The 140,170-nt window shown below is 54.5% G+C and overlaps 3 protein-coding genes across 5 annotated transcripts; 1 reads left to right on the forward strand and 2 right to left on the reverse strand.

The window, feature by feature from the left end:
- Positions 1 to 2,870: 2,870 nt before the first annotated feature.
- On the forward strand, positions 2,871 to 30,082 carry FAM110A (family with sequence similarity 110 member A). Of its 3 annotated transcripts, none has more exons than XM_043602693.1 (2): positions 2,871 to 3,890; positions 14,161 to 15,706. In XM_043602693.1, the coding sequence occupies exon 2, from the start codon at positions 14,256 to 14,258 to the stop codon at positions 15,147 to 15,149; it is 894 nt and encodes a 297-aa protein (XP_043458628.1). In that variant the 5' UTR covers positions 2,871 to 3,890; positions 14,161 to 14,255; the 3' UTR covers positions 15,150 to 15,706. The 3 variants fall into 3 exon arrangements, 2 of the variants coding, with proteins under 2 accessions (XP_043458628.1, XP_043458629.1); XR_006300813.1 differs by lacking the exon at positions 14,161 to 15,706 and adding an exon at positions 29,888 to 30,082 and having other exon boundaries at positions 3,782 to 3,890; XM_043602694.1 differs by lacking the exon at positions 2,871 to 3,890 and adding an exon at positions 9,828 to 10,051.
- A 15,174-nt stretch (positions 30,083 to 45,256) lies between these two features.
- ANGPT4 (angiopoietin 4) lies at positions 45,257 to 85,742 on the reverse strand. The gene is made up of 9 exons (XM_043602695.1): positions 84,977 to 85,742; positions 63,178 to 63,333; positions 61,856 to 61,977; positions 59,112 to 59,344; positions 56,927 to 57,042; positions 53,992 to 54,093; positions 52,336 to 52,502; positions 47,811 to 47,941; positions 45,257 to 46,981 (listed from the first exon to the last, which is right to left on the reverse strand). The coding sequence occupies exons 1-9, from the start codon at positions 85,286 to 85,288 to the stop codon at positions 46,821 to 46,823; spliced, it is 1,500 nt and encodes a 499-aa protein (XP_043458630.1). The 5' UTR covers positions 85,289 to 85,742; the 3' UTR covers positions 45,257 to 46,820.
- A 29,989-nt stretch (positions 85,743 to 115,731) lies between these two features.
- On the reverse strand, positions 115,732 to 119,918 carry RSPO4 (R-spondin 4). The gene is made up of 2 exons (XM_043602696.1): positions 119,651 to 119,918; positions 115,732 to 117,267 (listed from the first exon to the last, which is right to left on the reverse strand). The coding sequence occupies exons 1-2, from the start codon at positions 119,793 to 119,795 to the stop codon at positions 117,164 to 117,166; spliced, it is 249 nt and encodes an 82-aa protein (XP_043458631.1). The 5' UTR covers positions 119,796 to 119,918; the 3' UTR covers positions 115,732 to 117,163.
- Positions 119,919 to 140,170: the final 20,252 nt, after the last annotated feature.

Genomic DNA, 140,170 nt, shown 5'->3' on the forward strand with positions numbered 1-140,170 from the left:
TCTCCCGACTGCCAAGTCAGGAGACGTGCCCCAGGCCAGTTTGACACAGGGGGCTGTGGAAGCCCAGAGGAGAGACTCCTAACCAGCTTGAGGTCAGTGGGAGCTGCCCAAGCTAGAAGTGGGAGGGGACCTCCTCCAGGGGGTTTCAACCTTGGCTGCACATGGAAACCTGATATCTGGGCCCCTCTCCTAGAGGTTCAGATGTGGTTGGTCTGGGGTGTAACCTGGACGTTGGAATTTGTAAAAAGTCCCTAGGTATTATCTCTTGCTGAATAACAAATCATCACCACACTTAGTGGCTTAAGACAACAATAATCTTTTTTTTTTTTTTTCATCTCTTTTATGGTTTCTGTTGGATAAGAACTCAGGAAGGGCTTGGCTTGGCAGTTCTCTCTGAACTTCTCATGAGGTCTCACCTGAAGGCTCGATAGGCTGCCTCCCCCGGGGACCAGAAAGCTCAGACACAGGAACTGTCCTTGGTCACCAGTCCCCCCCCCCCCCCCCCCCCAGTGCACGCCTCTCAAACCACTTCAAGGCCAGGCTCCCCCTGCCAAAACAAAATACAGCCATGGGGTGCACAGAGGATAGGGAGCTGGTATCTGAGGCTGATTTCATCTCAGTTTCGAGCTGAGTGGCGAAAACACCGCCAAGGTCAGGGTGCTGCAGGAGGCACTAAAAGCTGCAGGCCTGTGGATGGGGCGAGATGCTACTGTTGCTCATGCTGGGTCAGGACGTGACCCTAAGGATCATCTAGCTCCCTTTCATCTGGGCACACTAATGACAGCTTGTCCACCTCCTTATTCTTTTTAAAAAAATTGTTTTAAAAAATGTTTATTTATTTTTGAGAGAGACAGAGACAGAATGCGAGTGGGTTAGGGGCAGAGAGAGAGGGAGACACAGAATCCAAAGCAGGCTCCAGGCCCCGAGCTGTCAGCACAGAGCCCGACGCGGGACTCAAACTCACAAACTGCAAGATCACGACCTGAGCCGAAGTCAGACGCTCAACTGACTGAACTACCCAGGCGCCCCTATCCTGTTTGTTTTAAGCTCCAGGGTACGTAGGGCAGAGGCAAGTTTGGAACACGCAAGGGTCAGCAGGACCTTTATCCAAGCATCTCAAATCTCTCCTAACCCCTGATTAAAGTTGTACATCTGAGCGAAGAATTCAACCATGACACTATTGTTGTTGTTCCCATTTTAATGACAGGGAAGCTAAGGTCCGGCAGACTCCCTAGCAAGGTGCTCACAGAGTCATATGCTTCTGTAAAACTTGCCAAAGTAAGGTGTTTAAACCTCACTCTGTTAAAACCACCTTCTCTTTCCATCCAGACTTCCCTTTGTGTCAGATGATGTCGGAGTGCGTGTGACCATCTGGGGGATGTGGCCAAGAGAACCCTGACGTTTAGTACGGGCTTCGCGGTTTTATTTACGTTGTTTTCGGTCACCTTTGTGAAAAGTTATTGCCAACTGGTAATGACTTCCAGGAATACCCTTACCTAGCACACTGAGGTGTGCTGTGACATAAAGGGGCACCAGGGTGAAAGGTCATCTCTCTCTGTCTCTCTCTCTCTCCCTCTCTGGGTTTACAGTGCCCAATATCACCAGTATGTAGTGGGGGAGAGGTATGAAGTGTACACATGGAGCCAGAAGAAGCTTGTTTGTGAAAAGTATCAGGGAGGTATGCCGAATATGTAATTCATAGAAATAATATTATTTTGGGGCGCCTGGGTGGCGCAGTCGGTTAAGCGTCTGACTTCAGCCAGGTCACGATCTCGCGGTCCGTGAGTTCGAGCCCCGCGTCAGGCTCTGGGCTGATGGCTCGGAGCCTGGAGCCTGTTTCCGATTCTGTGTCTCCCTCTCTCTCTGCCCCTCCCCCGTTCATGCTCTGTCTCTCTCTGTCCCAAAAATAAATAAACGTTGAAAAAAATAAACAACCAAAAAAACCCCAAAAGCGTTCATTTAAAAAAAAAAAAAAGAAATAATATTATTTTCCCGGATTTTGCAACATTTGTGGAATTTTCATTTGTTGAGGTTTCTTCTGTCTTTCTAACCAAATCATCACTTTATTACCTAATTTTAGATTTGTGATTTTGTAGGTCTTTCCTTAAATAGATCTCCCTAAATTGTACGAGGCTCAGGAAGTATGTGGTCTAGATCTGCCCCTGCTTTGTGTCTTTTGTGATCACAGGATCCTCCTTGCCTCCCCTCACTGCTGCTGCCAACACATGTTGTATATTCACATGGGAACATAACAGAATGGTTCAGAGGACTCCTGCTGAATCCAGATAAACAATGCTTTTCTCATCTATAAAATGAGAAGGATAATAGAACCTCTCTTCTCACATGGTAAGGCAGTCAAGTGAGAAAATGTGTGTCAGGCCTCGAGCACAGTCTAGCAAAGGGCACAGTTAATGCCAACTTTGATATTTAGCTGCTCCTCCCAGATAAAGTCAGACTTCCTGCTTTGGATGCTATCTACTCTGATTTGATTGGTGCTCGTGCCAGAATGTGCAATCATTGTTAGCTATTGGTATACTATTAGTCCCCCGTCCCTGACCCGCCCAAGGTATTTGTACAGAAAGTGCTCAATCATTGAAAATCCAGTCAAAGAGTGAAGATCACCATCTGGAATAGAAAACAGAGGTCGGTTCCAACTTGAACAATGCCCTAGACCCAAATAGTGACTTGCAGTTATGAAATTTCCTTATCTTGAAGGGTGCTTAGAGTTAATTTATTCTAATCCTTTTAAAAAATGTGGGGTTTTTTTCCCCTTGACAATTTAAGTGCTGGAAATTGGAAAATCCACAAAAACACAAAAAAGAAATTGACCGCTGTTATTATACACGATTACACATAAACACGTGATATTACAATTATGTATTTAATACATAGTTATGTTGTCCATAGTGCTTTGAAACATACTTTTAAAAAGCTTTCTTAGCATTTTCCTCATACTTTAAGTATCTTTAACTACATCATTTTTAATAGCTGCATAACATTCCTCATCACAAAGTGGGGTAATTAAAGGGTCCTATCTCAAAGGGTTATGCCATGAGCACTGACAAGAGTTATGTTACGTAAAGCTACCTGGCAGGTAAAAAGCTCAGTAGACTTAGCTCTTCCGCAGGATGGATGTATATAACCGACCCTCTTTTGCTGAGCATTGGAATTATTTCCATTCTTTTGCTATCGTAAACAACGCTAGGCTGCATTAATCTTTGCTCATATCTTTGGTCATTTCCTTAGTAAAGTTCGGGACTGCTGGATATGCACATTGTACAATTTACCACCGTGCAGTTAGGGAAACGGAGAGGGAAAGGGGCTAGCCCGGGCTCACATAGCCAGCTGCAAAGTCGGAACTAGGGACTAGGTGGGGCCCCTAAATGGTGCCATAGTCTGTTGGGGACCAGGAGAAAGCCCTGGCAGAGCAAAGGAAATAACTAGGCTCCTGAGTTGCAGCGGCCAAGGGAAGAACAGGCCGGAGGGGTTGAGCCGGGGCGGAGCTGGGCTGCTGGGGCTGGACGCACTATCCCCGGCCTGAAGCTAAGCGGTCGCCTGGCAACCCGGATGGCGCGGCGTTCGAACGGAAGCGAGGAACCAATCAGGATGTCCGGGGCAAACCATTCCGGCGACGGGGGGAGACTGGCGAACTCACTTCCCCTTCCTCTGCGCCCCCCGGACCTCCGCTCTGGTGGGGGCCTGGGGACAGTCAGGTACCCGGTCCACCTCGGGTGCGCAGAGCAGTTCCGAAGACGCCCCTGCGGGTCCTCATGCGGGGCTGGGGCCTTCCGAGCAGCGTTGGGCGCGGCCATTCCAACCTCGGGTCCGAGCTGTCAGCCTCTCTAAGACCCGTATTGGAGGAGCCAGGACTCTCCTAGCGCCGGCTCCAGGTGAGGGGGCGGGTGGTCTGGGGCGCGCGCTGGGGTCTGAGGGGCTCCGTGAGCGCCTGCTGTATGCGTCCTGCCCGCGTCGTATGTGCGGGGAGGAGTTGGTACCCCATTTCACGGATGAGAAAGAATGAGGTGCGGAGAGGCAAGTGGCCTGGCACAGCGAGGTCTGGTGGGGAATCCAGTTCAGGTCTTTCTGCTCCGCCTCGAAGTCTCCAGTCGGGGTAGATCAGGATTTGCCTTGGGAGGCCCAGACACGCAGCTGGGGGTCAGCTTCTCAGCCTCTTAGCTGCAAGGCTGCCGGGCCCTGGAGCCCTGGCTGGATGATCTCCCTCCTGCCCCCACTCTCCCGCGCAGTCCTCTGGGTGCCCCTTCTGGGCATCTGTCTTCCCTTCTCTGGAACGCCAGAGGGTGGACTCAAGGCGCGTTTGGGGTACTTCTGCCCACGGGGTTCTGAATCGCAGTGCTGTCTCTCTCAGAGGGCTGTTCTGGGGGGGGGGGGATCCGAGGGGACTGACGTTTCTGGGGTAGATACTAGGTGGGCAGCAGGTGCTCTGGAGCCGCTTTTAGATTCTTGGGAATCTGCCCCAAGTTGGGGGAATGGGTAGAGGCAGCCGCTCAACCTGAAGCCACTAGTCACCAGAGACTTTGGAGTTGGGGACGGGGCCGCGACGGGTCCCAGTGGAGCATCTGACTTGGGCCGGGCCCTGCCTCCTGGGGATGCGCTGGGAACTCAGAAAGAAATGAACTCTTTCATTTAGTCTCTCAACAAATATTTATTGAGTTCATATGCCCTGCCCTCCCCCTTTTCTATTTTGTCTCTCTCAGTGGCATTTACCCATCTGATGTCCTATGGCTTTCAGTTATTAGGGAGCTGATTATCTTCCTCGGCTGGAATGCGATGCAGGGAGGGGCTAGGGTGAGGCAAAATTGAGGGGTGCCCAAACCTCTAATCAAGCTAACTAAAGCTAACAGTTATTGACCATTTGCTGTGTGTCCTGCTGGTGGAGATCGACTCACATGGTCTCTGTCACCATTACAAGCACATGCCCAGCCCAGCTGTCCCCCTTCTAAGGCAACACAACGTCGGTGCGGTGACGCTGCAGGGTGGTTTGTAACAGGGCGCGTCTGGACACACGCTAAGTGCTCATCAGCAGGGGCTGATGGGCTCCTTATGTACTGATGTGGCACCACAGATATTATTGAGCAACGTATATTAAGTATATTAATAACACATATTATAATTAATAATATATTAACAACATTCTTAAAACAAGACGTATTATTGAGTAAAAAGAGCAAGGTAAAAACAGTACGCGCAGCATTTTGCCATACGTGTAAAAAAAAAAAAAAGAGAAAGAAAGAATATATGTCCATAATTGTTGCTTGTATCTGCCTAAAATCTCCCTGGAAGGACACACAGCTGTCTGGTTGCAGTGCTGATTGCAGGGAGGGGAACTGGGTGGCTGGGGATAGGAGTGGGAAGGAGTTTATTTTTACTTTATTCTCCTTAGAGTTTTTTTTTTGTTGGGTCATGTGCATATATCACCTGGTTGAAAAATTATATATATATATATACACACACGTATATATATACACATATATGTATATATGTATATGCATATGTTATATGTATAGATACGTGTATATATTATATACATATATGTGCATATGCATATATGTGTATATTATATACATACATATGTGCATGTGCATATATGTATATATTATGCGCATATAGTATATATATGTCATTATAGATTATATATTTAATCATAAGACCACTGCCCTCTCTGTGATCTGTCATCGACTTGCTGTGTGACTTTGGGCAAGTTTCTTCACGTCTCCTGGCCAAGATAAGAAGCCACGATAGTGAGCTCAGGCCTGGGCAGAAGGTAATCCAGGACAGGAAGTGGGCTTGCCTGTGAGTTGGCCCCAACCTCCCCCTTCCCAGCCTCGTGAGCCAGGCCCGTCTCTAAGGCTTTGCATGTGGTCTCTCTCCGTCTCCACTGCAAGCCCCTCTGTCCCCATTTTGCAGCTTGAGGTACAAACAGGCGCAGCTAATTGGGTTGATGGAGTTGGGCCGAATAGGAGATCAGTGCTCCAGGCCTCTGTGCCCACACCCCTCCTTCAGCCCGCTCACCTCTCCCTTGCTGAGATGTGTGCCAGGGTGCCCTGGGCAAGGCTGGTTCTGGGCAAGGCGGACTGCAGGCAGGCCAGGGCATGAGAGTCTGGGGAGACTCCAGAAATAGAATGGGGCCTGCCGTGGCCCTGGAGGATGCCCAGCCGGGTGTCTCTGACCCGGACAGCTGGGCTGAAATCGAGCTGGGCTGCCCTATTGGCCCGCCCCTTCTCTGCTGCCTGGAGCCTTCCTGATCCTTTTCTGGGGCAGGTGAGGGCCACCCTGTCTCCACCCAAGTCAGGGCCTGGCTTCTAATGAGCAGCAAGAGAAGGAGGTGGAAGGAAGGGGTGGGGTGGGGGTGCAGAATGTCATGAAAATTGTAAACATCGAGACCACACCTCTTGCCCCCTAGACAAAGAATAAAAATCACGAACGCCTCTCGACGAGCACTTCCCTCTGCCAGGTACTTTATGAGCATGTGCTCGTTTGATTCTTGCAGTTCTGTGCTGTTATTTTTTTCCACTTCACAAAGGGAAACTGAATGCAAGAGAGGTTTAGTGACTTGGGCCAGGTCACCCAGAGCAGGAATTCCGATCCAGGGGGTCTGACCCAGACTCTGTGCTCCCTCTTTTTCTTCTCTTGGTAAAATGTATATAACATAAAGTCTCACATCTTAACCATTTGTTAAGGGTACAGTTCAGTGGCATTAAGTCTGTTCGCACTGTGGTGCAACCGTGGTGATTCTCTTTAAAAAGTTTTCCTAACCGTCATACTGTTTTCACAGCAGTTACGCTGGTTTATTTTATTTTACTTTATTTTACTTTATTTTATTTTATTTTATTTTATTTTATTTTACTTTGTTTTATTTTTTGCACCATTTTATATTCCCACCAACAGTGTTCAAGGGTTCCAGTTTCTTCACATCCTCACCAACATTTGTTATTTTCCGTTTTGGGGTTTTTTTGGGTTTTTTTGGTTTTTGTTTTTTGTTTTGTTTGCTTCTATGTTTTGATATTGTCATCTTAATGGATGTGACATGTTATGTCATTGTAGTTTTGACTTACATTTCCCAAATGATTCATGATATTGAGCATCTTATCATGTGCCTATCAGTCCTTTGTACACTTTCTTTGAAGAAATGTCTGTTCGACTCTGCATGCTTGGATTTGCAAACTTTGAGAAAAGTGGGTCAACGTTCGGGGTGATGAAGTCCTCACCCAGGAGCTGGGCACCGGAGTATCACATTTTGGTGGCATTTCTCATGCACAGGTTGGGAGAGGGGCACTGTTACAAGTCCTATTTTACGGTTGGGGAAACTGAGGCACGGGACTGTCGATTATCTTACCCAGGAGCTCAGTGCTACTCCGGGGGAGCTGGGATTTGAACCCTGGCAGGCTGGATGCAGAGCCTGTGCTACAGAGGTGGCCCTAGGGCTGGAGCGGGGAAGGGCACTGTAGGAGCAGACCCCGGCCGTGCAAAAGTTTGGATGTGATGTCTTCGGAGGAAGAACGGGGCTCATCTGAAGTGGCCAGAGCCCAGCTTGAAGGGGGAGGCTGGAGGGGAGGGGGAGAGATGGGGGAAGCCCTGGGGTGAGGCAAGAGGTTTGGAGGAGGCTTGGTGGTGAAGGGCCTTTGTCTCTGAGGTGGCCCGGTTTCCAGTCCTGCCGCTTAGTCAATGGTGTGTCGTGTGCGCACCTGTATGCTTGGTCCCGGGAGAGGATGAAAATACAGAAATAGGAAACGAGTGATCAGTAAGTGAATATCTAAAACGACAGGGTGGGATGAATGCGTGGAAGGGAACAGATAGATGAGAGAGTTGGCAGGAGCCTCAGGGTGGTCAGGGAGGCCTCTTTGAGAAGGTGGGACCTGAAGAAGGTGAGCTAAGAGGTTTGAAGCAGAGGACAAATGGTGCAGAGTCAGTGAGGCGAGAAAGACCTTAGGGTGTTGAAGACGAGCAGGGAGCGGTATGTAGCTGCAGCAGACAAGGCCGGAGCTGAGGTGGGAGGGGAGGGCGGGACCCCGATCCTGGAAGGCCTGAGTGCCAAGTTAGAGAGTCTGGGTTTTACTCTCAGGTGATGGGGAGCCATAAGTGGGCCTAGGCAGAGCAGTGATGAGATCTGATGTCTGTTGGGAAAACATTGCCATATTGCCATTTTTTAATGTTTATTTATTTTTGAGAGAGAGAGAGAGAGAGAGAGAGCAGGGGAGGAGCAGAGAGAGAGAGAGAGAGAGAGAGAGAGAGAGAGAGAGAGAGGAAGACACAGAATCTGTAAGCCTTCCAGATCTGAGCCTTCCAGAATCTGAAGCCAGAATCTGGAGCCTTCCAGGCTCTGAGCGGTCAGCACTGAGCCTCACGTGGGACTCGAACCCATGAGATCGTGACCTGAGCCGAAGTTGGGAGGTGAGTGACTGAATCCCAACGCTGAAGATTCTGTCTCCTCCCCTTCCCTCCACTCCCCCAGCCCTGTTCCTGGCTTCAAATCCCAGATTCAGATCCTGGCTCTGCCACTTACCAGCTGTGTGACCTCCGGCAAGTGGCCCCACCTCTCTGTGCCTCAGTTTTCTCAACTGTGAAAAGAGTACCTCAGGGCGAGTGTGAGGATTAAATGAGTCAACAGATACAAAGAGCTCAGAAGAGTGTCAGGTACAAAGAAACCACTCAGAACATTTCTTATTATATTATGAAAATTGTTATTATTATTATTATTATTTTTTGCTTTTATGACGGTTATTGCCTAACGGAGCCCTCCCCCTTCATCCTTCCCACCCTCAGTAGAGGGCCAGGCAGGGACCCAGCAGGAAATTGTGGGGAACCATGGTCTTTAGGCTGGCCTCCCTCATTCCCCTAAAGTCAGGCTCCAGGGCCTGGAGGAGGCCTCAGAGCTGACTCACTCCCAGGGGGAGGAGTGTTGTTTTCTGAATCACTTCCTGTCCCCTCCTAGCCCTCTGCCCCAAACTGGGTGCAGCCCCCACTTGGCACAGACATGAAAAACTGGGCCCCCTTTGACTTCCCGAGGACCCAGGGCCTTCTCTGGGCCTCAGGATCCCAGCGAAACTGGCCTCATCAAATGTGCCCACCTGAAGTGACCTACTAGGGCTTGGCTTGGCAGTGGAGACAATCACCTCCCTCCCAAGGATTCCTTCCAGCAGTCTCCTCATCTGTAAAATGGGCATTAAGTAGTACCTCCCTGGGGTGGGGGTGGGGGTTGTCCAGAGATTTACAGAAGTATAGTGCCTGGGACTCCAACACCCTAGTTATTCTTATTACCATGGTTGCCGTTGCCACTAATATTTACAGCATGCACGAAGCTTCTACAGGCCCTCTCAGAGCCTAAGAACTCACACTGACCTGGCCTGGAAGGTGAGACTCTCCTCACTTGGCAAATGGAGGGCCAGAGGGGTCCAGCAACCTGCTCAGGGACACAACAGGTGGAACGGGGTGACATGAAGGCTTGGTCCGGAGGGAAAGTGCCCAAGTCGGACTCCTCGGGGTGACTTTGGGCAACTAGCTCAGCCTGTCCCGGCCTCAGTATTCCATTAGTCAAATGGGGATAATAATAGAGTTCACCTCACAGGGGTTGTTGGGAAGATTAACATGGATTGATTAATACCAGGAACAGCACTTTCTCGTGCCTGGCACAGTCAACGTTAACTGGCGGTCATTGAGGCCGGGAGGGGGGGGGGTGAAGGGGGGTGGGGGACGCCGTTTTTCCACCTCCCACGATGGGTGCGCTGGCCCGCGTGGCCACGGGGACTGCGGGTGGCAGATGTGCGGATGTGGCCAGTGTAGCTGTGGGTTGGACGGCCCCGGCTCGCGGAAGAGCTCCCTGGGATAGGTCCGGGCGCCAAGCCCGCACCCAGCGCGCCTGGGCTCAGGTTCCGGCCCCCGCCTGGCTTTCGTTCTTTCCTTTCGGGTACTACCTGGGCCGGCGGGTTCACCTGCCCGAGGCAGGCCGCCGGAAGTTGCGCAAACGCGTGCTACTTGAGCCCTAGGTGGGCCGGGCCGGGGGGAGCGCTCTGTAGCGGGGCGCGCTCGCAGCAAGGTATGTGCGGGTCCGGGCGGGCTGGGGGGGGGCGGGGGGAGGCGCAGGGGGGTGGGGGTCGGGGCCGGAGTGGGGGGGCCTTCCTGGGAAGGTGGGGACGGGGCAGGGGCTCACCTTCCCGCCTGGACGGGACCTCACTTAAGAGCCAGGTCGACCCGGGCTCAGAGAGGGGCGGTGAGGGGCCAGAGTCACACAGCGCGCCGCCTGGCTCGCGGCCTCCTCCGTCGCTGGGAGTCTCCGAGAGAGTGTCCCGAAGCGGGGCAGGGCGGAAGCCAGACCGAGGATCCGAGCTCCCCAACCCCCTAAGGCTGACTCTAGGGAAGCCGGTGGGAAGGGGGCGAGGTGCGGCCGCATGCCCCGGGGATGCCCTAAGAGAAGGGCTCACAGCTGGCGCTCTAGGGGCCATTTGTGGGTAGCGTTTGAAACCCGTAGGTGGGGCGTTGGCGATGAGAGGAGGCCTCGGAGAGGACGAGTCCCACCTGGGAACTGGGACCCTTGGCTTTAACACTCAGGAGCCGCCACACCTCCGTTTGCCCACCTGTGAAATGGGATTTGGTCCGATCAGTTTAGGATTAGCCTCTATCACGTGCCTCCTTTGTCTGAGGCTCCGGCGCTTCTGGAGCTGCCGAGAGACCCCTGCCAGGGGGGCGGTCTGCGGAGCTGGGTCGTCAGAATCATTATAAAAACCTCGAGCCCCGTTTTTGGAACGCGGCCTTGAGGCCAGGCGCTGGGAGAGCCCTCGACCTGTTTTATCTCTCCATCCTCGCGGAGACCTGGAGGCTCAGGTCTATTTTTAACCGCGTTTCAGATAAGGAACCGGAGTGTGTGAGAGGCGCAGCTGCAGGAGCAGGGGTTGTGCAGCGGGCGGGTGGGCGAGCTGGCCAGCGGCCCCCAAGCCCGGCTTGGCTCCTGGCTTGTGTCCGGGCTGCGGGAGGAGCCCCTGCGGCCAGGGGCTCGGTCCGAGGGCGCGGGGCTTCTGCCCTGGCCCTGCCCATCTGACCTCCGTCTTCCCCCGGTTTCCCAGGAGGTTCCCGGGAGGGAATTGCCGCCGCCAACGGGTCGGACTGGTTTGGTAGGCGGCGGCCCGGGGGTGGGGCAGAGGCTAGTTACCTCGACCGGGCTCCGCAAGGCTGTCTTTCCTGTCAGACCCTTCCTGCCTGAGGTCCCCTGGGGGTCGGCCCCCAGTGGGGCAGCTTTCCTTTCCCACCTACGCCATCCCTTCTGCCTTGGGAGCAGCTCTGTCTCTGGCCCGACAGCCCCGAAGGTTCTGGTAACTTGCCATGGCTGCGCCGGCGGAGGTCTCAGACTGGGGGCTGGAGGCTAGTTTGGGGTGGGGAGAGCAGATACGTTTGCAGACCTGTTTGTTTGCTTCATCCACACTTACTTACTTACTTACTTACTTACTTACTTTATTTATTTATTTATTTATTTTCTTTTTGAGAGTGCGAGAGAGGAGAGGGGCACAGACAGCGAGAGAGAAAAAATATTTTAAATGTTTATTTATTTTGAGAGAGAGTGAGTGGGAGGAGGGCCAGAGAGTGAGAAGAGAGAGAATCCCAAGCAGGCAATAGTAAGTAAACGTAAAAAAAAAAAAAAAAAAAAAAAATTATAAAAATTTTTAAAAATGTTTGTTCATTTTGAGAGAGAGAGACAGAGCACGATCAGGGGAGGGGCAGAGAGAGGGAGACACAGAATCTGAAGCAGGCTCCAGGCTCCGAGTTGTCAGCACGGAGCCCCATGCCGGGCTCCAACCCATGAACCGTGAGCGCGTGATCTGACCCGAAGCTGGACACTTAACCGACTGAGCCATCCAGGTGCCCCTGAGAGAGAGAGAGAAAGAGAGAAAGAGAATCTTAAGCTGGCTCCATGCTCATTGAGGAGCCTGAAGCAGGACTCGACCCCATGACCATGAGATCATGACCTGAGCCGAAATCACTCCACCGATTGAGATACCCAGGCGCCCCTCTCCACACAGGTGTTAACAATTATTATCGAATATGCTAAGATTTAAGAACCTAGAGTTTTCGTGCACATCTTTCTTCCAGCTTCCTAGCACATTCCATACCTCCCACCTTGGACGCATATGCCTGCAATAGGCTGGATGCATCCCTCTCTAGTTTATCTGAGGTCTGCCCATTCTCATTTGGTCCCCATGGACATTTTAATTCAAGAAAAATATATTGAACATCTATTATGTGTGGAGAGCAATATCCTGAAACAGATTCAGGGAACAAAACAGACAAACCACCTTCCCTCGTGAAGCTGTATTTTAGGGGCATGGGAAGAACAAAGAGTAAAACTACATAAACATAATAGATGAGTGAATTAGGCTTCATATGACTTTGTGTCTTATTTATCGGCTCTGGGGCCTAGGTTGGTCACTTCTGTAGTCTCACTTTTCCCTGCCTGTAAAATCAGGTGACAGTGACCCTTCTCACATTGGGGGAATTCCAACTGAATTCCAGGAGGATTCCAGGAGAGGATGGTGTTATTTATTTATTTATTTATTTAGGGACAGAGAGAGACAGAGCATGAACGGGGGAGGGGCAGAGAGAGAGGGAGACACAGAATCGGAAACAGGCTCCAGGCTCCGAGCCATCAGCCCAGAGCCTGACGCGGGGCTCGAATTCACGGACCGCGAGATCGTGACCTGGCTGAAGTCGGACGCTTAACCGACTGCGCCACCCAGGTGCCCCGAGAGGATGGTGTTAAACGTCTAGCATACAGGGATGTCTGCCTTCCCACCCCAATCCAGACTCCTCCTGTCATTCTGGGTGACCACATGGGGTGGTGCAGTATAGCTTTCTGTTATGGACGGAAATGCTCTAATCTGCTTTGTTTACTGTAGTGACCACTAGAGTGGCTGTTGTGTACTTGAAATGTGGCTAGTGTGATTGAGGAACTGAATTGTAAGTTTTTATTTAATTTAAATTTAAAGTTAAGGTTGACTGGCCGTATGTGGCTAGTGAATTAGACAACGTGGGTGTAAATGGTCTGAATGACAAGTCTTCTTGGGGATCATCTGGATTGAAGTCCTCCTCTCTCGTTTTTCAGATGAGAAGTTTCAGGACTTGGTCTGTGGGTTTTCTTCTGGCCCATCTCTGGGAGAGTTAGTGGGGGACACTTTGTGGCTCCAGTCTTTTCTTGGAAAAAGGATCAGGGCTGGCCTGATGGCTGGGGCACGAGGCCCTGATGCTTAGGTGATCATGTGGACACCTGTGCACCCAGGTGTGGGCCCCCTTGCCTCTGGGTGCCCATCCTATGGCTGCTGGCAGATCCAGGGTCTGCTGGATGCTCTTAAGCAGGGTTTTGTGATTGTGGGCATTTCCAGCTTCTCTTGGCGCAGCACAGCACAGGGCTGATATTTCTAGCTGACAGGCATCCATGGATCACTGTGAAGTCCATACTGGAAGCTGAGGAGTGTCTGGACTTCACTGGGGTGGGGGGTGGGGCCTTTCTACACTCCTCCCCCGCTGGCTTATTGCTATGCCTGGGGCCTGGCATGTCCAGACGGGTGGATAGCACAGGGCAGCTTCCTGCCTGAGTGGGTAAGGGTAGAAGGTGGGACCAGGTTCCCTGGGGCCAGTCCGGGTGGGGTGTGGGGTTACAGCGCTTTCTCTTGGTCACCCAACCCTAAAACTGCTGTGCCGGCACCTCCCTGGTTGGAAGCAAGGGGCAGAGCCATCGGTTTGCTGGGTTAGCTTAATCAAGTTGGTTGAACTCCCTGAGCTTCAGTTTCTCTGTCTGCAAAATGGAGCTGTTAAGAGGACCCGTTGAGAGATTAAGTTGGCTGGGGCCCAGCATATGGCCTGGAGCCCACTTTGCTTCCTTTAAAGCGAGGCTTGTCCTGTCTTTTCTGCTCAGGCTGCTCCTGTCATTCTTTGGCACTTTTTCCTCTCTGCCTCAGGAGGGGCTGGTCTCCTGAGAAGGAGGCGGAGGTGTGGGCGGAGTCACAGGCCCTCAGCGGTGGCTTTCTGTCTTCTGATTGGCTCTCTGTGAACCAGGGGCGTGGCTATTACCTTTTAATAGGGAACGCGTCTTCAGCCCATTTCGGTCTTTGCTGAGCCTTTGTCTGAGCGCGCTCAGCCTCTGTCTTTCCTCTCCTGCAGCCGTTGCCGGCGTCCAGCTGCCAACTTTCTGCCTGGATCTGGCTCCTCATTTCTCCGGCCTTCCCAGACCAAAGCCCTCAGGGTATGTAACAGCCATGCCTGTGGACACACTGACTCCGGGAGCCCGGGACACCCCTGCCCTACCTTTCCGCCTGCGGACCAAAGTCCCCGGCTACCTGCTACGGCGGCCAGCAGATGGTGGAGCCCGGAAACCCAGTGCTGTGGAGCGCCTGGAGGCTGACAAGGCCAAGTACGTCAAGAGCCTGCATGTGGCCAACACCCGCCAGGAACCTGTGCAGCCCCTGCTGTCCAAACAGCCACTCTTCAGCCCTGGGACTCGCCGCACGGTGCTCACGCCTAGCCGCCGAGTCCTGCCTGGCCCTGGCCGCCGGCCCCAGCTGGACTTGGACATCCTTAGCAGCCTTATCGACTTGTGTGATAGTCCCGCGTCCCCTGCCGAGGCCGGCCGTACCCCTGGACGGACAGAGGGAGCCCACCAGGCGCCCCCAGCCACCCCCCCACGCCCACCACCCAGTACAGCTGCGGTTCGCCGAGTGGATGTCCGTCCCCTGCCTGCCTCACCTGCCCAGCCCTGCCCATCGCCAGGCGCTACCACTGCCTCCAGCCCGGCCCGCCCCCCGGGTTTGCAGCGCTCCAAGTCGGATTTGAGTGAGCGTTTCTCGCGGGCAGCGGCCGACCTTGAGCGATTTTTTAACTTCTGCGGCCTGGACCCGGAGGAGGCAAGGGGGCTGGGAGTGGCCCACCTGGCGCGGGCTAGCTCAGACATCGTGTCCCTGGCCGGGCCCAGCGCTGGGCCCGGCAGCTCTGAGGGGGACTGCTCCCGCCGCAGCTCTGCCACTGTTGAGGAGCGGGCGCGGGAGCGGGAGCGCGTCCCCTATGGCGTGTCGGTGGTAGAGCGTAACGCCCGCGTGATCAAGTGGCTGTACGGGTTGCGGCAAGCGCGCGATACCCCAGCAGCTGAGGGCTAGGCTTCCACGGGACGCCGCATTTGCCACAGACAGATCTTAGAGAGGCAACTGGCCCCTTGACCTCTTCTGCATCCATTCGCGGGCTTGGGGCAGACCCGAGGCTGCTGCCTTGTGTGAACTTGGTGTGGAGGCGGAGCCTCAGAGGCGGGACCAGCATCCACCTGGCAAGGACTGACTCTGGAGAGAGTTGCCTCCTGACCTTGGGCCACCCTCTGCCCTTCACATGTAGAGGTTTTGACATGAGTCCTACTTGGCTCTTATTGTGGGTTTGGATTTGGGGCACTTAGCCTTCTCTACCGAGAGTGAGGGGCCAAAGGATCTTACTAGGCCTAGCGGTTCTGTTTCCTTCTTCCTTGGTCTCTGACGTTTGCTGACTTCCTCTTCCTCTCCCAGGGGGCCCTGGTTCCCTGGGAACTTACTCTGGGTGGGGGCAGGGCCTTGGCAGCCTGGCCTAGGTGGGTAGACTACAGGAGGGACTGATAGGAGTCTGTACTGCTCTGACTCCCCCCCCCCCCCGCCCCCCTTTGGTTAATAAACACACATGCTTGTTTTTCAAAGGCTGGGTCATCAGACTCTTCTGTGTTCACAAGGAGAAGGGGTGGGAGAGGTCTTGGGGTGGGGCCTTCAGAACTTAGTAATTGTTCACCCCAGGATCTGGTGGGGGCATGAGGTCAGTGGTTGGTCTGGCCTAAGACTTGCCCCACAGGGGATCCTCATAACCCCTCTGGGTAGCTTCTGGGCCTCCTTCACGGAGGAGGAAACTGGGTCTGGCCACAGAGTGAGTCTGGATAGAGCCGGGACAGGTTTTTTCCCCTGCACCAGGAAAGTGGGGGACCTTCAGGGAAAAGGCTGATGGCTACAGGGATCCTTCCCTATCCCTGCCCTGTTCCCAAGGGAGCAGGAAGCTCAGAGAATGCAAACTCTGAACTTGAGGTGACACAGGCTGTAGATTGGGGTTTGGAAGTAGGAGTTCTCAGAGGAAGACGGACTTGGGGTGGACAGCACAAAACAAGTGGCCTCGCCTCCAATTCTGGGTGACCCTGGACAAGCCAGTCTCCCTCTCTGGGCTTCAGTGGGAGAATGGGACAAGTCCTCAGGGGGCTGGGGGAAGGGGAAGGATGCGGCTTTGAGGTCTCAGTTCCTTCCTGTCTCCCTCCGGGCTAGTTCCCCGTTGGGAGCCTCCACCTTGGCTGGTGATACAGCCAGGGCCGGGCACACAAAGGGTGAAAGCCTGGGTGGCCTCTGCCCACCCCCGGGGTGGGAGTGGGGAAGGGCTGGGTGGTGTTTCCTCTCCTGCAGGCCGTGTTGGCTGCAGCACTCAGAAACAGGAAGCTCAAATGGGGGCCCTGGTGACAGGTTTGATGTAAGTTTTATTTTAAGCATTAAGAGGAGATTTCCGTTGGGCTGTTGACAAACATCCAGGTCAGCCCAGCTGTTTGTCTGTCTGTCTGATCGTATACAATCAGCCCCAGGGAATTGGGTTGGACCTGGGTGGTTCAGGGAAACAAGGGGAAACTGGGTTATGGAAGAGAGCGGCCAAGCTCATGAGAATGGAGTCTACCTCCTTGTGATACAGACGAGGAGACTGAGGCGCCGGGAGGACTATAACCTGCCTGCAGGCACCTAGCAGGTCTGACAATGCAGGAGTTGAGCCTTCCGGTCCCCAAGTTTAAATTTTTTTTTTTTTTCAACGTTTATTTATTTTTGGGACAGAGAGAGACAGAGCATGAACGGGGGAGGGGCAGAGAGAGAGGGAGACACAGAATCGGAAACAGGCTCCAGGCTCTGAGCCGCCAGCCCAGAGCCCGATGCGGGGCTCGAACTCCCGGACCGCGAGATCGTGACCTGGCTGAAGTCGGACGCTTAACCGACTGCGCCACCCAGGCGCCCCGGGTCCCCAAGTTTAAAGAGGGAGGGGTCAGGAGGGGTAATCTGGGCAGGCTCTGCAGAGGAGGTGTCCTTTGAGATGTCAAAGAGCAGCTCCTCTGGTCATCCTGGCCAGAATTCTGTGCTAAGTGTTGCCCCTTGCTGTCAGCTGCCAGCACCCCAGAAACTCAAGAAAGTGGCTATGTTGGCTGCATTTTAGAACACAGTACTGGTGGGTGATGGGCCAGGGGACCCCTTTGTTCCTGGAGGAGGTTAAGTCCTAGGCGCAGACCCTTCGCGCTCATCCCGTCACTGAAACTTCAAGGTGACCTTTCCAGGGTCTTAGAACTAGAAGGATAGTGGCTTGGGGACTGTCACAGAGCAGGTCTGCACTCCAGCCTGGGGTCACACCTGGGCCTGCTGCACACCCCACAGTCAGGGGGCACTCTGGCTCCCTGATTCTCCTGACACATGCCTTACCGCTCTTCCCTGTCCTGGGTCCTGGCAGTCTTTCCCCCTGAGCATCTGCTGAGTGCCCAGCAGTGGCTAAGACAGACACGGGTTCTGCCATGTCTGGTGGAAGGGAATGGGCAGCTGATCCGCAGACACATTGTCATATAATGTGGAGCAGGTGTGTTCAGGGACTTCTGCCCTAAGACCAGACCTGTTCCCAGGAGCTGGGCCGGGAGGGGTGGTGAAGAAGGGCATCGGGCAGGTCTGTTCGAAAGAGAGCAGGCAGGCATTCTTGGAAGTGGAGAAGGCGGTTCCTGGTTCCCGGTTCCAGGAGGACTTCCCTTCTGCCAGGATCCTGGAGCCTATCAGCTTCCCATGTGGGGATCTGTGGAAGGAACGGCTGGGGGCTTCTGCCAGCCTCGGGGATCTGCGGAAACAGCCCCTCTATTGTTCTGCCTTCAGTCCGAGTGTGAGGGGCAGTGAGCAGCAGCGAGGGCCAGCAGCTGCTGCCCTGTCCCCTGGGGCTGCCTGGCTTTCAAAGCAGCGCCCCCAGGCCAGACTGGCCCCAGCTGCCCAGCCCCTAATTAGGCAGAGATGAGATCTGCTCCCAGATCTATTTCCCAGCAGCTAATTATATACACGTGGGCTTGGGAGCCCAGCAATCTGGCTGCTCACTTCTGTCGTGAAGGTGTGATGGGCCCCTGGGAAAGGCACCTGTCCCCACCTGCCAGGCCTCAGCCAACCCTTTTGGCAGAGGATGGGATGTAGCTAGAGGGCCCTGTTCCTTTCCCCCGTGAAATGGTTTTGGTTTTGCTACTGCAGCATTCAAGAGGACCAGGGAGAGGAGACACCCATCCTGTCTGACATCCTGTGTCCAGGGGAAGCAGGGAGGGACAGAGGAATTAGTCTTGAGGTCCCTGACTCTAGATCCTAGGGTAGGCGGACACATAGGCAAGAGCATGGTGATAGCTGTCCCCCAGAAAGACATGAAAACAGCCTTATAGTTGTGTGGGTCCTTCCAGGTCCAAGACAGAACACCCCATTTAGGTTTTAAAAAATATTATTTTTTCAGATAATGCATCCATATATTTCCCCCAGCCCTTTATTTAAAGAAAAGTTTCAAGCTTAAAGTTGAAAGAATGATACAGCAAACACTTATCTACCCACTACTGGATGCACAATTCTTACTATTTTGTTATATTTGCTTCATCAGGCATCTATTCATCTATTAAGACAACTTATTTTTTTGAAACTTGTCAAAGTAAGTTACAAGCATTGGTACACTTCCCTTGAAAGGCATTTTAGCATGCATATCATTAGCTAGAGTTCAATATGTGTTTACAGTTCAGTGTGTGTGTGTGTGTGTGTGTGTGTGTGTGTGTGTAATTTACATACTGTGAAATGCACAGATCTTAAAGCTGCCATTTGCTGAGTTTAGACAAGTGCATACTCTTTCCCAACCCCCAGTCAGGATGTAGAGCAACTTTCCATCACCAGGGAAAATTCCCTCATGTTTCTTCTCTGTCGATTCCTGTCCCTATCTCGTGGATATGTATCTCTGTATCTGTATACATTAAGTAGTACTAATAAAAAACATTTCCTTGCTGTGTCCTTCCCCCTCCTGACCCCCAAAACAACTGCACTGACTCTTTCAACTATTTCTTCTGGTGCTTTCTTTCATATTTCTAGGTAAGATGCTTTTCCTGTGGTTTTCTGGATTGATGTTAGGCAAATATTGCCTGAAATCTTCAGTGTCACTTCTGTAGCCCGTCTGCCTGGGTTTGAATCCCAGCTGTTCCCCTTACTGCCCATGTGACCTCAGGCAGTGACTTAACCTCCTTGTGGTCAGTTGCCTCACTTGTAAAATGGGAGTAATAAGAATATTTAAGTTATTGGATTGTTATGAGGGTTCAACATGTAAAGTGCCTAGAATAATGCACCAGAATAATTACTCTGGAAGTGGTCAAAAATATTTCTTCTTTTTATTATTGTCAAGGAAGAGTTAACTATTCTCACTCTCCTTCCCTTTCAATCTACGTTTATCACTGTTTTTTTTTTTTAAGTTTATTTATTTATTTTGAGAGAGAGACAGGGTGTGAACAGGGGAAGGGCAGAGAGAGAGGGAGGGAGAGAAACCCAAGCAGGTGCCGCACTAACACGGGGCTCGAGCTCATGAACCGTGATTCTGACCTGAGCCAAAATCAAGAGTCGGACGCTTAACTGACTGAGCCACCTAGGTGCCCCTCACCATTTTCTATTAAGTGAATAGCCAGTGTTATTTATACTGTAACTATACAAATACTGTTTCCTGCTAACCTGAATTGCATATGATGGTTACATTTCCTTTCTTGAGAAACTTTTGGTTTTTCCTGGAGTTACTACCTGCTTTGCTTTTCGTTCCCCTAATTTCCTCATAACCCATCCTTCATTCTCTGACGTCCTCAATGTCCCCATGGTTACTCATAAGGTAATATATTGGTTCCAACTTCCTTCAAGTGCTCTTTCACAACCCCTCCCCCCACTAAAAAAAGTGGGACCAATTCTTAAAACAGACTCTCAAGCACAAGTATAATCTGCAATATAAGCATGTGTGAGCACCCCCTATCTGCCCCTGCCAGTGGGTCTCTAAGAGGGCTGGAAGCTGAAGCTCTGATCCCCACTGCCAGGCCTCTTCCTTTACCCCCGGGAAACCCCCAGCACCATCTGCTCACTGTGCCAACCGATGGCTCATGTTGCGCCCTTCACTTTATTCATCCATTTGTTCAACTATAGTCTGCTGAGTCCTTCTCCGTGCCCTGCATTGTACTGTGCTGGGCAGCTCCAGGGACACAGAGCTTGGGTATTGTTGACCCACCCATTCCCAGAATGTATTTACATTGATGTGTGAGCCTGAATAGTGGCCTGAATAGAGGTGTGTGTGGGCTTGGGTGATGGCTGGGCATGTCTGCGTGTAACCTGTGAGGGGTGTGTCCGTGTGGCTGCTGACAGATTTTTCTGTAGGAGGCCATTTATGTACATTTATGTGCACATGTGTATGCGTATATGTGTTGTCTGCACAGTGTATGTTCGCTGGGTATGTGTATCAGTTAGTCTTTGCTGCATAACAAACCACCCTAAACCTAGTGGCTCAAGACAGTTCATTAGTCCATGATTTTATGAACTGGTGATCTGGTCTGGGTTCAGCTGGGTAGTTCTTCTGGTCTTACCTAAATCCATTCATGTGGGTGCTGTCGGCTGGTCTTGGAGGGGCTCACCCATATGTCTGGCAATTGGTAGGCTGTTTGAGGGGTGCCTCAGTCACCTCCATGAGGCTAGCTTGGGCCTATTCACATGGTAATCTTCAAGTTCCACGTTGAACAAGAGAAGGAAACTCCAATGCACAAGAGCTTTGTTTTAAAAATGTTTTTATTTGGGGCGCCTGGGTGGCTCAGTCGGTTAAGCGGCCGCTTCGGCTCAGGTCATGATCTCGCGGTCCGTGAGTTCAAGCCCCGCGTCGGGCTCTGTGCTGACAGCTCAGAGCCTGGAGCCTGTTTCAGATTCTGTGTCTCCCTCTCTCTGACCCTCCCCCGTTCATGCCCTGTCTCTCTCTCAAAAATAAATAAACATTAAAAAAATTTTTTAAATGTTTTTATTTATTTTTGAGAGAGAAAGTGTGTGGGGGGGAGGGGCAGAGAGAGAGAGGAAGACAGGATTCGAAGCAGGCTCCACACTGACAGCAGAAAGCCTGACATAGGGCTCGAACTCACAAACTGTGAGATCATGACCCGAGAAGTCTGACACTCAACCGATGAGCCACCCAGGTGCCTCACGCAAGAGCTTTTTGAAGACTCTGCTTGTGTTGTGATCACTAAGGTGCCATTGGCCAACATGACATGGCCATGTCAGATTCAAAGGGTCGAGAAATAGACTCCATCTCTTAGTCACGTTGCAAAAGGCCATGAGGACAAGCATACGGAGGAATGGTCGCAGCCGGTTTGCAAATTAGCACAGCCAGTGTGTGCCAGGGAAAGTCCCGAAATCTGCAATCAGAGAAGCACGGATTTCCTTTCTGTGTGCTGCCACGTTCCTGCTCTCTGTCCTTGGTCAAGTTGCCTCACCTCTCTGAGTTTCTCAAACTGGATAAAATGGAATCAAATGATGGGGCGCCTGGGTGGTTCAGTTGGTTGAGCATCCGACTTCGGCTCAGGTCACGATCTCACGGTTTGTGAGTTTGAGCCCCGCATCGGGCTCTGTGCTGACAGTTGGGAGCCCGGAGCCTGCTTTGGGTTCTGTGTCTCCCTCTCTCTCTGCCCCTCCCCCGTTTATGCTCTGTCTCTCTCTTTTTAAATAAAACAACAAAACAAAACATTTTTTTAAAAAATGGAATCAAATGAGATAATCTTTATAAAGTACCTATGCTATTCATCCGTTCATTAATGCAACACACACTTGTTAGCACGAGGCACACCCTGGGGACATTGTAGTGAACCAAATGAACCAGAGCACCTGCCGTAGGAAAGCTCAGTCTCGGTTGCGGACAGATATTAGTTGGTCATCCCAATCATGTTATGGCCACTAAAATTAGGTCCTAGAACAAAGGAGGGATTGCTGAGCTGGCCAGGGAGGCCTGGAAGCCTGAGCTATTTGAGCTGAGATATGAAGGATAGGTAGGAGTTAAACAGAAGAGGTGATAGGAGTGGAAAAGGATTTCAGATTGAAGGAACAGTTTGTGCAAAGGGCCTGTGGTGAGAGTAGATTCTAGGAACGGAGAGAAGGTGGGTGGGACTGGGCTTGGAGCACAAGGGTCAGATCTTGCAGGGTTATGGGAGCATTTGAAGACGTGAGGGTCTTGCCAGGCAGACTGAAATGAAACCCAGAGGTCTAACTGTGCTCTACAAAGCCCTCATGGCCTGAATTCCTATTATTCCTCCCACTTCCCCTTTACCTACTCTGCTATAGCCACGCTGCCTTCTTGATGTTCCAGAAACACACCAGACGCTTTCCTACCTCAGGGCCTTTGCACTTGCTGCTTCCATTGCCAGTATCTATCCTACCCCAGATATCTACATGACTCATTCTCTTACTTCATTTAGGTCTCTGCTCACATGTCACCTCAGAGAGGTCTTCCTTGACCCACTCATGCCCCTCCCTAGCTAAACCATCAGCATCCAGCAGGCCTAGTTCCCTCTCCTGGTTTACTTTTCTTGCTAGAAAAATACCTATCTGCAGTTCCAGGAGGCAGAGATTTGACTTTGCTCTGGGCTGTGTCCCTGTCCCCTGGGGAGCAGTAGGTACTCTATAAATATTTGTTGGATGAAAGAATGAGTGAGCGAATGGCATACAGGAAGGAACTGGCTCCTGGAAGTGAGGAGGTCCAAGTTCAAGCCCCAGTTGGGTGATCACCTTTCTGTTCCTTGGTTTCCCTAACTGTGCTGTGAGGCATTTGTGGTCTCTAGGTAGGTTCTGTGTTTGGAAAGGCTTCCAGGTTGTGGAGGCGACTGGGCCCTATGGGGGAGGAAGGGAGCTGGGGCCCTCTCCCTGGCCCTCCTGGGGATGAAAATAGCCTAGCCCAGCCTCTAGGTCAGCCCCTACCCTCACTGTGGCATTCAGCTGGAGCCTGTGGGCTCTGTCTGGAGCCTGCCAGCCTAGCTCGGATTGCAGCCTCCCGACAGCTGGGCCAGGCAGTCCTGCTTTTTTTTTTTTTTTTTTTTTTAATGTGATTATCTATCTATCTATCTATCTATCTAAGTTTATTTCTTTATTTTGAGAGAGAGAGAGGTAGAAAGAGCAGGGGAGAGGCGGAGAGAGAGAGAGACTTCCAAGCAGGCTCCACGCGGTCAGCACAGAGCCTGACATGGGACTGGAACTCACGAACCATGAGATCGAGACCTGAGCCGAAATCAAGAGTCGGAACCTTAACTGACTGAGCCACCCGGGCACCCCCTAGCCCTGGGAGGCCCTTAAGGGCAAACTGGGCCTGTTGGATGTCCTTGACCTCCCTCCTCCCTCAGTGTCCACTGGCCGTATAAATCCCTTAATCCTGTACATGCCTGCAGCCTTTGTGGCTTGCAGAACTTTTTCTTGGACTGTGCCTAATTGCACCCTGTGCGGTACCTGCCTTACCGGTGGGGACACTGAGGCTCAGAGAGGACAGCTGCCCCATTGGAGGTTGCCAGCTAGCAGGTAGTGTAGTCTGGAACCAGGTCTGCCCTGCCCGCGTGCATGTGTGTGTACATGTGTGTCGAGGGCGGCTGACTGCCATTGAACTTCACTACCAGACCCCTCCCTTCACTGCCGGCCCCCTGGGTCTCTGGTCTCTAATAGGGCGTGGTGGTTAGTAGCACCTAAAGCCAGGCTGCCGGGGTTCAAATACGACCTTTGCTACTTCCTAACTGGACTGTTGGGTCCCCTCCAATCCCTCCACCTCACTGTCTGCCATTAGGATAAATCCTTGATCCTGCACATTATCAGGTCTAATGTTATGCATTGACCAGGTTTTAAAAACGTAATTAGTTGTGGGGCGCCTAGGGTGGCTCAGTCGGTTGAGTGTCCGGCTTTGGCTCGGGTCACGATCTCGCGGTCCGTGAGTTCGAGCCCCGCGTCGGGCTCTGTGCTGACAGCTCGGAGCCCGGAGCCTGCTTCGGATTCTGTGTCTCCCTCTCTCTCTGCCCCTCCCCCGTTCATGCTCTGTCTCTCTCTGTCTCAAAAATAAATAAACGTTAAAAATTATTTTAAAATGCCCCCATACAAAGGGTATGTAATGTCATTTATTTCACCATTGTTTATGCTAGCACACTACTGAAAACAGCCATCAGTGAGAAGTGGGTAAACCAGCTTGGGCCCCGGCCACACAGTGGATCCCACGCAGTCATAGAAAAGATGCCTGGCGTGCCCTTGATGTGGAATTGGCAAGGTGCCGGGGTTGGTGAACAGCAAGGTGTGGAATGGCCCACACAGTGTGCTGCTATTTTTGGAAATCGGAATATATGTCCCTGCACTCTTATACTGGCCTAAAATCTCCCTGGAGAGTTACACCATGAGCCCCCTGCACATTGGCTGGAGCCAGGGGTGAGAGACTCACATCTTACTTTTTGTACCTTTTTCTTTTTTTTTTTTTTAATGTTTATTTATTTTTGAGAGAGAGAGAGAGAGAGAGAGAGAGAGAGAGAGTACAAGCGGGATAGGAGCAGAGAGAAAGGGAGACACAGAATCCGAATCAGGCTCCAGGCTCCGAGCCGTCGGCACAGAGCCCGATGCGGGGCTCGAACTCACAAACCATGAGATCATGACCCGAGCGGAAGCCGGATGCTCAACCGACTGAGCCACCCAGGCACCCCTGTACCTTTTGAATTTTGAACCATGTGAATGTATTACCTATGCAAAAAAAAAAAAAAAAAAAAAAAGAAAGAAAGAAAGAAAGAAAGAAAGAAAAGAAAAAGAAAGAAACGAAATTGAAAACACAGTGAAATAAAGCAGAAACAAGAAACCTGAAACAGACAGACAGACATCAGACCTGCAGGTCCAGTCGCTACCCACCCCCCTAGAGCAACCACAGGCTGCATTCCGGGCTTTGCCCAGCTTAGTTTTGTGGCTCCACCCTCTACGGTAATATTTTGGTTTCCACACGCACAGCACCCACGGGAAACCCCAGCCAATGGGTATCAGGTTCCGGTCTGGGCCGCCTGCCAGGGTTGGTGGTGGGTATGACACAGCCCCGGGATGGCGTTGTCCACATGCCTGAGTGATGATGCAGCCCCGGATGGGATGATGACACTAACCACCATCTCATAGGCCTTGCTGGTCTGGTGTTTGTCTGGCAACCTCCAGGTGGGTGTGTGGGCACTTCCAACAGCCATCCTCATCTACTGGCTCTAGGCCTTCAGGGACTAACCTCATCCATCCATCCATCCGTCCATCCGTCCATCCGTCCATCCATCCACCCGTCCATCCGTCCACCCGTCCACCCGTCCATCCGTCCATCCACCCACCTGTCCACCCGTCCATCTGTCCATCTACCCACCCATCCATCCATCCACCCATCCATCCATCCGTTCACCCGTCCACCCGTCCATCCATCCACCCGTCCACCCGTCCACCCGTCCACCCGTCCATCCATCCATCCACCCACCCAGCCATCCATCCACCCATCCATCCACCCATCCACCCGTCTACCCGTCCATCTGTCCATCCATCCATCCATCCATCCATCCAGTATTTATTAAGCACTTATGATATGCCAAATAATCTTCAAGTTACTGAAGACAGCAGAGAAAGAAACCCCAAGTTCCCACTCTTGTGGACTTCACATTCTAAGGGAGAGATAGGCAACGCATGCCAGGGTGGAAATGTTCTCGGAAAAATGAAGCTGGGAAGGAAGGTGGCGGCGGGGGTGGGGGCGACTCTAGGTTTTTGCCCTTTGGTACTGAGGTATAACTGACATACAACAGCGTTGACCCATTTTAGTTATATGGTTTGGTGAATTTCGACAGTTGGATATGTCTGTATGTCTACCATTACAGAGAAGTTCTAGAAGATTTCTGTCATCCCCGAAAGTTCCCTCCTGCCCCTCTGCAGTCAGTCCTGACTCGCAGCCCGCTCCCCATCTAGGAAGCTGCTGGTCAGTTTTTCCTTGACTAGGAAGGATTCGGTTTGTCTTTTCCGCAGTTCCTACACATCGAATCTGGCTTCTTTCGCTCAGCGTAACCGTACATTTGCGATTCAGCCGTGTTATTGCATGTCATCTACTTTTTATTGCTGAGTAGTCCGTGGTATAGATGTCCCATATTTCGTTTATTCATCCAGCCAGTCGACGGACATCTGCATCGTTTCTGCTTTTTGGCCATTACAAGCAAAGCTGCTGAACAGCCCTGTACAGCTCTATGTGTGCACTTATCTTGTCATTTCTCTTGGGTAAATGCCCAGGAGCAGGGTTGCGGGGCCCAGCGGTAAGTGTATATTTGATCTGATTAAAAGCAGGGATCGTGCTTTGAAATAGTGTGGTCAGGGCAACATTTCAGCAGAGACTGGAGGGAGGCAAGGGGAGCCTCACGGATGTCTGTGGTGAGACAGTTGGAGGCAGAGGAACCGGGCAGGGGGTGTACCCGTGTGTTGGAGGAACAGCATGGAGGCCAAGGTGGTGGGAGTGGAGTGAGTGAGGGGGAGAGGGCTAGGAGCTGGGGTCAGCGTATAACAGGGCTGGATGGTGTAGGGCCTGTAGGTCATGGTGAGGACTCTGGCTTTTACTCTGAGAACCCCTGAGGCGTTTCTGAGCAGAGGTGGCACAGGATCAGACTTGTATTTTGACATCCTCCTCTGCCCCGGGCTGCCAAGGGGAGAACGGGCTCCAGGGCAGCCGGGGAGGAAGCAGGGAGGCCAGGGAGGAGGCTACTGCGACAGTCCAGGTCTGGGGCTAGAGGTGGCAGAAGGTGAGGAGTATCAGGTCCTGGATGTGCTCCGAAGGTGGAGACAACGGGGCAAGTATTGGATGCGGGAGGCCAGCCACATGATAGAATCCGAGGCAGCCTCTAAGAGCTGAGAGTGACCCCCCTCGCCCCGCCCCGCCCCCAGCCAACAGCCAGCAAGAAAATGTGCACCTCAGACCGGCGACCACAAGGACCTGAATGACGAGGGCCACCTGAATGACTCTGAGCTTTCACAAAGGCACATAGCCCAGCTCACAGCTGGATTTCAGCCTGGAGAGACCCTGAGCAGAGAGAGACCCTGCCGTGCCCGGACTTCCGATCTACAGAAACCATAAGCTTGTGGTTTTCAGTCACTAAGTTTGTGATAATGTTTACTCAGCAGTAGATGACTAATGCAAGCATCCTAGGATCCTACAGTGTCAGAGCTTAGAGGGTCCTTTGCAGCCATTGAGTCCAACCTCCCCGTGTACGGATGGGGAAGCTGAGGCCGAGAGAGCAGATAGGACTTGAACGCTGGCTCTCGCAGGGAGAAACCGTCAGGCAGAAACTGCCCCGGCCTCAGAGGCCCCGTCAGGCCCAGTCTCTTCTCCCGGGAGGCTGCAATATTAGCCCCTCTGCCAACACCGCCCCCACCAGGGCACCGGCCCCCCAGCGAGCCGGCTTCTGGCCACCCACTGAATACCCTCAGCCCTGAGCAGCAAGCTGAGGCAGGCTCCCTGCTGGGCCAAGCCAGGGGGTCAGGAGGTAGAGCCCTTGCCCCAAGGGCACAGGAGCCGGGCCCAAATCCGGGACCCCAGAGAAGGACAAAGCACAGGCTTAGGTCGGAGGGGCTGTGGTAAGGATCCCAGCCCTGCTGCTCACCAGCTGTAGGGCTCTGGCTGAGCTGCGGTGTCCAATCTGGGAACTGGGAGCAGGAATGCTCTCCTCCAGATGGTCAGTGAGCTAAGGTACCTGACCCTTGGTGGGAGCACCGTGAACGCACCAGTCCATGTGCCCCAGCTCCGCCTTCTTATGGGCCTTGGTTTTCCCCATCTGCTAAATGACCTTGTGCCCCAGATGTGTTCCGGGGATGTTTGTAACTCTAACCGTTGTCCATTTTAGGGTTCAAATTCTTGCTCTGCTTCTCCTGAGCTGTGTGACCGTGAATAAGTCACTTAAGTCCTCTGGGCCCCAGTTTTCTCACCTGCGAAATGGAGCTATTAGTCATTCTTGCCATTGCATGAGATACAGGTCAGATACCTAGTCGAGTGCCTCCAAAGACGGTCAGCTGGTTTTATCGTCATCACCATTAACATCGTTAACACGCCTGCCGGAAGGGGCAACGGGGCAGAGCCTCCCCGGTGAGGGAAGTTTAGTTTCCTTGCAGACGCACATGTGTGCGTGGGGCCAGGCCTGCACGCATTCCTGGTGACACAAAACTAGTTCTTTGCAACTCTCTGGCCCCGTTCCCATCTAAAACCAGGCCCCAGGTATCACCGTGCTTGTAAACGCTGAACCCACAGACAGGTTTTGGGACGCAAGACAATGCATTTGTTTCTGTTTCCAGTTCTGGGAACCACCTCCTGTTTTTCTCAAGCTTTGTGCAGGTGCCTAGAGGTGGGCCTGTGTCTCATAGGCACACACGGGGGTGGACATCACTACATGTTCCCATGGGTCATGTCTGGATTATGCCTGCTGTCCTCTGTGCATCACCGACTCGCTGGCAGTAACAGCCACCTGACTGCGGGCTGGCCAGGCCAGAGTCTCTCCTGGGAATTTGAAACTTGAATGGAGGGCATACAGACAGAGCTATCGGGCTCTGCAATAGCCTCAGTGTCCCGTTCGGGGGCTGAGCACACGGATTCCGGAGAGTGACAGGTGCTTGTCCAAGGTCGCATTATAAGTTCATGGCCGAACGAGTCTGAGCCAGATTTGAAATGCCTGTGCCTTTTGCTCTAAGTCAGTATTTTCCAAGCTGACACATGGGGACATACGGGGATGGTGGTTCATGAGCTCTCCATAAGGATTTTTAAAGTGTTCGATTTCATTTTGGTGATAACCCTAAAAAAAAGTTACTCAAGCATATCATGAATCATCTACATGACCACAGGTGAGCCCTACCTGAGATTGTATTTGGGCTTGGGATCACACGGGCACCAAGGAGTAACATTGAGAACTATCTGGGGGCCAGGCACTGTGCTTTGCGCTTTTCACGTAGTATACATTTAACCCTCACAACCATCCAAAAGATAGGTACTGTTATATCCCCATTTCACAGGTCAGGAAGTTGAGGCACAGAGGCGTTAAGTAACTTGCAACAAGGTCAACAGCGAGCAAGGGGGTGCAGCCAAGATTTGAACCCAGGCTGACTCCAGAGCCTGCGATCTTGACCCCTGGGCTCTACCACCGTCACCAGCCCTGAGTGATGAGAAGTGAATGGGCAGAGGTGGCTTCGGTATGGAAAGACGAATCCCTGCTGAACGAAGGTCAGGTGGTGCAGAGGTAGAGGGTGGGGAGAAAGTTTCGCTGGAGGTGAAAGAGAGCCAAGCGGTAGGTGAGGAAAGTCGTTACTAGCACATGGAGCTGGGCAGAAGCGTGAGACAAACCCACAGAAATGGCAGCACGCTTGAGTGTCCCACATTCACACTGCTGGTGGCAGTTCAGGTTCGAGTTTCGGCCTCTGAGGTCAAATCCGTCTTCCTCCTTGCCCGGTCCTCAGACCCTGGGCAAGTCACACAACCTCTCTGAGGTTCAGTTTCTCTGATCTCTAAAATGGAATTCTAGTAGCACCCGAAAGGCTGCCAGTTGCCTGTGGAATTCCCTTCTCTCTTCTTTCTCTGTTGACCAAACCCTGATTTTCTTCTGTTGGCAATGTACCCAGCCAGAAGACTACCTTCTCAGGCTCTCTTGCGGCTACTGGTGGCCGATGCGTAGAGGTTGATAGGTGGGATTTCTGGGAAATATCTGTGGAAGACATTGATGCAGCTGGGATGAGAGCCAATTTGCCCTTTCTTCTCCTTCTTCCTACATGGGACTCAGGCATCACGGCTGGAGCCCCCGCAGCCATTTTGGATCAAGAATTGACCTTGAGGAGGAAGCCACACGGTGAGAATGAAGCAACACGAAACTAGAGGGAACATGAGATGTTGATAATACCATAAAAATTGCACCAGGCCTGGCATGGATTGATCTTTAGACTTCTTACCCCCCCAATAAAATTTTAATTTTATTACAGTAGTTTTTGATTTACAGAATCATTGCAAAGATAGTACAGAGTGTCTATATATCTCATACCCAGTTTCCCCTATTATTGATATATTGGCGTACTACACTTGGCACGATACTATTACGTTATTATTAACTAAAAAAAAAATCCATACTTCATTCAGATTTCCCCCGTTTTTCCTAAATGTCCCGTTTCCATTTTAGGATCCCATCCAAGATACCACATTACATTTAGGAGCGGTTGTGTTTTCTTAGGCTTCTCTGGGCTGTGACCGTTTCTCGGACTTTTTTTTTTTTTTTTTTTTGATGACCTTGACTGTTTCTCGGACTTTTTTTTTTTTTTTTTTTTTTGATGACCTTGACCGTTTTGAGGAGTACTGGTCAGGTATGTTGTACTGGATTATCTGAAGATTTTCGGATTATCTGAAGATTTTCTTTTTTTAAAAAAATTTTTTTTTCAACGTTTTATTTATTTTTGGGACAGAGAGAGACAGAGCATGAACGGGGGAGGGGCAGAGAGAGAGGGAGACACAGAATCGGAAACAGGCTCCAGGCTCCGAGCCATCAGCCCAGAGCCCGACGCGGGGCTCGAACTCACGGTCCGTGAGATCGTGACCTGAGCTGAAGTCGGACGCTTAACCGACTGCGCCACCCAGGCGCCCCATGAAGATTTTCTTATGATTAGACTGGGGTGTTGTGTTTGGGGAGGAAGACCACAGAGACAAAGTGGCTGGTCTCACATTCTCACAAGGGCATGTACTGCCAACACGACTTATCAGTATGGATATGAACTTTGATCGCTGTCAGAGTCCCTACTGTAAAGTGACTCTTTTTATTTCTTTCCATGCTGCACTCTTTGGAATAAGGCCACTATGTGCAGCCCACATTTAAGGCGTGGGGAGTTGTTTTCCCTTCCCTGAGGGTGGAGTATGTCACATAAATTACTTGGAATTCTTCTATGCGAGAGACTTATTTCTTCTATCTACCTATCAATCATCTATCAACTTATTTACTCAATCATTTGATATATTTGATTTGATAAATATCATACTTGAATATATCCATATTCCAATATGGACCCAGGGATATTTATTTTATTCTTTGGGTTATAATCCAATACAACTTTACGTTCTCGTTCAAATTGTTCCAACGTTGGCCATTGGGTTTTTTTTCAGTTGAGTCCCCAGACTTTCTGACTTGAGAAAAAAAGCCAAACTGAGGTGGGTATTTTGCAGCAATGATCTCACAAGGTTCCCATTCCTGCACATTCACCCCTTTGCAGTGTGATTCTGCAGCTCTTCCCTCATAGGGACCTGAGTGCCCTTCTCCATCCCTGGAATCTGGGCTGAGCCCTGTGACTCGCTTTGGTCCATGGGAAGAGACCAAAGCTTGACAAGGCCTTGTGCATGGGGCTTGCTGTGCCAGGGACTCTGAGACCGCTGTGAGAGCAGCCCGGCCAGCCGGCGGAGAGGGTGCGCAGCCCAGGTATCTCCACTCCCCTTGCCTACGGCCAGCCAGCGGCCGTGGCAGTGAGGCCTCCCGCCATAGCTGATTGCAGACGAAAGACGAACTCAGACACAAGCCGTTCTCGCGGAGCCCAGTCGGGACTGCCAACCCACCGAGTCATGAGCAGATCCCCGGTTAGTCTAAGCCAGCACATCGTGGAGGATTTGCACGAGCCACTTTCTTTTGTAAGTTACATGAAGTCAAACCTAATCCTAAACAGACTTGGAATTTATTTCACGGGAGGTGGTGAACATGGAATGAGGGAGGCAGGGTCAGTACATATAACTGCCTGGGTGGATTAATGATGATGATAATAATAATAATTATTATTAAAGCTTATTTTTGAGAGAGAAAGCACAAGTGGGGGAGGGGCAGAGAAAGAGGGAAAGAGAGAGAATCCCAAGGGGGCTCCACACTGGTCAGCAGAGCCTGATGCGGGGCTCGAACCCATGAACCATGAGCTCGTGACCTGAGCCGAAGTCGGACGCTTAACTGACTGAGCCACCCAGGTGTCCCAATAATGACAATTGTTATTATTAGTTTTGTAGCATGTTAGTGTTTAATTTGTAGTGTTGTTTCCATTTTTAGTTGTTCGAGAACTAGAAGCTTAAGGAGCTGAGAGCCCATTTTATGAGTGTATACAAACGAGTCATTTTCTGTCCATGCCGTCCAGCCTAAGACCACCAGGGGCCCGCCTGGAGTCAGGCAAGTTGAGCTGATTACTCATTGCAGCGAGAGAGAATGCACGACCGGCTGGGGAACTCTGAGGCATCTCGGTGAGAGGGTGTTTGTTGCAAGAGGCTTATTATAGGATCTAGGCTTGTGCTAGGAGATCTTGAGGAGAGTGTAAGGAAGGAGGTTTTCTCTAGGGTGCACGCTTCAGGGAATGGGAGTATTCCCACAGTTGGGCTCTTGATAAACCTTCCCTGTGCAGAAGGCAGACCGGGGCGAGGCCATCGCTGTGAGTTCTCCAGAGGCTGCAGTCACTGTGTCCGTCAGGGTAGGGGGACGTGTGGTCATTTTGGTGGCTTGGGAATGTTCGAGTTTTGTCTTTGTTCAGACGTGATTACAGAGCGGTCTTGCTTTTTGTCTTGATTCTTCCTGTTTTGTCTTTTTTTTTTTTGTCTGTTTCTTCTTGTTTGTTTGTTTGTTCTTGTTTCTGGTTCTTGTTTCTGTTCCACAAGACATCAGCTGTTATCTATGAGTATCAGGTTCATCTGATCACATCCAAGCCAGCTCCCGGATGTCAGGGCTGCTCCCTCTCTTTCGGTGGAAATCAACGCGGGTAGGATTCCTTCTCCCTGAAGATCTCCAGAGATGACTCAAGTTGGAACAACGAGCTCATTCCTGCTCAAATCGGGCAGGCATCTGTAGGTACTTTTCTTCTCCCAGAAGCCTTTCCTTTCCCATATTCTGTTAACAGTATCTTAATCTCAGATAGTTATGGTATTAATTATACATAAATGGATTATATTACTAATGAGATGTAGTAATAATAATAGTTATCCATCACTTGCTATGTATCAGATGCTGTTCTAAGCATCTTATATGTCTTAACTCAAGGATTCTTTTTTTTTAATGTTTAAATGTTTTATTTATTTTTGAGAGAGAGAGACAGAGACAGAGTGCGAGTGGGGGAGGAGCAGAGAGAGAGAGGGAGACACAGAATCCAAAGCAGGCTCCAGGTTCTGAGCTGTCAGCACAGAGCCCAACGCGGGGCTTGAACTCACAAACTGCAAGGTCACGACCTGAGCTCAAGTCCAACGCTCAACCTACTGAGCCACCCAGGTGCCCCTTAATTCAAGGATTCTTAACCTGGGGTCATACTGGGGTCCATGAATGAGATTCATCTTTATTCACCTGTAATTAAATTCAGCACCTCCTTCAACTTTGAACGTGGGACACAAGCCACAGGAGCGTCGGCAGTGCCTGAAACTTGGCCACCATTAGAAATCATAGCTACTTTCTTACCCTACCACAGTAGTTACGGATATCTCAAAATATCGTTATCACTCATCATTACCTCGAAGTTACAGTATTTAGGAGATCTTGAGACGGCTAGAGCGCGTATAGTACTATATCACAACGGTGTTCTTTCAAACTATTTCGAGGACCACGATTTTCATTAATATAATGTGTTCCCTTCATAATTCAATGTATTTGATTTCAAGCAGTCGAAAACAGCATTCTGAGAAGGGCTCCATGATCTCACTAGATGCTAAATGGATCCATGGCACCGCATGCGTGAAGAGCCCTGTGCCTCGAGTTACTCCTCCTGTGACCTCACAGGCAGGTCTGATTACCAGCTTGTTGACAGAGGGGACAGGAGGCACAGAGAAGGTGTGTAGATTGCCCGGGGTCCCACGGATGTCGAGTGGTTGTGCATTATTAAATCTGCCAGCTGTTCTCACAGCCTATGGGCTGCTGTGGGCTGGTTGTCTGTATTACGCAAATAATATGCAAATAACATGCCTGTATTATGCAAATGACTATCCGGAGGCGGGAGTCAGACGCATGGGTATATGGATCTCTGTTTCTCTGTGGGTGTGTATGTAATGCTTATTATGCGTAGAAAAGGAACCACAAATATTTGTTCGCTCTGGGCCTTCTGTGTGAAGTCTGGGATCACTTTGATTAACTGCATCCTCCTCCCCTTTGGGCCCTGGGGGCTGAAGGGCTGGGCTGGGGGAGGGCTGAGGGGCCAGGCAGCAGGCAGCAGGTGAAGGTGGGTAGGAGGGTGAGCACAGCCCCAGAGCTCAGGCCCGAAGCAGGTCCCACAGTGAGCCCTTCCCCTGGGGCCTTGGGACTGGGAATACCAGAGACCCCAGTCCCGGGCCCGGGCTGCCGGGCTGGGGATGCTGTGGGCAAAGGAAAGCCACGCTCACGTGTGGGGCTCTCAACACCCCACTGCAACACCACTTCCCTCCTGACCCCAGACCTGCCAGTTTTCCAGGCAACGAGGAGTTCAGCGACACCAGCTGGGTGTCCCACAGCTGCCCTCCATTCTGACACTCAGGATGGACTCCCTTCACTTCAGAGGCCAGTTTCAAGTTCGGGTTGTTCCCTGTGCTTCTGACGACCAGCTGTAAAGTAGAGATTCCTGAGACTCCCTCCCCGGGTTTGACTAATTTGCCGGAGCAGCTCGCAGAGCTCAGGGAAACGGTTCACTTACTAGATTACCTATTTGTCATAAAGGGATACAACTCAGGAACGCGAAGAGATGCGTGGGGTAGGGTGTGTGGGAAGGGCGCCCAGCTTCCACGTTCCCTGGAATGTTCTACTCACCGCCTAGAGCTCTCCGAACCCTGTCCTTTGGGGGTTCTATGGTGGCTGCATTACATAAGCACGATTGATGAAATCATTGGCCACCGGCCCGGGATTCAATCTCCAGCTCATCCCCCCCACCCCTTGCCCTGGGCTGGCAGAGGGGTGGGGCTGAAAACCAGATCAGGTTCGTTCCCCTGGCAACCAGCCCTCAGCCTCAGGGGCTTTCCAAAAGTCACCTCGTTAACACACACTCTTGTGAGTAAAAAGAAATTCCTTTCGGGGCGCCTGGATGGCGCAGTCGGTTAAGCGTCCGACTTCAGCCAGGTCACGATCTCGCGGTCCGGGAGTTCGGGCCCCTCGTCGGGCTCTGGGCTGATGGCTCAGAGCCTGGAGCCTGTTTCCGATTCTGTGTCTCCCTCTCTCCCTGCCCCTCCCCCGTTCATGCTCTGTCTCTCTCTCTCTGTCCCAAAAATAAAATAAGCTTTGAAAAAAAAAAAATTAAAAAAAAAAAAAGAAATTCCTTTCACCTTCGTGGCTGGGAAGCATTTTCAGGAACCAATGACAAAAGACCAAATATAGCAAAAGAGAACTTCCCCTCTCCCTGGAAGTTCCAACCATTTAGGAGCTGTGTGCCAGAAATGGGGATGAAGACCAAATTTATATGTTTCTTTCTTTCTTTCTTTCTTTTTAAAGTTTCTTTATTTTGAGAGAGAGAGAGAGAGAGAGAGCGAGAGCGGGGGAGGGGCAGAGAGAGAGGGAGACAGAATCCCAAGCAGGCTCCACACTGTCAGCCCAGAGCCCGATGCGGGGCTCGAACTCACAAACCTCGAGATCATGACCCAAGCCAACGTCAGACGCTTAACCGACTGAGCCACCCAGGCGCCCCGGTCTGTGACTTTCCAAAAAGATGAGGACAGCTGTCCAGGACGGGTCACCGCAGCGTGGCTTGGTCGCAAAGCCTGGGAGGGACCCCAGCAGGCACTGCTGGCATCCTCTGCTCACTTCTGAACCCTTCACAGCTGTGCTCTTGTGCGATTTGGGCTTCCTTAAGCTGCAGGTGACGGAAACCCAGCTGAGAGCTGTTTGAGCAAAACCAGACCCTCTGTTGGTTCGAGGAGCTGAAGAGTCCGCAGTTGACGCCGGCTTTGGGCGGGACCTGGTTCAAGACTCCAGACATCATCCTCAGGCCCTGCTTTTCTCTTGTCCTCGCACACAGGCAGGCTCTCCTTGGAAAGCAAAATGGCAACAGGACTAAGTAACGTGGGAGATGAGGTTCGAAAGGTAGCCAGGCACAGGACGCTCCCTACCCCCACCCCCAGGACTTCTCTGCTCTGGAGTCCAGAGGCCGTGGGCGGCCACGGAAGGATTTTGAGCATGAGAACAGCCTGACTTTGAGTTCTGAGAAGATTCCATCGGCCATGAGGCAGGGCCCGAATGGTCATTACAAACAGATTCTTGATCTAACAGCCCTTTCTTGTAGACGAATCACGTGGCGTGAGCGCCACGCAGCATAGAATGCCGGGCACCTTTCTTGCGATCTCACGTTTTCCCATATTCCCTGGGGAAAAGGTGTATCGGTTAAAATTTTAAGTCCCAAACAGCAGTGGCTTAAAGAAGATAAAAATCCGTTTCTCACTTGTGTAAGGTGGTCCAGGACTGGTGCAGCTGTTCCGCCGTTGAAAGAAATCTGGGCTCCTTCCATCATTCTGCCTCCAGCCGTTTGTGGCTTCAATCTATGAGCTCTCCTCATGGTCCAAGCTGCTGGTGCTCCAGTCATCACGCCTCCATCTCAGGTAAAAGAAAAGGCGGGGGGGGCAACGGGGTCCACTTTCTGGTGGGGCAGCTTTCCTATCTTCCTGACTTGACATCTCTTCTTAAGTATTATTGCCCAGAGCCTGGTCATATGCCCTACTTTAATATCAAAGAAGTCTGGGAAGTGGGACCTTTATATGGCCCATTACCACCCAAAGTGGTGTGTGTGTGTGTATGTGTGTGTTTAAAAAGCGATATGTGTATATTTTGACACTCTTCCCATTGAGAGGTGGGGCCTATGACCCACTACTCCCCAAATCTGGGCTGGGGCTCTGTGAGCGCTTTGAACAGTAGAATAGACAGAAGTGATGCTTTTATAATGTGATTTACCATCTAGGTCATAAAAGGCCATGCAGCTTCTGCCTGCTAGGCTTGGAACCAGGAGAGGCTTCATGGACTTGTGACTTATTTAGCGGCATAGGGCTCTGTGCTCGCTTGTTTTTGTGCTCTGCTGTGGCCTTGACATTTTTTTTTTAAGCTTCTTTATTTATTTTGAGAGAGAGCGTGCGCGTGTGTGCGTGCAAGTGGGGGAGGGGCAGAGACAGAGGGAGAGAGAGAATCCCAAGCAGGCTCTGCACTGTCAGCACAAGCCCAAACCCATGATCCAGGAGATCATGACCTGAGCCGAAACCAAGAGTCAGACGCTTAACCCACTGAGCCACCCAGGTGCCCTTGTAGTCTTGAAATTCTTAAGGAATATATCTTTGAACTTGTGTTTTTTTTTTTTTACAGTAAATTTGGATCCTTACATCACACCATTCTAAATTTTTTTTAACGTTTATTTATTTTTGAGACAGAGACAGAGCATGAACGGGGGAGGGGCAGAGAGAGAGGGAGACACAGAATCGGAAGCAGGCTCCAGGCTCTGAGCCGTCAGCCCAGAGCCGGACGCGGGGCTTGAACTCACGGACTGCGAGATCGTGACCTGAGCCGAAGTCAGACGCTCAACCGACTGAGCCCCCCAGGCACCCCTGAACTTGTGTTTTGTAGGTAAGGTCTGATGGGACAATGGAGCAAGTGTCTGTGGAGAGGGTATATGAACACAGGTTCCTTTTGCCACTCTATTTGTATCTGTGTTGGCGATGCCTGCTACGCGGCTTCCGTAACATGCTTACCTCCTACGTAGGGTCCCGTGCTCAGAAGGGCTCAGCAGAGCATTAAAACAGTTAAAATTGTCTTTAATTTTCTCTTCTTCTTTGCTTGTTTATTTATTTATTTTGAGAAAGAGAGAGGGAATGGGGGAGGGGCAGAGAGAGAATCCCAAGAAGGCTCCTCCCTATTAGCGCAGAGCCCGACACGGGGCTCGAACCCATGAACCGTGAGATCATGACCGGAGCCAAAATCAAGTGGCGGATGCTTAACTGACTGAGCCACCCAGGCGCCCCTGTTTTTAAATTGAAATTAAAAAATTTTAATTGTTTTAATGCGCTGCTGTCACATTTTGAAATTCTTCGTTTTATCTTTGAACTTGTGTGTTGGAAGTGAAGTCCAACGGGACAGTGTCTGCATGTGAGCAGAAGAGACACACGGAATAAGAGTGTCCACCGTTCACATATAGTGTTCACAGTGCCCTGTGAGCATAGAATTCCAGTGAACTCACATTACGTGGACATTCAGTGGGACTCCAAGTGGGTACAAGGTAAGCATGTGATGGCCGTGACTGAGCAAATAGGGGTACAGCCCGAAAGACCATGCTTTCTGTTCCAATCAGAAGTGCCGTGGTAACAAAAAAAAAAAGGGCACTGGTGTTCCAGGAAAACTCAGATGACCCAGAACCGGATCATATCCTTTCTTACCCATGTTACTGCCCTGTATTAGCCAACCCCTTGCACGAAGAACGGTGACCTAGAAGGAAAGAAGACAGGGAACGCGATACTTCCCTTTCCTTTCGGTGTTTCCTTACTCATGATGAGCAGCAGGTAGAGAGTGTTAGTAGGAGGTGTGCACGTAAGAAGTGACATGCAAGTGATTCATTGGTTTGGTGCGGCTTTTCCACTGTCCCAGGGAGAATGAAATACACACACACATATGATTCCACACAGGAGTTCGATGCTGTCACATTTGCATTCAAAACTGTCATCGTACAACATAAAGGTGAAGGGTAAATTTCATGCTGGTAATTTAAATTAAAAAAATGTTCTAGAACAACATTGAGTAGTGAATAAACACACCACGGCATGTTGAGAGAGAGACCGTAGGAGAAAGGAAGAAGTACATTTTCCTAATTTTTGAGCGAGGGCCTCCACGTTTTCATTTTGCCCTGCACCCTGCAAATTGTATTATTCCTGGTCCTGTTTGGAATGCTTGCCGTCAGGATGCTTCCTCGCAGAATCCAGCCGCCATATTGTGAGGAAGCCCAAGCCATATGGAAAGGGCCCGGGTGGATGGTCCAGCCAGCCGTCCTACCCAAGCCCGACCTTGGAGTCATCCCAGCCCACGTGACAGAAATAGAGCCTCCAGATGATTCCATTCCCACCTCTCCCAGAATTGCGCCCCCCCCACCCCCACCATCCTGCCTCTTAACCCTTCCATCTGGGGCTTCCAGCTGAAGCTCAGCCATCCTGGCACTCAGACACGCCCTCCTGCAATGCCCTGTCGGAATTCCTGACCTCCTAAATCCATGAGCAAAATGAAGTCCATGGCTGTCGTTTTTCTGTCACTGAGATTGGGGGTAGTTCGATATGCAGAAATAACTGTGCCACAGCTTTATTCATTTGGGTTTTTCCCAACTTTTTGTTCGTACAAATGAAGCTTCAGTGAATAACTTTGTACATGTATTACGTATATTCAGGACAGATTCGTAGAAAGGAAAGATTCCTGTGTCGAAGGGCGACTGTGTATGTAATTCTGTTAGCTTCTGCCAAATTCCTCTCTAAACTCTTAATTTCCCCCCACATAGCTCTGGATTTGCAGCGCATTTGTACATGTAAAATCTCCCCTCCCTGACACACCTATGTACGTAGAGAAGCACAGAGAGAGAAAAATGCACCCAGCAAGGTACAGCCTGACGCATTGTCACAAACTAACCCTCACGTGGGTCAAGAAAACAGTCCTAGTCCCCTGAAAGCTGCCCTGGTGCCCCTTCCCAGGGAATCCTCCTTTCCACGTATGAATTCACCCCTCTTCACCCATTCTTCTCCTGTCCTTTCCAGTTGGGGGCTAACATGTTCCCTACTGCTTGACCTCTGTGCTAGTCAACAGAACCTGTTGCAGGGATGTCAGGTTCGTTAGATGCTCCTTGGCCTTTCTGTTGGGCTGTTGTTCTCAGACTAGGTTCCTGTGTAGCCCTGGGGGCCTTTCTCAAACAGTAAGAAAAGACCAAATGCATGGCTTGGCTTCTGTCAGTTAACCCCAACCTTTGGGGTCCACCCCCACTTGTCTGCTGTCAAGCTGCAGCGATGACAAATGTTCAAGAAATAATGGGAAAACGTGTAAATGCCATAGGCTGCATTGCGAATTATAGTGGACGTCCTTTGTGGAGTAGTCTTTTGTGTAGGGACAGATCTTTCACGTACGGGACATAGATTTTCTCTGAACTTCAAACGCCTTGCAAGATAGGTATCGCGATCCCAATCTCCTTGGGAGGGAAGACCCAGGTTCTGAGAGGGGAAACAGCTCGCTTAAGGTTAACACTCACATTGGAGGATGGGGAAGCCTATGAGCTCTGGGTTACTCCACGGCACTGGCTTCCTGCTGTTTAGACCATTATCTTCTGTGTCGTCACCCGTTGTCTCTGTCTGGCCCTCAAGGGCCCGCCTACCTCAGTCCCTACCAGACCTCTGGCTTCTTCCCCTTCCTGAATGCTCTGGACCTTTCCCCTGGGCCAGCCCCAGGGCCTTTGCATGTGCTGTTCCCTCTGCCTGGAACCTTCTTTTTCTTCTTCACCTAACTCCTCCTCCTCGTCCTATAAGGATGCCTTCCCCAACTAGTTGGTGTCGTTGCAACCCACATTCATTGTACTTTAGGTTGTTTGGTTAATTTTTATTGAATTTTTGTCTCTTTCCACCCACCCCGACTATAAGCACCTTAGAGCAAGTGTCGTTCTGTCTTGTTCATGGCCGTGTTCCCAGTGCCTGGCACATAGTAGTTACTAAATACTTGTTGAGGGAAGGGACCGTCTTACTTGAGTCTTACGGCAACTTTGTGAAGCAAGCAGGGCCGGGAGGCTCATTCCCATTTTATGGTTGAGGAGAGTGAGGTCCAGAGAGGACAAGTCTTCTGATTTGTGGACACAGGCAGACCCGAGCGGATGTGGTCCTGACACCTCTCCCAGACACCAAGGGGGCAGGTGAAGGTGGAGGGAAGAGGCCTCAGCCCGCCAGGAGGCTTCCAGGCTGCTCAGATTAAAGTGGCCTGTCCCTGTCCCTCCCCTGCCCAGGCCACAGTGGGGAGGCCAGGGAGGTTGACAAGGAAGAAAGCGAAATCCTACTCAGAAAAGGTTTGGGGGCGGTGAGCCGGTGGCCAAGTGTTCGGAAGCCAGGACATGGAGTTGGGAAGTCAGAAGCAGGAAGGAAGGTCCTATCCCGGCCCTGGAGGGGGTCGAGCAGGGACGGCGGGCCTTTGTTGTCCTGTGTCGGATTCAAGCACCGGCTGGCTTCAGCTTGGCAACCGCTTATGTATTTATGAATTTTCCTTTAACCTTGGTCACAGGGACCATAAGATCCAGGTGAAGCATGTTGTGGGGCAGGTGATCTGGGTCCAAAGCCACCTCTGTAAAATCTTACCGTGTGACTTCGGCCAAGTGACTTTACTTCCCGGGTCTCCGTTCCCCGGTTTGGAAAAGGGAGAGATGATAATGGTACCTATTGGTACTTAATGACCCATAAGGTCATTAAGGGGCTTCTTTGGATAATCTAAGGGGCCTGGTATAGGGAAATAATCGGAGACAACATCGCAGACAACTTACCATGGACAGGCTCTGTCCTAGGTGCCTTGCAATGTACTGGGCCCTCACAGGGACTTTGGAGGCTCTCACATTACCCTTGTAAGGAGCAGAAGGGCCCGGCTCTCTGCAGAACCAGAGGGCTGAACCAACACGCTATGTGACTTACAGAGAGTAGCCACCACAAGCTGGGCCCTGAGTTCCAGGCCAGAGGGACATAAAAGTCCACTGGACATGCGCAATTCCTCCAGGGAGACTGATGGCCACCTGAGACCCTTTGCTCAGAAGGAATTCATCAGGCCCAAAGCCTCCGAACTCCTAAGAACAGAGCAGAGGCGGAGCTGGAGAAGGACTGAGCTAGGTGGTGACCAGCCGTGAGCACAGGGCACTGGGGAGCTACCGAAGCTTTCAGGCAGGGGAAATGGCATGACTGCAGGCCAGGAGGAAGCAAACCGGGAGATGGAGCCCTATAGGGAGACCGCTGGGATATTCTGAGCAAAAGAGAAGTCTGGGGTGAGAGGGGGAGGTTCTGGAGGGGAAGCGGTGCTGCACAGATGGTTTCCCTTCCTGCACCTTTGGGTGAAGCTCCCCTGGCCAGAGAGGGAAGCTGTGGTTGAGGTTGGCAGAGCTGACCCCCCGGCCATGGGCCGATCGGCTCCAGACTCCCAGGGAGGAAAACTATGTAACTCACTGAATTTGGGGGTCTTTCTGCTGCATCAGCCTGGCTTGTACCCTAAGTCACCGTGTGACCCTAGGCAAGGCATTTTACTTCCGTGGGTCTCTGTTTCCACATCTGTAAACTGGGGTAATACTAGAACCCACCAAGATTCAGAGATGGTGCATGCAAAACCAGCATGGAGGGGGCAGGCAGTCAGCGCCCTGTGCTCCCACCCAAGTTCCCCCTGGTTGACCCTGTGTGGGAGACACTCCCAAGTTCCCGTGTAGCCTGAGGGCAAGTCCCTTATTTTCTCTTCCTTCTTCTGACTCCCCCACTGGCACCCCGTGCAGGGCAGTGGACACAACCAGACCCTTGACTCAGATTTGTACAATAAGTGGGTCTGGGTGACCTTCAGACAGAGGTGATCCCTCTCCTGTATTTCACAGACTGGGAAACTGAGGTCTAGAGAGAGGCAGGAATTTGCCCCAGCTCCACAGAGACTCAGGCAGAGTGGTGGCTGGGTTCAGTCCTTGGTGGGCACTGGGGGGAGGAGTGATCTCTGATGTAAGTGACGGGTTGGGGGGGGGGACTCAGCCCCACCCCGCTCCCCCTTGCTCAGCCACCCTGGCTCCCTTGCAGCTCCTCATGGTCACCTCAGAGCCTTTGCAATGACTGTTCCCCCTAGTGAACTTACCGTTCCCTGGCTGCCTCTTTCTCACTGTGTTAGTTAGTCCCCACTTTAGGCACTACCTCTTCAGAGAGGGCTTTCCCTGATCGCCGGAAGCTGGACCCTCTGCGATCTGTTTCTGCCTCCTGTTTATTTTCTTTACTTGCCATCGATTGTCAATTTAGTTTTACAAACTAAAAAAAAAATTGGGGTTTGGGCCCGTCTCTCTCTCTCTAGGCTGTTCAGTTCTGTGAGCACATGACCGTCTTGTTTGGTCCACCCCCATCACGCAGCCTGGCCTTGACCCATACGCGCTGTGTGCATAAATGAATCTATACATGAGTGGATAAACACGTGAGCGAATGTTCCAGGCCTGGATGTCCACCATCACATGGAATCTGCACGATTTCCCTGTGTACCCGACTCCACTCTCCCCACTGTGCAGATGGGAGAAAGGGAGGCTCCAGGAGATCTCACGGGGTAAGGCAGGAATGTGTCCGATGCTAAAGGCCATTGGACATCCCTGACCTCAGGACCCACGAGAACCTCAGCTGAGCAACTCCTTGTGAATCTAACACAGGGAAGTGACACATTTATCCCGGACGTGGCCTGGACCAGACTCCATTCTCCAAAGCACCGCTCCATCAAAAGATGCCCACGCTGTTGTTGCCAACGCAATGCCGTTAGCTTTCCGAAGCATCTTTAAATGCAAGAGGTGAAGACTCACACAGACACCGGGGCGGGGGGTGGGGGTGGGGAATCTGGAAAATGGGGTCAGTCCCCCCAGCCACCAAGACAAACCATCCTGATGCTAGCTGCTCCCTTCCTCCCTGCAAAGGGCCACCTTTTACCTCGGCCATGGCTGTCGTCTCTGGGGGTGCCCAGTCAACTCTCCCCCTCAGCGTGGAAACTGCTTTCGCCGGGGACATGCAGAGATCTTGGGAACAATGCGATCTGCCTGTCTGGCTCCACCGGGACCTATCAGGTACCAGTGATAAAAGCTCTTGTCTTGGAGAGCTTTCCAGAAAGTTCCTTCGGTGCTTGACATAAGTGAAAGGGACACTCCCCCAGCAGTTTTGTGGTTGGTGTCAGGATGCCTCAGAGAGGCCTGGATGAGGGAGGCAGCTCATAGATGGAAGGTGCACTGGAGGTGGTGATTGGCTGTGCCACCTTGGATGAAATCCTTTCCCTCTCTGGGCTCTAATTTCCTCATGACTAAGATGGGGAGAATGCCGATCTGATATAGGAAGAGGTGATTCTGGATATGATTCTGCATAGGATCAGAATCTGAGTTCAAGGGCCCTATGAATGCAGATTCAGGTATCCCCGAAGCCAGTTCCTATGAGTGGTGGCCCCCAGGAGATCCAGCCAGGGCCAGGGCCACACCAGCCATGCCCCCATAGGGCCCTTGGGCTGCCCAGTGTCCTTCCATTGATCCCGTCTGCAGGACAGGACACTGTGGGTCAGCATCGCTGTCAGGGGACTTCTAGAGATCGGCAGGTCCTCTTTCCTTATTGTACAAATGGGAAACAGAGGCTCAGAGAGGGCCAGAGACTCTGCTCCAGGGACACAGCCAGGACAGCGAACCAGGGTCTGACAACCCCGGGCGGGACACAGCTGTGTCCTGGGCCAACCCGGGGATGAGATGGAGCCTGGGACCAGGCGTTGGGGGGAGGGGGGCCAGGAGGGGGGCAGAGATGGAGAGAAGGGAAATGGGAGTCAGAGATGGGTGGTGGAAAAGTGATCGCTGGTTCTGGCCTGTCCAGCATCGCTGCTTCCGGAAACAGTGCCTGGAAACTGCTAGTCCGCATGCCTTGGGTGGCACTGACCCCAGCCCTGGTTCCAGGCCTGATTGGGTGCCCCAGGTCTGGTCAATCAGACTCACAGTGATAAGTACAAAGATGGGCACGAAAGGACCAGTCCTGGCTGGAGAAAATCATGCCCTTGCTGGAATCACGGGGACAGGGCAACTCTCTGTCTTAGGGATGCTCAGCTGGGAGGCCACCAGCCCAGGGCTGCTGGAGCCACCTGTCAGGAGAAAACCTGACTGAGAGTGAAGTCAACGTGGCAGGTGCAGGGCTGAACAGACAGCTGGCATGGAGGAGGGAGGAAGGTAGGAAGGAAGCCTGAATATTTAAGAACAGGTATCTGAGGGTAACCTAAATCAGCCTGGCCTTTTTCAGAAAGTGAGTGTAGACGGCGATGTGGGCCTTCGCCACCCCAGAGTCTGTCCGTGGGGCTCACAGCTTTGCCTCCACCCCGTCTCCAGCACACCTAGCCGCTAAGCTCAGCAGTACACAAATAAATGCCACGGATTCAGGAACACATGCTCACCTTGCCTGGGCCCGGAAGGAGCGGGGGCCCGCCCTAGGGGTGGATTTCCTCACCCCGTTTACCTCTCTGGGAACTAACATTTATTAGGCACCTGCTCGTGCCAGGCTCTGTTACAAAGTTGACGTACATCCTTTCATCGCCCCCTTGCCACAGCCCAGCCAGGAGGGAGCTTCATCTCCGTTTCACAGACAAGATAACCGAGGCCTCGACAGGCTGAGCCACTGGCCTCAAGTCCAAGAGCTGGAGCAGGTCCCTCCCACTCCAGAGCCCTGCCCACAGCGGATGTTAAACCAAGGCCTAGCGAGCAAATGCTGTGTAAGGCCACGTGAGGCTTCTGAGCAGCACCCTGCCCGCCGTCCTTCCCCACCCCGTCTCTGACCCTGTCCTCCGAAGGAAGTTCACGAGGAGCCCCTGGTCTCCCGGACCCAGGCGAAGGCTTGCTCTGCCCCCCACCCCCACCTCCCGCCACCCCCTAGCTGCGGGTGGCAGCACTGTTGGACCAGGTGGGAGGAGAGGGGTTAGGGTCTCAGCTTGGAGGCTGGAAGGATCTGGACCTGAAGATTGGGGTCCCGCTCGAGGCGGAGTGGACGGTCCCCAACAGCCCCTGAACGTGAGCTGAGGTGAGCTAGGGTGACAGGGAGTGCTGAGAGGGCAGCCTCCAGGCAGAAATCTGGCTTTTCAAGGACCAGACGGAGCCTGGCAGGACCCCGGCCCAGAGCACAGACCGGAAACTTCGTTCTAGACCCTTCTTCAGGGGTGGAGTGTGTCTTCTTTGACCCAAAGCTGCTTCCGGTTGTTTTTAAGGGCTGTTCGGGGCCATCGCCGTGGCTCTTGTAGCCAGAAAGAGTGGGTGCAGGCGGGGGTGCAGCGGTGGAGCTCGGGGTCTCCATCCTGTCACGTTTGACCAACTTTTCCCAAGGGCATCCACAGCCCCGAGAGATGCTCTGGGATCAACAGGGCCTGTTTTCAAATAAGGACATTTGGAGAAAGCTGCCCATTCTAACTCCTTCACGGGCAGTCAAAAGGCATGTGACCACATTAAAGGCCCTGACAGGTCCTGCAGCTAAGAGTGCCTGTTCACGTTGATTTAACTGGGTGTTTCCCTCCCTCACTTGACCCCAGGTACTTTTTGAGGGGAGCCTGAGATATTCTCTCTGGAACAGATACGAGGACATGCCGGCGGTAAAGGAATGCCCCTTAGATCTTCTGAAGCCCCCGAGAGGCCAGGTCTGGCCTTCAGATGCTGGGGCCTGGGAGAAGTGGACTGTGCTCGTATATTTCTTTGAGGACCTAAGTGAAGTTTGCTCTCTGCTCATTCAGGGTATGGTGACCCTCAAGCTGGCAGGGGACCCCTGCCGGAGACAGAAGGGAAGAGGAAAGAGGGATGCTATAGAGTCAGATCCCCTCCCCCCCCCCCGCCGCCACCCACCGTGTCACAACTTGAGGGGAACAGGGAGGCAGCAGATCCTCTGGACTCCTGGGCAAGGAGGCCTGGCCCAGCGGGGGCCCGGGTGTCCAGGACCATACCCTGGCACTGTGTCCCGTGTTTGGATCCAGCTCGTTCAGGGAATACCGAGTCCCGGCTCTTCCTGTGGGTCCAGCGTCCGGGTGTCGCTGCTCATTAGACGCCCACGGGACGCACCATCATGCGGGTGGCCCGCAGCGAGTAGCTGGGGCCTTGAAAGTAGTGCCAGCGGATGCCGTTGAGCTTGCGCACGTGATGGCGAGCCGGGTAGTAGATACCATTGAGATTTGAGAGGCCGCAGGCATCAAACCACCATCCTGGTGGAGGGAGAGGAAGACGCTTTGGGGAGGTAGGGGCCAGCCAGGGGCCCGAGGGCAGCCCTCTACCCCGGGGACCGATCAGGGCCGCTGCCTCCTCCAGGGAGCCAGCTGGCGAGAGATGGACAGGGCGGGAGGGGCACCGGGGTGGGAGGGAGAGTCCCGGACCTTCCGCTCAGCCCGTGGCCTCTGGGGGACGGCACCTTGATGGTCCCTGAGCTTGTGTCCGTCTCTCTGCGGGGCTCTGGTGTCTCTGTCTCTCTCCCTTTGGTCTCTGTTGCCCTGCCTTTCGGGGTCTGTCTCTCACACAGCGTGTCCGTCTGTCTTTCTGTGGTCTGCACATCGTCTCTCCATCTCTCCCTCTGGACTTCTGTTCCCGTGGGACTCTCTGTGTTCACTGCTCTGTGTCTCTATGTCCTGATGTCTCTCTTATCTCTGTCTCTGTGTCCCAGGAGGTCTCTCCTACTCACCCCATCTCCTGCTTTCTGACCTGTGTTCCCCATGCCCAGGAGCACTGCCTGAGCCGGGAATTGGTGGGGAGCTGCCCCTCTTGTCCCTCTGCCCACGTCTCCCCATCTTGGTCCTGCTCGGCCTGGGGGGGGGGGGAGTGGGTTCTCAGGCCTGGGGTTGGGACCCCACCCCCCAGTCTCAGGCGAAAACTGGTGGTGCCTGTGTCAGGATGAGGCAAGACCCTGAGGGAACCTTGAGGACTTGGTGGGGGAAGGGGTGGATAGGGCACAGCCAGGCCCGCCCAGGGGTGGGGAGGAAATGGGGGTGTCCAGCCAAGTGAGCCTGTGGGTGAGCGGGGCTTGAGCCCACTGGCACCCACCTCCAGACAGCATCTGGGCACACTTGCAGAGGCAGTTGTCATTGTCTGCATCACGGGTGCTGAAGTTGGTGCCTTGCAGGACCAGGCTGCTCTGGCGCCCTGCTGAGCCGCTGTATCCGCTCAGAGAAAGCCTGGAGGCCACCGGGAGGTGGTGATGGGAGAGGGGTCCAGAGTGAGGATGGGGCTGGTTAAAGAACGACCTCCCCCAGGAGGCTTGGTCCTAGGCGGGGGCACCTCTCCGGTTGTTCTGGGGTGAGGGGCGCCCCAGCCTAGGGTGCTTCGGCCATCCCTGCCCCTGGATTACCCTCCCTGCCTGCTGCCTCCCCGGGAGCAGAGCACCCACTGTGGGCCAGGCCTCCCTCATCTCACGGACCCCGAGTCTCGGCCAAGAGTGAGAGGGCTCAAAATAACGACGAGAATGAAGGTGATGGCTAACGTTTTTTTTTTGAACGGCTACTATGCTCTGGGCATCGTTCCAAGCGCTTCACATGGGTTAACTCATTCTTGCTCAGTCCTCGCCACACCCTATTGGTTCCAGTTTACAGACGAAGAAACAGAGCCCAAGAACCTGAGGAGCCTGCCCCGGGCCTCAGAACGGAAGAGGGTGAGAGCCAGATGCCAGCCCGGTGTGGCCTGCCTTGGGAGCTGCGTGCATTTCCCTCGCCAGCTGACCGCCCTGCCACCTTCGGGGAAGCCTTCCCTGACCACACCAGCCCACACGGCTCTGTGCCCCGGGGCAGCCCCAGCCCTGTGACTTGCGCATCCGCAGCCCGCTGGGGAGGGTTTCTATTTCTCTGCCAGGCTGTGAGATCCTCTTGGGCATGTCCGGGCCTGCATGGTGATTACGACCGTGAGCTCTGGGGGACAGAATGCCTAGGTTCGAATCCCCGCTCTGCCATTCTCCGGCGGCATGACCTCGGGCAGCCTGCGTCACCTGTCAGCTTCAGCTTCGTCATCTGCTAAAATGCTAATAACGGTAATCTTAACAGTGGCGCCCTGGTCTGGTTATTGCGGTCCCATGACTTCGGCGTGTGATGAGTGCAGAGCAGGGCGGGCACGCAGTAAATACTCAGCACGTTGAGGGCTGGCTGTCATGTGTCCCTGCGTTCCCAGCCCTTGGCATGTGGCTGGCGCGGGCTCCTGCTCAGCCTGGTTGGAGAGATGGACACCAGGGGCGGCCAGGGAAGCTCAGGGAAGCTCTGGTTCCCCTAGGGCAGGGCCTGGGAGATGCCCCCCTGTGGGATCAGGAGGAAATGTGGGGCTTGGGCACGTGGCCTGGCTCGGTCCCTGCACCTCCCACCATGGGCTCTGCCTGTCTGTGGTGAGGCAGGGGCATGGCCCTCGGGGCCAGATGCTCTAACCGTGAAGCTCTAACTGTGCCCTTAAACATGCAACCCAGGGCTCGCCTGACTGGTGTTGTAGCCCCCCCCACCCCGGAAAGAGGGCCATCTGGCCAGGGCTCTCGGGGGTGGGGACAGACAGGTTGGCCCGTGGCTTCATATAGTCCCAGCTTCTCTTTGTGGCTATTAGAGGCTCCCCTTGAGGCTTCAGCGATGTCAGTTCAAGGTCAGGCTTGGGGCTCTGGCTGAGGTTCGGGGTGACATTCAGTCTGAGCTGGGTCGAATCGGGGCTGGACAAAGCCGATGGGCCTCACGGGGGTTACGCCAGCAGCACTGGCCTCCCTACTGTCTCCAAGTCCTCAGCTCAGTCTCTGCCTCCCTTCCCCTCCCCCGTGGGCGCCAGAATGGGGATCTTGTGACCCCCGGGGAATTCTCAAGTCGGAGACCAGGATGCCCCACGTGACTCAGTGCTGAGACACATCTCGAACATCTGCATGGCTCAAGCCTGGGGAACCCAAACACACAGGCCTCCGGGTATCCCCAAGTTAGGCACACAAGGTGTGTTTTCCACGTGTCCGTGGATCTGTGGGTGGGTCTGTGCATCTACAGTTGCGAGCGTTTGGATGCCGTTGTTCGTGCCTGCGCGCATATGTGTGTGTGTGTTCTGAGTCTGTGTATCAGTATCTACGGTGGAATCTGCCTTTGTGTCTGGAATTGCGCGTGTGTTACCTGTGAGGGCTTCTGCAAAGCACCGCTGCACGTGTGTCTGTGCTTGCTTGTGTAGCGATGCGCTTGTGTGAGTCTGTGCGCTCTGTAGGCCTACGTGTGTGCCCCAGAGGTGTGGCGAGCCCCTCCACATGTGCACGTTATGTCTGTGCCCGCCCTTGCGTATCTCTGTCTGTATCTCACACTTGTAATCAGATCTGGGTGTGTGGGCACCTCTGGGGGGCATGTGCCTGTGCCTTGGCCGTGCCTCCTGCTTCCTCCCTCCCTGTGGGCCACTTCCTCTTGTAGGCTTATGCGTGTGCCTTAGTCAGGCTCTAGAAGGCCCTCATTATTGTGTCTGACAAATAAGGGTGGCCTTCCCGCCCCTGATGCCTATGCTCTTCTGCCTCTGGGCTTCCCTGTGGGGATCCTCCCCACCTCAGCCACCAGCTGACCCTACGGTGGGGGTACAGGGACCAGCATCTGTTCTGTCACTCTCCCCTTGGCTCTTCTCTGGCAGTTTCCACATCTCCCTCTGTTTTCTAGGATCTCCGTGCCGCCCCCCACCACCACCTTTGTTCCCCCCCAGACTCCCAAGCCTTTCCTGAAAGAGCAGGGAGTCTTCCTTATGATCTTGAAAGAGACTTGCTCAGGTTTGGGGTACCCGTGGCCAGCTGGATGGAAGGAACCCCCTCTCTGCCTTTTTTCAAAACATCCCCACTGCCTGGGGGTGCCCTTCCTATACTCTCTTTGTCTGGAGGATGCCCACCCTTTATAGGCATTACCTCCTCCAAGGAGTCCTCCCTGTTTGCACAAGCATCTCTATGCCCCTGTGTGTTCCCCACAGGCAGCTACTGTCTTCCTGGGAGTGTGGGACTGCCTGTGGACGTGCTCACCCCCAGACGCACAGGACCCACGACTGTGAACGAAGCAATGGGGATAGGAACAGCAGTGAACTCACACAGAGCAGGCGCGCCAAGTGTGTGAACAGCTGCCTCGGGGTCAGCAATTATATTCTTTGCTGAGCATTTACTAAGTACCAGGCACTGTGTTAATGCTCGGTGTGCAGTGTCTCATTTGAGCTTCAGAGCACTTTGAATAAGGTAGGTACACCTAGGGCACCCATTTTACAGATGAGAAAGTGGAGGCATTTCTTCGGGATCACTGAGGGAGATAAGGAATGGAGTCAGGACTTAAGCCTTGGCTTTAGTGGCTTGACTAGGAGTCGGCAGCGTGTTGTGGTTACTCCCTGGTCAGCTCCAGGAGTAGCGGGGAGGGGACCATCCAGCTTAGCCCTTGCCTCGCCCAGACCCAGGGCATGGTTCATTCAGCTCTGAACCTGGCTGTTTAAGGAGGACCATTATCAGATTGGGGTGGGTCCCGTAAGGAGGATGTCAGAACAACTTAGCTGGAGGATCCAGGGCGTCTAATAAGAAGAGAAAGGAATGGGTGGAGCATAGTATCGAAAAGCTCCCTGAGATGGAATTAGACCTAAAGTGCAGGAAGACGGAGAATCATCCGATTCCTTTGGAGGAAGTGACTTCCCCTGTCAGTGGAGGCATCCCAGCCTGGCTGGCTGGTGGCTGGGGCATATGTGCTAGCATCACATGAAGCCCCAGGCGACAGGTGACGTCCTTTGCAGACTTGTGAGTGGGAGTCTATGATTTCGATCCTGTCCTGGTTCAAAGATAGCCAGGACCCAGTCGTATCTTCAAGAACCCTGAGTTTCTCAGAGAGGCAACATCACGTAGTAGAAGCACCCTGGGTGTCGGTAGCAGAGAGACCTGAGTTCAAATCTAAGCTCTACCTAACTTGTAACTTGGGGCAGGATACTTAAGCTGTGTGCCTCGGTTTCCACATCAGTAAAGCAGGTGCGGCAATGCTTACCTCAGCGTGTGGTGGGAGGGTTAAATGGAGTAATATGCCTGGAACAGAGTAGGTGCTCAGTAAGTGCTCATTTCTTTTCCGAAATAGAGCCAAGAACCGAGCCGAGGGAGGTGTGGGAGACCTTGATGATTTCACATTACGCTCATATTTAAGCCCATCCCGCAGTTAAGAAGCGGAAGTCCAGACAAGCCAGAACATTGACTTGCCCAAATTGACAAAGCGAGCTGGAACAGAGCCAGAAGGAGCTCAGGTTCCCTGATTCGTAGCCCAGGGACCTTTCTACCTTACCCCACGGCATGGGACCGGCTGGGCTCCCCGCTCTGGGCCTCAGGAATATGGCTGCCTCGGGGTGACTGACCTGAGAAGGCCCTTTCCTGCTCCTGGGATGGCAGCGTCAGCGACAGTCTCTCCACCCCACCCAGTGGCCGGGACGTGCTGAGTGTTAACCGGCCGCCTCCAGATCCCGTGACGTGCGCCCAAATGGGGGACAGATGGTAGGAACAGGAGACGCCCAGGGATTGACCCTTGGTGCGGACTCTACAGCCACTAGCCCGGGACCCCAGCCCGCCCACCAGCCTGGGCCCCGAGCCCACCTGTACAGCTGTCCCTCGCTGCCCAGCTGGAAATGCTCATACTGAGCGTAGGCCTCGTTGCCTTCCCAGTCTTGCAGCTCCACACGCAGGGAGTAGGCTGTCCGGCCGGTGAGCTGGTGCATCACCTCATTGCCCAGCCAGTGCTCCCCTGCCGGGTCGCCGAAGCCCTGTGGGGAGCGAAGGGTGGGGGTGGGCTTCATGCTGCGATGGGAGGCTGTGCCCCTGGCCGAGGAGCTGGGCTGGGCCGGGCTCCAGGGCCACTTAATCCAAAACCACTTTGCCTAATGACCAAGTCCACAAAGTACAGTGTGGGCAGGCCTGGGGATGGGAGTTCTCCACCTCCTAGAGCAAAAAAAAAAAAAAAAACAACCCAAGATTTTTGTAAAACTGGGTAAATTCTGTTAAAAATAATTGAAATCACATTTCTGTGGAGTTTCAGAACAGGCAAAATGAATCCGTCGTGCTAGAAGTCAGAATGGCAACTACCTTTTGGGGGAGTATTGACTGGGGCACGAGGAGGCACAGGGGGGCACCAGAGGGGCTTCTGTGGTGCTGGCAGTGCTGTATATCCAGCTTTGAATGGTGGGCACGTCGGTGAACACATAGGCAAAAACCCACTGAGTATCTTCCACTTTTAAGATTTGTGCACTTAGCTGCATGTGTGTTGGGCCGCAACAAAACATTAAAAGATTTTAATCGGGGGCATAAATTGTAGCGCGACCTGTGTTGGGTGGCATGGCAACTCCTGCAAAATTTCAACAACACAGAAATGCAAAGCTAAGCGCGTTAGTGTCCCAGGGTGATGAGAAACCTGTCCTCGGCCCGAATAATAATTCAGCACCAAGGACAGGGGCACACCTAAACCCCACTCCCCACTTCGGTCCTGCCTCGCTGCCGATTAGTCTGTTAGTATTCAGTGCTCTTGTGTATTTCTGTGTCTGAGCATCCCCTTTCTTTTTTGCCATTTTAATACTTGTTTAAAACTCAGTTGACTCAAGGACACTCATCTCTTAATTTGGTATTTATTTTTAAGTGTTGGCCGAACGAACAGTACGCAGCCACAACTAATGATGTTGTTGCATTTCCACATACCTTCTTCTATTTCTTTTGCTTGTGGAAACTTTAAGAGCTTTTAAGCCAGCCTGCCAAAAGTTCTTTACTCAAAAGTTAATTTACAACTTGGAAGACACTAGGGCACTCCTTCTCATCTTGTAAAATGCACTGGGTCTTTGAGCCAGCAATTCCACATTAAAGAATCTCTCCTGAAAATGTGATTATATATGTGTGCAAAGATAAAGACATTCATTTAAGCAACGCAGTCAGGGGTAGGCAGGGGAGACTACTTTTTTCTGTTCCATTTTTGTATTCTTGAAACAAATTTTTTTAAAGCAATATGTATGTATAATCTTTACACAAATAAAAAAAAATAAAGTTAAACTTTTATTTTTAGGATAGATGTCAGAACCCGCAAAGAGAAGGTTCAATTTCAGGTGAGGGAGTCCCTGACAGTGAATGCGCACTAGGAAAATCTGTTTGAAGGTGGTTGGTTTTAGGTGGGTTGATTCCCCCCCGGGGAGGGTTGAAGGCAAACCAGTGCCCTGCCTACAACCCCCCTGCCCCAGTTTCAGGGCTGAAAAGCCCCTTCAGCAGTGTTACCTGTTTGTAATCTCTCCAGTTCCGCTGGAAATTCACACTGCCATTCTCACGGCGCTGGATGAGAGTCCACCCGCCTCCATTGGCCTCCATGTCACAGAACACCTGGAAGGAATTGGGTGGTAGTGGTGGTGGGGGGGGGGGGCGGAGTTGGAAGCCCTTGGAAGATGTCAGAAGCAGCTCTGGACCAGCCCCATTTTGATTTGGCTGACAGTTTCACAGAGCAACAGGTGAGCCTGGTGGTCAAGGGCATCAGAAATATCCAGGTTCACATTTCCCACTTAGTGTCATCATTTTTTCTAAAGTCGTGGACAAGTGATGTCCTCTCAGAGCCTTCCTTTCCTCGTTTGTAAAATGTAAGTGTTAAGACCTTAGCCTCTTTGTGCCTCAGTTTCTCACCTGCAAGTTGGCTTGACGCGAGAACTATGTATAATGAGTCATCCAAAGGAAAGAGTCTGGGCATATTGTGAACTAAGTAAATGGAGGCTTTTCCCCCGCTATTATTGCGAGGTTGTGGTGAGGATTAAATGCTGACAGGCGTAACATGCTTGGCACACGGCGTAGACTCGGGAAATGTTATTACATTCAGCGGGCAAATGTTTTCTGAGCACCTGCTATATACCAAGCTCCATTCAAAGTATGGGAGGTGCCAGTATGGATAAGACAGAAAGAGTCTTTCTCTCAAAGAGCTCACCATCCATCATAATCTCCTCTTTCAGCCTACTCTCTGTTCGTATTATTCTTCCAGCCGGTTCAGTACCTGTTCAATGTTCAGTGAAGACACACTTGGTCCCTGGTCCCATACTAGGTGACAGAGACGCGTCAGAGATCAATCAACCCTCAGGGCTGGCTTGGTCTGGAGGATATGCCTGGCTGCTATGATGGGGCAGGCAGACTATTGGTTATGAACATTTGGGCAGCCACAAGAAGAGCTCCTAAGAAGGAGTCACTGGGCAACCCCGGCAGGCTTCTCAGAGGAGGTAGCCTTGGAACAGGGCTTTGGATGATGATGTGACAGGCAGACAAGTGGAAATGGCAGTGGAGGGAGCGGCTCTGAGAAAGTAGAAGCCTGCTCAGGGAGAGGAGACAGTGGCATTTGTTGTGGGAGTAGCAGAGGGTACAGTAAGGGAAACTGAGGTCCAGAGAGGAGAAGGGGCTTTCTCGAGGCAAGTGAGACTAAATTACGCTGAGGTCTGAGCCCAGCTCTTTTGCCTCACAGAATTTCACCATAGCTGAATTTCCTATAGAGTGAACCTAATTTCATATAGAATATTTACTTAAAAAGTAGTGTCCCTTAAAAAAAAAACACTTAAATACTGAGGTGAAATGTATTTCGGAAGGAAATCTTATCAGTACCACAAATCGAACACTAGTAACACTTGCTTTTAGTCAAATAATTGTAAAAATAAATGTAACGAAAACATGAAATTCTAGCTAGACATCGAGGGCCTGATCTCTTTGTTAAAAGAGGAGTTTAGGGGCGCCTGGGTGGCGCAGTCGGTTGAGCGTCCGACTTCAGCCAGGTCACGATCTCGCGGTCCGTGAATTCGAGCCCCGCGTCGGGCTCTGGGCTGATGGCTCAGAGCCCGGAGCCTGTTTTGGATTCTGTGTCTCCCTCTCTCTCTGCCCCTCCCCCGTTCATGCTCTGTCTCTCTCTGTCCCAAAAATAAATAAAAAACGTTGAAAAAAAAATTAAAAAAAAAAAAAGAGGAGTTTAGCAGGTGTGTGTGAAGTGTTAAAGACGGCCTGGAAACAAACATATAAATATATATGATATATATATATATATATATTATAGGAAGTCAAAGAAAATTGAAAAGGGAGTTAGGAAGTGCAAAGACTGACTACTTGTTCTCCATACTCTTTTACTTCTGGGCCTGGCTTCCAAACCCTCCCTCCTGATACCCACACTTCCCCTTGACCCCTCATCCATCTCATAAGTGGACCTCCAAAGCCCAGGGCAACATTCACTGAAGACACTCACTGGAGATGGTGGGGTCTCTATTGGCCCTGGTCCCTCATTTCCCACGTGCAGCAGAGCCCCCACACCTGCATTCAACTGGACTATATGTAAATTAGAAATAAACCTCTTTGTGGGGCGCTTGGGTGCCTCAGTCAGTTAAGCGCCCGACTTCGCTCAGGTCATGATCTCAAGGTTTGTGAGTGAGATCTCATGATCTCAAAGTTTGTGAGCCCACCCCGGGCTCCGTGCGGACAGCTCAGAGCCTGGAGCCTGCTTCGGATTCTGTGTCTCCCTCGCTCTCTGCCCCTCCCCCACCCCTGCTCGCTCTCGCTCTCTCTCTCAAAAATAAACATTAAAAAAATTTTTTTTGAACTAGAAATAAACTTCTTTGTGTTAAGCCCCTGGATTTTCAACGTTTGTTTGCTGTTTCAGCCAGCATTACCTTTTTTTTCAATTAAAATTTTTTTTGATGTTTGTTTATTTTTGAGAGAGAGAGAGAGAGAGAGGGACAGAGTGCGAACAGGGACGTGGCAGAGAGAGAGAGAGGGAGACACAGAATCCGAAGCAGGCTCCAGGTTCCGAGCTGTCCGCACAGAGCCCGACGTGGGGCTGGAACTCAAAACGGTGAGATCGTGACCTGAGCTGAAGTCAGATGCTTATAACCAGCTGGGCCACCCAGGCGCCCCGCAGCCAGCATGACCTTAACCAACACAGAACTTTTTTCTTCCATTCCAACTAAAAGCGTCTCTGGAGAAGATGCAGAAGGATGTACTGGAAACTTCTGCTTTAACCCCCACATTGTGACCTCTGACTCCCTTGGAGGCTCCCGAAGGTAGGGTCACCCCACTTTCTCTGGTATCTCAGATGTCGGACAAGGCCTGAAGCTGACTGGGGCGGGGGGAGGCGGTGACCTGTCGGGGAGCCCCTTGGCTCAACACCCTCCGCTAGCCTCAGCCCCCCAGGGAGTCCCCTAACCTTCCTGGGCTCCGTCATATTGGCCACGTGGATGGTGTAGACGCCACTGGCGTTGGCCCCGAAGCGTTGGATCTCTGCACAGTCCTGGAACACCTGCTCAGCTGCCCTCACGGAGGCTGCAATGTGACAAACGCAAAAGCAATTGGAGGTAAGCTAAGGAGAGAGGGAAGGGGCCAGGTGAGCCCTACTTCCTGCCGGGTTCCGGGTTGGGAGATGCTGGGGACAGGGAGAGGTATCAGACCTGAGGAAGTTTCCTAGAGGAGGTGAGCGAGCTGGGGTCTGGATAAGGAGCAGGATCACCTAGGAGAAGGGGAAAATGTTCCAGGCAGAGGGAACAGCGCGTGTGGGGGCTCCAAGGTGGGAACAGTCCTGGCGTGTGCCAGGGATGGGGTGGTGTGGGAAAGTGGTGGAGGCCAGGGAGGCGAAATGACCCACACCATGAGACCAGAGCTGAGCCAGAGAGAGCTCTGGCTGGCTGACGAACTTGACGGGAGCAGGGCGAGGCTGGCACGGGGACGTTCAGAGAGGAACGAGAAATGAGGTTGAGTTTCAGCAGGCGCCAGGTCAGCCTCGGATGCCAGGGTGAGGAAGGAACCCAGACTGTGCGGAGGAAGAAGGCTCCGGCTAGAGCGTGGAACGGAGTCTGCAGGGGATAAGACTCAAAACAGGGAGGCCGCAGATGAGGCTGCTAGGGTCTTCCGGGAGAGGTAACTGGGGTCGGAACCCCGGTGAGGCACGTCCCCCTCAACCGAGGGCTAAGGGAAAGGTAACTGGGTCAAGGGCACACAGCTGGGGGCATGGGCAGAGCCTTCCCTCTCTCTAGGTCTTACGAAGGAGTCCTTAGAGCGCCCTTCGGTAGGAGGCACAACCCCACGGTGCCCTTCCCTGGTGACAGCAGGGCAGGGGCACGGGGCGTTTGGGCAAAGGGTGCCTGAGGCCAGGCGCCCAGCACAACCTCCTACCCAGCCTGGCGAGCAGACACGGGATCACAGCTGGAGACTGGGTTAGCGGTGAGCCTGCGGGCAGAGGCGCCGGGCCCGGGCCTGCATCTGGGGCTGAGCTACAACAGACCCACACGTGGGACTAATTTAGGCAGTGTCACTGCCAGGGCTATGGCACAAGCCAGTGATGCGTTCGGGTCCCTCCATAGCTCGTGGTTTGGAAGGACTCCACTTCTGCCCGTGGCTTCCTTGGGGCCTCACATCCCTCAAACCCAGCAGGGCCTGCCCCACCTAGAGCCCTGGTGCCATCCTCTGGCCCTAAATCGCTGCCAGCCTTAGTGCCTGGAACGCGTCACTCCGGCTGGATTCCTTGTGCCTTAAAGGCTTCCCGGCCTCCTGCCGTGCTGATCCTGCAAGGAGTAGAAACACGTTCCTCCGTCTTTCCCTCCCACCCAGCCGTTCTCCACTGCCTGGTTCCAACTGAGCTTCCCAAAACATAGTCCCGCTGGGTGTAAAAACCTTCCCACGGCTCCTGACTGTCCTCAGGTTGGTGTTCTTTCTCCTCAGCCCTGCCTTTTAGGTCTTCTGTGGTCTGGAAATGTCAGCTGCATTGCTGGCACACAGTGGGTGCTCAGTTAGGGTTCTGCTGACTGAGTGACTCAAGCTGAAACCAGCAAGGCCTCGGCCACCCCAAGCGGGCCCCCTCAGAAGGAGTCAGTGAGAACCGACCCCGGCCTTGATCTCCCCTCTCAGCAGCCAGGGCCAGAGATGCCTCCTCACTTCTGTGGGGCTCTCCTGGGTTTAGGGACGAGGGCAACAGGGCGAGAGAAGGCCTTGGGGAACACTGAGTCCAATCTCTCCACTCTACAAGTAGGGAAACTGAGGCTGGGGGAAGGGTGGGGCAAGCCGAAGCAAGGGAGGGTGTCGGGTGGATCCTGGAACCCAAACTTATGCGTCTGGGCCGGGGGGACTCCTTATTGTTATCACTTTCACAAATAGATGGCGAAACTGAGGCCAAGAGAGGGACATGCCCAAGGTCACTCATGGAGTTAGGGGGTGGCGTCTGCATTGGCTCCTCCTAGGACTCCTCGTTGTTAGAATTCGTTGTCGTTTCTATCTCCCAGGTGCCGGGAGAGGGGACGGGCCTCGCCCGCAGTGGCTTCCAGCGAAGCGGGAGGGTAAGCGGGATCTCCCTCCCCTCCCCTGCCCTCCTCCCGCACCGCACCAGGCGCCCCCTCGCTCACCCGGGCCCTGGGCCACGACGCGCACCAGGCGCTGCACGGACTCCAGCAGTTGGCGCTGTTGGCGCTGCAGGAGGCTGGAGTTGCTGCTGGCGGCGCGCAGGCTGCGCTCCAGGCCCGCGAGGGCGCCGCTCTGGCGGCCCAGCAGCCGCCGCAGCCGCTCCTTCTCGCCGCGGAGAGAAGCCAGCTCCGCCTGCTGTTGCGTCTCCAGGGCCTGCACCCTCGTCTCCAGCGCGCTGCGGGGCGGGGGGGCGCACGCGCGTCAGCCCGCTGTCCCCACCACGCGGTCACACTCGAGGGCTCGTCCCCGGGGCCCCGGGGGCGGGGGGCACTCCCCTAACAGATCGGTAAGGAGGCTCAGAGAGGTGGGACGCCTGCCCAGAGTTACACAGCCCCGGGGAGGTGGGGGGCCGGGGGGGGGGGGCGGGGCGGGGGCGTGCCCACCGGTAGCAGAGAGCGAGGAGGGGAGGAAAGAGAGACCGGAGACCTGGCTCTGGAAGAAGATGGATGGATCGGGGTCCATAGAAGAAAGGGGTGGTGGTGGCGGGGGCGCCTGTGCGGCTCAGTCCTTAAGCCCCTGACTCTTGATCTCTGCTCAGGTCACGATCACCGGGTTCCTGGGATCCAGCCCGTCGTGGGGCTCTGCACTGCGCTGGAGCCTGCTTGAGATTCCCTCTCTCTCCCTGTCTGTCTGCCCCTCCCCTGCTCTCTCTCTCAAAATAAATAAATACGAAATAAAATTGAAATAAAGAGAGAGAGAGAGAGAGAGGTGGGGGTGGAAGGATGTGCCAGGAATAATAGCTTTGATATCAAAGCTTTTGATATCAATGCCAACCTTGATAAGGATGTCCTTATCAAGTCCACAGTACGCCTCCCCTTTGACCTAGCAGTCCGCTCCCAGGAGATCACCTCTAGGGAGCATGGGCAGGAGTGCCCCTTGGGGGATCGGTTATAATAAAGAAAAACGAAGGGCCTGAATGCCCAGCAGCCAGGGTTGGCTGAGCCTGTGCCGTCTCTGCGTCCCTGGAAATGCTCTGGGGGCAGAGCGCATCTGGGCGGAATTGGAAAGATGCCCAGGACCTGAGCGGGACTGCGCTCTGGACACGAGTGCCTCTCGTCCAGCCCCACGTGTGGGTGACCAGACAGAGGAAGGACAAAGGTATTGCTGTAAATGCAGAGGGAGACCCGCGAACTTATAGGAAAAGGCTTAGAGAGGCACGTGGAAGGACACGGTGGTGCCTGTGTTTGCAGAGAAAGTGAAAGAAAATCCACGAAGCGTTGTTGCTCCTGCCGAGCGAGCGAGCGAGCGAGCTAGCGAGCGGGCTGGAGTGGATGGTGATGGAGAGGAGGAAGAGGGGAGGCGGGTGGGGGGAACCGACTTTCCCTTTCATTTTATACGGGTCTCTATTGCCTGACGATATAATAAGCGCGGAGCATTTTTGGCACGGGTTTAAAAAAAAAAAAAAGAAGAGTTTTAAAAAAAGAAAAATGCTTTTGACTCAACTCTTCCACTTCTGGCATTTTCGCCTGCAGGCTGGCTCACGTGTGTGTGTGTGCAGCGAGGTACGGGGACATTATTCACCGCCTCACGTTGAAGAGTAGAGAAAGACAGGAAACAACAACCTTACTGCCCGTTCGCTGGGGACGCCGGGAAAATTAGGGTGGGCACAGCCATGGGGTGGAAGGTTATCCAGTTGGAGAAAAGAACAAGCAACATGCAGTGATGGAATGGCTTCCGGGTGGGTGGGTGGCTGGCTAAGGGATGGGGATGGGAGGGAGACGTTCTCCTATCTGTAAGGTTACGCCAACCCATTCTCCAGACTAGCACAATGAGTCTAGCCGAGGCAGAAGGAATTCCCCCCCCCGAACCCCAAAGTATGCCATAGGAAGAGGAAAAAAAACGGGGGCACACTCGGGTTCTAGAAATTTAGCTGTCTCCATGGGCCAATAGCATATTGGCGCTATCCTCCCTCTACACGGATTTCTAGACAGTGCCGATTCAGACTGTCCCAGTCCCTGGCCTGCCCCACCTTGGAGTGGCGGAGTAGGAATAAGAAGGTGGACAAACTAGCATTAGCTGTACGCAGATCAGAGAGACCCGGATGAGCCTTAGGTCCTTATTGTGACCGGCGTGCGAGCAACTGTAACCCTGTAACATCTCCCCCTGTACAGAAGGGGGTGGCTGCCTCAGCGTGTGGGTTTTGCCTCCTCCGGCACCCTGACCTTGACAGTTTTTCTCCACTCAGCTAGAAACCAAGATGAAATCAGCCTCAGGTGCCAGTTTCTCTGCTGAAGGAAGGAAGGAAGGAAGGGAGAAGGAAAGGAAAAAAAAGGAAGGAACGGAGTAAGAATCAGGGCGTCCTGAGCCCCCAGGGAAATGCCTGTCTCCCGTCTCCACCCAGGGGTGCCTGCTGGGCCCCCAGCCCAACCTCAGCCCAGCCCCAGGGCCCACCTTTTCTCCCAGCTTCAGTCTGGACTCCAACTCTGGTTTCCGTCCTTACCCCAGTTCTGGCTCTAGCCCGAGCCGCCCAAGTGTTCCCTCATGTCAGTCCTAACCCCGGGGCCCCAGCTCTGGCCCCCACCCCTGTCCAAGGTACTAGCCCAAATCCAGCTTCCAACCCTGGCCCCCACCCGGGCCCGGGCCCCGGCCCCGGCGCCCACCCTGGGTCCCAACCCCACGTGGGTCCCGGGCTGGCCCTCGCCCCCCAGCCCTGTCCCCGGCCCCGTGCCAGGATGCTGGTGCCCACTTGTTGCGGCCCTGCAGCCGGTGCAGCTCGTGACCCTGCAGTAGCAGCTGTTTCTCCAGCTTGTTGGTGGACAGCGAAGTCTCCAGGAGCTGGATCTCCATTCGCGACGTCTGGTTCAGGACCTGTCCCGGCAAACAGGAAGGGGTAGGGGGCTGCGCGAGCCCTGTGGGAACGCGCCTCGGCCGCCGTCCACCTGCCCGGGGGCTCTGCCATTCCAGAAACTCGCTGACCTATTTCTATCCTCCCTGCAGTTAGTTTCTACGGTCGCTCACTCGCTCACTCACAGGCCCTGAGTTTATGATCTGCCTTCTGAGTTTGCTCTTCCCCATCACTGCACATGACAGTTCCGTTCTTCTGGCTGCTCAGGCCCCAGGAGGAGTCGCCCTTGAGCACCCCCTCCCCACCCCAATCTAATCTATCACCAAGTCCTGTCAGATCCACCTTCCAGATGGCCATCATGGCCTTCAGTGCCCCGCGCTGTCGTCTGCCCCCAGTGCCTCTCTCTGAACCCTTGCCCACCCCTCTCCCCCTGGTCGTTCCAGCCACACTGACCACCCTGATGTTCCTGGAGCTTGCCGGCCCCGTCCCACCACTGGGCCTACTCTGAGTAAGCCTGGCTCCCATCCTACCTTCTCCGCAGTGCCTTCCTGGCTTCACCATCTAAACTCGCAAGCCATCCCTGCACCCTAGTGCGCCCTCCCTCTCTCCTGCCCAGGCTGTTTTCTCCTGGACACGGTCACCCCCTGACACGTGCAAGTTATTCTTCCTGTTCATTTCCCTGGTGGTCATTGGAAAGGGAGGTCCACAAGGGTCGGGATGCATGCCTGTTTCATTTACTGCTATAACCCGGAACCGGGCATCTCCAACAGTGCCTGCACATAGTAGGGATTCAACGGACACATGCCTATTTGTCATTCGATCTTTTTATCCATTCACTTACTCACCCTCCCGTTTATGTGTTTGCTCCCTCCCTCCCCTTCCGTTGCTCTTGAGGTTGAGTGAATTGTTTATTAGCCATCTCTCCCCGGGAGCCCTCTGAGCCCCCTGAGGGCTCATCCCAGTGCCCAGCGCAGACCTGGAGTGTCCCTGGAGTCACAGAGGCAGAAAGCACCACACCCGGTGTCTGCCCCCAGGGCTCGTGGCCTGGTGCTCATGTAATCGGGTCATCAGGGAAGGGGCCCAGGGTGCTACAGGCCCAGAGGAGGCCCAGACCTGAGCCAGGGATAGAGGCCGAGGCAAGATGACCTGGGCTGTGAGCCGGCGCGTCTGGCCACAGCCTCCCCCCGCCCCCTCCCCCCACACCACCTGCTCGCCCTCCATACCTGAGCCTCCACATCAGTCAGCTTGCGGGTCTGGGCCGTGGTCTGGTTCAAGAGGCTGGTGCCTAGCTCCAGCATGGTGGCCGTCTGGTTCTGGACCATGTGCTGTTGGACCTGTGCCAGCTCTGACCTCAAGTTCATCTGGATGTACCTTTCTAGCTGTGGGGAGACCGTGGGCCGGGGTCATGGGTAAGGGCTGGAGGAAGGCTCTTGTCCCTTCCTGCGTCTCCATGAAGGGCAAAGAGCAACCAGGGGAGGCCTCTCTGCCAGGCCGGGCCACCCTAACCTCTCACCTGGACCATCCCAGTAGCTTCCTCCCTGGCCTCTCTCCCTCCGTCCTGGTCCCATGCACAAGCCATCCTCTACTCAGCAGCCAGAGGCACCTTGTTAAACCTAAGTCAAATCGAAATCCTCCTCTGCTAGAAAGAAACCCTCCCAGAATTCCTATCTTAGAGGAAAAGCCAAAGTCCTCCCTATGACTTCAGCTTCCTCCACGATCCAGCCTTCTGTTCCCGCTCTGATTTCGTCTCCCAGTCCTCTCCCTCACCCTGCTCCAGATCACTGGCCTCTGTGACATCCCTCCAACACAGCAAGCATACCCCTGCCTCAGGGCCTTTGCACATGCTGTTCCCTCTGCCTGGAAACTCCCTCCATCTCATCCCCATCTGCATGCCTCACTCCCTCGTGTCATTTCAGGTCTCTTCCTACCACTTACGACTCCCCAACTTTGTATTACATATTTATCTGTCAGTTGTCTGCTTTACCCTTGGAATGTCAATTCCATGAAGCTGGAGACTTGGTCTTCCTCAACCTTTATCTCTGTGTTTAGCACAACGCTTAGCGCACAGTAGGCGCTCAATAAATGTGTGTTCAATGAATTGATAGAAAAAGGGGAGCTACAAGGGTCAGAGAATAGCCCCCAATGTCATGCCCATTACCCAGCCATCAGGGAGTGGGGATGTATCCTTCCCTGCAGGAGAGTTTGCAGGTCTATCCATCAAGCTGGACTTTTCTATTTTCTGCTCCCCTCCATCTGCCAAATGGGCTGAACCGGACAGTCTCCAAGGGTTCTCGCAGCTAGGATGTTCTGGGATCCCACGGGCTAATCTCTTTCCCAAGAGCAGTTGAAGCTGGTCTGGCATGAGACCAGGATCAAGCTGCAAAGGTGAACAGCGTGTTCTCAGGGCTCGGTGCCCGCAGGCAGAGAGCTGGCGCCCCTCCTCTATTCTCTCTCCATTCTGCACACATCCTGGCCTCTGGCCATCATCCCTACCCCCTGGCCCTGGCTGCGTCCCTTGCCCTCTCACTTAGTCTTCCAGGAGGTCTGGCAGGGCAGCTCCCAGGATCCCTGGGAAGACAGGCATTCCCCAGGGAGGGGTGGTGACCTTGGCTGCAGTGGGGGCAGGCAGGCTCTGGCTGCTTCCTCCTCGGTCTCTTCTCCCCTCTTGCATCTTAACAGTCTGCCCTTTTCCCTGCTCCCCAGCCCCCTGCCGCCCCCCTCTCCTGCTCTCCCCCCCTTCCCAATCCCCCCTCCCCACTGTGATTTTGGAGTGCGTGCCCTTGTAGTGCAACATCAGATCCTGGAGGGGGCGCACGTGGGTGATGCTGTCAATGACTACAGCAGGGCTTCTCAAAGTGTGGCCCTTGGAGCTTGTTAAAAATGCAAATTTCTAGCTCCCACCCCAGACCTACTGAGTCAGACACTCTGGGGTGGCGCCCAGCCGCCCAGGTGAATCTGCTGCTCAAGTGTGAGAACTGGGGTGGCAGTCACAAAAGGGACTGAGGACCAGGGAGACGGGCACATGGGAGCCTCTCAAGTCTTTGTCATATTGGCCCGTTCCTTCCTTCCCTGCATCATCAGCACCCCACCCCCACCCCGCCCCGCCCCACTGTTCCCTGTAACACACAAGCGCGATCCAACCGCTTCCATCTAAAAACAAATTCTTGACCCCACAGTCCCTCCAACTGCGTCTCCAATTTCTCCGGTCCCCTCAACAGCAAAACTTCTTCAACAAGCTCCTCCGTTTCCTTGCCTCCATGACCACCCTCGCCTCTAAAAACATTAACAATGTTATTATGGTGTGCATACAAGAAAGCTTAAGGAATAGTATAAGGCAGTCTGTGTATTTGCCATGTTCAAGAAAAACAAATATAACCCAGACTGTAGAATTCGGTGCTCTCTGCCCTCCCTCCCCCTTCCCTCCTTAACCCGCCTGGTCATCGTCTCCTGGATGGAGGGACCCTTCCATGGCCTCTGACTCTCCCCCTCAGCAGCAGTTAGCCCAGATGGCCACACCCGCGTTCTGGGAACACTTTCCAGATGCTCCTTTCTCCTAGCTGTCCTCCTATCCGTGGTCACCCCCGCTCTGCCCCCTCCTTTACCAGGCTTCTACATGTTGGGGGCTCTCAGCCCAGTTCTGGGCCTTAGTCTCTCTGCATGTTCTCTCCCTAGGTCATGGGTCCTTAGTGGGGGCCACAGGGTCTGCAAAGAGAATTCAGGGGGGCCCACGAACTTTGCTAACCTGTAAGTAAAATTTGGCATTTCCTTCGATGACGAACGTGGGCCACAAACCATAGCACTCTTAGCTCATCCCGCCCCTCCATTAACCCCTAGAAATCACCAATATTTCCATACCACAGTGCAGGCGGTACAGCATCTTAAATTCTGTTTCTGCTCATCGGGACCTCAGAATGACGGACATCCTCGGACCCACCACTGGACAAAGCTACAACCGTAGCACAGATCTAATATTGAGTATTTTGACTGCAATGGCAAGATCGCTGGGCGTTCGGACGCTTTTATTTTATGCATTGAAAAGTATCGCTCTGGGGGCGCCTGGGTGGCTCAGTCGGTTGAGCGTCCGACTTCACCTCAGGTCATGATCTCACGGTCTGTGAGTTCGAGCCCCGCGTCGGGGTCTGTGCTGATGGTTCAGAGCCTGGAGCCTGCTTCGGAGTCTGTGTCTCCCTCTCTCTCTCTGCCCCTCCCCTGCTCATGCTCTGTCTCTGTCTCTCTCAAAACTAAATAAACATTAAAAAAAATTAAAAATAAACAAACAAACAAATAAATAAATAAATAAAGTATCGCTCTGCAAAGGGATCCGTTAGCTTCACCCAAGACCAGATGTCAAAGCGGACGGGGCCCCAGGAGCCTCAGTGCCTGCTGCAGGTGCTCTGGCTGGGCCCAGGACGGTCACGTGCTGATGACACTGGCTCTGTCTCCCCCCCAGACTTCTCCCCTCCGTGTGCCACCAGCTCACCGTCCCCATGTGGGCTTCTAACGAGCATCTCAAGCAAAAACACCCGCCATGGAACCCTCGGTCCCTCAGCCCCCACTGCCCTGTCTCGGCATCCCCCACCACTCCCCTCTGCAAGCCAGGCCCCCCGCCCCCCGCCCCCCTTCGCCATCTTTCCCATCTTGGCAGCTGGCCTCAAACCCAGACCTCCTCCTCCTCGCTTCTCTTTTTCTCGTCTGCTGCAGTCAGTCCCCTAGTGGGTTCTGGCTACCGCGATCCCAATGCGAGTTTGGAATCTGCTCGCTTCCCCACCGGTCAGCTTCCCCGCCTTGCCTCTATCGCCTGGGATTGCTGATGCATGGCTGCTGGGGCACCCCAGAGTGCTGGGGCACTCTCCCACGAGTCACAGACCTCGGGGAACCTGGTTTCAAACGCAGACGACCAGACCCTGAGCTTCAGCTCCAGGCAGATAAAGAGCCAGTTCAGACTTTCTCGGGAGTCTCCCCTCAAGCCTCTCATTTGCAGACGGACAAACTGAGGCCCGGAAGACTGGCCCAAGGTCACAACCTGGTGGTCTAGGTTCCCTGACTCCTGGCCCAGGGCCTTCTTCGGGCCTGCAGAGCTGAGCTGGGGACTCAGGGTAGCTTGGGGTCATCTCAAGTGACAGGAGTTCCCTAAGTACCCGCACTGGTCCCACACTTGTCCTGTGGCTGCGAGTGGCTGGGTGGGGCAAAGGCCACCCACAGCTGGGGCCCATCACCCAATTTACCACATCCGCCCACCAGCATGGGTCCTAGGATGGGTAATGTGGGCCAGATGGGCCCATTATGGCCATGCTGGACTCTGGTGAGTAATGTTGGCATGTATGGTGGGGACTGGGTCTGGTCTAGGGCCCAGGCACAGGCTGGAAGGATGGGGGAGGGGTCCCAATGAAGGAGCCCCCCCACGTCCCCCCATAGGATTGGACCTGCCCCTTCCTTGTCACCCTCATGCTGCAGATTCTCAGGGTTGAGATGGGGGGGCAGGGGCCTGACCTGCCACCACCTCTCCAGCCTGCAAAGGGGCTGATCTCTGGCCTTCGGGCTATCAACCCTCTCCCTTCGGCCCCGGGTTTGAGTTTTGGCTCTATGACACTCCGACTGTGGGTCTTTAGTACTCGAGGGCTACGTGCCTCTGAGCCTCACTTCATTGATCTCTGACACGAGGACAGGAAACCTTGCTCCTTGTTGGGGAGAGGGCGGCTGAAAAGGGACTCGAGGGAAAGGAAAGGAGTTTAGACGGGCAGGGGGCCGGTTGAGGAAGGAGGGTATTCTGGACAGACCACAGATGAGCATCGAAACGGATGAACAGTCTTCGTGGCCCAGGAGGTCCCCTCAAGCCTGCTTTTCTCTCACATCGTTTACATAAGAAAAGACTGCAGCTGGGGAATGGATAAGCAACCATGGTCCGTCCACCCAGTGGACTCTACTCAACAAAGAAAAGAAAGGAGTTAGTGATCCACACAATAATAAGACTCAAAGAGAGTCTGCAGGATTCCATTTATGTGACCTTCTGGAAAAGCCAGAATCCGTGGTGTTGCCAAGGACTGGGTCTGTGGTGGGAACGGACAGCGAAGGGTCATAGGGGAACTTTCTGGGGGTGTTGGCAATGTTCTGTGTCATGACTGAGCGTGTATATTTGTCAGTGCTCACAGAAACGCCCCGGGTGGCTCAGTCCGTTGAGCGCCTGACTCTCGGTTTCGGCCCCGGTCGTGATCTCAGGGTTCACGAGATCGAGCCCCGCATCGGGCTCTGGGCTGGCAGTGTGGAGCCTGCTTGGGATTCTCCCTCTCCCTCTCTCCACCCCTCCCCTGCTCAATCTCCCTCTTGCTCTCTCTCTCTCTCTCAAAATAAATAAATAACAAGCGTAAATAAACATTAAAAAAAAACACAACAAAACCTGTAGGTTAGAGGTAAAAAACACACACACAGTAAAAAACAAACCCGCCAAAACCAGATTCTATAAAATAGCCCATGTAAGAGTATGTATTATAACGACAAATATATTTTCTTACGCTAATCCCTCAACCCTCGGAGTGTCATTTGTGTATCCACTCGGGGTTTTTTTTTTTTTTAAGTTTATTTTTATTTATTTTGAGAGAGAGAGAGACAGAGAGAGTGTGCTGACTGGGGAGGGGCAGAGAGAGAGGCAGAGAGAAGAGAGAGCATTCCAAGCAGGCTCTGGGCTGTCACTCTAGAGCTCGGCGCGGGGCTTGATCTCATGACCTGTGAGATCACGACCTGAGCTGAAAGCAAGAGTTGGACGCTTCACTGACTGAGCCCCCCAGGCGCGCCCCCCACCCCCACCCCACTCAGGAATTTCTTGAGCACCTATTATGTGCTAGGCGCTGCACTAGGGACTGGGAAATCAAGAGTGAACGGAGTTGGCAAGTTTTCTGATTCCAGGGCAGTTCCACGAACTCATTCGTTAAATTCCAATAGTGATGAGTGCCATACAGGGAAATGTGACACGGTAGTGAGTGGGGTCGGGGGCAAGTGTGGCCAGAGTGGCAGGGAAACCCTCACCGGAGGGAGCTGCCTGAGCTGAGAGGGTGCAAAGGAGCCAGCTGTGGGAAAGACAGGAGGACGGGAGTTCTAGACGAAGGGAAAGGCAAATGCAAACGCTCTAAGACGTGAGTGTGTCTGGTGTATTTGAGAATCAGGGAGAAGATCAATACCGGTGATAGGCCCTGCCTGTCTCTTCCTTGGAAAATGGCGCGTAGGGTTCATATTTGGAAAGAGCGTTTTGTCAACTACGGATAGAAACCAACGAGGGAAGAGTAGTTAGTGTATCGTATCAGACGAGCCTGGGTTCGCATCAAAACTCTTAGCTTAGGGGCTGTGTGACCTTGGGCGGATACCTCTACCTGTCTGGGCCTGTCCTCTAGAATGGGGGTGATCATGGCTCCTATCTCTGGGTCGCAGGGAAGATTCCTGGCGCTATCTACGTAAAGCGCCTGAGATGCTGTTATTTAATGTATTAACGCAGGAACACTATGCGATTGCATCGCAAATCCGTTTTTTAAAAAACTCGGAATCTAGGGGCGCCTGGGTGGCTCAGCCGGTTAAACGTCTGTCTTCGGCTCGGGTCATGATCTTGCGGTCCGTGAGTTCGAGCCCCATGTCCGGGTCTGTGCTCAAGGCGTTAGCCTCCTTTGCAAATCCGTGCATTTAATTCCGTGTTTGAAATAATCTTTTTTCTGAGAGAGGCTCCAGAGCTTTGATGGATGCCGGAGAGACGGAGGGTGCAGGCCTCTGAAAATCCCTCCTCCCTGGTGCCCCCCCTCCCCGGTGGACCATCCGCTCCAAGAGGGCGGGGGCCTCGCCTGCCTTTTCTTCTGGAGGCTGGAAGGGTGTCTGGCGATTCTCAGGTGCCCCACGGATATTCGTTTCGTTGAACCAACGGACGGATTCGAACACCTCCCCTCCTGGAAGAATCAGCTTTGAGATACACGGCACCAGATGGTTCTATGCTGCAGCCGCTGGGAAACGGAGCAACAGGTGAGGAAAGAAACGTGCTCACAAAAAATGAAGTCCAGCCCAAGCTGCCGAATGGGCTTGTCGCCTGCAGCCTTTGTGCCTCCGTTTCCCCCATCTACAGGTGGGGGTGACGGGGCCACTCTGTGGGGTTGAGGTGAAAAGGGGCGGAGGTGGAGGTGCTTGGAGCGTGTCCGGTCAAGGATGCTGGGGGAGGCGGGGAGACCAGCAGGGCAGAGCCCACGGTCATGACCCCCGTTGGCTGGAGCCACACTGGAGAGGGTGGCTGGGGTCCCCACCACATTTGTGGGACCCTCTGGGAGTCAAGGGCATCTCTTCACAGCGTCTAGCTCTGGATCACTGCAAGTGGGACCTCATCAAGAGGGTCCGGGCCTGGCCCCCCGGGTGGGAAGAACGAACACCGGAGGAGAAAGAGACTTGGCAGGAATCCCTCCAGGGGCTGGCAAGGCTTCTAGCACGAGAACTCGAGGCTCTGGGTTTAAATCCCAACGTCTCCACTAACCGGCTGCAGGAACCGAGTCCGGCCTCTTTGCTCCAAGCCTCGATTTCCTTAGCTGTCAGACGGGGCCCCAGGGGGGCCCCAGGGCACATGAACCCACTCTTTTGGGGATTAGTGCAAAGGACACTTGGATAAAGATCCAGAGGGGGACGCCTGGCACGGAGCAGGTGTCCCCTGCATCACCCCTGAAGAGGTTCTGGAAAGTTCATCTGGCTTTAACGGTACCTGTTTTCTGCGGGCCTGGAGAGGGCCTCTGTTTTATACCCAGCTGTGAGGCCTCCTGGAGGTGTGGTCTCTCAGAGTCTCCGTTTCCCCAGCTGTAAGATGGGCACAGTAGTAGGGACTAGACCCACCATTAGATTTTGCTACTTAATGCATGAATGCCACAACAATACACGACTGTATTGCCAACCTGTTGGAAAAAAATTTGGTATCTGCAGCTCAAGGCGTTTGCTCCTTGAGGTTGTCGCGGGGTTCAACGGGACCGCGGCTGTTCAGTGAGGCCGCGCCTGGCGCATGCCGGGTGCACAGTAACTTTGGCAATTGTTATTGTTGTTGCTGCTGGGACGGCTGTAAGTTCTGCCACACAACTCCGCCTGCAGCGCAGGCCGGGGCTGGCACGCCTTGGAAAGCCGAGGCTCTGTCCTGGCGTAGAACGTTTGTCCTGGCCTCTGGTCCCTCTGTCCTTTGCTGGTGGGACTTTGCCAGGAGTGAGAGTGGGGGCAGACGTTGCGGGCCCTTGGGGGATGGCGGTTGTCCTGGTAACTCCTTATGGCACCCCATGATGGCCAGGTGTGCTTGGGCGCCTTAGAGATAGCCTCTTAGCGGGGCGCCCGGGCGGCTCAGTCGGTTAAGCATCCGACTCTTGGTTTCGGCTCGGGTCACGATCTCGTGGTTCGTGAGTTCGAGCCCTGCACCGGGTTCTGCACTGATGGTGCAGAGCCTGTTTGGGATTCTCTCTCTTCTTCTCTCTCTGTTCCTCCCCCCCACTAAATAAATACATAAAACTTAAAAAACAAAAAAAGAAAAAAAGAAATAGCCCCTCATCCCCTGCATGAGGCTCTGCCATTGATCCCATTTTATGGATAAGCAAATGAAGGCTCAGACACAGAGTGGCTTCCCTGAGGTCCCCCATCAAGCTGGCAGATCCTAGATTCCTACCCAGGTCTGCTGATTTTGGAGACCAGAAGGTCAGGTCCAGTGGGCACAGGAGGGTCAGGGCGGGAGCTAAGCAGGTGGAAACCGTGTCCCCCTCACCCCACGCGGGACGGGGTTTTAGCCTTCCAGCCAGTGAGCCCAGAGACCGGGTGAGCCCAGATGTTGGCTTCTGCCTGTTGCCTGCGTTTCTGGGTCCCCTGCCCAGGCTTGTGCCTGAATCAGACCGAAGGAGAACCGGGGGTTTCCGTGAGCTGGGGTGGTGTCGAGGTACAGAAAGGCCAAGGATTCCCCCCAAAACAACCCCCATGAAACCTCAATGAGGCAGCGGGGAGTACGGTTTCTGGTCTCTGCTCCCCAGCTCCGAGCTCCGTGGCTTCGGGTAAATGATTTCATCTCTGAGCTAACACCATCCTTCTAATGGCTCAGGCCCGACCCCTTGGAAACCTTCTTCCCTCCCCCTTCACCCCTCCCCCACATCCAATCTGTGGTCTCTACTCTGGGGCCATGTGCAGAATCCGACCACTTTCCCTCCCCCAGCCCCGTCACTTCCACCCCTCGAAGCCTCCCCAGCCCCCATCATCTCTTGTGGGCTTCCCAGCCGCCCCCCGCCTCCCCGCCACCCCCCACCCAGGCTGTGCCTTTAGCTTCTGCACATGCTCCTCAGCCCCAGTCCGTGCCCCACACAGCAGCCAGAGAGAACCCAGCACACCTAAGCCTGGTCATAGCACCTTCTGCTCCAGACTCTGCTGTCACTTAGAGCCCAGGCTTTTTGGTAAATTCCTTTCCAGGAGAGAAGAAACAAAGTCTTTGGAAATGGGCAAAACTGCCCCATAGAGCAGGGTCCAAACTGCGCCGCACTGGAGGTGGGGTGGGAATTAGGGCAAAGCCAGCCAGGCTGAAACCAGGCTCCAGGGTGCAGGGCGGGGGAAATCAGAGCCTGGCCTGATGATGAAGGGGGAAGCAGCCCCCCTCCCCCCCACAGGGACCCAAGCCTGGGCGGGAGGGATATGGGAGCTCAAAAGACCAGCAGGGACCACACAGCCAGCCCTGTTTCCCACAAGGGGAAACTGAGGCCCCGATCTGGAAAGCCATTTGTAGGAGGCTGCACACAGGAGCTGGTGGCCCAGTGTGGCCGGCCCCGTGAAAATCTGGAAGAACAGGACTCGGACAGCTTTGCGCGCGTGTTTCCATTTAGATGTAAATTTTTGTACTTTAAAATTTTTTGGGAACGGGTGACGTGAGCACATGGTTCGGAAGTCCAAGGAATCAGAGGCTGTGGAGCGCTAACCCAGACCTGCCCCGGTCCCTGTCCCCACGGGCCACTGAAGGATGTGCTGGGTTTACTTCCAGGGACACGACGCGTGTGCCAGCGGTGAGTGTGCTCACACCGCCCCCCCTTCTCCCCCCAGCCCTTCTTTGGCTAACACAAGGTGAGCGCCCCATTCCGCACCTTGCTGCTTCTCACGCAGCGTCAACCTTGGAGGTCACTCCACATTCAGCCCGACAGACCGGCCTCGCTCCTTTAATAGCCACATGGGATTCTGTCTGTGGCCGTCACTCTTTGCCCAGCGGGTCCCCAATAGCTGAGCTCATTTCCAGCTACGGCCATCACACCAGGGCTGCTGGGAATATGCTCGCCCACGTGTCACTTAGCTCTCCCGCAAGGCTGCGTCAGGGATAAACCCCTTGACGCAGAACTGCCTAGTTCAGGGGTGTGTACCCTCGTGATGTGTCTGCGGTTTCCACACTGGTTTGGGAGGAGGGGCCCTGGGGGCTGCAGCAGGGGCCACGGGAGCCAGAGCATTGCCAACCCGAATCCTCCCCCCCACACACCCACACCCCTGATCTCAGGACCACCTCATCGGCCTCTTTCTGACTTTTGGATCTCCCCACGAACGTCACCTCCCCCGGGAAGCGTTCCCTGGCCACCCCGCGGAGGGTAGACACCAAGCCCCCTGCCCTACTCCTCCCACTGTGACTGCTGGGGTTTTGTTTGGTTTGGTTTTGTTTTTCCCACAGCCCTTCTTCACCCATCTGAAGCCTCCGTTTTCTCCCCAGGAGAAATGCAGGAACGCAGGGCCGCCATTCAGGAGCAGCTTAGCAAGGTAGCTCTGGGCCGCCAAGTTCTCAGCCACGTCCTCCAGGCCTCGAGCCAGCGGCCCCAGGCGCGGGAGAGGTACTCAGGAAAGATTTGTTGAAACTGGGGTGTCTTCAGGAGAAACGTGCTAGAAATGACCACGACAGGGTCTCAGCATTCCTTCATCCACTCAACAGACTTGCTCAGATGTAGCCCGGCCCCGGGGAGAGAGCGGGCTTCGCTCCTGCTCGAGGGGTGGGCCAAGCTCAGCGCCTCCGAAGGGGCATGGCCCTGAGGGCCTTACAAATGTAGCCCATTTACAGATGAGGGAAAGAAGCACAGAGAAGCTGAGCCTGTTGCCCACGTCACACAGCTGGTGAGCACGACCGGCTTGGAACTCGGGCCTTCGGGCTCCCAAGACCACACCCTTCACCCTCAGTGGGCGCCTTGAGGCAGCCAGACTCCAAGATGGCCCCACGGATCCCGTCTCCTGGTATGCATGTCATGCATAGTCTGTCCCCATAGTCTGTCCCTCGCTGGGCTGAGATCGGCCACCGTGAGTGTGGCACATCGTAGAAATGTTGGAGTGTGACTTTCATGGCCACGTCATTACGTTTCGGCTCCTGCTTTGTCCCCTCTTGGCCCTCTTGCTTGACAGGAACTGGCCACCACGTCCTGAGGACCCTCGAGCAGCCTTGCAGAGGGGCCCATCGGGAGAGAAACGGAGCCCGTCACCCCCGCCGCCAGCCAGCACCTGCTTACCAGCCCCGGGAGCGGGTCGCCGAGAGGCTGATCCTTCAGCCCCGGGTGGAGCCTACAGACGACCACAGCCCCGGCTGATATCCGAGAACAACCACATGAGAAAACCCGAGTCGGAGCTACCTTGCTAAGCTGCTCCTGAATTCTGGACTCTCAGAAACTGAGACAGAATTGTTTGTGGCTATTAGAAGCTGCTAAATGTTCTGGGGTCATTTGTTATGCCACAGCAGATAAGACTTTTGTGGGGGTTAGGTCCCGCCCCCCTCCCCCAGACACACCGCATCCCTGCCACACCATCCCCACGCCTCAGTTTCCCCACCTCTCCAACGGGGCTGACTCTGTGGCCTCGAGCCCGATGGCCAAGGGTTGGCCCTTCCTCCTCTGCCTGGTCCCAGCCCCCTTCCCACCCCCTCCGGGCCCACCCAGGCCCTGACCCCGCGGCTCTGAGCTGCCAGGCCCAGCCTTCCTGGCTCTTTGCCCCGCTGTTGCTCTCCTTCTGGGTCAGGGCTCAGAGAGAGCCGAGCGAGTGGGCAGGGAGCCAGGGGTGGAGCGTGTCAGGGACCAGCGGGCTGTTGTGGAGGGGTGTGCCGTTCGGCTCTCAGCTCGGCCCACGATTCCTGGCACAGGCCGGGCTTCTCCCAACCTCAGCGGCAGCCCCGAGTCTAGCGGGGGCCTCGCGCGCCGAGTCAGGCACTGGTTCGGTCACAGCTTCGCCACTCCCTTTCTGTGCCAGTGACGGGGCTTCTCTGGGCCTCGGGGGCCTCGATGGAAAACGGGGCGCATTGGTTCCTCTTGGCACAGGGGCCAGGGGCCTGGGGCTGGGATTCTTCCGTCTTGTTCACTGGCGTAGCCCCGGGGCCTAGCGCAGTGCCCGGCACATAGTAAGTGCACCGTTATCTGTGGAACGTTTGTGGCTGTCTTACCCTCAGAGCCACACCTCTGAGCGTGTGTGTGTGTGTGTGTGTGTGTTGCTCTCGGGTGGTGGGTGTCTGTCCAAGGCAAAGAAGCCACAGGAAGACGAGGGGTATGGGGAATAGAGTGGGGGGAGCTAGGCCTGCATTTTCTGTCTGAACTTGGGGTGCTTCTCGGCTGTGAACCGGCTACCAGCGCCTTCGGCCTCCCAAGGCCCCGCTATCCCTTTGTAGTCGTCTGCGTCTCAGCCTTGATCTTGGAAGGTGTGTCTGCAACGGGGCCTATGTGATAAGCCCCTATTCTCCCCCGTGGCTACGATGGTTCCCAGCACCTAAGATTCCTGAGAGCAGGGTCAGGCCCAGAGACGTCTGGTATGGCCCCTGATGAGCACTCCAGTCTCAGCCTGGCCACACTCTCCTGGCTCTCCAGGCTTCGGCCACAAGGAACGCTTCTCACTTCCTCCAAATCACCTCGTTCGTTCTCCCTCGGGGCCTTCCCACTTGCCGTTCCCTATGCCTGGAATGCTTTTCCTTTCCCTTCTTTGCCTGAGAAGGACCAGTCTACCTTTCAGAGCTCAGCTCCGTCCTTCCTCCTGGTGCCTTTCCTCCATCACGGTCAAGCCTCCGTGCCCCTCCCCCCCGCCCCCGTTATCTATCCCTAGAACAGGTGGGGACTTCCTCACAGTGTGTATCATGGTTGATCATGACACGTGAGAAATCGCCAGGTTGGTGTCTCTCCCGCTGCTCCTGGAGAGGAGGGATTGAGTCTCTCTCGCTCACTGCTGAATTCTCAGCCCCGCACGGTGCCTAACACCGCAAGTTCTCAATAGACGTCGGTGGGAGGGGTGATGGGGTAAATGGAGACATGAATGTTCTCACCTGTGTGTGTGTGTGTGTGTGTGTGTGTGCAGTGCCTGCTCGTAGCTGCCTGCATGCAACCCCAGAACTTAATAACCGTAAGGATGCGTTAATTTTCCACGAGGTTCGTGACACACGGTGCATCCTGTTGCTACAGGGGAGGAGACACAGATTGCCTTCAGCTGGGATTCAGGAAGCCCGAGCTCTGACCCGACCTCTACCACGGGCTCTGGGGTGAATGTAGTTGAGTCACTCCCCGCGCCCAGGGTCAGGGTACCCGTCTGTACAATCGGGAAGGGGCACAGAGAGGCAGTCCGTGTGGTGGTTAAGCATGAGGTCTGGACCCAGCCCCTGCCTGGGTTCGAAGCCACCTCCCTCGCTTTGCAGAGCTACAAACCTCACAGCTATTAGACTGGGTGAACAGAAGCAAACCGCAGAAAAATGAAAATGGCACGACACCGTTTATATAGGAAACCAATATTATGCATTGGTTGGGGAGGGATAGACACGGGGTAAAAGGTTACCAACACCGAACTCACGGTAGCTGTCTCTCCCCTGGGGGAAGGAAACAGGAGAGGGGCAGGAGCTAAGCGGTCTCTTCAGCTGGGTTGTGGGAACAAGGCATTTTATTAGATTTGTTTCTATCTCTTCATACTCCCAAACCATTTCAGTAAAATTTTAAAACGCACAGAACGGGGGCGGGGGGGCGCCTGGGTGGCTCGGTCAGTTACGCGTCCGACTCTTGGATTCCGCTCAGGTCACCATCTCGAGGTTCGTGGGTTCGAGCCCCGCATCGGACGCCGCACTGACAGTGCGGAGCCTGCTTGGGATTCTCTCTCTCCCTCCCTCTCTCTGTCTGCCCCTCCCCCTGCTCCCGCTCCCGCTTGTGCCTGTACTTTCTCACTCTCTCTCTGAAAACAGGTAAATAAACTAAAGAAAGGAAGGCAAAATTAAAAAAAAAAAATGCATAGAACGAATTGCAAGGAAGTTAACTGGGAGATGACCAGGGAGCTAAAAAGACCGCTGATTTTTCTCCCCCCTCCGTGTCTTCACGCGCTTCCCCAATTCCCAGCGTTTGCACCAAACGTCGGGAAAGACCCAAGAGTGATGGACTGGGGACGGGAATGAAGGGTCACGAGGCTCTGCCGGCTTAAGCTTCAGAAGCTCTGCTCCTCTGTAGGGGAGGAGAGGGGAAGGGAGGGGAGCCTCCTGCAGGGTCTGTGGGCACCCCCTCGCCCACCACATCACTGCATACGTTTTGCCCTAGTTTGTCCTCATCCGAGGTCGTTGTTTCCATGGTCCCTATTTTGCAGATGAGGACACTGAGGCCGGGGCAGGAGGCAAAGGGACTTTGCTGAGCTCACACGAGGCAAGGTGTGGAGAAGCCGCTGTCGAATTCCCGGGCTGCCACCGCGGCGGATTCCCTTGCTGGGCCACGCGTCCCAAGTATGCCATCCCTCCCTGACACTCAGCCGGACGCTGTGCCCCACCCTGCGCGCACTAACTCGTCCAATCACCCTAACCTGCAAAGCGGCGTCTATCACTTTCCTCGCGTCTCAGATAAGAAAACCGAGGCACGGAGCGGCCCAGCGGTTGAGGCCACACAGCCCACGAGCAGCGGAGACGTTGGGAGTCGAGTTGAGTCGGGTGGGCTCCACGGCCCGTGCTGTGCCTCTGTGGGATTCACCCCAGGCCCTGGCCAAGGGCGGGGGGGAGGGGGGGGGGACATAATGATGAGGACACTCAAGTGGGGGTTCTGGGTCCCCTCAACTTTTCAAGAGCTGCCCATGCTGGCGGAAGAGCCTTCAAGAAGGCTCATTGGCTAAAGGCCCCGTGGGGGGAAGGGAAAAATCTAGCCTCCGTGAGTTTCCCTTTCACTGGCCAGCGCTCTGTCTGTTCTGCAGGGCCCGGCTGGGTCTCCAGGGACCAGGCCACAAGGGACACGTCTTGCTTATTCGCCAGGAGACTGGCCTCAGGGCTGAGAGCGTGGGTTCTGGCAGCAGCCAGTCTGAGAGTAAACCTCACCTCCCCCTTTCTGGCCATGAGACCTATCTGTCTTTTATCCTACACGCTCTCTAGGAGGCAGCGAGTGTTTTGAGTTCCGCTTTACAGAGGAACCAGTTGACGCAGGTGGCTTCCCCAGCTGGTCAGTGGCACCGCTGGGACGTGACCCCCCCACCCCCACCCCCGACTCTGGGTCCATTCCAGAAATTTCAGAGCTGACTCTGAGGTTAAGCAAACGCTCCGAGGCCAGAGTCTGGGTGGAGGTGCAGACTTAGGGGGCAGGCCTGGGGTCTGTTTCCTCACATTTCCTGCCCTAGGAGGCAAGGAGGAGAGGGTCTAGGTACATCCCAGCCCAGCTGAGCTGTGGGGCCTAGGAAGAAAAAGCCAGAAACTCAGGGCTCTGCCCCCATGGGCTGGCCTGGCCGAGGTGCTTGAAAAAATAAACCCGTCCCTCTGGGGGATGCTGCTTGCGGGGCTGCTGGCCCTGGGGCTCCCTGGGTCATCCCTAGGTCAAGGGCATCTGTGCCGGCCATTTCTAGGCTCCTTTCATGGGAAAATAACCCCATTTCTCTAAGAAGCATATGCTCTTCTCCCCACCCCACCCCCTCAGCCCCAAACTGCTTAGAAAGCAGCCAGCGGTGAGGTTAGGAAATCAAACCCCAAGACATTCTGTTCGGCAACTGAGATTCATTTCTTGTTTGGATAGCCGAAGGCTGAAAATGCCAAGAATTTACGGGCAGCCTGGGGGGGGGGGGGGGCTGGGGCAGCTGGGAGTCCCGGGCCAGTTTGGGAGGGTCCCGGGCTGGGCCAGGACCCCACGCTGCGCTCCGCTGGATGCGCTGTTGACCCGCATCCAACCGCTGGGCTGAGGGCTTGAGTTGTTCTGAGGTCTGGCGTCAGGGGCCTGAAGCAGCAGCAGAGGCTGGGGGCAGGGCCAGGTTGAGAGGATCCTATCCGGCCCCTCACCCCTGCTGGCTTGGCTTTGGGTGCAGAAAGGGAAGAGAAAGGGGCCCCGGCTGAGCACCCCGGCTGGGGGGTAGGCCCTGGGCATCTGGCTTGTGTGTCCTGAGTTGTCTGGGGTGGGCAGAGTGTGTGGACAACCAGGGAGGTAGATATGGGAGGGCTAGCCGGCCCGGGGCCGGGGCGGGGCGGGGGGGTAGGGGACAGACAGGGAGAGACCTCAGGGACATGCCGCCAGACAGGAGAGAGAGTCACAGTGGCAGAGAGACACAGAGATAGAAAGGGGGAGGCAGAGACACGTGGGGAGATGCGCAGAGACAGCCGACTGTCACTGGTACAGGAGGGAGAGTGGAGGGCCCCACGTTTCTGGGGTTTGAAGCTGGGCTGACCTCAGGTGCCGGGGGTGGGTCGGGGAGCTTGCGTCCTTGCCTGTGGCCCCGGGGTTTCCTACTCTCCTCATCTGTAGAGTGGGTCCTGCGTGGGAGACGGCAGAGTAGGGCACCTCCTGGCGGGGACCGGGGCCACCGCTCACGGGGTGAGAGCAGCCCAGAGTGACCCTTCGCTGGGCACCTGCTGGGGGCAGACGCTTGCCTGGTTCTGCCGCTCTGAAGCCCACGTCAAACTCTCTCATCACACAGACGAGGCCCTGAGCGCATCACACACACCGGCTCACACAGGCCACACGACTCACCACTGGGCTGCACGGCCTGCTGGGGAGCCTGCCCCCCCCCCCCGCCCCGCTGGCTCTGTCCGCCTGTCCGCCCGCCCCCTCGAGAGTCCTGGCTGCAGCTTTCCACCCAGATGAGGGGGTGGGTCAGAGCCAGGAGCGGCCCACAGATAGCAGACTCCAGACGTGAGTCATTAGTGCAGAGGCTTTCCAGGGGGAGGGGGGAGGAGGGGAGGGGAGAGAGGTGGAGGAAGGGGAGAAGAGTAGAAAGAGGGAGAGGGGTGGGGTAAGGGGGGGTGGAGAAGCGAGGAAGGGGGAGAGGGAGCAGACCTTCCCGCAAACACCCCCCACCCCGCCACCCCCTGCGCTCTGAGTTTAGGAGGACACGGGCCAGCTGGCCAGCTCCATGCTGGGAGAAGACAACTGGGTGTCTGGGATTCGGGAATCCTTGCCTCCCTCACTTCCTTGACACCCTCCAGAGTCAGGAGAAAGGACCTGGAGCTTGGAGGGCCTGGGCTGGCTGTCACGGCTGGGTGACGCTGGCAGATCCCTTCCCCTCCCTGGCCTGTGTCCTCACCCGTGCACTGGGGGGACAGGGGCAGGAGTCAGGGGCATGGGCTGAGCAGGGGCTGGCCGCTGGCCGCTTGCAGCAAAGAGGGTCTCCTCTGCGGCCACCCCGATGATGGGAATCTGGCCGAGAGCTCTGTCTGGGGAAGCCGGTCATCTCTGCTCATCCCCGGGAATCCCTAATGGCGGTAGTGGTAATTAGTGATGCTTCTAGATCAGAATATTTTGAGACTCGTTTTTTTTTTTTTTCCCCACTGCTGGGATGTTACCGCAGAAGCCAAGAAGAGGCCTTTGAGTTTCAAAGACTCTGAGATACGCCCAGCCCAAGGGGCACGAAGGGGGCATTCAACCCAAGGAGCCCTTACCCAGGGGAGGGCAGAGCAGATACCTGCTTGGACCCCAGCAGAGACCAGGCAAGACTGGGGGCCCCCTGGGGCCCACCAGCATGGACAAGTGACGTTCCCAGCCCCAAGGCTATCGGACGGGGACCATTGGACTGACTCGTCCCCAAGTGCGCTGCCCTCACCCAGCAGTGCGGGGCTCACACTGGCGATACGGCTGAGTTAAATAAAAGCCCATCGGTCCACTGCATCCCGGCGCAGGTAAGCTACCCCGTGTCCTCACGAACCACGTGCTCTAGTCGGGCAGCAGGCTGAGAGCGGCGTGGGAGCGGTCGCCGTGGTCGTCCCAGCCATCCCCCGACACGTTCCCATTTTGCAGATAGGGAAACTGAGGCTTGCTCATCCACAGCCAAGTAAATGCCAGACCGGGATGTGAACTCAGGTCAGCCTGCCTCCTGCAACAGCGCTCTTTGCCCCAAGGCGCCCCATGGACGTCTGGAGAGGGCGTTGTGCCACAGGTGGAAGAGGTGGGCTGGGTGCCCTTCTGATCTGAAAGTCACCGGTTTAAATGCTTCCTTTGGCTCAGCCAGTGATGCCTGAGCGCCAGGCACCCGGGGGAGTCAAAGGTGGATGGGAGGGTGAGGCTTGGGGTAGAGAAGCCAGAGGGAGGGGATGAGGTCGCACTAGGTAGGGAGGCAGCTGGGGAGACAGGAGGATATACCACGAGGAGAGAATCGGAGGCCACAGGATGGACGGGTCCTTCTGCCTAGGGGCCGGAGGGCATGAAGGATACCCCGGGGCCACAGGAGGCCTTAAACAGAGACAGGTGGGCAGGGAGGGAAGAGCTGAGTGTCAGGCAACTTCAGGGTTGAGGCACCATGGGCTCTCGGAAGGGAGACATCTGCAGGGTCTGGGTCACGGATTTGGGGCTCAGGAACCCATCAGCTGCCGGTTTGGCATCAGCATGGGGCAGGTGGGAAAGGGTGCTGCAGGAGCCCTGGGGGCAGTGCCATGAAGTGTGAGTGGAAAGGAGGAGCAGGGACAGAGTCCTGGGAGACACTGGCATTTCAGGGTGGGGGAGGGCCCGAGCGACCGGAGGGACTCAGGGACGGTCACGCACCCATATGTTCATTCATTCCGCAGCCGTTTGGAACACCTACCCTCTGCCAGGCACTGTTCTGGGCTCTGGGAACTCAGTAGTGAACAAAGCAGATGTGATCCTTGCCCTCCTGGAGGGCACAGACCAACAGGAATGCTCTAAGAATGGGTAGTGATAAGTGCTAAGAGAGAACACCAAAGCCAGGTTGAGGGGATACAGAGTGACAGAGGGTTATTTTAAATGGGGTGGACAGGGAGGGCCTCTCTAAAGAGGTGACATTTAAGGAGAGACCTGAGGGAGGTTGGGTGAGCCATGTGGGCAGCTGGGAGAGGAGCGTTCCAGGGACTAAGGATTTTCTTTTTATTCCAAAGAGATGGGAGTCCCAGGATGGTTTTAAGCAGAGGAGGGACAGGATCTAACTTAGGACCCCTCTGTCTGCTGGATGAATGAACTGTGGGGGCCAGGGTGGAAACAGGGAGCTCAGGGCGGCTGCCATGATGACCGCCCAGGTAGGAGATGGAGGTGGCCCAGAGTGGGGCAAGGTAGGGGAAGGGGTAGGGAGGTAGGTCAGAGCAGGCATGCTTGGTGGATGAGGGCTTGCCGATGGAGACAGTTTCTGGAAGGATGGTGCTGGTCAGCAACATTGAATTTGTCAGGAGATCAAGTATGATGAAGACCGAGCCATGGCCACTGGATGTGGGAGGCGACTTTTGGGGGAAGGAGTAAGTGGGATGTGAGGAAGTGGAGGCAGAGTGTGTGGACTTCTGAGACCCAGGCCAGAAATCAGATAGTGTAGGTTGGATAAGAGGCTTGTTTGCTCTACTCTTCTCTCTCTCTCTCTCTCTCTCTCTCTCTTTTAACCATGGAAGATACTTATATGGGACTAAACACTGAAGGGGGAAGAATCAGCAGAGGGGGAGTACAGAAGGGGACAGCTGGCTTGGGGAGGTTCAGGGGCTGCAGGGGGATGGGATCTACATCCTAGAAAGGAAGAGTGACCTTGGCCCATAGAGGAACCCCCTACCCTCTGAGCTGGAGAAAGGCTCTGGGGACTGGTGGACGTACGGGTGAATCTGCATGTGTGGGGCAGGCAGCTGAAGAGTGGCTCTCCCTTTGTCCTCATTTCTCATTGAAGCAGGGGGTCATTGGTCTGGTGGGAGGGTGGGGGACAATAAAAACGGAGGCTTGAGGAGGAGGTGAGGTTTGAAATGGGCCTCATGGAACCAGAAACACACAGATTTCAGAGCAGCACGGAGCCCCCACTGGGTTGGCTCCAGTGCGTGAGGCCAAGAACTCCCTCAGGAGGGATCTAGGGGTGAGACGTGGCAAGCCGACAGGGCAGGCGAGAGGGAGGGCAAGTGGGCAAGGGACAAGGAGACGATGGTGAGTTGGGGGCTGAGGAGCTAGATGGTTAGGGCAAGAATAAGACAGGAGGTTAAGTGTGGGTGCACACGAGTGTATATGTGAGTATGCGCAAAGCAGTTTGGTTGGATACGTGTAGGGTAGTCTCTCCACCTTGGGGATGGATAAACCCAGGGTGTGCTCAAGGCAATCCTTCGGAAAGCAGGGGAAACTATCAGAACTTCAACGAACGTGATTTCGTACATCATCTTTTTGCAAATGGAAGGTTCCATTTCATTTTGTTTTATGCCCTGGACGTATATTACTATGGGTACGTGCGCAAAAATATTAAGTAAATATGCACGTATCAGGGGGAGTGGACATTGTTTGCTGCTTGGGCACATGCTTTGAGCAATTTAGACACCAAGGAGTAAGAAGGCACTGATGCTTGGAGAGGCACCGTGTACTGTTGAATCCGTTTGAAGGCTCTAGGAAGCAGTCTACCTCCCTCCACCCCGTGCCACTGCTCAGACCGTCTTCTGCACCTGCGGCCCGGGGCTCATTCTCTCCCTTCCTTGCCGCCACTTAGAGGCTCCTGCCAACCTCATCTTGGAACCCACGGGACGCCTTTCCCGCCCCCATGCCTGTGCAGGGCCAAACCTGCCTCATTCGTCTCTGTACTCGGTGCCTTGTTGAAGGCTTGGCACACGGCGGGTGCTGAGTGGTCGACCGAAAGCACGAAGGCAGAAGGCCCTAGAGTGGCCCTGACCTTGGGCCAAAACAGCGAGGGGTGTCCGCAGCTCCTCACGCTCTGCCACCCAGTACCCAATTCATCAGCAGGACCGATGTTCCTCCGTCAGAATAAATCCTCATCTTCCGGGCCCGGTCCGGCTCCAGGCCCCTCTTATCTCTTGCCCAGTGGCTAAGCAGCCTTCTCCTCCGCAAGCACCCTGCCCTCTGCCCCCTACAGTGTATTTTGTTCAAAGCAAATCAGGGGTGTCTCCCCTGCTCAAAGCCATGCACTTGGCTCTGATGCTCACAGCAAGAGAGGGCCAGAGTCTCCCCCGTGGCTCCCAAGGCCCGACACGACCTGCCTCCCCTCCCCTCTCAGACCTCCCGGTGCACCCCTTTCTCCCGTCCTCCTCTGCTCCAGCAGCACTGGTCCCCCCGGTTCCCCAGGCACCCTGACAGCGTTCCCACCTCACAGCCTTTGCTGCTCCCTTTGTAGCAAACGCCCTCCCCGCAGGTACCTGCATGGGCCGCTCCGTTACCTTACTTTGCTTTCTGGGTTCAAACGCCACCTCCTCCGAGAAGTCCTCTCGAATTACCTGACCTCAAAGAGCCACCCCACCACTGCTTGCCGTCTTCCCTCCTTCATTTTCCTTCACCGTCTCACATAGCAGATTTTTATTGCACATCTCTTTCTGGCCTCTTTCCCCCACCAGTCCAGCAGGGGACGTATTGTTCTGTTTACTGTTACATGCCTCGCACCCAGGATGGGCCAGGCCTGTGATCGGAGCTCCGTGGGTTTCTATTGGATGAGCGAATGAATGGCTGAATGGCTGTGAGGGAGCCAGGTTTCCGGCTCTGACCCTGCCTAGCCTTGCTGTGCGGCACCAGGGCCATCCCTGCCCCTCTCTGTTCCTCACTACCCCAATCTGTACACTTCAGAGACAAGGGCTGCCTGGGCCTGGCCTTTGTGCCGGGGAAGGCCTCCGGGGAGGACGCGCCCTCCCCCCCCCCCCCCCCCGGGGCCGCCCACCGCCCCCTGGGTAGGCCCCGCCCTTACCTTCTGCAGCCACTGCGTGTTGTTCTCCAGCACCTTCTCCAGCTGTCGCACTCGCTGGGCCGGCCAGTCCCCTAGGTTCAGTGCAGCGGCCGCGGGCGAGTCCCTCTGGAGGCTGTTGGAGCCCCCGAAGGCCTCGGGTTCGGGTGGGCAGGGCTCAGGCTCGGGCAGCACGAAGGTATAGCTGCACTGGCCGTGCTGGACGCGGTGCGCCCGGCGGCGCCCGGCCGCCTCCTGCCCCCTCCGCTGGGCCACAGTCACGGCGGCCGCGGCGAGGAGGAGGCCGCCCAGCAGCATGGCTGGCCGGGAGAGCATCCGGAGATGCGGCGATGGTGAGGGGTGTCGGGTCAGGGCCCCCCCACCCCGGCGCTCCGCCCGGCTCCGGGCCCGGGATGCCTGCCCACCGAGCCTCCGCAGCTGCAAACCCCTGTTTTGGCCGAGCTCTGTCCAGGGCAGCTATTTATACTTGCGGCTTCCTCCCCCCACCCCCCCCCCCCCCCGCCTCTGCTCCCCGCCCCCGCAGACACCCCCTAACCCTTTCCCTTCCTTCCTCCTCACTCCTGCCCGAGGCTGCCCGTGCACCAGGCCTGCTCTCCCCGCTTGGCCTCGCCTCTGAGTTATCTACTATCCAGGGGAGGCCTGACCTCCCTGTGAGAAAGAAAACAACACACACACACACACACACACACACACACGCACACACGCACAGACACAAACACCAAACCCCCAAAGCTGCCTGCTTCGGAAAACCAAACCCGGGTGAACCCTCTCTTCCTGTCTCTGTCTCTCTGTCTCTCTCCAACCTCCCCCCACCCCCCCAAGGCTGGGATCTCAAGTTTCAGTTCCCCTTCCCCTTCCCTCTCCCCCTCTACCTTCCCCCCCCCCCCCCACACACACACACTCCGATTCCATGTTAGTGCTTGGAACATGAGCAAAGTGACCCCCGGAGAGAGCAAAAGGAAGGGGGCAGAGGGGTGAGGCTTGGAAGGAGGCAGAGAGTCCAATCTGTTTCTAGAGAAAGAGAAAATCCTTGCGAGGCCAGGGAAGTCGGCGCTCCCAGCAGGGCGCTGGCTCCCTTCCTCCCTTCTCCCGTGGGGCCTGGGGGATGTTGTGCCCTGGGGTGGCCCTGCTCAGCAGATGTGACAGCAATAAGGGGTTGTCCTGTCCCGGGGCACACTGTTCTAGGACTGCCTCTGGCTGGAGGGGGGGAAATGGATTGCTTGGAGAATACCTTCTGGTGAAGAAGTGTCTCTCCTAGCTCTGGGGTCAGAGGTGGCTGACTCCCCCGCCCCAGCTCCTGGGTGGCCGGCTGATGATGCGTCCACATCCTGCCCCAGCGGGGTAGACCCCATCTCTTGCACCATGAATGTATGTGAGTCCTCATTCTGGAAACTGAGGACCTTCTGATTCGCTTGTTTACCTGTTTCCTGGTTTAAATCCTGGCTAGACCAGCTGTGTGACTTCAGGCCAGTCGCTTAACCTCTCTGTGCTTCTGTTTCCTCTTGGCGAACCGAGGAAAATAACACCACCCACTTCACAGAGTGTGAAAATTAAGTGAGTTTGAGCAGGGATGGTGGAGGGTGAGTGCTAAATAAATACTTTTGCTGTTATCAGCGTCATAGTTACTGTGTACTTCCCCTCCCCCGACCCACTAGCATGTACCGCCCATGAGAGCAGGACAGGACTTGTTTTGTGGGGACGTGGCGGGGGTGGCAGGGTGAGGGGGGCAAGAGGTACCCAGCAGCGGTTGCATCTCTCTCCAGGGCACCGCCTTCCGCCTTTCTCTGCTGCTTTTCCCAGAGTGGACCCCCCACCCCCACCCCAGCCGTTTGCTATTGTTTTTTCCCCTTTGTTTTCCCAAATCCTAGGGAGTTTTGAATGGGGCAGGCTGCTTGGGGGCAGGGGGAACCAGGAGCGCATCCGGGGGACTGAGGACATTAAACCAGGTGTGTGGGGCTTTGGCAGGAAAAGGAAAGGCAGCTGGTTATCAGCCACCAGCATTCGCTGAACTTCCTGCGTGCTCCAGACCCTGCTTGCCCACCTCTGCCTCAGTTGTCTCGGCTGTAAATGGGGTCATACCACCCCCGAGTCTGGAAAGCTTGGGAGATGGCCCTGGCAGCCTCTGCACCTTCATTTCAGTGCTTCCTTCTCACCTCGGGGCCTTTGCACATGCTGCTGTCTCTGTCCAGAGCGCTTCGGTCCACCCACCTTCACCCCCACCTTTCAGCGGTGTTCCAGTTACTGTGCCCTCAACCAATTACACCAACACTCAGTGGCTTAAAACAAAAATAACCATGGGGGGGGGGGCTGCCTGGGTGGCTCAGTCGGTTAAGCGACTGACTTTTCGGCTCAAGTCATGATCTCGCAGTTTGTGAGTTCGAGCCCCGCGTCGGGCTCTGTGCTGACAGCTCGGAGCCTGGAGCCTGCTTCAGAGTCTGTGTCTCCCCCTCTCTCTCCCCCTCCCCTGCTCATGCTCTGTGTCTCTCTGTCTCTCAATAATAAATAAACGTCAAAAAAAAAAACACCCCAAACATTTATTACCTCTCAGGGTTTCTGTGGGTCAGGAATTCAGGACCAGCTCAGCTGGGCCGTCTGCTTGGGTCTCTCATGACCCAAAGCATGACACGGCCACTCAGGGCTACAAAGGCGCTTGTCCCCAGAGGGCCAGGTGGAAGTCACATTGCACTACAAGACCTAGGCTTGGGTAAGTCATTGAGCGGAGCTTCTGGCGTATTCTATCGGTCAGTGTCTGTCCAGTTCAAGGCAGGGAACATAGACCACACTCTTCGACGGAGGTCACTGTCCCAAGAAGAGCTGCAGCCAAGGGGACTGCCACACGCTCCCCACCCCGGTCCCTGAACCCCCTTTCACAGTCCCACCCTTTGTCTTAGCCCTTCTCAAGGTGCTAAGAGGTTAATTACTTGCGTCACTAACCACTCATCTCTCTCTGTTCGCCCCCAGTGTTTGTTACACAGTATGTTCTTAGGAAATATCTGCCGAATGAAGGAACAGGGTGAGTGAATGAACGAAGGCAGTGCTCGGGCCGGGTTCTCCCGGTCCGGCCGACGTGGAGCAGGAGGCTGGGACGCTGGGGAGCCTCCGCGTGGCTGTGCTGACACAGCAAGCCCGGCTGACACGGACATGGGGGCAGGTGGCTGACCACTTTGGGCTGCAGATTCCTCCTCACGGTGAGAGCGTGCAACAGACCCTACCCACGTCTCCCGGAGATCTCGCAGAGGTGAGCTCCAGGGAAAGCTTACACGCTGCCAGGCTGCTGAGGATCTTTCAACACAGGTCCCCAAGGCCGGCGTCTGAGGGAGGTTGGACACAAATCTAGCCTGGAGGCCGAGGGTTTACAAAAGGAACCTCCAGCCCTCAGGAAAATGGGAGCCAGACATCCCCGGGAGAAGCAGCTGGTGCCAGGGTGGCTGCAGGAGGGAGCTGGTGGCAGGACCCAGAAAGGGAACCGGAAAGACATCATCCGGGGTCCGTTGGCAAGTGCTGCTGCTGAGGGCAGCACGGAACTTTGCAGCCGGAGGGGCCTTTGGTATCCTGGGCGCTCTGCGCGCGGACCCGTGGCCCCCACCTCACCTGTGAGCGCCAGACCCAGAGCCGTCCGCCTTCTGGACTTGGACCTCAAGGCCTCAAACAGAACTCCCCATTTTCGATCCCCCCCGCACAGTGCCCCAAACGGACTTCTGGACTCTTCGGTCACTGGTAACCGCCCAACCTTCGCCAGGCACCCGGGACGGAAACCCGGGAGCAGGGCTGGCTTCGCCACGCTTGGAAGGGCCGCACCCTTCCAGGTCACTGACCACCTTTCCATTTCTGTGTCTGTTGCCTGGCCTAGGGTCAGGTTCATAGTGGGTTCTCACGAGCGTTTGTTGAATGAATAGTCACCACTCTAGGGTGGGGGCTGGAGCTGGAGTCCCAAAGTGGAGGCTAAGGAAGTCACCCTTTCCAGGGCAGGGGCAACAGGAAGTTTCTGTCTCGGGTATGTCTATTTGCGTCTTGTCTCCAAATATGTGCAACAACCACCCCCTCTCCCCAGTTTATTTTCCCTCTGCTAGCCTGTCGTCATCATGGAGCCAGAGCATGGAGAAAATCCTTCAACCCACCTGGAGAATTTGGCTTTTGGTCCAATGGCTTAGGCAAAAAGAGAACTTGTTGGCCGACGTAACTGAAAAGCGCAGGGGTTTCTAGCTTCAGGCATAGCTGGATCCAGACGCTCAGATGTTATTAGGAATCCTCCTTTTTTCTTCTTCCTCCGCTCTAGGCCCTTGTTTTCCTGTTGGCTTAATCCTCTGACAGTTCCCACCACCTTTACCCCCGTCATTGGTGGCAACAGTTCCAGTCTCTCAACTTAGCAATCCCTCTGCCCTGAGGCAGAATGCCCCTTTCCTGATAGCTCTTGGGAAAGTTCTGGCTTGGGTCACACAGACATTCCTGAACCAAATACTGTAGCCAGAGGGTTGAGATGCTCTGGTTGGTCAGGCTGGGCCATGTGCCCAGCCCTGGTGCCCTTGGGTGGGGTCAACCTCATGGGACCGAAAGGGATTGAGGGAGGGGTAGGGTGCTTCTCAAGGGACTCTGGGATAGAGGGACTAGAAGGAGGCGGGTGCTGGCCACTCACCCAGTGAACTGGTTTCCTCTGCCTCCACTGGCCCCCCCCTCCCGGGGGGGGGGCCAGTGGAGCCTTCGCATAACTGGGACGCCATGCGTCCTTACCTCCCATTTAGTTTGTGAGAGAACACACCCAGAGGAGGAGGCAACTTGCCCCAAGTCGAGCCCTGGAATCTCTTTTCCTGGAAGCACTGATTTTCCCGCTCCTGGGAACAAAGACAGGGGGAACGAGATCATTCCTGGAGAATCACGTGCCGAATTGGGGCTCCCCGAGGGCTCGGATCCAAAGAAGATGAAGCCACCAGCCTGAGTCTCCCACTCTGGGCCTCATCCCCACAACCCAGCTCTTTCCCAGCCCCCTTCCTTTTCTGCTCCCTGCATGTCAACGCCCAGGGTGATAACCGAGGGTGGCAAGCGGGGCAGCCTGGGGGCGCCCCCGAAGCCTCTCGCACTGTGCTGTGCACAGCCCCGAGGACATCACCTGGGCGCCTGGTGGGGGCCACTATGGCAGTGCGGCAAGTCCTGGCAGGGGGCTCGGGGGCTGCTGGCTACCTCGGGGGCGGCCTGTCAGCGATCCCAGGGGCCGAGGGGCGAATCTCGTGCAGCAAGAATCGCGGTGTCTCCGTGAGGCTTTCCACTCAAGACAATGGTCTGTCTGTCAACTGCTTCCTGCCTCCGCTTTCTGCCACCCCGGACCCAGAACCACAACACAACTGATGAATCGGAAGGGACCTGAGGCTGGGTTTTGAGGTCACTCCTGTGACCCAGGCCTATCAGTTACGAGCCCCTCACTCCTGGCACTGGATCTTGATTCCACTTTTGTTTGAGAGACTCTGTTTCCCCATCTTTGAAAAGTCCCTCCTTAGCAAGGTGGGGTGGTTTGGGGGCGGGGCCGAGGCTGTGTTCCAGTTACCAGCAGTTTCTAACCACGCGGCTAACACTTCGCGGTTTTAAACAATGGCAGTGCGATTTTAGTCACATATGTACATTTTTTTACAGTGACTTAATTTTGAGAGAGAGAGTGTGTGTGTGTGAGAGCAGGGGAGGGGCAGAGAGAGAGAGAGGGAGAGAGAGAGAGAATCCCAAGCGGGCTCTGTCTGTACTGTCGTCGCAGAGCCTGACGCGGAGCTCAATCCCAAAAACCGCGAGATCATGACCTTGAGCCCAAGTCAAGAGTCAGATGCTTAACCGGCCGAGTCACCCAGGCGCCCCTCAGGTATGTACAATTTTGGGCGGGTTCAGTGGGGACGGCTTGACTCGACTCCATTCGACAGCAGCTGCAGGGGTAGGATGAGAAAACACCATTTAAGTAATTGGCACGTCAGTGCCCAAGCGTTGGTAGCTGTTATCATCCTTGCTATCGTTGGAAAGATCCAGCATCTCTTGGCATGAAAATGTCCTTTAGACCCTCTGATGGCTCAGTCGGTTGAGCGGCCGACTTGATTTCGGGGTTTGTGAGTTCGAGCCCAGCATCGGGCTCTGCTCTGACAGTGAGGAGCCTGCTTGGGATTCTCTCTCTCTCTCTCTCTCTCTGTCCCTCTCCCGTCCATTCTCTCTCTCTGTCTCAAAATAAATAAACTTTATATATACTTATGGATTATTTCCATTGAGGCGGCCACAGAAATTGGCCCAGACATGTTTCAGGATTTGTCCAAAGTCACCTAGCGTGGTCCTGGCAAGATGGGGTCACATACAGCTACATCTGCGGTTAGCAACGCTTGTCCCTCCCGGGGGCAACCACCCGGGCCCTCAGTTTCCCCTCTGAACAAGGGGAGTGTCCTGGTCCGGCCGCCCCAGAGGCTGACGGGCCCAGGGTAGAGGACAGGCCTCCTTGTGGCCGCGCTGCTCAGCCGGGGCCACCACCCTGCCCGTCTTTTCTCAGGCTGCCTCTGAGCCCGCGTCTGGCATTCGCTCCAGGATGTGAAGAATGAGCCTGCCAGGTCAGAGGGCAGATCTATTTTTGAACCTGGGACCCCGCGGAGGTCCAGAAAAGCCTGTGACCCAGAGAACCAACAGGCCCCTATATATTTTGTTTGTTTTTACTAGACAAGCACAGCACGTCCTTTATAGAAAAGTCAGAAAATACATGTTAGCAAAAGGAAAAAAATAAACAGCTTGTGCTGTCATCAGCTAGAGGCAAAAACCATAGCTCACGTTTTGGAGTATTTCCCACTTACCATTTCCCTCTCCATAGAGATGCGTGTATTTGGGGGGTGGGTTTTCTAGCACAGACACACGCACACACACACACACACACACACACACACTGGAATCTTCTTTAAATTGTGTTTCATTGTATTTTACTTATTTTGGATTTGTCTTTTGAAAAAAGAAATCAGAAACGTGCACAGGGTAATATAATACAACCCCATCTATCCATCACTCGGAGTGGGCACATGCCAGCATTTTGCGTGTTTGTTTCGGATTTTTTATTTTATTTAAAAAAAAATATTTTTTTTTAACGTTTGTTTATTTTTGAGACAGAGAGAGACAGAGCATGAACGGGGGAGGGGCAGAGAGAGAGGGAGACACAGAATTGGAAGCAGGCTCCAGGCTCTGAGCCATCAGTCCAGAGCCTGACGCGGGGCTCGAACTCACGGACTGCGAGATCGTGACCTGAGCTGAAGTCGGACGCTTAACCGACTGAGCCACCCAGGCGCCCCAGTTCTGGATTTTGTAAAGAAGTAAAATATTAGGGCGCCTCGGTGGCTCAGGCGGTTAAGCGTCTGGGTCTTGATTTCCGCTCAGGTCATAATCCCACGGTTTCTGAGTTCGAGCCTCGCATCTGACTCCGTGCTGACAGCACATATATACGTGTCCATAAATAATATACACTCTTTCTGTGCCTTCAGAATTAAAATATATGGTAGTAAGATGTACGTAGTCTTCCGCCTGCACCTTATGGTTTCCAGAACTATCCAAATTAAATTACACATACAGATCTTGTGACTAGGTCATTTTCTTTTCACTGCTATGCAGCTTTGCAGCCTAGAATTGTATCACTTTTTACTTCCCCAGCCCCTGGCGGATGGACATGGGGGTCCATTCAATTCTCTGTCACTCCTAACCAGTCGCCTGCCGCTATCTTATCCACCAGCCCGTGTGCCTACGAAGAGATCGCCAAATTGTGCTTTCAATCCGCTGCACCGGGTGACCTCCCCGCTCGCAGGACATGAGGGTTACTTTGCTGCACACTCTTGCCACCCCTTGGTGTCATCAGGCTTCACTCTGTAGAATCCGAGGGCTGTGAAATGATACTCCTGTTTTATAGCCGGCTTTTCCGACCTAACAACACAGTATGAACGACTTTCCTCTGCAGACATTTCTCTTATAAGCACACGTTTAATGGTAGCAAAAGCCGCTGCTGGAGCGCTGCCAGGATTTTCTTAACCGATTCCTTGTTGTTTCGACGCTGGGCTTTGTTTTCACGGTAGATTCCTCCCACCCCGGGAGCGAGCACGCTCCTTTGCAATGTGTCTTTGCAGCTCCTCCCACAAAGAGGCGGAGTCTATTTCTCCGCCCCTTGAATCTGGGTTTGTCCATGTGACTTGCTTTGGCCAACGCAACCCTTTCCCATGTGAGGCAGCTGGAAAGGGGCCGTGGGCTGGGGCTTGCTCTCTGGCTCACCTGGGACCCCGGGGGACCCGGGTGGGAACAAGCCTTGCTAGCCTGCGGGGTGATGAGACCCAGGTGGTCGTGTCATCCTGGCACTCCAGCTGACGTGGGAGCAACCGCGGATGCCTGGTCAGGCCATCGTGGACCACCCAGCCCAAAGGAGAAGAATCATCTGGTCGACCCACCGAAAGATGGAGAATAATCCAGGTTTGCTGCTTGAAGCCACTGAAGCTCAAGAATGGTTTGTTACACAGGAAGAGCTCATGCAGCTTCAGGTCGGCTCTTTTCTTTCGCTCAGCTAATTGCTACGAACGTTGGGCTATTTATCCCTCAAAGTCGTTGCGAAGATGCGAGGAGATGTTATGTCAGCATCCCAGGCAGGACTCAATATCCAGGGGATCCCCTTTCACATCCTGGTGGTCGCAATGTGACTTGTGACTCATCCTGTTTCCCCTTGGTTCTCCCTACCGTCCCTCCGTATCCCAAGTGGACTCCTCCTTCAGGTTTTCTGGAACCATCAGCATTTAAATGTAAACGTAATCGTGCGGACTCAAGTATGTAAAGGCAGTTGTGTGACGATCTCTAGTGCTTGGATTCCAGGTCTCTGGTCCCTCCAGACACTCCTTCTTGAAGTCAGGCATGGCCACGTGACTCGTTTTGACCACGCAAATGTGAACGGTAACTTTGAAGAACGGTCGCGTGGCGCCGTGTGCTTCCCTCCCCTGCCGCAGAGAACCCGGAGCTTTGTGCTAAGAGCGCGGCAACCTCACGTGGTCCCGAAAGTCTGGGTCCCCCGTGAAGTTTCGATGGGCTTCCCTGATGACTCACGTTGGACTAGATGCATGAGAAAGAAATAACTTTCCGTCTCGTATCGTGCTGGCCGTTGTCACAGCAGCAGAGCGCCACTGTTCTGGGTTGAGCTCCGTTCCCCCAAACACATGCGGAAATCCTAACCCCCAGAATGCGGCCTTGTCTGGAGAAAGGGTAATTAGTTAAGCTGAGACCATCCAACACGCCTGGTATCTTGCAGGAGGATGGCATGACGATTCGAGGGCAGAGCGCCATGTGAGGACAGAGGCAGGGATCGGAGCGATGCAGGCACGAGCCAAGGAGCTGCGAGATTGGGGGCGATCACCAGAAGCCAAGGGGGGCCAAGGGAGCCTTCTACCCAGAGTCTCAGAGGGCACATGCCCACGCCGATGCCTCCGGAGCTGTGAGAGAATCCATTTCTGTTGTTGTGAGCCACCCAGTCGTCCGGACGTGGTGACGGCAGCCCCAGGAAACGAATACCCTGACCGTACCTTGGCTGATGCAACAGTCGACCACGGCAACCCCTTTCGGTCACCCCGGTGTCGTTTAGTGACACGCTGCATGCACCAGGCTCAATGCCCAGTGCTCCACGTACAATATCGTTTTACTCATTTTTGTTCTTTATTGTTTACCTCTCCTTTATTTATTGTGTTCCAACCACGTGCCCCGGCACTTTCCTCTAAAGCCCTGGGGAAGCACAGGGAACCAAATGGCCCCCCTGGCAGGCTGGCAGGGCTAGAGGGATAGACACTGAGCAAGATGGCCACGTGGAGGTGTGTTTGGCTTTACCCAGGAGGTGGAATTTGGACAGAGACCGGAAGGAGGCCCCACAGGTCCAGCCTTGAAGATTTAGTGGCCCTCTGCCTGGACTCCTCTTCCAGAAGGGGAATGGGAAACCAAGTCCCAAGTACCCAAGTTCATGGGCTGGAAAATCAAGGCGCTATTAAAAATGAAATTGCAGGGGGAAGAGATTTGTGATATGTTGTGGAGTTAAAAAAAAAAACAGCTTTAGGGGCGCCTGGCTGGCGTGGTCGGTTAAGCGTCCGACTTCGGCTCAGGTCACGATCTCGCGGTCCGTGAGTTCGAGCCCCGCGTCGGGCTCTGTGCTGACAGCCCAGAGCCTGGAGCCTGCTTCAGATTCTGTGTCTCCCTCTCTCTCTGACCCTCCCCCATTCATGCTCTGTCTCTCTCTGTCTCAAAAATAAATAAACATTAAAAAAAAAATAAAAAAAACAGCTTTAGCCAAGATTTCTCAGAGAGGACACAATACAGAAATCGTAAGAGAAAATACTGGCAAATTGAACTTCATCGAGATGTATGGCCTTTATTCTTCCAAAGGCACGATTAAGATAATGAGAAGGCTCTTAAACGCAGAGAACAAACTGAGGGTTGATGGGAGGTGGGCGGGGGAGGGGGGGAAATGGGTGATGGGCAGTGAGGAGGGCACTTGTTGGGATATGCACTGGGTGTTGTATGGGAGCGATGAATCATGGGAATCTACCCCCAAAACCAAGATCACACTGTATACACTGTATGTTAGCCAACTTGACAATAAATTATATTAAAAAAAAAAAAAAGATAATGAGAAGGCAAGTCACAGACTAGGAGAAAATGTCTGCAAAACGTATCTAGGGGTCCCTGACTGGCTCCGTCTGAGGAGCGTGCTACTCTTGGTCTCGGGGTTGTGAGTTTGAGCCTCATGTTGGATGTAGACATTACTTAAAAATAATAAAAATCTCGGGGCGCCTGGATGGCACAGTCGGTTAAGCGTCCGACTTCAGCCAGGTCACGATCTCGCGGTCCGTGAGTTCGAGCCCCGCGTCGGGCTCTGTGCTGACAGCCCAGAGCCTGGAGCCTGTTTCGGATTCTGTGTCTCCCTCTCTCTCTGCCCCTCCCCCGTTCATGCTCTGTCTCTCTCTGTCCCCCCCCCAAAAAAAAAAAGTTGAAAAAAAAAAATAAAAATCTTAAAAAAATATGCATATCTAACCAAGGACTTGTATCCACGATATATAGAGAAGCTCTCAAATTACCCAATAAAAACATGGGCAAAAATTGTGAATCAATTCTCACCAAAAGAAAAGACAGAAGGGGCGCCTGGGTGACTCAGTCGGCTGAGCGTCCAACTTCGGCTCAGGTCATGACCTCACGGTTCGTGGGTTCGAGCCCCGCGTCGGGCTCTGTGCTGACAGCTCGGCGCCTGGAGCCCGCTTCGGATTCTGTGTCTCCCTCTCTCTCTGCCCCTCCCCCACCCGTGCCATGTCTCTGTCTCTCAAAAAATAAAGAAACACTAAAAATTTAAAAAAAAAAATAAGAAAAGACAGAAATGCCACAGAAGCACACGAAAAGGTATTCAGAATCATCGGTCATCAGGGAGATGTAAGAAGGATTGACAACAAGTACCGTGAGGATTCGAAGCAACTAAAACTCTCATCCGTGGCGGGTGGGAATACAGAATGCTACAGCCATTTTGGAAACCCGTGTGACAGTGTCTTATGAAATGAAACGTATATTGACCATACCACTCAGTGATTCTCTTCCGAGGTATTTATCCAAAAGAAATGAAAGATACACGTCCACTTGTATGTGTGTGCGCATTCTTATGAACAGCATTGTTCCTAATTGCCCCAAACAGGAAACAACCCAAATGCCCATTGACAGGTGAAGGGATAAACAAAGTGGACGGAATACTACTTAGCCGTAAAAAGGAGTGAGTGATAGATGCACAGAACAACACAGATGAGTCTCAAAAACCTTATACTAAGTAAAGGAAGCAAACGAGTTCCTCCTGAGTGGTTCCATCATACGAAACTCTAGAAGAGGCAAATCTAATCTATAGTGACAGAGGGCAGACCGGTGGGTACCTGGGCCGGGAAGCTGAAGGGAAGGGTTTGACTGGGAAGAGACACAAAGGAAGTTTTTGGAGGGTGACGGAAGCCAGCGTTCTCTGCCGGACCAGAGGGGTAGCTACACGGGTGTGTTAAATTTGTTACAATGCAACAAATTATAAACATAAAATGGATGAATTATGTTGTATTCAGTACGACAATAACAGATTAAACTGATTAAAACAATAACAGATCTGGGGCCCCTCAGTCAGTTAAACGATCCAACTCTTGATTTTGGAGCAGGTCATGATCTTGAGGTTCCGTGGGTTCAAGTCCCACGTCGGCTCTACGCGGTCCGTGTGGAGCCTGCTTGGGATTCTCTCTCTCTCTCTCTCTCTCTCTCTCTCTCCCTCTAAATAAAGAAATAAAAACTTTTTTTTTTAATTTTTTTTTTCAACGTTTTTTATTTATTTTTTTTGGGACAGAGAGAGACAGAGCATGAACGGGGGAGGGGCAGAGAGAGGGAGACACAGAATCAGAAACAGGCTCCAGGCTCTGAGCCATCAGCCCAGAGCCTGACGCGGGGCTTGAACTCACGGACCGCGAGATCGTGACCTGGCTGAAGTCGGACGCTTAACCGACTGCGCCACCCAGGCGCCCCAAGAAATAAAAACTTTAAAACAACAACAACATCAGGTCTCAGGGAAATGGTTGACTCTTGGTGGTCACCAAAGTGTCAAACCACTGCCTGCCTGTGAGACTAGGTCCAAGTCATTATACCTCCTCACCAAGTAAGAATCACCACCCGCCTCATTGTGCGGTCCCTTGTGAGCATTAGAAGTGATTCAGGGAGAGACCCCAAAAGATCATAGTACATGACGGTAATGATTGTTACTTTTAATAATCATAAAGAAGAAGGGTAAGTTTCCTTACGCGTTCTTAGCATCCTGTCTCCATCTACTGAGAATTCATCCATGCACCCATCCACGCACCCAAGCACCCATCCACGCACCCAAGCATCTATCCATGCTCCCATCCACGCACCCAAGCACCCATCCACGCATCCAGCACCTGTCTATGTGATCAGCACTGTGCTCCACCCTATGAATTCAGCAATAGAGAAGAAGAAGTACTATCCTGTGGGCTTACATTTTAGGCCAAGAAAAGGATACCAAGCAAACAGTAGACGGAAGATGAATTCCAGTGTGACAAATGCGGGGAAGGGGGCTCCAGGGAACCATGGGCCAGTGTAACAGGGTCTTAAGCCAGTCAGGGTCAGGAGACCCTTCCTCGGTAAAGGACCAGTTTGAGGTGGCCCTCAGGGGTGGTGCGGAGTTACTCAAGCCCAGGGTCATGGCACAGGCAAAGGCCCGGAGCAGGGAAGGGCCATGGAGAAGGAACACTTTGCTGGCTGCACAGTCTCTTCCAGCTCTGTTCGCCTCGCATGAATGACTTTCCCTCCTGGTCCGGGAGCTGGGGTTGAGAGCAGGGGGAGCCCAGCCTGGACTGCAAGCCACAGGTGTTTGGTCATCTTGGCCACAGGAGACCCCGCCTCACCCCCCCTCTCCTAGGCCTTGGCCTCCCCCACCGCCCCACACTGAAAACTGAAACTTTCCCTTAGAAACCTGTCCAGACCTCTGAACAGCCCAATTCAAGTCCCTTTTGTCTGAGGCCTTCCTCACGCCCAAGGGTATGTTGTACTTCCTGACACGGAGCTTCCTGCCTCCGGCTCAGGTAAACTTGGCAGCTGCCCTTGGCCGGAAAGCTGCTTTTCACAAGTTCATTGGCCCTGTGATGCTGCTGCCTTTGTGATGGGTGGTGGTGAGCAGGGGGATCTCCTTCAAGAGGCCGTTCCTGACCCCCTCTCTGCAGCACCCTCTCTCCAGTAATCGTGACATTGGCAGGGAGATAGAGAGGCGTGGGAAACAGACTCTGGAGTTAGTTGCATCCGGCCTCTCTGAGCCTCAGTTTCCTCATCTGCAAAATGGGTTTAATATGGCATCGGCCTACTTCATGCAGCTGCTGGGGGATGATCCCAGACCAACACAGATCATCCTTAGTGCTCAGAGCAAGGGCTTAATCCGGGGCATGAATTGTCGCTGTTCTTCCTATTGCTGCTACAAGGGCCATTGAGCAAGGACTCACCCCAAGGCCAGGCCGCTGCCTCCGGGACCACACGAGCGACAAGGTGTTCTGGCGCCCTTTTTGCGGGTTGGGACAACGGAGTGTCAGCAAAGCCACGGGAAGGGCTCCAGGTCCCACAGGTGGGGCAGGCAAAGCTAGCAGTGAATTGAAGATGCGGGGACACCGAGGCCTGGGCCCTCACCGAGCGGACTCAGAGCCCCCGAGGGTGCACGGCTGCGCACACTGACGGTGGGGGAGGGGCGCCAGGCTCGCCGGGGTGTGGCCTTGGACCTCTGGGGCTCATTCCTCCTTCCCACCGAGAGATCCTGGGCCAGCCACTTCACCTTCTTGAGCTCAGCGTCTGCCTTTGGAAGCCGAGGTCATACAGAGTCCCTGCCCCACAGGGGCCATGGGGTCATCGATGAGGAAGGGGGTGGGAAGCCAGAGCCCAAGGCCTAGTGCCCCGTGGTGCTGACGGGGCAGGTAGAGGCAAGAAGGCCAAGCCTGGAAGTTCTGGAGGGCAAGCACGTTTCCCTACCTGCCCCCCGGCCCCCGATTTCACATCCTTGGCAGAAACCTTTCGCAGAGGGTTGGCAGCAAGATGAAGTTCGACGGGTGACAGAAAAATCTCAAATCGGCCAAGTTTTCTAAGTGGGGTATTTTTTCTCTTCACACTGGTGTGAGAGGAATGTTCTTGGCCTAGGAGTTGCTGTGTTCGGCTCATTCATTTATTCAGGCATTTCCCGCACACGGGTCACGTAAGGCCAGCCTGAGCTGAGGGTCTTTGTATTTGCTGTTCCCCCCGTCTGGATCACTGTTCCCCCCGGTGGCCACCTTCTTAGCATTCTAGCGAGGCTCAAACACCTGCCCTCAGAGAGGTCTTCCCTGGGCACCCTGTAAAATAAACTCTATCCCCTTCCCCACTGTGGTTTCTTCGTGGCGCTTTGACTATCTGACATTGTGTTTTAAAGGTGCCTGTGCGCTCTCTGTCTCTCCCATTAGATTGTGAGCCCCTGAGGGCACTGACGGTCTCCAAGCCATTCACATCCCCGTTGCCTAAAACGTACCTGGCACACAGAAGGTGCTCTATAAGTACTCCTTAAGTGGATGAGTGAAGTGCTCTACGCTCTAACCCAGACGTTTCCTGAGCACCTATGGTCTGTGAGCTGTGGATATGGAAATAAATCAGACACCGTCCTTGGCCTCAAAGAGCACTCGGCGTAAAGGAAGGAGAGGTTTTGACCAAAGCCACAGCAAGCCATCGCGGGGGAGTCCGCGTCTGGCTTCTTCAAACTTCACGTACGTGAGCGGAAGGAAGGAAGGAGGCAGTGAGTGTGTGTGGAGGGCCTACGCCGTGATAGGACCTTTCGCATCTCACATCTGGCTCGGTCCTCACAAGAGCCCATTTTGCAGATGAATCATAGGGTGAGATGCCTCGCCCCCAAATCAAACTCGTGGCGGCAGCAGGATGGGAACCTGGGCGGCCCGATACTAAGCTGAGTTCTATTTCCTCTTCCATGAGGCCCCTCTTGCTCAAGAGAAAGAAGTTCAGTCCGGCCTAGGGGGGCCCAAACAAAAATCTATATCTATAGCTTTGTATAAAATAAAATTATAGACATTGTATATATAAGATACTCCATAAAGTATTTAATACAATATATAGTTGTATTTAACGTTTCGTAGTTATAGAAAATGTAAAATATAAATGGAACAGTTTATTATTATTATTATTTGCTCATGTATGAGCTATATCCAAGAAGATCAGCCTTCAGGCACTGCTGGATCTAGGATCTCAAGCAACATCGTAGAATTGGCTCCATGACCAGAGGACCTCTCAAGTCATGGTGGCAAGAGGTTGCCTTTGATGCCTGCCCTCCCCTCCCCTCCCCATTAGCCTCAGAGAACCAAGTCTTGAGGGCAAAAAGAATGTCCTAGTGCAGGCCTTGGGGTTGGCTAATCCAGCGCCCATTTGCATCAGCCTCCTCCCGCAACTGGCCAAATACTGACCGAAATTTCCAGGCTCTTCTACAGCCGGGGACGGGGGACTCCTGACGCAGCGCTAGCTGAGGAGACAAACTAAAGTCGTCCGGCAGGAGAGTTTCGTTCCGGCTGTGGCTGGAGCTGCCCCCCCCTCCTCACTTCATCTCGTCTTGAACACAGCATGGTGGTGGAGAGTCTTGCAAACCACGAGGGAGCGGGGGGGGGGGGTGCGGTGGGGTGGGGGTCATCATCCCTGACCCGGGGAAGCTGCTGAACCCCCATCTTTGGACTCCTTCCTAAGAGAGAAAAATGAGCCTCTGCTGTTTAAGCCCAGGCATTCGCTCTCGCGTTACTTGTAGCCGAAACCCTGCGGAGGCACCGCATTGTCATTTGCCTTGTTCATCGTTTGGGCTTTTCACGGGGGAGGCGGAGGGGAGGCTCGGGGAACTGTCCAGCTAGGGGACCCTCCTGGGCATCGGGGACAAGTCGCAAAGACTGCTTTAAATGCAGTGTGCACAGGGTCCTTGAGGCCACGAGCTTGCCTAAGCTCATCCTGTCACCTCTCCGTCCTCGCCGCCCTGAACAGGAAGGCAGACCTCTCCTCCCCCTTCTCCGTCCTCTCCTCTCCTGTAAGACTTTGGCTCCGCACAGGTTTGAGTTCGAACCCACCTCCGTCCCGTCAAGCAGGTGGGCGGCTTCAGACTGTTATCTTGGTCTCTAACAGAGGGGACACAAGGACCCTCCACGGGGGAGGACGGTGCAAGAAAGAGCGGGCCAAGCGTCTGGCCCACACCTTCTCTGCAAACCCTTCCCGGACGATCCGAGGATCCCAGGTAGAAAGTCCGCTCCCACCTGAGGCGCGAACCACCCGGTGGTGAGCGAACCCAGACGTGCGGCTGGGCCATAGTCCTCAGCCTCCCTGGCGGGGAGGAGTGGTCACGTGATCGAGTTCCACTCCACGGCGCACCTCCCTCTTCCCTGGGCTTGGCGCACACAGGCGTGGAGGCCTCGGAGCCACAGGGCAAGATGGCGGGGCTGTGGGATGGAGGGAGCTTGGGTCTTGGGATCATTGCTTGAGAAGCGAGCTTCTCGCTTCCTGAGCGCCCCTGTGTCGGACTTTGGGTGAGCGAGGAGCGAACTTCTATGGTGTTGGGTGCGTTCACCTTTGGGGCTTGCTAACGTTGCCCTAACTTAACCACTGCCCGGGGGTGGCTCACAGGATGGGTAAGGGATGTCCGGTCAGGGAAGGTACTCCATATGGGCGTCAGCAAAGGCAGACGGTGGAGGGTGAGGATACTGTCCTGGAGCCCTCCTCATTGGACCACCAGACGGCAGCCGTGACATCAATCCTGGAGTCAGGGTAAGAGACTAAGAACAACAATAATCCTAACGGGGGCGCCTGGGTGGCTCCGTCGGTTAAGCGTCTGACTCTTGATTCTGACTCAGGTCGTGATCTCACAGTCAGTGGTGAGATCGAGCCCCACGTCGGGCTCCAGGCTGAGCCTGGAGCCTGCTTCAGATTCTCTCTCTCCGTCTCTCTCTGCCCTTCCCCGCACTTGCACATGCGTTTTCTCTCTCTCTCTCTCTCTCTCTCTCTCTCTGTCAAAATAAATAAACATTAAAAAAGGTTTGGGGCGCCTAGGTGGCGCAGTCGGTTAAGCGTCCGACTTCAGCCAGGTCACGATCTCGCGGTCCGTGAGTTCGAGCCCCTCGTCGGGCTCTGGGCTGATGGCTCAGAGCCTGGAGCCTGTTTCGGATTCTGTGTCTCCCTCTCTCTCTGCCCCTCCCCCGTTCATGCTCTGTCTCTCTCTGTCCCAAAAATAAATAAACGTTGAAAAAAAAATTAAAAAAAAAAAAAGGTTTAACAAGCGATAATAATAATGCGAGTTGCTGCTAATATTCAAGAGCACTTACCACTTGGCAGGCACTGGGCTGATCCCTGCAGAGGCCTGGTCTCTCTCACCGAATCCTCATGATGACCCAGCCAGGAAGGCACTGCTGGTTTCAGCCCCATTTTACGGATGAGAAAACTGAGGATGCTTCCCAAAGGGTGGAATCTTTTTTTTTTTTTAATGTTTATTTATGAGAGAGAGAGAGAGTGCATGAGCAGGGGAGGGGCAGAGAGAGAGGGAGACACAGCATCTGAAGCAGGCTCCAGGCTCCGAGCTGTCAGCACGGAGCCCGACGCGGGGCTCGAACCCACAGACCGTGAGATCATGACCTGAGCCGAAGTCGCGCGGCCTAACGGACTGGGCCACCCAGGCGCCCCGAGGGCAGAATCTTTGGGGGAACAGCCTTTCCCTGAGAACAACCTCTGCCGTTTCTTGGGCTGTGCCTTCATATGTCACTTTGCGCCCGGCATCACGGTGGGGGCTGCAGGCACAGCGGCCAACAGAGGAGGAGGAAATCCCCAGCCTCGTGGAGCTGATGTTCTAGCGGGGAACGTGGGCACCGGACACGTGGGCACATAAACACGAGGGGTTCAGATGAGGACCAGTAACGTGAAGACAATAAGTCAGGACGCTGCGGGTGGGCCAGGGGACCGGGTGGTGCCTTGAATTGGGGTGTCGGAGGAACCCCCCCCGACGCTGAGCTGAGAGGGGAAGGAGTGAGCCACACGGGAGTCTGACGAAGGCTGCTCCTGGCAGAGGGCATAGCATGTGCCGAGTGTGAGCACAAAGGTGCCGCGGCTGGAATGAGCTTGTCATCCGGGAACGGAGCAGGGCAGGGCAGGGGGGAGGGGCGGGGCGTGAGGGCTGCAGAGGGGACCGGGATGGGACAAAGGACAGGTTTGGGTGGGCAACGGCGGGAGGGGTGGAGGACTTCCTTACCAGGATTCATCCGGGCGCCACTTCTGAGGGCACCAGGACAGAGTGTCCAAAGGAGGAAAGAAGACAGGGTCTCAGCCCAAATTGAACTCCCGTGCTTCTCTTCACTCGTCTCGTCGCTCTCTTTTCTTTTTTAAAAATTTTTTTTTTTAACATTTATTTATTTTTGCGACAGAGAGAGACAGAGCATGAACGGGGGAGGGGCAGAGAGAGAGGGAGGCACAGAATCGGAAACAGGCTCCAGGCTCTGAGCCATCAGCCCAGAGCCTGACGCGGGGCTCGAACTCACGGACCGCGAGATCGTGACCTGAGTGAAAGTCGGACGCTTAACCGACTGAGCCACCCAGGCGCCCCTCGTCGCTCTCTTTTCTTTGGCACAAGGGGAGGCTGTATCCCTTGGGAGAATGAGGCCCAGGCTTGAGTCCACAGGCCCTTGGAAGGACGGAGGCACACCCCTGCCCTCCTGGAGAGCCTGACGTGGAGCAGAGGCAAGGGACAGACAGCGCTGAGAGAAAGGGCCCTCACGGGCAGCCCCTGCCCTGCCTCGAATTTGCTGTGTGACCTGGGGCTGGTCCCGGCCCGTCTCTGGGCCTCCCTTTTCTCTTCTGTTTGAGGAAGGGGCTGGTCTGGCTCCCCTGCTTTCCAGCTCGCTGTCCTTGGACAAGCTACTTAACCTCCTGTGCCTCAGTTTCCTCATCTGCACAGTGAAGATGGCCCAGTCCCAGGGTTATGGTGTGGACCAGAGGTACCGCACGCAGCTGGTGCTCATCATTTTACCATTCGATTGCTTTTGTTACTGTTGCTGTTAGCATCGACCCGGTATCTGTCCCGAGGCCCCTTCCGGCTTTCAGCTTGGCTTCGTTGTTGCCTAAACCTCTACCCCTCGGCCAGCGCGAAGGACAGTATTCACCGACCTCACCGATGCTCTGCCTGGAGCGGGGCTGGGGACTGGGCTGGATGTCCCCTCCCGTGGATGGACCCAATCCCTCTCTGGCTTGCGGCTCTCCTGGTCCGGCCCCCTTCAGCAGGGACCCGAGCTTTCCTCCCTTGAAAAGGATGGCTTCCCACGGGAGGAGAAGACAGGAGCAGAAATCATCACGGAGGCCTGAACGACTACTTGGGCGGAATTTTTGGAGAGCCTGGGGAGAGCGGGAAGGGGACGGGGTGGGGGGGCGTGGAGATGATCTCCAAGGCCAGCTGCTACCCCTGGCCTTCACCAGGGTCCAGGAGGGGACCTGCCTCCCCCACATTCTTTGTGCTTCCCCGCCTCACCCTGGCTCCCATCCCATCCTTACCCCTTCCCACTGCTCTCCCGAGAGGATGCTCCTTCTCCCCCTCCCTTCTTGCCCCGGCCACCGGAGAGCAGCACCCTGGGCAGGTCTCCTGATGCCCCACTTGACGAAAATGCAGAAGGCGCCCTTGTCCGAAACACGCGGCTGGGCCTTAATCGCTCCCAGCCTTCTTGGCTGAACAGCCACTGGCTGCTGGCTGTCCTCATCCAAGATCGAGCCGGACTTACAGACAAGGGAGCTGAGGCCAGAGTGGATCACCAGCCAGGCTTCAGGCTCCTGGTCCGGTGCTCAGGCTGGGTGTGGGGGGGGTGAGGGGGTGGGCAGCCCATTGGTCCCTCCTCAGGCTCCCATTTCTCCATCTGCAAAATGGGGGTGGTAATGGGAGATGTCACGCTTAGACTAGCGCCTGGCTCACCTTGACAGACCCTCCCTAAGACTTTGGCCTTCAGACTCCCACTATCCCCTCACGTGGCTCTCCTGCTGCTTGTCCCGCCACGTCCACGGAAACCACGGAGGGCACTTGAGGCCACGGCCACCGTCACAGGCACCCCCAGGAATCAGAAATCAGGCTGAAGAGGTTCAGGTCCACAGAGGCAGGGTAGGGAGAGCTTTGGAGCGGGGCTGCCGGAGACAGGTAGCCCGGGTTCGAATCCTGGCTGTGCCCTTCCCTGGCTGTGTGACTGCGGGCAAGTTAGTCGACCTCTCTGAGTCTCAGCCGGGCTATCGGCAAAGCCGAACCAATAGGAACATCTAGCTCAGACAGTTGTGACGTTTGGATGAGCTAGTCTATACTCAGTGCTTCAGACAGTGCTGGGCACATGAGCTGTTGACGGTATTTGGGCACCTATCCGTGCGGCCTGGAGGGACATCAGAAGATCACAGCAGTTCGTGTCTATCGAGTGCTAACTGTGCCAAGCCATCTGCATGAACTGGCCTCTTGAATCCTTACAACCGGGGAAACCTGAAACTCGGAGAGGTAAAGGGACTTCGAGCCAGAAACTGGAAACCCACCGCCTGCCGTTCTGGGGACCTTGCTCAGGTCCCAGTGGGGAGGGTGGCTGTTGGGGGGGGGGGGTGGCCCGGCCCGGCTGGGAAATGAGATTTCCAGGGCTGGAGCCAGGTCCGGAGCACCAGTCTTGATGAGGAACAGCTGCACCCAGAGTCGGGGGCCCTGCCCACCCCTCCTCTGCAGCCCAGGACGAGGGGCCGCGATAGCTTCCAGATGGGCTTGGCCGTGAGTAACACCTTGAGTGGTTCCGTCTGCGGATCCCTGCGGGGGCGGCTCTGCGGGGCTCCTCCCTGGTTCTCAGTCCTTCTCGTGTCCCGGCAGATACCCGACAGGGTACCTTGGTTTCAGCCAGGTGACCTGGGCAATGTCGACCTCGCTCCGAGCCTCGGTGTCCCCATCTGAGAAACAAGCGTTCTCTACCCGGCTGGCCCCGCAGAGCTGTTGCATACTGGGAAAGCTGAGGAGGAACATGGGAGGATTTCCCGAACCGTGGAGGGCTGTGCGCATGGGGCGCAATCTCCCAGACCAGGCACCCCTGGAAATGGAGGGCTTTTTAAGCCGGTTTTCCTTTTCTATTTGTCTTTATCTTCGGACTCTGTAATACCAATCCACGGTACCAAACCTCAAAGGTACAAAAGGGGACATGATGAAAAGCGAGTCTCTCCCCCGGCCTCGTCCTCCCGACACGCAGAGCTCCCCCCATCCCCGAGACGATTCCTCGCAAATCTGTGTAGAACTATTTTATGTACGTGCTGGAAATACGCACAGGAGTTTGTTACTCGATGATGGCAAACAGCAGACACCATTCCGCATTTTTTTGTTGTTGTTACTTAATAACATACTTTAAAGATCTTTCTACTTCACTCCGGGAAGAGTGCCCCGTTCTTTCTGAGGCCCGATCACGTCCCTTGAGGTCAGCCCGACTCCCGTTCCCACCGGCTACCTCCCAGCCAGAGTGGAAATTGGTTCCGGACAACAAAACGCAGGCAGACCTTGGCTGGGGGAGGCGGGGGAGGTGGTGGTGGTGACAGAGAGAGAGGAGGGAGCAGGAAGTTTCCTGGGAGAGCTTTCCTGGCACAGACACAGCTTCTTTCTCTTGTTGCCCCTTTCTTCCTGCCTTGGGTGTGTGGGCAGAGGCAGCCGTCTTGCAACCAGGAGGGCAAGTTCAAGAGAACTGCGGTCCTGACGTAACTGGCTCGCTGAACCAACACCAAGCTACCACCTACCCCCAGACTTTCATATTATGTGTGAAAAACAAACCATTATTTTGCAAGGGGCTGATTCGAAAACGTCGAGCACTTGGCATGACCGTACATGTGTGGGCCGGGTGCATATCCGTCCTGCTGATTTGCCGACACCTCTGTGAGTTCGGGTTTTCCGATACTTACAGTCAGATCGTTCCCAGAAAACCCATAACCAGGGTCTTGAGCAACTAGGGCCTTATTTTCCCCAGGTAAGGGAGGCCTGGAGGTCAGTGGCAACTGTTAAAGTTTCAGGAGTTCAACAAAGTCAGGGCTGGCGGCTTCACACCCTCTTAGGTCTTTCCCTCAAACTTGTCACCTCATGGACACAAGATGGCTGCTGCAGCTCCAGACGTTATATCTACATTTAAGGCAGGAGTAAAGTGAAGCGGGAGAGTGTAGCGGTATCTGTCACACACTGGTGTCGGGAGAGGTGGAAGGAGATTGTTGAAGATATCCTAGAATTCACTGATTTTTTAAATAGAAGTGTAATTCACATACGGAGAAATACACGGAACTTAGTTGTACAGTGAGATGAGTCTAGACAAGTGCATCTTCCAAGGGCGCCACCAGCTGAAACAAGTTATAGGACATTTTACCACCTTCCCCACCGCCCCCACCCCCCAAATTCCCTTATGTCTTTTGGGAAGGAGAGATGGGGAGGCATTCAAGATGAAGAGGGGCCTTTGCAAGTCTCATGATGAGACGGCTCCTCTATTTGAAGAGAGAAAACCCCGCTGGCAGAGGGAAGGGACACAGGGTGATAGGTGGATAGGGGGCTAGTTGGGACAAGAGGCCTTCCTGCTGCGGAACAGAGAGTACAAGAAAGTGGCAAAACGTGCAGGTTAAAACTTGACCTCCCATCCCTGAGCTGTGTGACCTCAAGCAAGGGGTGGGATCTCTCTGTGCCTCAGTTTTCTCTTCTGTACAATGAGCACACTAATGACCCTTTCTCTGCAAGGCGGAGTGAACTGTGCCGGGCACAGGGGAAGCACTCAGACCCCTTCAACGCCTGCCTTCCTTCCCTCTTCCATTCGTTCCACAAACACTGATTGGGTGCCTAGCCTGTGCCGGCTGCTCTTCTGAATGTTAGGGATTTGTGGTGCTCGAGGCAGATGTGGCCCCTGGGCCTAGTCTGGTGGGGAAGACAAACACAAGTGATGGGGGGGGGGGGGGGGCAGACATAAAGAGGTCGAGACGCTCCGTCCGTTGAGCGTCTCACTGCCGCTCAGGTCACGATCTCCCGGTTCATGAGTTCAAGCCCTGCCTCGGGCTCTGTGCTGTCAGCACGCGGAGCCAGCTTCAGATCCCCTGTCTCCCCCCCATCCCTCCACCCCGTCCCTCCCCCGCTCCCACTCTCTCTCTCTCAAAAATAAATAAAACATAAAAAAAAAGAATTAGATGAACCAGATCGTTTTATTTTATTCTGTTTTTTCGTTTTAGAAATGAGGCAGCACGGGGGCGCCTGGGGGGCTCAGTTGGTTAAGCGTCCGACTTCGGCTCAGGTCACGATCTCTCAGTCCGTGGGTTCGAGTCCCATGTCGGGCTCTGTGCTGACAGCTCGGAGCCTGGAGCCTGCTTCAGATTCTGTGTCTCTGTTCCTCTCTCTCTGCCCCTCCCCTGCTCTCATTCTGTCTCTCTCTCTCTCTCCCTTAAAAAAGTAAAATAAACATTTAAAAAATTAAGAAAAAAAAAAAAAGAAACGAGGCACCACCTCCTTTGGATGCGTCTGGAGTCTTGGGAAGCCTGACCGCCCTACGTCCTCCTGCAAATGGAACCTTGAGGGCTTGTTTGGAGGTTCTACGGGGGGAGCACAACTCCTCGCATACCCTTGACGGAAGAACGGTCCTCCTCCATCAGGGAAGGTCGTCCTCTTGGACCCAGCTTGCAGCTTCAAGAGGGACACACACGGAGCAGTGAGGGAGGAAGGGGACGCTGGCCTAGCCAGTCCCATCTGCCCAATCCACCCTGGAGACTGATGGGGTGACAGACATCACAGCTGGATCACCCTCATCTCCAAGCAAGATCATCTCAAATCACCATAAGGGCTATGAAGAAACATTTGAACAGGGACTAAGCAGCGAGTGCCTTGGGGCGGCCTGTACTGTTTAGATAAGATTGTCAGGGAAGGCCTCTGTGGAACTCAGAGAAAGAGAAGGAAGCAGCCAGTGGCGATCTAGATCAACAGGGAGAGCACTCTGGGCAGAGGGTTAGGGATAGCAAGTGCCAAGGCCCTGGGGCCAGAAGGAGATTTCAGGAACAGATGAGGCCAGCGTGGCTGGAGGGGGCAAGGAAGACAGGACAGAAGACAGAGCAGGGGCCGACTTGGTAGGGTCTTGTGGCCATGAGGGGTAGAGATGTCACCTTGTTCCCGGTGTCTCCTGGCCTCCTGCTTCCTCTTCTCTGGTCACCAATGTCACTGGGCCGGTTGGCCATCCTGAGGCTCCTCCATTGCCTCCAGCAATGAGGCTCACCCTTCCTGAATCCCCTTTGTGAAGGCTCCCAGGTCCTCACACCTCCCCCCCCCCCTTGCATGTTGTCGGGTTAACAAAGCCACTGCCCTGAGAACACGAAAGAGCCAGCCGGCAAAGTCATTAACTCCGCAGAAAACGAACCCATCGTTGTCATCAGAGGGGCAGGTCAAGGGGAGGGCTGTACCTCCTACCATCTGGACCTCGGCCTCAGCCTCGGTTGCGTCACAGTAAAATGGGGGAGAACATCGCAGACAAAAGGGTGAGTCGAGGCTCCTACGCTCTCAGTGGTCACCGGAGGAAATGAAAGTTCAATAGCGAAAGCGCTCCTCCTTTACGTGCCCCCACGGAGCTGGCAAAAAACCCGAGAAAGCCAGGGGGCTTCCCGGGGTTAGCAAAAGGGTGTGGGAGGCGGGAATTCTGTGTTCTGCTGGACCTAAAGCAGGAGCATGCCAGTGACCCCGCCACCCTCTCCCTGCGTAAGTAGCCCAGAGAAATTCTACCGCAGGCCCGGGAAGGCGGCCCTAAGAGGCAGTGATTACCGTGACGCGGTCGGAGGAAGGGAGCAGTGGACAGTCGCGTCTAAGGTCAGGGTAAGCGAGCCTCGGCGGGGGCAGGAGCAGGAGAGCTAGATCTAAGAAACACCGCGTGGGTGAGGGGGAAGGGGACGGGAGGAAATCGGTAGCACACACACACACAGTTGTTTTTTAATTAAAAACAATTTTTTTAAAAAAATTTTAAACAGTATACGTTTATTTATTTTGAGAGAGACAGAGACAGTGCAAGTGGGGGACGGGGCAGAGAGAGAGGAGAGAGAGAGAGAACCCCAAGTCTGCCCCCCCCCCTGCCAGCGAAGAGCCCGATGTGGGGCTCGAACCCACAAAGCAGTGACGTCATGACCTGAGCTGAAACCAAGAGTTGGACGCTTAACTGACTGAGCCACCCCTGCCCCCCGAATCATTTCTGGACATAAAAACATGCAAACCTTAAAGAACATTAAAGAACACAGAGTTAGTGAGGGTGGGTGTGCAGGGGGGGGAGGGGCAGAGACGAGTAGGGGCATCAAAAGAGAAATTAAATAGGGGCGCCTGGGTGGCTCAGTAGGCTAAGCATCTGACTTCTGCTCAGGTCACGATCTCACCCCGCATCGGAGCCCTCTGCGGCCAGCATGGAGCCCGCTTCGGTTCCTGTCTCCCTCTCTCTCTCTGCGCCCGTCCCCCCAGCTTGTCTCAAAATAAACAAAAACATTCAACAAAAAAAGAGCGAAATTCAATAAAGCAAAAGAGGGGCTTGCCCGGATGGAGAATGACGAACTCAACTCTCTTGACACCCACAGTCTAAAAAAAGGGGGGGGGGGGGGAAGAAGACAAAATGGGGATGACAGAAGGCAGCCACGGTGGTGCCTTCCTCCAATGAGCTAAAGGAAGCAGAGTGCGCAGAGTGGGATCTGGCACCCAGTGGGGCTTTGCAGTGAGCCCTGGGCCAGCAGGGTGGTCTCCAGCCTGGTGCTGCGGGCTCCCTGGGCAATGCTGCCCTCTCATGGCCACAAGAGTTATAGCACCCAGGCCCCTCCCCGAGGTATCGAACAAAGGGCGTGGAAGGAGGGAGGAGGACTGAGTCACACGAGGAAGGGAGCTCGACTGGGAAAACACAGTGGATCAGGTAAGGCTTCCTGGAGGAGGAACATCTATGCTGCAGAACAGATACGATTTGGAGTCAAGGAGACTACTGGACAGCGTCTCAGCAGAACTTCGCACTAGGTTTGCGTAGGGAGTAGACGTAGCGCCTGCGTGAACAGGCGGAAGAACGCTGTGGGACCCCGCGCAGTGGCTCACCCCGGAAGCCGCACCCCTGCTCTTCGGCAGGCAGCGAGGACACCCCACTGGGCCTCCCTCCTTGAGCTCAAGGCCGTGTCTCCGAGATCCTGTTGGAAAAAAAAAAAAAAGCTTCATTTTGGAGTTGATGCAAAGCCATGTGAATGTGTATTCAGGGGATTTAAAGACCCATTTGCCTAGTGTGACTGTCTCCAAAGTATTTTAGTTTCATTTTCATTTTGGGGACTTGGTAGTATATTCCCGTGTCTTGCAAATCCAAAGGAGCAAAAGAGAAAAGCCAGTCTCCTTCCGCCTGCTCCAGTCCCGGCCCCCACGCAACTTCTGCAACTTGCTTTTCTCCGTTAATAATGCATGTGGGCAATTGCCCTGTGTCAGTACATCAAACACTTCCTCGGGATCCTTTCTCAGCGGCCTGGTGTGCCACTGAGTGCTGGCCGATTATACCTTAAGAGGGTCTCCTACAGAGATTTGGGATGTGTCCCGTTTTTTTGTGATCACACGCAGGCCGCAGGGAACAGCTGTGAGGCACGTATGCTTGTGTTTTTACACATCCTTGGAAGTGGGTCGCCGCTGAGTCAGGGGAGGAGTGCATTGTCATTCTGATAGATGTCATCAACTCATCTTCCATAGTGGCTGGGCCATGTCCCTCCCCCTAGGAAGGCAGGAGAGAGCGCGGGCTCACCCACAGCCTGGCCAAGCCCTGCGGCTTCCCATTCCGGCCCTTTGCCAATCAGATAGGTCCCAAATGATAGCTCTGGGTGATTTTATTGTCATTTCATTTGAACGAAGCTGGCCATCTCTTCTGGCATGTGTGTAAGAGCCATTTGGAGTCCCTTTTCCAGATGAGGCTTTTTTGCTGTTACAGGAGCAATACTGCCCAGAAGAGCAGTGGAGATCTGGACGCATCTCTTTCGTGACACTCCTCTTCCTGGGCTGAGTGGGGCGCACCCCATTGGCGCCCCGCAGGAAGTGGCCACCTGGTGGAAGGCGAGGTTTTGAGTTCCCACTCCATTACTTCCTTTCTGAGCCTTGGATTTCTCGCGTACAAAAAGTAGGGATAATAATAAAATCTACTTGGGGTGCCTGGGTGGCTCATTCGGTTAAGCGCCAACTTCGGCTCAGGTCACCATCTCACGGTTCGTGAGTTCGAGCCCCGCGTCGGGCTCTGTGCCGACAGCTCGGAGCCTGGAGCCTGTTTCCGATTCTGTGTCTCCCTCTCTCTCTGCCCCTCCCCGACTCCTGCTCCGTCCCTCTCTCTCAAAATTAAATAAACATGAAAAAAAAAATTAAAAATAAATAATAAAAGCTACTTCCGAGGGTGAGCTGGAGGATGAATTTAAGTTTTTAATGGTAAATGCCTGACACAGCTCCTGGCCCTGACTTAGTGCTTGGGAGATGGTTGTTGAATGAATAAATGAAATAGGCATTGGAATAAAAACCTTTATTGAGGACTTACTGCGTGTATAAACTCCCATGTATTATTGGAGCTTATTTAAACCTTGTAGTGACACCATGAGAGATACTCTTCTTGTCCCCTTTTACAGAGGAGGAAACTGAGGCACAGAGAGATGGACAGGATCTTGCCTAAGGGCTCAGAGCTGGTCAGTGGCCCGCAGATGAAATTTCTGGCCTTCCTGCGAGGCTCTTCCCTGCCTCACCCCTCTTCACCCCCATTCCAGTTGTCTGTTGCTGCAAAACAAAGCTTCCAAACCTCAGGCACAGAAAGCAGCAACCATTTAATTATGCTTGTGAGTCCTGAGGATCAGGAGTTCAGAGAGGGCAGATTCTCTCCGCTGGGGCCTTAGCTAGGCAGCCTGTGCAGCTAAGGGCTGCAGGAGTCACTTCCGAGCTGGCTTCTTCAGTCCCGGGTCTGGCTGGCTGATCTATTCGGCCTTGTGGGTGGTGAGTGTCCAGTTGAATGGAAGACTATGGGGAAGGCTGGCAGTTGGAGGGCAAGGTGGAGAAGCAAGAGACCCCAGGGCTGAGTCCTTGGATCCCAGGGTCGGGGGCCTAGGAAGCTTGCACATTCTGGGGTCGGCACCTCCACTAACAGCTTCTGCTCCAGGCATTTGCACAGCCTGTTTCCCGGAGCTGGGTCCCCTCCAGACCCGTGTCCGGCTTCCGTTCCCAGCCTGTCCATCTGGCCCTGGAGGAGGTGCTGGAGGAGGAGCTCCTTGGGCTGTGTAGACGCATTTGCTGTCCCTCCTCCCAGATCCTGTCGCCTGGTGGGGGGGGGGGGGGTGGCGCGATGTGCAGCCCTGTCACGCCATTGTAACTGACTTGAGTACAGACTGGAAAGCTCCAGGGACAAGGTCTTGGGTCTTTATCACCAGCACCCAGCACAGTCCCAGGCACACAGCAGCGCCTTGGTGCATATTTACTGAAATGATGGCGAGGTGAGACTGGTAAATTTTTAGCGACTTTAACTCGAGCCTCAGTTTCCTCTTCTGTAAGTTAGCTTGCAGGCTGCTGTGAAGCGGCAGGAGATGACGCGGAAAGGCAGGCACACAGGAGGAAGTCGGAAAGGTGATCTACATCGAAGAGAGAAAAGCAAAGGAAAGAAGATACTGCCCCCAAAGCCCTGGGTCGTGTTAATTACGTTTAAGACATTCCGATCATTCATCGTCAGTATCACTACTGCTGCTTTTGTTCTCAGAAGCATGCACATTTCCTGAGTCTGATGGGCCGCACAGGATGGTCTGAAATCCTCCCATACGTGAACATGGGAGAAATAGAACTCCCCGAGTCCCTGGGGGCTGGAGGCCGGGAGGTCAGGAACTGCTACAGTCTCCATTACCGCTGTAGGATGAATCCCTGTCCCTTCTATGCGAGGGAGGGTCCGAGCCCTGGGCCTTCACTGCTGTGAATGGTTTCACCATTGCAACTGTTGTCTGTTGTCGTCCAGCCTGAGGCGGGAGGCGGCCTCCCCCTGTCATCCACCCCCCCCCCTCCTGCCCACTGGCCCTATAGAAGAGAAAAGCCTTGCGTCCCCCTGTTTCTAAAAAGTGCCTGGCTGCAAGTGCGCCTGCAGCGCTGTTCCTGGTTGGGCGGCGCCCTCTAGGGACAGGAGGTGGGAATGACAGGCAGGGCCGTGGTGCGGGTCCGGGGGAACCGGGACACCGTGAGCTCCCGGGTGGGGAGTCCGCCAGCGGAGCGGGCTCTGGGGGTGGCCGGTGCAGCGTGGCGGAGCTGGGCGCTCCGGAGGGCTGAACAGCAACTCCTCCGCTCGGGCCAAGCCTTGTTTTCTCTGCGGAATAGCCTCTGGCATCCTAGAATTCAAATCTCACCAGAAAACTGTATAGAGGAGAGATACACATGTGAGACTCCGAAGAACCACGTTGCTGAGCCCCGCTTTCAGAATCAAAATGGCAGCTGGGATTCTAAGTCACCCGAGAGCCACCCTTTCGGCTGAGCTTGTCCTGGAATGGGGTCGTTGGCTCCCACTGTCTGCCGCCGAACTTGTTGGAGACTGGTAGGCCTGGGGTACGGCCCTGGAATCTGAATTTTTACAAAAAGCGCTCCAGAAGATGCTGTTGGGCCACTCCTATTGGGGCAACGGCTTCTATCTGGTCAGGCCCCCTCTGCATCCATCAGATTGGGTGGGGGTGGGGGTGGGGCTGAGGCCCAGAAAGAAAAAATGACTTGGCCTAAAGCCCACGGACGGCGGGTGGCAGGCTGGGACTTGAACCTGGGCCCCCAGTGCTAAAGCCACTCTCACCAGCAGCCCAGGGGATTGAGATGGCTCCTTAGGATGGTCGTGCCTCCTGGGCCTCCCCGGCCCCTCCTGTGATTCATGGGGCCGAGAGGTGCTGGGGGTGGGGGCCGACAGTGCTACTGTCTTCTGTCTGTGGCTAAGCCTCCTTCTTGAGAGGAGCCTGGGGGACTGTGGGCCCCTTCTCTCCTTTCAGCCCCCCCCTCCGCCCCCCACACACCCAGGCCCTCTGTGCATTCCAGGGAAGACCGCCCCACATGGTTTAGATTCGGCTACTCCAAACTCATCAGCATCATGGTTTTGTAACACCCGCCTGATGCCCAAGAAGCACTTGCAAATTTCTTTTTTCTTTTCTCTTTATTAAAAAAAAAAAAAAAAAAAAAAAAAGTCGGGATCTTGAAACAACGACAATAGAGCATGTCAAAGGCACAAACTTTGCAGAAGAGAAGCTGGTAGTCTGGCCAGGCAAGGAAGGGCTGTGGCTGTCCTCAGGGAGGAGGAGGGGAGCTAGGAGTGAGGGCGGGCCTTGGGGGGGGGGGGGGTTCAGAGGGTGTGCCAGGCAGAGGGAAGCCTGCGGGTGGACACTCTTGTGGGGTGGGGGAGTGCTACTTTGTCCCTTTCAGCCTCTCTTCCAGCCTGCACACACCCCGTCCCCAGGCCACCCCAGACCCTCAAAGCTCCTAGCTGCTGGACCTTCTCAGTTCAGGCCAGCAGGTAATGCCAGGGCAAGCTGGGAGCCCCCCTTCTGGAGAATCCGGGAGGCCAAGGAGGAGGAGGTTGGTACCATGATGGTGGAATGACAGGCAGTGAGAACAAACCCACTTCTCAGCTAGGTCTAAGACCCCGCCCCCCCCGCCAATGTTCTTCCTGCCGGGTGTGTGAGGTTGTCACAGTGAAGTATGAGTGCGCAGGGTTCAGTGGTGGCGTGGGGGAGTGGAGAATCTTCCCTCGCTCCTGCCCCTTCCCTTGCTCCTTCCTTCGTCTCCTCTCCAAAGGCCCCCAGAGTTGTGCCCTGCAGGGCAGCCAGTAAGTAAAAAGTCTAGCACCTGGGTTCCCTGGGTGACCTTGGGCAAGTCCCTTCTTGGGCCTCAGTTTCCCCATGAGTACAACAGGGGGCTCCAGGGTGGGGAACAGAGCCGCCTGGATAATCTCAAAATTCCTTTCAGCTTTGATGGCCTCTCCTGGGGCTTCCTATGCGAGCTGGTGACCAAGGGCCGTGGAAATGGCCTCCAGGGGTTGGCCTGAGCAGGGGGCACTCACAGCCCTGGGTTCTGGGGTCTCCTCTGGAGCAGAAGCGGGGCTGTCCGGACACAAGCAGCCTGCCTGTACTGCGACCTGGGCCCTGCCCTTGGAAACCCCTTCTCTGCGAAGCTGGCCAGGGTAAGGCCTAGAAAGGGTCAGGGTCAAGGTAAGGCCTAGAAAAAGTGGTTTGTTTTCTTTAAGAAGTAGATAGAGCATCTGGGGAGCAAGGCACAGACGGTCGGTCTCTCAAAGTGTGTGTGCGTGTGCGTGCGTGTGTGTGAGAGAGAGAGAGAGAGGGAGAGAGAGAAGAGACACAGAGGGCACGGTGAAGAACAGGAAGGAAAGCAGCGGAAACGGAAAAGAAAGGCAGGTAGATAAAAGGGAAATGAGTAAGAAGGGAGAGGATTAGAGGGAGGGAGGAGAGGAAGAGAGATGAAGGAGTATCAGAAAGAGAAACAGGAAAGGTGGAAGGACACAGGGACAGAGGGTGGGGAGAGGCAAGGACAAAGCAGCAGCAGCAACCGCGGTGGAAAGGGCTGGAACGGGAGGCGCGGGGCGCTGGGGGCTGCAGCTCTGGGGCTCCTCAGGCGGCCGGCTGGCGGGGCCTCACGTCCAGCGTGCGGTCCAGCCTCCTGTCCTTGCGCGGGCGCCCGTCTCTCCGGCCCTTCTTCTGGCTGGGGCTCTTCTCTGCACCGAGAGCACAGGGTGTTGTTTCCGAGGCCATTCGGGGCCCCGGGAGGCCCCTCCATCCTGCCAGATGAGGGCGGGCCCCCCACTCCCCCGGAGCGGGGATCAGAACCACCTTTGGGTGCTGACCTTACCGTCACTCCACTTTGGAGCGTGGACTGCGGGGGAACCTACCCGACATGGAGCACTGCTCCCACTTCCCTAGCGGGTGAGGAGGGGCACTGACTGGCTGAGGGCACCCCCGCCCCCACCATGCTGGGCATCTGGCCTGGCCAGGCCCAGAGGTTCGCATGGGGCGAGGGGGCCAGTCAGGACTTAGGGTGGCCTCGCGGGGGGGTGCCTGTGACCCTCCTGGGGGCACTCACTTCGCAGTTTACAAGGCTCCAAGCTGGAGACTCCATACCTTTTGCCCGGGTCCTGGCACCAGCTCCCCGACTCACCTTCGGGGCCCCAGCTCTGGCCTCAGACGTAGAGGACAGTAGCATTGAGCCAGCACCCCTGCATGCAGCCACGTCCCGCAGGTGTGGGAGCAGGCGCGGCCCCACCGCCCCCATATGACAGTCCGTGCTGTGGGGAGGGGTGGCCTGGCCTGCAAACCCCAGACCTACCTGGGAACCTTGACCCCACTGTACCCCCAGTCCCCCAACCCTGCGGCAGGGATGAGTTTCTGGCACAAACATCTGATTCGTCCCATTACTCAGATAAAGTGACTGAGGCCCAACAGGGACCTTGCTTGGCTGGTGACATAGTCTGGGTTGGACTTCCTGGTGTCACTTTCAAGTGGCTCCCGGCTCACGTGGAGGAAAAGACCACACCTTCTCCCCCCAGCCTTCCTGCCTCCACTCACCCCTCAGGGCAGATCCTGGGTCATCCTCTTAGATGAGGCTGTCCACCTCTGGGCCTCCCTTCACCCACTCCTGAACCCTTAGGGGTTGCTTAGGCCAGACTCCCACTCTAAACTCCGGGGCTGGCTGTGTCAGCTGAAATGACATAAGCATCTGGGGGATGAAGGGTGGCCACTGCCTGAGTGGCTGTGCCAGCTTTGAAGGTAGGAGGGTGGGGTGAGTGGTGTGGGGTCCCCAGCCCTTCCCTCTGCCTGCCTGATATGGGCCCACCTTCCTCCCATCCACCCACCCACCCACTCCTCAACAAATGTTAACTGAGCACCTACTGTGTGCCAGGCCCTGTTCTAGGCCCTGGAGAGGCAGCCGTGAACAAGGCGGACAAAGACTCGGCTTTCACCGGGGATCGCATTCTAGTAAGGAAGACAGACACTAAACAAGGCAGCACAAGAGTGTGCACCATCATTTTGGGAGGAAGTAAGCGCTGTGACACCACGGGATGGCGGTCCCAGACACGGGTGGTGTCTCTCGGCAGGGGCAGTCGTGGAGGGCCTCTCTGCGGAGGGGACTTTGAGCTGAGCCCCGGAGGATGCAAATAGCTCACAGTAGGGTTGTCGTGAGGACGAAAGGCATCGGTTTACAGAGCACTGACCACAGGGCCCAGCGCATGAATGTTTGCTGCTGTCATTCATTCTTCATTCATCATCATCATCATCATCACCTATGGGAAGACACTTCCTCTCTCTCTGTCCCTCCATTGCCAATCACCACCAGCAATCATGTGCCGTGACAGGTGCTGTAGAGAACTTTCCGTCTGTCCGCGCGGGTGTTTTGGGGGGCCTGGGGTCTTAGTTTCCCCAGTCCCCTCTCAACCTCACCCTCCGTCCCCGGCCGCCCAGCTCTGCTGTCTGCACTCCCAACCCAGACTACAAGTGCTCCTGAAACCAGGCGCGTCCCTGGGCTCGAGTCCTGGCCCCACCACATGCCAGCTGTGTGCCCCCCCCCCCGCCCCCGTGACCTGGCTCCGGGTTCCTTACACTGAAGCGTGACTCTAGATTCCTCTTTGCACACAGACCTACGTTTGGATCCCAGGTCCACACTTTCCTAGCTGCATGACCCTGAGGCAAGTGACAACCTCTCTGGGCCCCGATCTCCTCATCTGTTGAAGGGGGATGGTAACGATTTCACACCATGGTGCAGATTAAATGACCCGAAGGTGGAGAATTAGCACACTGCCCACGGCAATAGCAGATGCACAGTTAATGCTGGCCCCCTGCGCATTATTGCTACTCGCTGTTCACGTCGTACCTGCCACCCTCCGCGGCCTCTCTTCTCTTTAAGTCAGTGGCTTTAATAGCTGGGACTGACCCCAGCCAGGAAGGACACCGGGGCGGGCGATGCTTAGCCCAGGGGAAGGCATGGCTACTCTTGGACTTTTGGGCAGCCTTCCAGGCACTATTTGGGCAGGCGATGTCCCCAGCTGCTCAAAGTCCCCCGTGGGCCCTGCCCACTGCAGCCCCGAATGCCGGCCTGGTGCTCACCTGCTGGGCAGGGCCTCTGGATGGGACATTTCCGTGACTCGGACAGCACCTGGCAGGTGTCTGCCTCGTCCCTCCCGGCCCGGCCGGCCTCCCGCACCCGGGTCTCCAGGCCCCAGGCCGAGCCACAGGTCTTCCCGTTGTGCATGCAGGGGCTCCAGCTGCCCCAGGGGCCCAGCTCACATTCTTCTGTTGGGTGGAGACAGACAGACAGACAGATAGACAGTCCTGGTCAGCTGGCAGTGAGTGTCCTTCAGATCCAAGGGCAGGGTCTGAGGGGTCCCGTTCCCCGAACGCCGTCTCCACATGCAAGGGGTTTGCAAGCTCTCACAAGGAGCAGAGGGGAGACACTTAAATATCTATTTATGAGAGCCCGGGATGGGCGCTCGACTAAAGCATGCCCAGGCCAGATGCGGCGGGGGGGAAGGGGGTGGGGGGTGACCACTGGCTTTAGAGGGGAAGACTTCCCCCAGGAGATGACAGAGGGGCTAAAGGGAGAGGAGGTGATCCAGTGGAACCGGAAGGAAGCGCCATGAGGGTAGGCGTGCACAGCCCTGGGGGCCTGGCAGACTGTGTCTGAGGGATGGCAGCTAGAGCAGGGGCAGGGTGAAGGCTGGGAGGAGGAGGGCCAGGCGAAGAGGCCAGAAGGTCTGCTGGGAGGCCCTCAGGGCAGAGACACTGCTTCGACCTTGATCATGTGCCTTTGATGGGCTGTGGAAGGTGGAAGCCGTGCAGTGCTGTTGTGAGGGAAAATGAGGTGATGGGACATGAACGTTCTCAGTAGGAAACAACTTAAAAAAAACCCATATATATATATATGTACATATATATCAAATCATATCGTATATATATGAATCAAATGTGAACATATGTATTTTTTATATTTATATATTTATAATATATATTTATATATTTCTATAATAAATATAAATATATAAATATATAAAATATAAAAACATAATAGAAATATATTATAAATATATATTATAAATGTATATAAATATATATTTATTAATATAAATATATATTTGTAAGTATATATTTATATATTTATATTTACTTATAAACATATACATTATAAATATGTATAAATATATATACATCATAAATATATATAAATATATATATTATATATTTGTTCACATTTGATTCTTTTAAGAGCCCCTGAGAAGTAGGCAAAGAACAGGGCAGCTATGGGATACCCCCATTTTGCAGATGAGGCCACTGAGGCCTTGAGTAGGTAAGGGGCCCGCTAAAGGAACAGAGAAGGGGGTTCAACATCAGGACACTGTAAGCGTTTCAGACCCAATCGGGCCCAGAAGCCAGGTCTCCAGGCCTGAGAACAACGGTCCTTTTGCTAGATGTGTTGATTTGACCAGCAGGGACTGAGCACCTACTGTGTGCCTCATGCTGTGCTAGGGGCTGAGTGGCAGCGGTGACCAGACCGACTGGCTCTGCCTCCCAGAGTTCACCGCCTAGAAAAGTCGGGCGGGAAGGGCAGGGTGCTCCTGCGGTAACGGGAGGAAGCACAGGCAGGTGCCGGAGCCCAGAGGAGGCATGGGCCCCAGGGGCCTGGGGGGAGCTGGAAGACTTCCTGGAGGAGGTGACTCCTGACCTGAAGCTTGAAGTAGGGGTGGGTAGGTTAGTCAGGCTCAGGGAGGGGGGAAGGGGAGAAGTGAAAAGGATGTGAACCCGGGGCTTATTCCTCGGCAGTACTCTTCTCATGACCTCTGCTGCCTCCCCCTGGCAAGGACAGCGAAGCCCCTGTCGGTAATAGCGGCAAGTCACAGTGAGGGTACTGGAGGCTCCCTCTGTGTGCCTGACGTCACCTGTTGGGCCTCCAATCACCACGCGACATTCTCTTAAGGTTCTTCCGGCTCTCCTGACGCCCGGCACCGGGCCCTGCAGGGAAGCAGGCGGGGCGAGGAGGCCCCCACTCACCCTGGCACTCCCGCGTGCTGGGCTGGGCCGCGGTGCCCAGCGGGCAGGTGGGCAGACACTTCCCCTTGTACAGGTAAAACCGCCGCTTGCACCGGATGCAGAAGTCCTGGCTGAAGCAGCTCTCACACGTGGCCCCACACTCTGCAACAGAGCCAAGGTCACCGCGGTGAGGGCGGCTGCCCTCGGAGAGGGCAAGCGGCTCGTCTGATGTCGTCACATAGCAAATCTAGGCTGGGAGTGCGGACTTTCTGCCCCATTTCCATCAAAGCTCGAAGATGGCCATGGTTTGAGCCGGGTCGCCATGTAAAGCAGAGTCAGGACTTAGGACTCCTTTTCTCGTTTGAGCTAGGTCCAGAGGGCGCGAGTTAACACGCCCAAGGCCACACAGCGCATAGGGTGGAGGCGAAGGTTCCCTGCCCCCTTAGCGCTGAGACCAGACAGGACACTGACTTGCTTGCGGCTTCGGAGTCAGCCCGAAACCCCGCCTGAAATCCCAGAGTCTGGGCTCAGGCACAAACCACTTGCCCTGTGGCCGTGTGTCTGTGTGTGTGTGGGGGGGGGGGGGCGGTTAGGGTTGGGGGGGTGGGGCCGTGTCGCGGTGGGGGGAGGCGGATATGGGCCGGAGGCCTCAGGGGCCCAGCACAGAGCACAGGACAAGGGAGGAACCACGTACTTTTGCACCTGTTGAACTCCTGGCCGCGGACGCCGAAGTAGCCAGAGGGACAGTCATGCACACACTTGCCGTACTGGCGGATACCTTCCCGGCGGATGAACAGGAACAACCTCTGCTGGCACGTGGAACAGCCATTCTCCTCGGAGCAGATGACGCAGCCCGTGCAGTTGCCCCCCGGACCAGTGCCCGCTGCCAGCCAGGCCGGGGTGGGAGGTGAGGGGGAGGGGGAGAGAGAGAGAGAGAGAGAGTCAAACCACGTAGGTGAGCAGCTCAGACTGCCTCGCGGAGCGTATTAACTGAACACACGGCCACCCAGACGAACGACATTTCCCCCACGGCCAAGTATGATCACGTGACCCCAATCTGGCCACTGGGGTATAAGGGAGCAACGTGCGCAACCTCTCAAAAGCTGCCTTAACAAGCACGGGCGGGCCCCGTGTCACCCCCTCGTCCTTCCTGTTGTTGGAACGTGAACATGATGGCGGGAACTCAAGCAGCCATTCTGGACCATGAAGTAGGAACCACGTGTTGGGGATGGCAGAGCAGGAAAAGCAAAAGAGCCTGAGTCCCTGAGGAAGGTAGAACTGTTGTGTGAGCCCTGGACTGCCTGTGCCAACTTACAAGAGAGAGAAATCAATGTCTCTTTTGTTTAAACCATTGTTATCTGGAGTTGTCTATAACTCACAGACAAACTTAACCTTCAGGGAAATGGTGTGTATTTTTGAGCGTGTGGGGGGTGGGGTGCACGTGCATGTGGGGGTGGGGGAGACCCTCGGCCCCCTGCTGCCGTGGGAACAATACTCCGTTCCTGCCTGTCACCACCATCAAGGGCTCCCAACATCATCAAGCGTAGCAAGTTGAGGAAAGAAAATTTTTGTTGCCCCAGAATCAGCAACCAGACCCAAAGCTGGGAAGAAGGAGATGGAGAATACTCTAGAAAGAGTACTCTAGAAAGAGCCTCTCCCAGACTCATGGTGGGGGGGGGGGGGGAGGGTCCTTGCTATCCTGGCCATCACCTGATTAAGCTGACCACTTAAATTTTTTTTTTTTCAACATTTATTTATTTTTGGGACAGAGAGAGACAGAGCATGAACGGGGGAGGGGCAGAGAGAGAGGGAGACACAGAATCGGAAACAGGCTCCAGGCTCCGAGCCATCAGCCCAGAGCCTGACGCGGGGCTCGAACTCCCGGACCGCGAGATCGTGACCTGGCTGAAGTCGGACGCTTAACCGACTGCGCCACCCAGGCGCCCCAAAGCTGACCACTTAGAAAGAGGGGCTCATAGGAGACTGGAATTGTCAGCCTGGGGGGGGGGGATTGCTGTGGCTTTCCTTCTGTTCCCAACCCCCAAAACCAAATGAGGAGAGATGCAGGGTGCTCCTCACAGAGACGGGGTGTCTGCAAAAAGAGGTGACCAGCTTCTCATGCCCCGGGGGGACACTCGCTTGTGTTGGAGCCCTGCAGATCTGCCCCTTTCCAGGCCTCTCTGAGCAGAGAAAAGAGGCCAAGGGAGAGAAGGGCAGGGCTGAGTGGGTGGGCAGCAGTGAAAGAGCCTGCACATCCCTCATGGCAGTCACGAGGGGCTTCTCGGCGGCAAGGGCCCCTTAGAAGTACCCAGGCTTCGGTGCTCTTGCCGTTGCCTTAGCCAGGCAGGCTGGTTGATGGCAAGTGTCCCAGTAAGAGGCAGCAAGGGAAACCATGGAAGGCAGGAGCCGAGGAGAGTCAGAAAGTGACCAGGTGTCGCGAAGGATCAAGCAGCTTCTTCGAGGTGATTGGGGACACATTAAAAAAATATATATTTTTTAACGTTTATGCATTTTGGAGAGAGAGACAGAGCGTGAGCTGGGGGAGGGGCAGCGAGAGAGGGAGACACAGAATCTGAAAGCAGGCTCCAGGCTCCGAGCTGTCAGCACAGAGCCCGCCGTGGGGCTCGAACTCACAAACTGCGAGATCGTGACCTGAGCCGAAATTGGATGCTTTTCTGCCTGAGCCACCCAGGTGCCCTGGGGACACATTACACTGTTCCACGTTTATACCCCGTTTAAGGTCAGACTGCTTAATACACCAGTTACACACCTCGGCTCACTGAGCCCATGGCCACTCAGCACGGGATGTTCTTGACTTTCCAGCTCTGCCCCCCCCTTTCTGTTGGGGCCCGACCTGCCTTTTAGAGGAATCCCCCTGGAGAAGGGCCAATCCCGGTGTCCCCCTGGAACAAAAACCAAGGAGGCCAAGCCCTTCTTCAAGTTGGCAGTGACTGGGCATTGACCAATCAGATACTCATTCCCATGACCCGGAGTCCTGGGAGTCGAACAAAGAGAGTAAGGAGCATGCGTGGGGATAAGGGTCCAGGTAGAAGCGAGCTGACTGCCCAGACCACTCTGGGGCCTTTCTGCCTCCCCTCCTTCCCGCTGTGGTGTGGATCCTGCATTTCTCCCAGCCTGATCTCCAGCTGCCTGGATTCTGGGAGCCCCCCCCATCCTGCTGCTAAGTCCCCTTGCTGTGGCTTACAACTGAGAACCCTCGCTAATGTCCCTGGGAAGAGCAGAGTCAAGGTTGGCGTGTTTCCAAAGCTGTAGACCCGCAGGAACCTGGGGGCGGAGAGAAGGTGTGATGTCCTAAGAGGGAACCCCCGGGGCCAGAGAGAGAACTTCAGCTGAAAAAAACGAACAGAGCCCACACCTCCCGCTCAACGGGAGACAAGTTGAATTCTGATAATACAAAGGGCTGGCAAGGTTGAAAGGAAACTTTCCGTTCTGATAGGAGTGTAAACGCTGGAGAAAAATCCAGCAGCATCTAGAACATTTGAGGATGTGCCTTTGCCGAACACAGCCGCTTGACTTGTGGTCTAAACCCTAGAGCAGAGCTTCTCAAATTCTTGTACCAGCCTCTTGGAGGGGGCTTGTTACAACACACGGCGCTGGGTTCCACCCTGAGTGTCTGATTCAGTAGATCTGGGCGGGGGGGGGGGGGGGGGCGAGGGGATGCTGAGAATTTGTATTTCTAACTGGTTCCAGGTGATGCTACTCTGTTGCTGCTGGTCCCTGACTATGCTCTCAGAACCACTGACACAGAGAGACTCTGGTGTCTGTGCCCAGAGAGACATGAACATAGATGTTCACGGCAGCATCACTGAATAGTAAACAGTTGCAAAAACCCGTGTATCAAAAGAAGAGAGAAACACAGCTGGCACGCAGCCATATACGCTCGCCACATTCCACACCCAGGACCCATGATAAATGCCTGAGGCTGAGTTGTAGCTGTCATTATGGATACATTTCAAAGACGATGCTGAGAGCAAAGAAAGCAAACGGCATAATGAACATAATGAATCGCGCAGGAAGAGACCATTCGTAGCAAGTTCCAAACTCTGCAAAGCAATACTCTGGGTCATTTACGATACTTAAATTAGTATTAAGAGTAAAAGACACAGGGGACCGATGAAACACTGAATTCAGAATGTGGCTCCTCCTCCAAGGTGAGGTGAGAAGTGGGAAAGGGGATTCGGGAAGAAGGCTGGAGACTTCTCTTGAATCTGTAGTATGTAATTTCTGAAAATCTGAAACAAATACGAAAATGGCAGTATTTGCTACAAGTGGCTGGCAGGTGTACAAATGTCCATTAGGTTTTTTATTTTTGCCTGTAGGGTTGAGCTACTTTACAATAAAAATATACTTTAAAAAATGTTTAGCCTCTGTCGTGTGTGTGGGTTGGGGGAGGGAAAAGGGGGGAGAGGACATCTAATCCTACCCCTCCCAGCTTCCTTCCCCAAGCCCTGGCCCATCCTCAAGCTGAGGCCTTGGGCAGGGGACGGTGACAGAAGTTCTGAGAGCCGTGGAGACCTGCAGCCATGAGAGCTATGCGAGTTTTCCTCCCTCCCCCCATGTTCATTCTCCCTCCTCCTCAGTAACGGAACCCTCCTGTCTAGCGAATTAATGTCTTCCGAGAATAAAGACTACATTTCCCAGGCTCCTTTGCAGTGGTATGGGATGATACATCTAAGTTCTGACCAATGGGCTTCCAGTGGGAGTGTCCTGTGCCACCGGCCAAAGGACCTGCAAAGAAGAGCTGCTCTATTCTCCTCCCCTTCTTTGCCGGCCTGCGGGGACTGCAGACTTGGAGGCAGGAGCCAGGGCAGGTGCAGGCGTCAGAGGGACCTGGCAGAGAGACCACGGCGAGGCCATACTAGCCCAGGGCAGTCTACCTCACATTCTCGTCTGGGAGAGGGAGGAAAGTGTCAATCCTCTTGGTTAAGCCATGAGGACCGCATGATAACGACTGATGATGTGGGCTTTTCATCAACCATGCAGGTGGTCACAGAGTGACGTCAGTGGAGACCAGGGTACCTCTCCCCAGTGCTTTGATGCTATGAAATGCCGCTGGACCTGAGATGCAGCCCCACCAACAAAGGGCAAAGGGACCCTCAATCGGCTTGAGGCGATCTCTGCCGCTTGGCAGAACAGGAGTTCAAATTAGAAGTTATGTTCAGTTACAGAAAAACAAAATCGTATTTCCTGCACACTGAGCGTGTGGACATACTCACAGCCCAACTTGGGGGTCCTTGTCCACAATGCAGGGGAGGAAACAGGCTCAAAGAGGCGAGAGTCACTCTCAGGGTCCTGAAGAATCATTGGAGGCAGGGACCCACGGCAGTCAGCCCCCGCTGCCCTCTTGGAGCATTTTGTTCAGGGATCCACTCTGTCAGGCAGAGCCCGGGGCCACGGGGACAAGCCACACATGCCCCCTGCCGTTATGGGACCTCACAGCCTGGTGGAAGGGCTGAAGCCCACAGAAGTGGCAGACGGGCAAAGTAAAACTTCTTCCAGTCTCTGGGAAGAGCTTCGGGATCATTCGCCTGACCCCTGCAGTTTTACTGGGGATCCTGAGGCCAGAAGGGGTGGAGCCTTCCCCAAGGTCAGGCAGCCCAGCAGCAAATAAGCCCCAATTAGAGCTACAGCACTATTTGTAGAGTGATATCTTGACATACCGAAGACAAAAGAACCTGATAAGGACCCTCCCCTGACCTCGGAGGGTGTGTGTGTGTGTGTGTGTGTGTGTGCGCGCGCACGCACATGGGTGCACACATAGGGGACAGATGTCACTAGCATCTTTCAACCCCAGGTGATTCTGCCTCCTCCTGCATCCTTGGTCCTGGTGGTTGGCTAGGATGCCCTCTAGTGCCTCTATGTTGTAATGACTTTAAATTCTGATGGTCTGTGGCTTTTCATCACATCTCTAGAACGTGTTGAAAAGAGCAATGCTATTTCTCCCCTCCCCAAGGTCATGGCTGTAGAGACAAGATAATGCTATGAATCATAAGTGATGACAACTAGAATTTGTACCATGCTGTTTTAGAAAGACCCAAACTTGATAGTTCTTAAACTTGACTGTGTGTAAGAATCCCCAGGGAGGCTTGGTCTGAGCCCAGGAATGTGCATTACAGTAAGTCCAAAATAAATGTGATAGGCGTTCTGGATGTGTCTTTCCTGCTCACAGTTGCCTTTCCCTGAGAAACAGACCTGGCAACCAAGCTTGGATTGCATGACCCTGTCCCCTGGCCAGTGGTGGACGGACTGACAGCTCTTCCTAGCTGGGCCCATTAGACCACCTCTCTTGAGAATTTTGACGTTGGGCCACCAGAAAATGGTCTGGGCTGGCCTCTTGACCTGAGGATATTCGCAGGAGGGCAAGGCAGTGCCCAAGTGTGAGAAGCTTTGGCGGGCACTAGCATCTGTGGCCCCTCTCTTTGCTAATAGAGACCCCATCCCTCCACACTCTCTGACTATGAGGTTCACATAGAGTCTCTCCACCCAGACGCACTTAATCCAGACTTGGGCAATCACCACACTGGGTGCCCTTGACTACAGTGGTTGGTTCGGACATAGGCACGTGTCTCGACAAGAGCTAGGCTTGAGATTTTTTTTTTGGGGGGGGGTGTGGGGGTGTTAACAGGTGTGTGTGTGTGTGTGTGTGCATGTGCGTGCATTTTCTTTTCCTCTCTGTTGGGATTTGGGAAGATGGAGACCAGAGCTGGTGGGCACCACATGACGGGAGGGTGTCCTGAGGGTGGAGGCCACAAAGCAGCAGCAGACCCAAGGGACTGTCTGTGCATGTGGCTTCACCCCTGGAAGGGGTGGGGGGAGAGTCCATAAAAATTCTCTTCTTTTCTCGAGCCACTTTGAGTTAGGTTTTCCGTCGCTTGCAACGGAGACTCCTGACTAATACAGAAGCAGGGAGAGAGACAGAGAGAAACGCATCGCCTGCAGAGAGAGAAAAGCAACCAGAAACCTCACGGGCCCCAAAAGACAGAGTTTCTGACTATCATCTGAGCCCAGGTTCCAGCTCCCTCAAGGCTGGGCTCAGCCCATAGCTCCAAGCTCCAAGCTCCATAGCTTTTTACCTGAGCTAGCTCTCCTCCTGTCAACTCACAATCAGAACGATGCAGCTCACCAGGTATGTGGGGCTCAACAGACCACGGCGAAGCTGCTCTGCTTCAGCAAGGCCAAGGGGCCTGGACCGCCGGCCACCCAGCCTGACTGCCATGGCTCCCCACAGGCCCTCGGGTTCTAGGGAGCACACTTTGAAAGCCCCTGGATTCTTCCACACCTCAGCTATCCGGATCCTGGACTTCATCACTGGCCTCTCCCAGCTCAGACGCACATTTCTAAATGAAAGCATTTGAGCTCAACTTGCAACACCCCCTGGGTTTTTTGTGGGGGGGGGCCTCAGAGAGGATGACACCTCAGTGAGTTCCTGTATCAACTGTCTCCCATGATCACAGCCATCCTCCCCCAGCCAAAACACCAGGCCCAAAATGCATGGCCCTGTTTTCCTCCAGCAGTTGGAGGGGTTTCGAATGACATGTGAGTCCCTTCGTCTTTCCCCGAGAGAATGACAACAGAATGGATGACATCGGGCTTGGCAGTTTACCGAGAGACGCAGGCTAGTAACAACTCTGAGCGCATGCGTGAGCCCAGGCTTGGGTGATCCATTCATTCATTTGTCCGTGCATCCAACCAATGTGACTCTGTCAGGTCCAGTGCTAGGGGCTCAATGGTTATGAGCTTTGGGGGACAGCTGTGTGACTGGGGGCAAAGCGCTTTAACTCTGAGCTCAGTTATTCTCATGTAAATGGGGGTGATGATGCTTATCTTGCAGGGTTCTTGTGATTGAGGGAGGTGGTCCATGAAAACCACTTGGCTTTGAGCTCAGCACATAGCAGCCCCCGCCCCCCATAAACGGTAGCCATTGTTGTTATATTGAAACCATGACCAGTTTTGTGCCCTCAAAAAGCTAAGGACGTGTGTTAGGGTGCAGGTGCCCAGGTTCCAATCCTGGCTTCACCACTCATGGAGTGACCTTGGGCACAGACGCTCCATCATCTGTGCGCCTCAGTTTCTCCATCTGAAAATCTGTGGTGGCAATTCCTACCCTCATGGGCCTTGCTAGGAGGTGTGTGCAAACAAACCAGCAAGCGCCTGGCACGTAGTAGGTGCTTCTTTATTAAGTGTAAGTTCCTTTCCGGTTCCCTCACTGTCACGGGCCCAGGGTGGGATGTCAGTCCACATTTGGACCCGCCTCCCTCTCACAGGTGGGCAGACGGAGACCAGAGAGGTTGGTGAACAGCAGGGTCCAGGGAGATGGTCTGGAAGGTGAGGAGCTCAGGGCAGACGTGAGGAGGCAGCTTTGGTCTTGGGCGAAGGGCAATTTTATCCTTTCTGTGGGGATCAGGCAGTGACCTGTGTCTTCCAACAAGGGTTCCCAATCTCGGGGTGACCGCATCCTGAGAACACCCCCAGGCGCCCTGTTGCAAGAGGAGTCAATGGCTCAACATTTGCAAGTGATCTCCATATTTTTTTTCCATTTGGGAATTTCAAGTGGAGTCAAGGTCACCTCTGCGATATCATGCCTCCCACCCACCTTCAGCCTGCAGAGCTTTCCTGGAAGGGGCCAAAAGGCACAGGGTGACATGTACGACCCTGAAAGTTACGTGCCCTCCCAGGCAGGCTTATGTCCTCAGCAGCCCACAGCGAGTCTGAAACACCCTCAGTACCCAAGTCAAGAACTCCAGCCCCACACTTAAAAAACAAAACAAAACCCCCCAAAAAACCCCACCCTAATTTGAATAGATTGCTAACATTTAAAAAATCAGATTTCACATAAAAAGCGGGAATTTGGACTTCTCTGGAAAAAGCCAGCCTATCTGCCAACACTGTGCCTGCATTCCCTCAAGGCAATACTCGGTTGAAGTTACCTAGATGGGACACAGGCTCGCCACTCTGCCCCACCATTTCCTTTACTTACCCCTGCCGCTGAGGGCAAAGGTCAGCTGCTCTGGGTTATCATCCTTGAGCTTCTGTTTATGTTATACCCACTTCACTCACTGATGCTAGAAGGCAATGTAGAGCAGGAGTTCCCAAACCTGGGCATGCATCAGATTCACCTTGGACTTATGAAAGGACAGGTGGCTGGGGTGCCTGGGTGGCTCAGTCAGTTAAGCGTCTAACTTCAGCTCAGGTCATGATCTCGCGGTTCGTGGGTTCGAGCCCTGCGTTGGGCTCTGTGCTGAGAGCTCAGAGCCTGGAGCCTGCTTCGGATTCTGTATCTCTCTCTCTCTCTCTCTCTCTCAAAAATAAATAAAACATTTTAAAAGATTTTAAAAATTAAAGCACAGATGGCTGAGCCTCCCCCAGAGTTGTGGATGCAGCAGATCTGGGCAGGGCTTGAGAACGTGCATCGCTAACAGGTTCCCAGGGGATGCGGGCGCTGCTTGAAGACTGGAGTAGGGTTAAGAGCCAGACTCTGTGGGTTCAAATCCCAGTTCTGCCCCTTATCCTTGCCCAGGTGTCCTTGAGCCTCTCTGTGCTTCAGTTTCCCCACCTGCAAAACAGGCATCAGACTGGCTGAGCTTACAGTGAATGTCATGAGGACCTGAGAAACCCTGACACCGATGAGCGACTCAGGAATATCACTATCACCGCCTACCATGCGTTCGTGGCTGTTTGTGATTTGGGACTTGCTTGGGCAATCAGTGCAGAACGTTTTATTTTGATGTCAACATTTTTGGGGGTAGAGTTTCTTCCTAACTGGGGTGTGCCCGGAGAACTGTGTCTTGCATGAGAACATCATGTGTCGTGGTCAACAGAGGATTTAACACAGCTGTCCTGAAGCTCTCCCTGGGGGTGAGAAGGATGGGGGTGGAAAGAGAATGCCACCCCCTGCCCCGAGGCAGTGCAACCTGAGGAGGGCCAGTCCCCACCCTGGGTCAGTCCTGCTCTGTCCCAGGGGAGGATCCAGACCATTGTAGGGGGGCCCCATGCAGACAACGCTGGGCACTGCGTCCTCTGATCCCTGCCTGGCAATTGGGGGACACATGTCACCGATGACCAAAGGAAATAAACAACATGTGGGCTCCCGCCTGTCCACTCCGGCCACCACATATGGGAGGCAGTCGCCGCTGCTGGAAGCTGGCTCAGAGGAGCCCCGCGGCACATCCCTGCCTGGAGGGCAGATTGCACCATCCCGGCAAGGGATGGACCCTGGAGATGACTCCCAGCTTGTAGTCGCCCACGGGGTGCAGGGCTAAAGGTCTCCAGCCCACTGGCCTCTTCTCAGTACCCAGGGGGGACCCAGAGGGCCACACACTCAGCAGAATGTTGAGGTGCGCTTGGCTTTGGAGCCTGACAACCACCGCTTCCTGGCTGGGTGATCTTGGGCAAGTGGCTTCACTACTCGGAACCTCAGTCTCCTGCAGAATGGGGACAATGGTGGCAACCAGCTCCCAGGCACTTGTCGGCGTGATGTGAGCTCATCCACGCAAAGTGCTCAGCACGACTCAGGGCAGACGGATGAGCGCTATTTTGTTACTTGATTTATGCGAGATGCCTGGGAGGCACCCAAGGTGCTCCCTTGAGGGCTGGCGCCTAGTCTGGAGTCTTCTTCAAGTCGCCCTTGCCTTGCACCTGTTCTCAGGGAGCCTGCAGTCTGGGTGGGAGGACCAGGCTCATGTATTGTAAAGGAAGCTGATGGGGTCTCTTTTCCTCCATTGAAGGGTGAGCCCCAGGAGGGCGGGGATAAACCCCAGCGCCGCCCACAGACGAGTCAGCACCTTGCCTCTGCTCATCCGAGCTATCCTGGCCAATGTTGCACCTCTCTGCCTTATTCTTTTTCGTGGCTGCTCACCGTTCCATGTGGGGATGCTGCAAAAGGCATTTAAGTGCGATCATCATACCCACTTCAGAGACGAGGAAACTGAGGTTCAGGGCACCGCTGCTGCTTGTCCGAGGTCACTTAGTAAGAGGTGGAGCGGACAGCCAGACCCAAGCAGGGCGACTGCAGAACCCGAAGGCTTCATCTTAAGGCCACACCTCCTCCCGGGTGCCAGGCTCTCCCACCCCCCCCTTTAATCCTCCACAATGAATAACACGTCCCCCTACTACGGTCTTTGCTAAGTTTCCAGTGCTGTGCTAAGGCCACTGCCGCCTTCCACGTCCATTTGACCTTGACTGAGGCAGGAAGTTGGCCCTGGCCACACAAGTGCAGGCTGTCCAGGGACTGAGCCCGCCCCTTCTGCACGTCTCATTCATTCCCCCCTTTGCCATGCTCACCCCCGTGACACAGAACAGGTTAGCACGTGTGCGGTCAACCAGGGAGCAAATGCCTGTCTCCCCGTCCCTTCCAAATTCTCTCTGGGAGTTTCTCTTGCTGTCCCCACCAGGGCTTTGGGAGGTAGGGAAGTGCTCTGCTCCCCTCCCCCCAGGTCAGAATCCAGAAGGAATTCTTTACCCACAACGAAGACGAAGACGTTGGCTTACATGGGCGGGGGAAGACAGGACGGAGGAAGGTAAGGGAGCCAGGATTCACACCCACATCTGTTCTTTCCCAGCCCCTGGTGATCCTCAGATTTAAATCCACATAGAATCATCCGGGGCTGCTTATCAAAAGCAGAGGGCATCACCACCTCTCAATATAGGGGGGTTGGTTTAAAGACTGTGATGGTCTTCAAAATCCACACTGCGAGGTCAGCCAGGGCTTCCCAAACACTGATGCTGCACACAAAAGTGCCCAGGGATCTTGGGTTCAAGTGTAGATTTTGATGCCGAAGGTCTGGGTGGGGTCTGAGATTCTGCTTTCCTGCAAAGCTCCCCAGGGACGTGGATGGTGCTGGTCCTTGACCTCATCTTAAGAACCAAGGGGGTTGGTGCTGTTCTCACCCCTCATTATACAGGTGAGGACACTGAGGCTCTTAGGCCAACCAGTGTAAGCAGCAGAGCTCAACAGAGTCCCCAGACAGTGCTACCTTGCCCCAGCAGCCTTGATGGTGGCTGAGGGGTGGGGGTAATATTTGGGAGGGGCAACCCAGCTCCTCTTAGCACTCATTGGAGGGCTTTCCCAAGTGGCCTGAGTTGGGGACAGTCCCTACAAAGCTCAGCCAGACAGGAAGGGGAGGGGCTGGGGTTGTATGTGTGGAGCGCCTGTGTGTGTGTGTGTGTGTGTGCGCGCGCGCGTGCTGCTGGGACAATGAGGGGTGTGTGCCGGCAGGTGAAATGCACATCAAAAGGATTCCAGTGCTCAGGGGTGAAGCATGAAATCCTCACCCTGGGCCAGCCCTGCCTGGCCCTCCTGCCAGGTAGGGGGGAGGGGGGTGGACACAGTCCAGAGCGGTCTGCTCGTGCCCAGCCTCCCAACTCTCATCGAACCAAATCTCCGCTTCCCTATCCCTTAACGACCCTCCCTGGACCCAGCAGATGTATTCTGCCCTCCATTAACCACTCGCTAAGGGCGGCCACACTTGTGTTCCTGGGGGAGCCCCGTGGGAGCCGAGCAGCCCAAAGCAGCGCTAGTGACCTTCAGAAACATCATCATTTTACAATCACTTGCAAAAAAAAGAAAGAAAGAAAAAAGGATTGTTATTGGATCCTGCATCACTCAGCAAGCAGCACTGGGGGTGGGAGCAGCCGGCTGAGACCGGGACCAGGCAGAGACAGTCCTATGTTCCAGGTGGCTTCCCTGGGACCCACATCTCCCCAGAGGTCAGCACCCCACCATCCATGCACAGAATCATCATGGAGTTGCTCTGACTGTAAAACTGTCAGCAAATCAATCTGCCTACGGAACTGTCACAAAACCGTCTTGGGTGTGAAGGTGTCGTAATGTTGTCAAGTATGTGAAACTGTGTAAGAACTTGTCTCGCGATTGTCCTACGTGTGAGACTGTCACAAAATTGTCAAGTAGACGCGGTTGCCATTCTTTTGGGAAAAAGTATCGAGAAAACGGTTCCTTTTCTTTTCCAGCTACAGGGACTGGCGGTTTGTTGTGGTGGGTGGCCTGCAACATGCTGCTGGAATACTCCGTGCCTCGGTTTCTTCTTCTGTAGTTAGCTCATTGGGATATTTTGAGGGTCAAATGCATTCTGCTCAAAAGGGCGCAGAGTAGGTCCTCAAGAAATCTCACGACCCTTCCCATGAACGGAGTCTCCCTGAAGTGGGTGCGTTTCTGGCTTGCTCACGGCCATAGCCCTAGTACCTGGCAGAGTAGATGCCTGGTATACAGTAGGTGCTCAGTACTTGTAGGGTGGGGAGTGGACTCAGACAGCTCCTGGCTCCCTCCAGTTCTGGTTCTGTATGGTTTGCTGTGTGACCTTGGGCAGGTCTCTTGCCTCTCTGATCCTCTCTGAACCTACTTGGCTGCTCTAAAGTACCCTGAGACCTGCGTATAAAGTAGCTGGCAGAACTGGGGTTCAATCAACCCTAACCCTTTCCCTCCCCTGGGGAGCTTATGATTCCCCGTTGCTCTTTATTTGCGGAGGCCCCTCCTGGCTCTTTGAGAGGCTATAAAACTTCAGCTCCGGCTGAGTAGGAGGACGTCTGCAGCAGTTAGGACTCTGGTGGGACATGTCCAGCCAATATGGGCACCCCGATGCCATATGCCGTGGGTAGGGGGCAATGCCCACTGGGCTAAACCAGGAGCCTCCCGCAAGCCCCGGGGAGGATGTGAGTGCCAGGATTCCAGGGAAGGTAGGGGAAACTTTCTAAGAGGAACTAGAAAGCCTGGATTCCTAAGATTCACTGGAGAAAGGTACCAGGTTGGACATAAGCAACCTCCTTTACTTTGTCCTGTTGAAGTCCTGGGAGGCACAGAGCACAGGGCTAGGAACCAGGACCGTGGTACCCGTCTCGGCGTGGACTCAGACTCCGTGTATGATCTTGGCAGAGTTCCTCCTCGCCCCACGCCTCAGTTTCCCCAGCAGAAAACGAAAGGATTGGTCTTGATAAGGGGCTTTCAAAATATTTTCCTCTACGAAAGCCTTCTTTTTCCCAGAAGGAGATGAGATATGGGCATTCAGTTAACAGGGCAGGAAAGAATAGAGCTGCTTGGGTTGAAATCTGGATGGGTGTGAGAGTGAGGATCTTGAACCCGGTCCTTTTGGGTCCCTTCACCCCCTCCTGGAGGCAGCCCCTGAGGGCTTGGACCATCTCTAAGGACCTTCGAGCCCCAAAGTCCCACAGTTCCAGTGGCGGCAGGAGAGGTGGCACAGCAGCCAGCAGACAGCCTGGGTTCAAACCTCAAACCAACCTCTCTGGGCCTCAGTTTCCCCATCTGTAAACCCGTGTCGGGCAGACGGTAGACGTGTGGCAGCGGGACGTCTGTGAGCAGCGTGGAGCCCCTACATGGCCAGACTCTGTCTCCATAACCCGGTGAGGTGTTAGTATCTTCCCTTACAGACAAAGAAGTTAAGGCACAGAGAAGGTAAGTGAGGTGCCCAGAATCACACAGCTGATGAGCGGCAAGCTGCGATTTAAGGCCAGGCAGTCTTAGTAACTGGTGGCTGTTATTGAGTATTAGGGAGAATCTAGCCCTCAGAACAGGCCTAACATAGGCCAAGGAATTAAGCCCAAGGAAGCCTTGGGTAGATGATCAGCGCTCAGCACAGAGAAATCCTGGGGCCCCACTGCCAGTACGCACCAGGGAAGGGACCAGCCCTAAAAGTCAGGGCTGTCAGGGTTCCAGCGACAGCCCCAGCCCCTCTCAACCAGCAGCCCCCTGGGGATCAGGAGGTTCCGAGGGGTGACAGAGTCGAGAATCCAGTCTGGGCCTCCAGGCAAGCGCTAAGCATCTTCGCGGACCCAATTCTGGGTCTGGTCTCTTCCCACAGGCTCCCTTCCCCTCTCGAATCCTAGCAGGAGGGAGAGAGCCCCAGATGTAGCCTCCTGCCTCAGATCTTTGGGTCCTAGGGCAAGTCCCTCCCTGTTTCTGAGCCTCAGTTTCTCCATCTGTCAAAACCCATTGTGTGGAAGGGTCCAGTATGCATTTACACATCCATCCATCTGACAGGCATTTCTTAAATACCTATGAGGTACCACACCCTTTCCTAGACTCCAGGAACATAAGGGTAAAACAGGAAACAAAAAACCCCATCTCATTTGCTTTTGTTCGACTTATTAAAGTTAAAAGACAAATCACAGAGGGGCGCCTGGGTGGCTCAGTCCGTTAAGCCTCTGACTTCGGCTCAGCCCATGATCTCACGGTTCTTGAGTTCGAGCCCTGCGTCAGCTCGGTGCTGACTGCTCAGAGCCTGGAGCCTGCTTCGGATTCTGTGGCTCCCTCTCTCTCTGCTCCTCCCCCGCTCATGCTCTGTCTCTCTCTCTCCTTCAAAAATAAATAAAAACATTACATTCAAAAAAAAAAAAATGGAGGGGCACCTGGGTGGCTCAGTCAGTTAAGCGTCTGACTTCGGCTCAGGTCATGATCTCAGTTTGTGGGTTCAAGCCCCACGTTGGGCTCTGTGCTGACAGCTCAGAGCCTGGAGCCTGTTTCCGATTCTGTGTCTCCCTCTCTCTCTGCCCCTCCCCTGTTCATGCTCTGTCTCTGTCTCAAAAATAAATAAACATTAAAAAAAAAAAAAAAAGGAGACAAATCACAGACCTGTGGAAACATTTTAGAACGATGCACAGAACGATTCTAGATTGGAAGGTAGACTTCCCAGGCTCTCTGTCTTACTCATTCCCGCTCCCAGTGTTACGCACAGTGCTGGGTACGCCGGGTGCTCTGTAAACGTTTGTTGAATGAATGAAGGAACGGGACTTGCTGCTCCCAAGCTTGTGACAAAGGGTGGAAACCGTCTGAGGCCTCCCCTCCCCTGCCGCTGTGTTCTAAAGAGAGCTGCCTCGTGGGTATGCAACTGGGACCTGACACCCCCTCCAGGGCTTGGTGAGAGGGGGGAGAGGTATCTTGGCATCCCCTCCCCCCCCCCCAACCCTCTCTGCCGCCACCGCCTCCCCAGCCTGTATAAACAGATTTCTGAAGAGAATCCAAGAAGGGTTGTCCCGCACTTCCCCACCTCCCTCGACCCAGCTGGGGTGGCAGGGGAACCACTCACAGTTTGGAGGGCGCCTGAGGATCGTGGAAATGGCGTTTCATCCCCCGATGGAACACACACTTACGGACCAGCCTCATTTCCACCCAGAAGGAGGGGAGTGCCTAAGGGGCCAGCGCAGGCCCGGGGAAGACCGCACTGCCACCGTTGGGCCAGTTGTCTGCCTAAGCGACTGACGGAGGCAGGTGAGCTTGATCCAAGCTCTGGATTCCCAACCCAAAGAGCCAAGAGGCTGTGGGGGCGCCACGGGGTGGTGAGGGAGGTAGGAAAATCAGGAGAAGAAGAGCCCATGCTCCTCCCCCCTGATAAATCACACCCCGCCACAGTTATGACATCTGTCCCATGGCGGGGGCATGAAGCGGGGCATAGGAACGTTCAGACCTGCCCCCCTGCCCCTCTGCTCGCTGGTGATGAGGCCCCAAGTTCACTCAGTGCTGAGTGTTATGAGGCTACATCAGCACCAGAGACCGAAGAGGCCGTAGAGACCACTGTCCCTGTGCCTACCCCCTGTATTCTGCCCCCCAACGTGCAGAGGGGGAGGGAGGGAGAGGGCACGGCACATCTCCCCACAGGGCAGGTCAATGGACTCAGGAGCCACGTCAGGGAGGGGGAAGAAGAAAATTAGACCTATGTTTTTAAAATGTAGCACCGGGCTGGGTTTTTTAATACCGGAAAGCTTTGAGATCTGCCCAGATAATTCGGGACTGGGTTTTAGAGATACAACAGAGAACTAGAGAGAGAGAAAGCACATGCCATATTTGCAACCCTCTGTCACATGTTCAGTCTGATCATTAAGCCACTTACACACAGAGGAGGCCAAGGATCATCATTCTTAATATACAAGGAACTCCTAGAAATCGATAAGAAAAACAGGAACAACTAAAGTGGGAAAACAGGCAAAGATATTACCAGTAACTCAAAGGAGAAAGACAAATGAGCCAGAAACCACATGGAGAGCTAGCTTAGCTCACTAATACTTCAAAAAAAAAAATTTTTTTTAATGTTTTTATTTATTTTTGAAGCAGAGGGAGAGACAGAGCATGAGTGGGGGAGGAGCAGAGAGAGAGAGGGAGACGCAGAATCCGAAGCAGGCTCCAGGCTCTGAGCTGTCGGCACAGAGCCCGACGTGGGGCTCGAACCCACAAACCGTGAGATCGTGACCTGAGCCGAAGCCGGACGCTCAACCGACTGAGCCACCCGGGGGGCCCCAACTACTTTTCAAAATGAAGATTAAAACAAGAAGGAAGTATTATTTGTGACCTACAGGATACGGACACTGTAGAAGATTGAAGTCACCCACACCTCTCTTTGGAGGAGGGGGTTTGGGCAGGGTCTTTTAAAGTTTCAAGGGTATAGCATGAGGGGAGTAACCCCATTGTACAGATCGCACCCTGAGGCCCGGAGAGAGGCAGGCACCTTCAGAGTCACCCGCTTGGTCACCAGAGGGCAGGGCTGGAGTCCTGATTATGGGACAGGTGCCTTTGGCTAGTCGGCCACAGAGCCTCCGGCCACCTGGTCCACTCCGTCTGGCCTTGTGTATGGTCTGGTCCTCGGCACCTGACCTGGGAGGCTAGGCCCAGGCTACTCACTGCTGCCCCGGGGGCTGAGGATGGCTGGGGCCTTGCTGGTGTAGGTGACACTCCTTCTCCAGGGTATACGAGGCTCCCGGCTGAATGCTAGCTTTGCCACCTTGGCCGGGGAAGGGGTCCTTTGACCCTCGGGGCCTCAGTGTCTCATCTGCAATACAGAATGATGCTCTCCAAGGGTTGCCTGGAGGGTAACGGCAGGTGATAGCCTGCAGGGCACCTGGCTGCGTGCCCGCCTACCTGCCAAGCACTCATTAAATGGGAGCCAAACATATCCTTATGCTCTGTCCTGGGTTTAGCTGACAATCCCGGGCACAGTGAAAAAGAGCTCTTTGGAGCCCCAGCCTGGGTTCCAATCCAGGCTCTATGAGGGCTGTGCGAATCTGGGTAACTGACTTCCCCCATCTGGGTCCTATTTTCCTCTTCTGTAAAATGGGTACCCATCTCCTAAGGATGTGAGTGGTGCACACAAAGCACCCGGCATGCAGTAGGTGCTCAATAAACCGTACGATGCCAGTGGGGAGGAACTGAACGGAAGAGGGCAAACCGGCCCAGCGCGTGGTGGGGGGGTGGCAGAATGTCCCCAGAAATGGGGCCATCGACGGCCTCGGCTCTGACTCTCTCGTGGTCCCGAGGCACTGTCTCCACTAAACTGCAACCCAGGCGGTCTGAGGAACCTGGGCTTGCACAGGCCTGAATATCTGAGATCCCCAGTCAGTGGGCCTCAGTCTGCTCATCTGCAAAATGGGAACCATACTCCTTGCCCAGTTAAAACCAGAACTAAGGTCTGGAACCAGGAAGGGCAGCGGAGCCAGGGGATGCCGGTCACTGTGAGCTCTGGCAGGCCCTCGAAGGGACCGGGACTACCAAGCGGGCAGAGGCCGGCTCATGGTGGCTGAGTCTCTGCAGCAGGCAGGGACCCGTGCCACCCTGGTCCTTGTGGTAGA

This window comes from Prionailurus bengalensis, chromosome A3, assembly GCF_016509475.1.
Source record: "Prionailurus bengalensis isolate Pbe53 chromosome A3, Fcat_Pben_1.1_paternal_pri, whole genome shotgun sequence".
In the NCBI taxonomy this organism is placed as follows: Eukaryota; Metazoa; Chordata; class Mammalia; order Carnivora; family Felidae; genus Prionailurus; species Prionailurus bengalensis.

What these genes read in the sequence shown, in the direction of transcription:
- FAM110A (XM_043602693.1), top strand. Translation starts at nt 14,256, where the DNA reads ATGCCTGTGGACACACTGACTCCGGGAGCCCGGGACACCCCTGCCCTA.
- RSPO4 (XM_043602696.1), bottom strand. Translation starts at nt 119,795, where the DNA reads ATGCACAACGGGAAGACCTGTGGCTCGGCCTGGGGCCTGGAGACCCGG. An exon ending in CCAGAGGCCCTGCCCAGCAG is followed by an intron (nt 117,268 to 119,650) that starts GTGAGCACCAGG and finishes CTCTCGGTGCAG; the next exon opens with AGAAGAGCCCCAGCCAGAAG.
- ANGPT4 (XM_043602695.1), bottom strand. Translation starts at nt 85,288, where the DNA reads ATGCTCTCCCGGCCAGCCATGCTGCTGGGCGGCCTCCTCCTCGCCGCG. An exon ending in ACACGCAGTGGCTGCAGAAG is followed by an intron (nt 63,334 to 84,976) that starts GTAAGGGCGGGG and finishes GTCTCCCCACAG; the next exon opens with CTAGAAAGGTACATCCAGAT. An exon ending in ATATGACGGAGCCCAGGAAG is followed by an intron (nt 54,094 to 56,926) that starts GTTAGGGGACTC and finishes AATTCCTTCCAG; the next exon opens with GTGTTCTGTGACATGGAGGC.